Here is a 144,179-nt window from a genome sequence, read left to right as displayed (position 1 = left end):
TCTTCTAGCTTATGTTTCCCCACTCCACAAGGAGGCTGCTCCATGGGAGGGCGCTCCTCAAAAAGGTCCCTTCTAGAAAGGCGCTCCTGAGGAGGGCGCTCCTCGGACACGAGCATCTCGGGAAGGAGCTCGGGAAGGAGCTCCTCGGGAAAGAACTCCTCCTCCGAGGACTGCTCCTCGGAAGATGGTTCCTCTGGAGACTGCTTTTCGGGAGAGTGCTCCACTGGAGGCTGCTCCTCATCCGTCTTGGGTGCGCTCTGTGGCTGTTCTTCATTTTCTTTGCAGGATTTTTCCATGTTCAGGATGGTCTTTAAATACAGTTATTCATAGGAGACAAGCAAAGCAGAGTCGAGTCAACACACTTGGTAGCTGAATCAAAACCCCAGCCCCGCGTTCCCAAACCTGCCTTCTCCTGTGTCGGGGCGCAGGTTCCTCAACCTACACTTGTCGAGGGGCTCTCCGGCGCCAGGGACCCCCGCCGTGTCCCACCCCTCGCAGCGTCCCTCGCCCCTCCTTCCCGAAAGCCCACCATTTTCCCAGCAGGCCTTGCCACAGGCCTCTCCCGCAGTGGCAGGGGCGGGGCGGGTCGGTGGTGCTACCGACTCTGTTCCCATCAGCGTCCTCCCACGCACCCCATCCCGCGCCACTGCCCATCTTGGCGCCGACCTGGACCTCTCCTGGTGGTTTGCTCTAGGCGTCCTCTCCTCGAGGCGCTCCGCTGTGACCTGCAGAATTGCAGACCTGCAGACAGACGCAGGACAGGGTAGGGGGCGGGGAGTGGGGAGGAGGGAAGGACTGACACACACGTCCCTTTCCTGGGCACTAGCCGCCGCCCCCACGCCAGCCCCCTCTGCTTCCCCTCCCCCACGCCCCACCTCAAGCTTCGTCCTCTGTGCCCCACCACCCTGCACCCTGCAGTGCTCGTCATTTCTTTTCGGGCGGCAAGTGGAAGAGAAGGATTACTTAGAAACTCTAAGTGTCTGTGTTCCCTAGGGGCCCCCACTCATTTCCCCACCTCACCCCAAGACCACCATTTTCTGCACCAAAATGTGGGCGCAGGGGGGGCGGGGCTGGGTCTAGGGAAAGGCCTGATACTCTCTGCCATCCCGATCCCAGAGGTTACTGGGCAGCACCGACACTCATACCGATTTAAGAAGACCAGGGGGACTTACTTCCTTCTGCTCTTCCCCTCGACCGAAGGGCAGGAGGCAGACGGTGTCTGGACAGGCAAAAAGGACCAGGAGAGCGGGACTTGGGCAGACATAGGCTCCTGGTCACGTGAGGGCCGCGCGTCACCGCCGAGCTCAGATCCCCAGTTACCACTCTGACCGCGGGCGGCCGTGCTGCAGCCGGACAGTGTTTCCTAACGCGCAACACATCAGCCATCGTCACTCACCCTGTTTGTTTATATTTGCCTTTTCCTGGTTACCAGAGACGGTCAGCATCCAGTCTTTGAGTTACTGACTCTTCTTCTCTGCTGCTTACCCTGATATCACCTCTCTCCCTATTCTCCCGTTTTCAGCCAACAAGGCCCATTATTTCCGCTACAGTCCAGATCCTCCACTGAAATTTGACTGTTTTTCCTTAATGAATCAATACCATATGTCAACTTTCCCAGCTTTAATCCACATCCCTAACTCCATCATGGCCGTTTAGGCTCTATCAACATGATTTATATCTCTTGTTACTTTTATGGAAGATAAGCTTTCAATTTTCCATGACTGGAAGATTTATTTGAGCCCCCAAACCTGTATTACAAATAGAGGCTCCAGTCTAAATTAGTAATCATTCAGTTCTAGAACTCTAGAAAGAGTTGTTTGTAAAGTATGTAAATTAAAAACATGAATACTTTGATTTTCACAAATCAAAATACAGATTTGTCTATGTAAGTGCAAATAGTCTAAAAATGTATTATCTGTAATGGGAGTATTTTTGGTGGAGAGTGTGGCATTATTATATTTGTATATATATGTATACGATTTTTAAAAATTTTTAAGTAAACACACCACACATGGGGCTTGAACTTAATGACCCCAAATCAAGAGTCACATGCTCCACTGACTGAGCCAGCAAGGCAACCCTATATATACTATTATGTGTGTGTGTGCATGTGTGTGTAAAGAGATTTTTCTGGGATTCTAAATCCTTAACCAGCCACCTCTTGGTGTTGCTGGTCAAGAAAGTGTATATTAATTCATTAAATCAGCAAATATCTGGGTCCTGGGACTGCAGTACCCAAAAGATTCAGCACAGAAGATATTCATATCCAACTATCCAATAATTCTGTTGACCACACACTGAGTAGTAGGATTAAAATCATATTAACATACTCAATTGTCATTACAAGTATGTATATTTGTATCTAATGGTGTTTTATGATCTTCAACCTCATGCCTGCATTTTATCTACTCAGATCAGCCTGGATGCTACTTTCTCATGCAGGTGCCCTTTCTTCCAGAGAGCAAACTATACCTCTCCTCTCTGTATTTTATACTTTCAGGATTGGTGTATATCAAATCTGTGAGGATCCTGGGATCATTTTCTTTTGCAAACCCAGGCTGTCTAGTAAGTTTCCAAACAAGTTCATACGGAAATTTTCCTATTTTTGGAGCTTTTTGTCACTTTTCTCCAACATCTAATTTACTTTGTGTTGAGATAGGAAGATAAATATTCATTTTTGTATCTTTTCCATGCCTGTTTTACTTTTAAATTTTTCAGTGATGTGTATCTTTTTTTTAAAAGATTTTATTTATTTATTTTACAGACAGAGATCACAAGGAGGCAGAGAGGCAGGCAGAGAGAGAGGAAGGGAAGCAGGCTCCCTTCTGAGCAGAGAGCCCGATGTGGGGCTCGATCCCAGAACCCTGAGATCATGACCTGAGCCGAAGGCAGAGGCTTTAACCCACTGAGCCACCCAGGCGCCCCAGTGATGTGTATCTTTTAAAATCCAAGTTTCACAATGCCTTCTTTACTCTTTTCATGAAAGGTTGGCTTCATCATTTGTATGGTTTCTTTCCAAGAGGACCCCCATTTTATTCATTTCTTCACTTCTACCCTTTTTTCCCCTTACATCCTGTGATGTGAAATTTCATGCAGTTTTAATCATTCAGAGTAGTTTTTTTCTTTTATTGAGCTGATACCTGCCTCCCAGTAGTTTACATACATTGGTGTTGGTTCGGCCCTCTGGAGTGATAAAAAACAAGAATGAAATAACAAGAGTGCCTTTTACCCTTGAGAGTCTAACACTGCCAGAATTAATGTTCTTTCTCCTTCCCATCTGTGAGGCACACTGGGCAATCTACTTGAACTTTCTGTGACTCAACTTTATCATCTGCAAAATGGAGACATAATAATACCTACCTCATGGGTTTGGGAAAATGAGTAAATAAGTCTGTATATGTAAAGGACTTGGAAAGGTATGTAGCACATAGAGAGCACTCTGTAAGCATTAATTGTACTAATAGAAATAGTAATAAAAAATAATAATAGTATGGCCTCATGCTAATACTGCTATGAATTATTTATTTTTATTTTTAAAAAATTTTAAATTATTGTTTTTTAAATTAACATTAATTGAGCACTTATGCCAGGTATTGTGCTAAGCATTTGTAGTATGCTATCTCATTTAAAAGCAATCATATTCTTTTTTATAAACTTTATTTTATTTTTTCAGTGTTCCAAGATTCATTGTATATGCTTCATATCCAGTGCTCCATGCAATATGTGCCCTCCTTAATATCCACCACCAGGCTCACCCAAACCCCCACCCCCGGCCCCTCCAAAACCCTCAGTTTAAAAACAATTATATTCTCACCAAGACTTATTTTTATTTAGCCTTAACCTCCCCAGTTATTTCAGTTCTTTCTGATATGATACACTTTTTCAAAGTCTCTCACCATCCTACATGCTCCTGAATTTGTAAATGCCTCTGAAAATACTGCATGTTTTGCCTAGTGTAGAATGGAGTGATCTTATCACACCTTCATTCTAGAATAGCCACAATACATCTGTAGATGCATAGTAGATTTTGTGGGCACCATATCACACAGTTAAATCCACTTTAATTGCAATCACCTGACACCCCAAATCTGTTTTCACACATCCCTGTTAATACACTTACATAAATCGTTTTAATTTTTAAAATTTATTTCCAGTATAGTTAACATACAGTGTTAAATTACTTTCAGGTGTACAACAGAGTGATTCAACAATTCTATGTATTACTTGGTGCTCATCAAGATAAATGTACTCTTAATCTCCTTCATCTATTTCACCCATCCCCCCAAACCCTCCCCTCTGGTAACCATTCGTTTGTTCTCTATAGTTAAGAGTGTGTTTTTTGGTATATCTCTTTTTTTTTTTTTTACCTTTGTTCATTTGTTTCTTAAATCCTGCATGTGAATGAAATCATATGGTATTTGTCTTTCTTTGACTGGCTTATTTCACTTAGCATAATACTCTCTAGCTCCATCCATGTCATTGCATATGACAAGATTTCATTCTTTTTCGTGGCTGAGTAATATTCCATTGTGTGTATATATACCACATCTTCTTTATCCATTCTTCTATTGATGGACACTTGGGCTGCTTCCATAATTCGCCATTGTGAATAATGCTGCAAAAAAACATAAGGGTGCAGGATGCCTGGGTGGTTCAGTCAGTTAAGTGTCTGCCTTCAGCTCAGGGCATGATCCCAGAGTCCTGGGATCAAGTCCCACATCAGGCTCCTTGCATCAGGCTCCAAGGAGCCTGATCTCTCTCTGCTTGCCACTCCACCTGCTTGTGCTGTCTCTTTCTCTCTGACAAATAAATAAATAAAACGTTAAAAAAAATAAGGGTGCATATATATAAATCATTGTAATTTTATTTTTTTAAAAGATTTTATTTATTTATTTGACAGAGAGAGACACAGCAAGAGAGGGAACACAAGCAGGGGGAGTGGGAGAGAGAGAAGCAAGCTTCCTGCCAAGCAGAGAGCCCAATGCGGGGCTGGATTCCAGAACCCTCGGATCATGACCTGAGCCAAAGGCAGACGTTTAATGACTGAGCCACCCAGGCGCCCCAATCATTTTAATTTTAACCCAAGTATAGAAACTTCTGTTTTTCTGGGCTAAATGTTGTATTGTTAGGTTCACTCCCTTAGTCTTTGAATCCAAATTCTATCATTCAATACATTAGCTACAGAATATTAATTTAAATCATGCCATTAGTACTAAATAGGATGATAAATTCAGCAAGCTCAGGAAAGATCTAGGGGAGATCTCAGCAAAGAGCTCTAAATACAAGTGAAAAAATTCCTTTCCCCTGTGGGGTTTGGCAGCCAGGGGTGTGCCCTGCCAGGCCAGTTCCCCTCCTTTCATCTCTCAATGTGACCTTGTAGGATGGGATTACTTTCTAGTGCTGCTGAGAGTAGGAGACACAGTTGCCCCTGAAAGCTCCCAAACTAGTATAAATTCACCCTTGTTGAGAACTTGGTAAACATAGGGGTCTGACAAGGGAGGTATAAAGAACCAGAACCAGGAATGAAAGGAAGAATGAAGACATTTGTGTTGGCTCTAAGTCTCTGCCTGACAGTAACTGATTTGGGGTTCCCTTGAGAGAAAGGGCTCTCAACAGGAAATAAGGTGAAGGTGGTTCTGCCATGGTGACAACCATCTGTTACAAAGGAATGTGGTCTGCTACTTGTTTATGGTTGCAGTGGGTGCTATGAAATAACCCTTCTTATGGATTTGATTCAATACTTACTGCTGACATAGGATCCTGTGAGGACGTGTTGCTTGGCTCACAATTGCTAGGGAGGCTTTAAGTCTAAGAAATGCCATTTTAAAGGTGAGATAATGAAGGCTCTGGGAGGTTACAAACTGCTCCGATGGAAACACAGATGATAGTAGCCGAGATGGGATTGAAATCCTGGCAGTATGATGTAAGAGATGGAACCTTTAACCGCCTTGTAAAACTGCTCCTGGGCAGTGGGCTCCGGGCCCGTTTACATGTATCCAGGGTGGACAGTACAGGCCTTTTCAGACAGCAGGAGCTGAAGGGATCCGAAGGCAGGCAGGGCAGTGCTGCAGGCAAGGGGGAGGGCAGTCAGCCCCTGGCAGCTGCTGCCATGGCAACAGTCTCCAGGGCCCTGGTCTTTCTCTGTGGGATCTGAGGAAGCCAAGGGTGAGCTTCTGGTTTAGCGATTCCTGATCTCTGGTGAGGCTGCACCTCGTGGCAGAAACAGAGCCCGCTCCATCTGAGCCTCTCTAGAGCACAGATTCCATGGAGGTCTGGTTTCAGTTTGCAGGGCCTGTCTGCCTGGAGTCCAGGAGGAATGCCCTCTCCAGCTCAGAGGTTCCCCCTGCTGCTGCAGCCTCTGCATTCTTTCCTAATGACACCCATGGCAGCATTTTCGTCTCAAGACTAGCTGCTGTGGATTGCAGCAGGCCCTGTCCAGCCCGTAGCTCTCAGGCTCTCCCCCACTTTCGTCCCAGGGGAAATAACCAAGTGGGAGATGCGGTGACAAGAACCTTCTCTTTTCTGCTTCTGGCCTCATCCTGACCAGGGCTACACACACACACACACACACACACACACTCTCTCTCTCTCACACACACACACACACACACACACTTTCTCTCTCCCTCCCCCTTCCTTATGCCCAGAGAAACAAGGAAGGGGCTCTGAGGAAAGGTGAGGTAGCCACTCAGGCTGCTGGGGAACATTGAGGGACTGGGAAGGCAGGTCCAACCTGGGCCAGAAGAAGGCAGTACCAGGCTCTGGGCTGGGCAGGACCCAGGCTGTCACTTACTTGCTGGAGGGCTCTGGAGGCCCAGGAGGCTTCTATCCCTCTTCAGGCCTCTGTTCCTGTCCTCCTCCTTCTCCCTAAAAGGCGGGGCAGGGGGTTGTGGTAGAACAATGAACAAGGCCCCTTCCAGCTCCAGGCTGCCTGCCATGGTGAGGAGGGCTTCTCTTAGGAACACCGTTTGGTCTGAGGGGGACCTCTCTAGACTGTGGCTGCTGCTGCTGCTTTTCCCAGAATCTAGACAAGGTCAGAGCACAGAACTTGTGCTATGCTGGCCTTCCCTCCTGGTCTCCAACATACACACTCACAGCCTGACTCTTGGCCTCCGACACCCTCAGAAGGGTCCAGGACAACCCCAGTCTGAGGTCTGGATGACAGAGGTTGGGGCAGAGGCAGGGTAGGCTACATAATTTGTGAGGCCCTTTGTAAAATGATAATGCAAGGCCCCTTGTTCAAAGAGCAAGGGAGGAAGTACCTTTAAAGGGACTAAAATATAAAGCTTGTCTGTCTTCTGTGGTCTCCCTTTTGACTTTTCTTTTTTTTTTTTTTTAATAGACTTCATTTTTTAGAACGGTTATAGATTCTCAGAGAAATTGAGAAGATATGGAGAATTCAAATATATTCCACACCCAGGAGAAGCTTACATTAATATGGTACATTTGTTATAAATAATGAACCAATATTGACATATTGTCATTAGTTGAAATTTATACTTTATTAAAATGTCCTTTGTTTTTTTACCTAATGCCCCTTTTGTACTCCTGGGCCCCATCCAGAATGCTGTGGTTTTTTTAGTTGTCGTATCTCCTTAGGCTCCCCTTCGCTATGACAGTTTCTCATTCTTTCTCTGATTTTGATGTTTACAATATCTAATGGGATTTGGCTGGTGTTTTTCTCTTGATTAGACTGGGATTATGGGTTTTGGGAGGAACATCACAGAGATAAAGTACCATTTCATCACATCATACCCAGGCTGCATGCTATCAGTAGGATTTATGACCATGGATGTTGACCTTGACATGGTGCTTTTTATTTATTATATAAAATTTTATATTATTAGCATGAATTCTATAGTTCATTGTTGTATCCTTTGATGCTAGTTTTAAATGTAAACACAAGAGCATGTGACTCATATGCAGAATCACCAGAATTGCACAATTCATCTTTTGTAGCTTGTACATGCACTTGTACTTACTTCTTACCAGAATAATGGAAATGCTGCACAGAAATAAACTTTTTTCTTTTCTTGATATGTGTACATATGCACATTCTACAAAAGGAATGAAAGGTGAAAAACTGTGAGGTGGTCTCTCTTTCCTTCTTTTAAAGTTTCTTTTTAATTTAAGTAATCTCTACGCCCAACGTGGGGCTTGAACTCATGACCCCAAGATCAAGAGTCACAGGCTCTTCTGACTTAGCCAACCAGGCGCCCCTCCCTTTCCTTCTTTGTAGTCAGTATAAGTGGTTGGCAAATACAGGGAAGTTATACATGTCAGAAAGGATGTGATTGGGTTTCTTGGTCATTTGTGTTTCTTAGAATGCATTCTACGTTGGAAGTAAATTCTGAATGGAACCAAAAGGGTAGCCTCTCCTGCCAGTTTACAGTCATAGAAGTAACATGCTCACCATTTCCTTGCTCAAATACATCATGTAGTGTCTTTGTATGGTTTTGATAACAGGATAATAATGGCCTCATAGAATGAGTGGGGAAGTATTCTATTTTTTGGAAAAGTTTGTGAAGCATTAGCCCTCATTCATCTTTATATGTTTGGTAGAATTCACCATTGAAGCCATCTGGAACTAGATTTTTCCATCTCAGTAGCTTTTTGTTTACTAATTCATTCTCTTATTATAGGTGTATTCATATTTGCTATTCCATCTGGAGTCAGCCTTGATAGTTTGTGTCCTTCTTGGAATTTGTCCATGTCATCTAAATTATCTAATGTACTGACATACAGTTATTCATAGTATTCCTTCTTAATCCTTTTATTTCTGTAAAGTCAGTAGTTATGTCCTCTCTTTAATTTCTGACTCTAGTAATTTGAGTTTTCTTTCTTTTTCTTTTCCTGGGTCATCAATCTATCTTTTCAGAAGATTTTATTTATTTATTTATTTGACACAGAGAGAGAGAGCACAAGCAGTGAGAGCAGCAGTAGGAGAGGAAGAAGCAGGCTCCCCAGCCTGATGTGGATCCCAGGACCGTGGGATCATGACCTGAGCCGAAGGCAGAGGCTTTAACCCACTGAGCCACCCAGGCGCCCCCTTAGTATTATTTCTAATCTTTCAAGTTTATTGTGGTTTGTTTTAGTGCCTAACATATGGTCTCTTCTGGAGTATGTTGTTCCACATGCACTTGAGAAGAATATATATCCTCTTGCTGGTGGGTGAAGTATTCTATAGATGTCAGTTAGGTCTAGTTGGTTTATAATGTTCAAGTCTTCTGTTTTCTTTCTTTTTTTTTTTAAGTAATCTCTACAACCAATGTGGCTTAAACGCATGACCCTGAGATCAAGAATCTTATGTTCTACCAACTGAGCCAACTAGGTGCCCCAAATCTATTTTCTTGTTGATCTTCTGCCTTATTGTCCTATCCATTATTAAAAGTTGAAAGTCTCCAACTGTTATCATTGAATTGTCTATTTCTCCCTTCGTTTTTGTCAATTTTTCTTCATGTATTTTGATAGTCTCTGTTAGGTGCATATATATTTATGACTGTTATATCTTCCTAATGGATTGACCCTTTTATTATTAAATGTCTCTCTTTATCTCTATAAAATTTTTTATCTCTATTAAAAAAAAGGTCTAAAGTCTATTTTGTCTGATTATTTCTATAGCCTCTCCATTTTCTTGTGGTTGCTGTGTGTGTATCATTTTTATCCTCTTACTCTCAATCTATTTGTATTTTTGAATACAAATGTGTCCTAAAATGTGTCTCCTATAAAGAGCATATTATTAGGTTTTGTTTCTTTATATCCAGTCTGACAACCCTGCCTTTTTTTGAATAGCTTAATCCAGTCATACTTTATTATCCCTTAAGGAGTTGAATTTAGATCTGCCATTTTACTTTTTTTTTTAAATTTTTTTAAAGATTATTTATTTATTTGACAGACAGAGATTACAAGTAGGCAGAGAGGCAGGCAGAGAGAGAGGAGGAAGCAGGCTCCCTGCCGAGCAGAGAGCCCGATGCGGGGCTTGATCCCAGGACCCTGGGATCATGACCTGAGCCAAAGGTAGAGGCTTTAACCCACTGAGCCACCCAGGCACCCCCATTTTACTTTTTGTTATCTATATTTCACATATCTTTTTTGTCCCTTTATTCCTCTTTTGCATTAAGTGAGTGCTTTCTAATGTTGCATTTTAGTTTTATTAATGGTTTTTTTGCTATATATTTTAGTTATGTCCTTAGTGTTTGCGCTAGTTGCTTACCATATATGTATTAGCTTATCAGTTTCAGCTTCAGATTCATACTAATTTAATTCTAGTGATATCCAGAAATATTACTCCTATGTAACTCTATTCCACTGATTTTATTATTATATATTGTTATATATAATATACCTATACCTCTTGCAAACTCAACAATACACTGTTATAATTATTACTTTGTGTAATTTTACATATTTTAAAGGCTCAGAGGGAAGAAAAGAAAGCAAGTATATGTTTCTAACTTTTGCTATGTTAATCTTTCTTTGGGCAAAGATTTTATTTATTTATTTATTTGAGAGAAAGAATGTGCATGAACAGTGGGGAGGGACAAAGGGAGAGGGAAAAGCAGGCTCCCCACTGAGCAGGGAGCCTGACACCAGGGCTCGATCCCAAGACCCCAAGACCATGACCCGAGCTGAAGGCAGTTGCCCAACTGACTGAGCCTCCGAGGTGCCCCATTTGTTCTTTTTTAAAAAATAATTTCTCTCTCTCTTTTTAAGATTTTATTTGTTTATTTGATAGGGGGAGAGAGAGAGCGCGCGAGCACAAGCAAGGGGAGCAGCAGGCAGAGGGAGAGGGAGATGCAGGGCTCTATCCCAGGACCCTAATAAGATCAGGGCCTGAGCCAAAGGCAGACACCCAACCATATGAGCTACCCTAAAAATAATTTCTCTTTATTGATATTCTGCATTTGATTTCACATTGTCATCATATCTTCCTTTCTTCTTCAGTCATGGTTTCCTTTAATTCTGGAATCACATTTACAGTGGCTACTATGAAGTCTTTTTTAATCTGGTGTCTGGTCACTCTTATAGGCAGTTTGTGTTGCCTGCTTTTTTTCCTGAAATATGGGGCATACTTTTCTGTTTCTTTGCACATCTCATAGTATTTTGTTGGAGACTGGACATTTTAGATAATGTATTTTAGTAACTCTGGGTATTGGTTCCTCCCCACCAAGGGCTTGTTTTTGTTATTTTTCTGTTTGTTTAGTGACTAGCTGGATTATTTTAGATAATTTAATTATTTTAGATACTTCAGCTGGTCTCTAAACAAATAATGTCTGTTCCACACACAGTGTGAAACCCCTAGCTTGTTCCTCAGTGGGCTCAGCTTTAGGTATGCCCACAGTCACCCTGGGATGACACCATTTTGGCAAGGCTCTCTATGTCTATTTCCCTGACCACACGTGCCTGTTAAACACCACTAATTGTGTGCTGATTGCTCTATTGTTTTCAACAATGCCCTGAGGCATAAATTGTTCTACAGACGGAGATTAGTTCTGCTCCTAGGTCTTCTCTTAGCTCTCTCTGGCAGATTTTCTCTGGTGAATGAGCTGACCTACAGTTTAGTCTCTATCTCCAATGAATCTACCAATGTCCTCTCAATTGCTTTTCACCATGTGTGGTGTTATCTGGCACTACTTCTGACACCAAAGGCATTATGTTTTTCCACACCAACCAGTTCTCTGATTCTCCAACACCAGCTGGCTTTCCTGCAATTCAATCCAATTCTGGCACCAACTCACTAGTTAGTGCAGACCTTATAGTTTAAGGGCTCAGTTTTGCAAGACTGACCCCACTTCAGACACTTGCCACAAATGGGGTGCCCGGGCTACCCATGCTTCTGCCCAGCCAACTACAAATTTGTAAGTTCCCATGACCCCCTCTTCAGTTTTAGTACTTTACTAGAACAACTCACAGAACTCAAGAAAATGCTTTTCAATTTTTTTCCAAAAATAAAGTGCTTTAGTTACTGGTGCTGGTTTATTTTAAAGGATGCAACTCTGAAACAGCTAAGTGGAAAAGAAACATAGAGCAAGGTATTGGGGGATAGGGAGTGGTGCAGGATTTCCATGCCTTCTCCAGGCACACCACTTTCCCAGCACATTAATGTGTTTACCAACCTGGAAGCTCCCCAATCCTTGTCATTTAGGGAGGTTTATGGATATTTCATTACATAGGTGCAATTGATTAAATCATCAGTTATTGGTAATTGAATTCAATCTCCAGCTCCTCTCTCTCCTGAGAGGTTGGGAGAAGGGAAATGGGACTGAAAGTTCCCCTTTTAATAATTTGTTTGGTCTTTCTGGTGACCAGCCCCCATTCTGAAGCTATGGTGACCCTGTGAGTCACCTCATCAGTATAAACTCAGATGTGGTCAAATGGGGCTCATTATGAATAACAAAAGACAGTCCTATACTTTAGGAAACCCCAAGAGCTTTAGGAGTTCTATGCCAGGAACTGGAGACCAAGACCAAATATATATTTTTTATTATACCACACAGTACAAGCTCTACTGTTTTCAAGAGCTCCTTGAGGCTCAATCTTCTCCACACGCTGTTGCAAATGAAATCATTTCCTTTGAGAAGAAATGTAAAGTTCTCTGTTTGACAATGTGCTTCTCCCCCCCAGATAAAAAACTGAGCCATGGCTCTGGAGTTTGCTGTTATTTATTTTATTTAATTTATATTATCACAAAATATACCTTCAAATAATATTATATGACTTCATGATTAATGGAAGAAGTTTACAACCATGTATTTCCCCCATCATCCTTTTTCTGTTGTGTTATTTTTATTTCTACAGATGGTATAAACACATAGTACATTAGTGTTATTTTTAAGATTTATTTATTTATTTATTTGACAGAGATTACAAGTAGGCAGAGAGGCAGGCAGAGAGAGAGAGGAGGAAGCAGGCTCCCCGCTGAGCAGAGAGCCCGATGCGGGGCTCGATCCCAGGACTCTGGGATCATGACCCGAGCCGAAGGCAGAGGCTTTAACCCACTGAGCCACCCAGGCGCCCCACATTAGTGTTATTTTTATTGTATAATCATTTCTCATTAACAGTGTTATTGAGATATAGTTTATATGCTATATAATTCACTCATGTAAAGTGTACAAATCAATGGTTTTTAGTATATCCATAGGGTTGGGCATCCATCACCTAATCTAATTTTAGAACATTTTTATTATCCCGGGGCTACTGGGAGGCTCGGTCAGTTAAGCATCTGTCTTCAGCACAGGTCATGATCCCAGGGTCCTGGGATTGAGCCCCGCATCGTTGTCGTCCTCCTCGCCGTCTGTTGTCTTTGTCATCAGGCAGAGAGCCCGTTTCTCTCTCTCCTTCTGTGGCTCACCCTGCTTGTGCTCTCTCACTCTCTCTTTGTCAAATAAATGAATAAAATTCTTTTTAAAAAGAACATTTTTATTATCCCAAAAAGAAACCTGGTATTCGCTACCGATTATTTTCTTTCCCTACCCTACTGCCAGCCCCAAGAAACCACTAATTTACTTTCCATCTCTATAGGTTTGCTGATATGGCAATTTCTTAGAAATTGAATAATACAATATAGGTTCTTCTGTGGCTGACTTCTTTCACTTAGCATATTGTTTTCAAGGTTTATCCATGTCATAGCATGTATCAATACTTCTTTTTTATATATATATTTTATTTATTTATTTGTCAGAGAGAGAACATGCACAGGCAGGGGGAGTGGCAGAGGCAGAGGGAGAAGCAGGTTCCCCACAGAGCAAGGAGCCTGATGCAGGACTCGATCCCAGGACCCTAGGCTCACCACCCAAGCCAAAGGCAGACACTCAGCTGACTGAGCCACCCAGGTATCCCTATACTTCTTCCTTTTATTGTTAAATATGTTTTATTATATAATATACCACATTTTTTCTTTTTTTAAATTAACATATAATGTATTATTAGCCCCAGGGATACCACATATTGTTTAATCTACTCATCAATTGATAGACATTTGGGGTTTTTCCAATTTTTCTATTGGCTATTATAAACAATGCTTCTATGAACATCTGTGTTTAAGTTTTAGGTAGCCATATCTTTTTATTTCTCTTGGGTATATACCAAGGAGTAGAATGGGTGGGTCATATGATAAATCTGTGTTTAACATTTGGAAGTACTGCCAATCTATTTTCCAAATTGGGAGCAGCATTTTACATTCCCATCAACAATGTTTAAGGGATCCAGTTTCTCATTATCTTTTCTAAAGCTTATTTTCCATCCTTTTCATTTTGCTATCATATTGTATGTGAATTGTTATCCCCTTTTGGTTCTGATTCACATTTCTCTAATGATTAATGATATTGAGCTTTTTTTAAATGTGCCTATTGGTTATCTGTTTATCTTTGGAGAAATGTCTATTCAAATAACTTGCCCATTTTTAAATCAGGTCATTTGTCTTTTTATGGCTGAATTTCCAGAGTTCTTTATATATTCTGGAAGTTAGTTCTTTATCAAATTGATTTGCAAGTATTTTTTCTCATTCTTTGGGTTTTCTCTTCACTTTCTTAATGGTGTAATTGGAAGCTCAAAACTTTTTCATTTTGATAATGTCTAATATATCCTATCTTTTGTCACACATACTTTTGTTGTCATGTCTAAGGAAGCATTATTAAACCCAAGGTCATGATGATTTTCTCCTGTGTTTTAAGGGTTTTATAATTTTGGCTTTTATATTAATACTTATGACCCAGATTGAGTTAATTTTGGTATACTTATGATGTAGTGGTCTAAATTCAATCTGTGGCTTGTGGATATCCAATTGTTCCACCACTTTAGTTTCAAAACTATTCTTTCCCCTTCAGTTATCTTGACACATTTGTCAAAAATCAATTGAGCTTAAATATGAGGGTTTACTCTTAGGCTCTCAGTTCTTTTCCATTAATCTATATTATCTGTCCTCATACCCATACCACACTGTCTTGATTATTGTTATTTTGTAGTAAGTTTTGAAATTGGGAAGTATGAGATAGTTCATATTATTCTTTCTAAGATTATTTTTTCTGTTCTAGGTCCCATGAATTTGGAATTATTTTGTCATTTTCTACATAGATACCAGATGGAATTTTGATAGGGATTGCACTGATTCTGTAGATCAATTAGAGAATATTGCCATCTGAACAATACTGTCTTTCAATCCATGAACATGGGATTTCCCTTTATTTAGGTCTTCTTTATTTTTTTTAAATTTTTAAAGGTTTATGTATTTATTTGAGAGAGAGAGAGAGAGCGAGCACACAGGGGAGGGGCAGAGGGAGAAAGAGAGAGAATCCTGAGCAGACTACTTGCTGAGCATGGAACCAACCCTGAGATCATGACCTGAGCCAAAATCAAGAGTTGGACATTAACTTACTGAGTCACCCAGGTGCCCCTTCTTTATATTTTTTTAAATAATATTTTGTGTTTTCAATTTATAAATCTGACATTTCTTTTGTTTGATATATTACTAGCAATGTTTTTGTTTTTGATGCCACTGTAAATGGAATTATTTTCTCAAGTTCACTTTCAGATTGTTAATTTCCAATGTAAAGAAATACAGGGACAACTGGGTGGCTCAGTTCGTTAAGCAGCTGCCTTCAGCCCAGGTCATGATCCCAGGGTCCTGCAACTGAGTCCCACATCGGGCTCCCTGCTCAGCAGGGAGCCTGCTTCTCCCTCTCACTCTGCCTGCTGCTCCCCCTGCTTGTTCTCTCTCTTTCTCTCTCTTTCTCTTTCTCAAATGAATAAATAAAATCTTTTTTAAAAAGAAGAAATACAATTAACTTTTATATATTGATATTGTATCCTGCCACAGTATTATGCTAATATATTTAATATTTAATGGATTCCTTAGGATTTGCTCTATGTAAGATTATATTGCTTTCTAGTAGAGATCCTTTTACTTATTTATTTCCTAACTGGATGCCTTTTTATTTCTTTTTCTTGACTAATTGCCCTGGCTAGAACTTGTAGTACAGTTTGTAAAAATGGCCAAAGAGGACATCTTCATATTGTTTCTGTTCTTAGAAGGAACACTTTTAGTCTTTCTCCCTTAAGTGTGATGTAAGTTGTGTGTTTTGGTAGATGTCCTTTATCAAATTGAAGAAGTTCTTTTGTATTCCTAGTTTGTTGGATATTTTTATCATGACAGGGTGCCGGATTTTGTCAAATGTTTTTTCTGCATCTATTATATTGAGATGATCTTGTGGTTTTGGGCTTTCATTCTGTTAATATGGTGGCTTATATTGACTGACTTTTGTGTATTATACTAAATTTACATTTCTGGGATAAATTCCACTTGGTCGTTGGGTATAATAATTTTTATATATTGCTGGATTCAACTTGGTAGTAATTTGTTGAGGGTTTTGCATCTAATTTATAAAAGGTATTGGTCTGTAGTTTTCTTATTATACTTGGTCTTGTTTTGATATCAGGGTGATACTAGTCTCATAGAATTAATTGGGAAGTGTTTCTCCCTCTTCTGTATTGTAATCATAATCATATTGAAAAATTTACTGTGAGGAAGAATACACTTCTAGAAATTATGAAATATATTTATAAATTTGCCAACCCATACAATGTTAGTGTAATAGGCAGTCCACAATTGCTTACTTCTTAGTTTTCACTAGAAATTACAGTTTCTGGGGGCACTTGGGTGGCTCAATTGGTTAAGTGTCTGCCTTTGGCTTAGGTCATGATCTAGGGGTCCTGGGATCAAGCCTGCATCAGGCTCCCTGCTCAACAAGGAGTCTGCTTTTCCCTCTGCCCCATCCCCCTGCTTGTGCACTCTCTCTCTCTCTCTGTCAGATAAATAAATAAATTCCTTAAAAAACAAGGAAGGGGGTGCCTGGGTGGCTCAGTTGGTTAAGCAACTGCCTTCAGCTCAGGTCATGATCCCGGAGTCCCGGGATTGAGTCCCACATCAGACTCCCAGCTCCATGGGGAGTCTGCTTCTCCCTCTGACCTCCCGTCTCTGTCTCTCGCTCTCTCTCAAATAAATAAATAAAATCTTTTAAAAAAGCCCAAAAAACAAAACAAACAAACAAAAAAGACGAGGAAGATGATGTTGTTTAACTCTGGTAAATATCACTGAATCTAACCCTAAGGCCATAGGTACACAGCAAAAATCCCTAGGCTTTCTTGCTTTGGTGGCTTTAGATAATATAATTGCTTTAGATTGCTTGTTGGCTGAACAAGGAGGAGTTTGTGCCATAGCAAATGCCTCCCACTGTACCTGGATCAGTACCTCTGGTATTGTAGCAAATACAAGGAATTAACAAACAAGCCACTTAGCTAAAACAGATTGATGTCTCTTCAGGTATATTTTTAAAATTTATTTGCTGTCATTTGGTTTGGTTCATCGGGCCCCTGATTAAGGAGCTTACTTCAGTCTTTGGCATTATCCCCTGATAGTCATCACTGTAGTCTCCCTGGTGTGCTGTGTTCTCTCAAGGGTCTGAAGTACATATTCACAGTCATCAGCATACAGCATATGGTCTCACCATACTTGGAGAAACAAACAAGATGAACAAACAAAGTGGAATAGCAAAAACAATTCTTCCACAAAACTGACATCATAACTTAATGAGTTTCATGAGACAAGACTAGTTTAAACCTGATGGTGATGGAGAGTGACACTAATACCAAAATTTTGGTTAATCTCTCACGAATGAGAGAATGACCAAAAGGATGGAATTATTAAAGTAATTGAGCAATGTCATCATTAGACTGAAGTGGCACTAATGACTTGGTAGACTAAAGCAAACCAAAACCTAAACCAGAGTCAATTCCTATAACTATCTCAAGGTTAAGAAGAACAACCGATCACAAACAGCTAACTAGGCTTCCCAGGATAATGCAACCACTTAAGATATCCAATTAAATAATTTCCTCATTTTGCTTCTGTATCTTCTCTATAAAAATCCTGCCCCTATGCCTGCGTGGCTGAGTGGGTTAAGCTTCTGCTTTCTGCTCAGGTCATGCTCCCAAGCTCCCAGGAAGCCTGCTTCTCTCTCTCCCTCTGCCTGCCACTCTCCATGCTTGTGCTCTCTCCACCCCCCCGCCGTCAAGTAAATAAATAAAATCTTAAAAAAAAAAAATTGCCTAGCTCCCGTCTGTGGAGCATTCCTAACCTCTTCCAATTTGGCACTGTTCGATGAGCTGATGTTTGCTCAAACCCTTAAAAATATTAATATGCCTCAGTTTATCTTTTTTTAAAAAAGATTTTATTTATTTATTTGACAGATAGAGATCGCAGGTAGGCAGAGAAGAAGGCAGAGAGAGAGGAAGGGAAGCAGGCTCCCTGCTGAGCAGAGAGCCCGATGCCCCAGGACCTCGGGACCATGACCTGAGCCGAAGGCAGAGGCTTTAACCCACTGAGCCACCCAGGCGCCCTGTGCCTCAGTTTATTTTTTAACAATTCTTCAGATTTGTAAAGTATTGGCATTTACTCTTCTTTAAACACTGGTAGATGTAAAGAAAAAACACACTCATGTGTCTCCTCTACTCTCAATACTTTGCTACAACACTGTTTCACTTTGACAGCCGACTTGTGGGTTTTCCACACATCAAGCAGTTCTGCAACACCTGCTGTGTGTTCGCTACTCAATTCTGACACTGTCTACTAGGAGACAGAATCGTATCCCACAGAGTAGTTCTACAACCCTGTACCCATTGCCACTTCAGATGCCAATTGCAAGTGAGGATACCTGTGCTTCTGACTGACTGGCTGGAGATTGGAGGTTCCCATGACCCCCACCTCAGGTTTAATTAATTTGCTAGAGCAGCTCTTATAACTCAGGAAACCATTTTACTTACTAGATTACCAGTTTATTGTAAAAGGATATAACTCAGGAACAGCCAAATAGAAGAGATTCATAGGGCAAGGTATGTGTGAAAGGATGTAGAGCTTCCACGCCTTCTCTGGGAGAGCTACTCTACCAGAACATCCATGTTTTTGCTAACTGGGAAGCTTCTTGAACCCCATATTCAGGGATTTTTATTGAGGTTTCATTACATAGGCATGAGTGATTAAATTATTGGTCATTGGCAATTAATCTCTAGCTCCCTTTCCTTCCCCTGAGGTGGTATGGGGGAGGGAAGGATGAGCTGAAAGTTCCATCCCTCTAATTATGGTTGGTTCTCTTGGCAACTAGCCTCAGTCCTTAGATTACCTAGGGACTTTTCAAAGGTCATCTCATTAATATAAAGTGGTATGGCTGAAAAGGGCTTGTTATGAATAATAAGACACCTTTATTGCTCTCATGACTTAGGAAGTTCCAAGAGTTTTAGGAGCTCTGTGCCAGGAACAGGACAGAGAACAAATACATATTTCTTTTTAAAAATATTTTATTTATTTCTTTGGCAGAGTGAGAGATCACAAGTAGGCAGAGAGGCAGGCAGAAAGAGAGAGGGAAGCAGGCTCCCTACTGAGCAGAGAGCCCGATGCAGGGCTGAATCCCAGGACCCTGAGATCATGACCTGAGCCAAAGGCAGAGACCTAACCCACTGAGCCGCCAGGGGCCCCCCAAATATATACTTCTTGTTATAAACCACAATATCACAGAAGAATTCATCAGTGCAACTATCTGAACCTGGGGTTTTCTTCACAGAAAGTTTTTGGTGTTTTATTTTTTAAGTAACAAATTTCATCTCTTTACTTGTTACAGGTCTATTCAGACTGTATTTCTTCTTGACTTGGTTTTGGTAGTTTAACTCCTTCTAGGAATGTCCATTTCATCTAGGTTATGTAATTCATTGTCATACAATTATTTATAGTATTATCTTATAACCCTTTATTTGTGTAAGGTTGATAGTGGTGTCCCCTCTTTCATTCCTGATTTTAGTAATATGAATCTTCTCACTTTTTTCTCTCTTTTGTTGTTCAGTGCAGTTAATGATTTGTCGCCTTTGTTGTTCTTTTCAAAGAACCAAATTTTGGTTTCATTGATTTTCTTTACTGTTTTTGTGTTCCCTATCTCATTAATTTCTATTCTAATCTTTATTATTTCCTGCCTTCAACTTGCATTGTGTTCAGGTTGGTATTCTTTTCAGTTTCTTGAGGTGGAAGACTAGGTTATTGAGGTCTTTCTTCCTTTTAAAATATAGATGTTTACAGCTACGATTTTTTCTCTAGGCTCTGCTTTAACTGCATCCCATAAGTTTTGGTATGTAGTGTTTTCAATTTCTTTCATCTCAAATTATTGTTTAATCCCACCCCTCTTTGACCTATTGGCTTTTTAGGAGGTGTTTTTTTTTTTTAATTTCCTGAACATTTGTGAATTCCCCACATGTGCTCATTTCTAATTTCATGACATTTTGGCCATAGAATATATTTGTAAATTGTAGATTTCAATACTTTTAAATATTTTGAGACTTATTCTATGGTTTAACACAATTATTGGGGGAAAAAAAGTAGAACAAACTAAACCAAAGCAAACAGAAGGAAGGAAAGAATAAATAAAGGCTAGTGTGAAAATAAATGTAATAGAGTACAGGAAAATAGAGACAATGAAACCAAAATTGGTTCTTTAAAAAGATCAACAAAATTAACAGACTGATAGCTACACTAAGAAAAAGCAAGAAGATTCTCATTACTAAAATCAGGAACAAAAGTGGGGACATCATTGCTGACCTTACAGAATGAAGAGAATTGTAACGAAAATCTATGAATCTATGAATCTATTGCAAGTTAACAAACTAGACAATCTACAAGAAATGGACGTTTTTCTAAAAAGATATACTATACTGAAGCTGACTCAAAAAGAATTAGAAAATCTGAATAGACCTATATCAAGTAAAGAGATTGAATTAGTAATCCAAAAAAACCTGGTAAAGAAAAGCCCAGGCCCAGACAGCCTCATCGGTTTATTCTACTGTTTATTTATTTATTTATTTGAGATTTTATTTATTTGACAAAGGGAGAGACAGCAAGAAAGGAACACAAGGAGTGGAAGAGGGAAAAGCAGGCTTCCCACTGAGCAGGTAGCCTGATGCAGGGCTCTGTACAAGGACCCTGGGGTCATGACCTGAGCCGAAGGCAGATGCTTAATGCCTAAGCCACTCAGTTACCTCTCTACTAATCTTTTAAAGAAAAATTAATAATAAACCTTTAATATTCTTGTAAAAATAGGAGAGAAAACACTTTTCAACACATTCTATAATGTGAGCATTACCCTGATACCAAACCAGATAAAAATATCAAAAAAGACAACTATAAAACAATATGCCTTATGAATACAGACACTAAATACTAACAGAATAATCCAACATCATATATAACAATACCATGACCAAGTAGAATTCATCCCAAGAATGCAAGCTTATTTTTTAAAAATTTTTAATTATTTTATTTATTTACTTGTCAGAGAGAAGAGAGAGAGCACAAGCAGGGGGAGCAGCAGGCAGAGGGAGCAACGGGCAGAAGGAGAAGCAGGCTCCCCACTGAGCAGGGAGCCCAACAAGGGACTTGATCGACTTGATCGCAGGATCCTGGGATCATGATCTGAGCCGAAGGCAGACGCTTAACTGACTGAGCCACCCAGGCATCCCGAATGCAAGCTTATTTGATGTATGAAAATCAACCAACATAAAATGCCGTATTAATTCAATAAAGAAAAAAAATCTCATAGTCTTCTCATTAGATGCAGAAAAAGCATTTGACAAAATGGGAACTTCCTCAATCTGATAAAGATACAATGTAACTATACCACCTTACATTATTTCATGGTGAAAGATTTAATGCTTTTTCCTAAGATCAGGTACAAGGCAAGAATTTTTTATATTCATACTTTTATTCAGTATTATACTGGAGGTTCTAGCCAGGGCAATTAGGCAAGAAAAAGAAATAAAAGGCATCCGGATTTGAAGCAAGAAGTAAATCTATATTCATAGCGTTATTTTGTAAATAATATTCCAAAGGTATGCACACACAAAAAAGCTTTTAAAACTAATAAGTGCATTCAGAAAGGTTGCAGAATGCCATAACAATATACAAAATGAGTTATATTTCTATACACTGGCAATGAACTATCTGAAGATGAAAATGAAAAAAATGGAGTACCTGAGGAAGGCCTGGGTGGCTCAGTCAGTTGAGTGTCTGCCTTCCACTCATGTTTTGATCCCAGGGACCTGGGATCAAGTCCCATATTGGGCTCCTTGCTCAACGGGGAGCCTGCTTCTCTCCCTCTGCCTGCTCTACATGCTGCTCCCCCACTTGTGCTCTCTCTCTCTCTGACAAATAAATAAAATCTTTTTAAAAAAAAAAGAAAGAAAGAAAGAAAAGAAAATGGAGCACCTGGGTAGCTCAGTCGGTTAAGTGTGCCTTAGGCTCAGGTCATGATCCCAGGGCTCTGGGATCCAGTCCCATGGCAGGCTCCCTGCTCTGTGGAGAGTCTGCTTCTTCCTCTTCCTCTGCCCTTCCTCCCCAATCATGCTCTCTCTCTCTCTCTCAAGTAAATAAATAAAATATTTAAAAAAATAAAACTAAGAAAATAATACTATTTACAGTAAGGTAAAAAAGAATAAAATACTTGAGAACAAATTTAACCAAAGAAATGCAACCACTGTACACTGAAAAATTTTTTAAATGTTGCTTGAAGAAATTAAGAAAGACCTAAATGAATGTAAAGATATTCTGTGTTCATGGATTGGAAGACTTAATATTGTTAACTTAGCACTACTTCCCAAACTGACCTGCAGATTTACTGCAACCTCTATCAAAGCTCCTGCTGACATCTTTTCAGAACTTGACAAGCTAATCCCAAAATTCTTTTGGACATCCAAAATACCCAGAATAGTCAAAACAATATTGAAAAAGGAAAAAATTGGAGCCCTCATAGTTTTGTATTTCCAAGTTTATTACAAAGCTACAATAATCAAGACAGTGTGGTACTTACATAAGGATAGGAATATAGAAAAATAAAATATAATTCAGAGTCTAGAACTAAACCTTCATGTTTGTAGTCAATTTATTTTTGACAAATGTGCCAAGATAATTCAATGGGGGAAAGAATAGTTTTTTTAGGAAATGGTGCTAGGACAGCTGGATAGCTACATGCAAAAGAATTAATTTGAGCCCCTACATCACATCCTATGTGAACTCAAAATGAATCATAGTTCTAAGTGTAAAAGCTGAGACTACAAAACTCTTAGAAGAAAACATATGAGTAAACATTTATGATCATAAGTTAGGCAATATTTTCTTAGACATGATACCAAAAGCATAGGTAACAAAAGATAAAATAGATGAATTGGCGGCTTAGTCAAAATAAAAAACTTTTATACTTCAAAGGACACCATTCAGGAAATGAAAAATCAACCTACAGAATGAGAGAAAATACTTGCAAATCAAATATCTGATAAGGGACTGCTATCCAGAATATATAAATGTCTCTTACAAGTCAACAATTAAAGGACAAGTAATCAAATCTATTTTTTAAATGGGCAAATGTTTTGCATATACCTTTTTCTAAAGAAGATATACAAATGGTGATCATGCCCATGAAAACATATTCAATAATATTACCTGTTATGGAAATATAAATCACACTACAGTGAGATCCCACTTCATATCAACAAGGATAGACAAAATAAAAAGACAGACTATATATAGCAAGTCCTGGTGAGAATGTGAAGAAACTGAAACCTCATACACTGTTGGTGGGAATGTACAATGGTGTAGCCACTTTGAAAAACATTTGGTAGTTCGCACAATGTTAAACATAGAATTACCATACAACCCAGCAATTTTAATCCTAGGTGTATACTCCAAAGAATTAAAACGTGTTCACACATCAGCTTTTACACAAATGTTCATAGCAGCATTATTCATTGTAGCCAAAAATGAGAACAACCCAAATGTTCATCACCTGTTGAATGGATAAATAAATGTGCTATGCCATTGAACGGAATACTATTAGGCAGTAAAAAGGAATGGAGTACTGATACATGCTATAACATAGATGAACTTTCAAAACATCGTGTTGAGGGGCGCCTGGGTGGCTCAGTGGGTTGAAGCCTCTGCCTTCAGCTCAGGTCTTGATCTCAGGGTCCTGGGATCAAGCCCCACATCAGGGCTCTCTGCTTAGCAGGGAGCCTGCTTCCCCCTCTCTCTCTCTGCCTGCCTCTCTGCCCACTTGTGATCTCTGTCTGTCAAATAAATAAATAAAATCTTTAAAAAACAACAACAACAACAAAAACATCGTGTTGAGTGAAAGAAGCTAGTCACAAAGACTGCATGTTGTATGATTCCATTTATATGAAATGTCCACAATGCCAAATCCATAGAGACAGGGAAGGTAGATTAGTGGTTACCAGTTACTGGGTAGGGTGAGGATGGTGGCGGAGGAGAATATGTAATGTTTGCTCATGTATAGGGTTTCTTTTATGGATGATGAGGGTACTCTAAAATTAGATAGTGGTGGTGGTTGCACAACTTTGTGAATATACTAATATAACTGAATTGTATACTTTAAAAAGGGATGAATTTTGTGGCATGTGAATTATATCTTAATAAAACTGGTATCTAAGAAAGTAATTATTTCCATTTAAAGACAAAGCACTTTTTTTCTGCGGTGGAAGAGGCCCACTGTAATCAACCTTCCCCATGTGAATGTCTGGTACCCCCTGGAAATGGTGCCCTTGGCAGGTTCTGTACTCAGCTGTGACAAGTAGTCACATCAGGTTGGTAAAGGGAGTCAATATTGTTGCACTCTTGCATAGCTCTATTCTTGCTCTCATGGCCACTTTACGGGGGCTCATTGAGCAAACACCAGGATTGCTGGGAGGAAAAACTGAATGATATCTACAGAGATGGTCATTTTTTTCTCCTAATTATTGAAAGCTTTCTTTGCAGCGGCTGCCCCCAGTGGGTACACTCGCTATCTGAATATATAGATATGGACTATTTAGAAGGGAATGTGGTCTAGATGTCAAGATCCTCCCAATGGCTAAAAACATGCAGAAACTTGTTCAGGGCATCCACCATGAAGGATCCCTGTGCCCCTATTTCTTCATAATTATCCAGATACCTTTTGTGAGCTGGTGCCTAAACACTGCCTGATCTTTTTCCTTTCTTTCTTTCTTTCTTTCTTTCTTTCTTTCTTTCTTTCTTTCTTTCTTCCTTCCTTCCTTTCTTTTTTTTAGATTTTAAGTATTTATTTATTTATTTATTTATTAGAGAGAGAGAGAGAGAGAGCGTGCACAGAGGGAGAGTGAGAGGAAAAAGGAGATTCACCACTGAGCAGAGAGCCTGACGTGGGGCTTGATCCCAGGACTCTGGGATCATGACCTGAGCTGAAGGCAGAAGCTTAATCAACTGAGCCACCCAGACACCCCATCTTTTTTTTTTAATTGAGATAACTTAGTAGATACCTTCAGACCAGCTGAACCTGGTCTTTTCTCTTTTTTAAAAGATTTATTTATTTATTTATTTGAGAGAGTGAGGGGAGTGAAGGGGCAAAGGGAGAGACTCTCAAGCAGACTCTGTGCTGAGGGGCATGGAGCCTGTTGTGGGGCTTGATCTCAAGACCCCAAGATCACGATCTGAGCTGAAACCAAGAGTTGGATGCTTAACCAACTGAAGCATCCAGGAACCCTGAGCCTGATCTTTTTTATGCTGCCTCTGACAATATTTTCCCAAGAGCCTGTGGAAACTGGCTAGCATAGGGCTCTCTCTCTCCTCGGTCCTGAACCCTAAATTTCTTTGGGGTTAGGTGGGCAAGTCCCTCCTTGAAAAAGTAATTGAGATAACCAGACTTTCGCACAGACAGGGAGGGGCTTAGAGAGCCAAGCTTTGAACAATTTTGACCCTGTGCCATTGAATAACAATGAGGATGCTTTAACCTTGAAGAACAGTCAGTAGACATAAATGGTCCAGAAAATAAAACCACAAACCAAAAAAAAATATTTTTTTTAGAAATGAAGCTCTTAAGATTATGTATTTTGAGAGAGAGAGAAAGAGAGAGAGACGGGGGGAGGGGCAGAGGGAGAAAATCTTTCACACAGATTCCCTGCTGAGTGAGGATTCCAGCTCCTGGCTCCTTCCCACAACCCATGAGATCATGACCTGAGCTAAAATCAAGAGTTGGATGCTTAACCAACTGAGCCACCCAGTCACTCCCCCCATTTTTTTAAAATGAGGGCACAGGCTGGCTTAATCATTTTGTGAGTTGATCACAGAAAAAAAACTTTGAATTTCTGACAAATTTTAGAAAAATTGAATGGAGGGAATACAAGGCATTAGATATTCAGTTGCTTAGTTACAAGCCACAGAAGCCAACTCTGGTTAATTTGAGCAGAAAGAGACTATTATTAAAGGGTATTGAGTGGCCTTGGGATGGGGATGGTGCTAGAAGAGGCAGATGATAAGGGTTAAAGTCCCTACAGTTAGGAACAAATCCAGAATACACTTGAGAATCAATCTGATTTCTGTCCCTTTTAGTTTTTGCTTTTTCCAGAATGTCTTATAAATGGAAGCAAACTAGAGTATATAGTCTTTTAAAAAAGATTTTATTTATTTATTTGACACAGAGAGAGAGAGACAGTGACAGAGGGAACACAAGCAGGGGGAGGGGGAGAGGGAGAAGCAGGCTCCCCACTGAACAGGGAGCCCAACGTGGGACTCCATCCCAGGAGCCTGGGATCATGACCTGAGCCAAGGCAGAGGCAGACCCTTAATGACTGAGCCACCCAGGTGCCCCCAGAGCATAGCCTTTTTTGGTCTGGCTTCTTTCACTTAGCCTAATGAATTTGAGTCATTCATGTTTTTGCATGAGCCACTAGTTTTTTCTTGTTTATGCATTCACCATTTGGGGGATAATTTGGATTGTTTCCAGTTTTGAGCTCTTATGAATAAAGCTACTAAAGTTTTCATTTCTCTTGGGTAAATACTTAGGAGTGGGATTACTGGGTAATGTATGGCTGCCAAACTTTTCTAAAGAGGCCATGCCATTTTTTCCCATTTATTTTAAGTAAACTCTACATCCAGCATGGGGCTCAAACTCATGACCCCAAGATCGAGAGTGGCATGCTCTACTGACTTGAGCCAGCCAGGCACCCCGGGCCATGCCATTTTGTAGTCCCACCAATAATGAGAATTCCAGTTGTTCCATATCCTTGTTAGAACTTTTTAATAACAGCCTTTTGTTTTCGTTTTTTTAGTTTATCCACTCTAGTAGGAGTGTAGTAGTATCTCATTTCCCTGAAAATTAATGGTGTTGAACATATTTTCATCTGATCATTTGCCATATTCATCTTTTCTTTGGTGAAGTGTCTATTCAAATCTTTGCCTATTTTTAAATTGTCTAATTTTCTTGTTATTTGTCTTATTATTACTGAGTTGTAAGAGTTCTTTGTATATTCTGGAGACAGATACTTTATCAATGATCTTCCAGGTGGAAGCTTGTCTTTTCACTTTCCTAACATGTTAATGGCTTTTGAGGAGCTTTTTAATGAGGAGCCTCCATTTAATGAGGAGCCATTAAAATATAAAAATATTTTAATATTGATGTGGTCTAATTTATATATATTTTTAATTAATTAATTAATTAATTTTAATAAACATATAATGTATTTTTATCCCCAGGGGTACAGGTCTGTGAATCGCCAGGTTTACACATTTCACAGCACTCATCATAGCACATACCCTCCCCAATGTCCATATCCCCACCAATTTATATATTTTTTACTAGCACTTAACATCCTTCTGTGAAAGGTTTGCCTAACCCAAGATTAACTCTTTATTCCTATTTTTTCTAACAATATTTAATTTTATATATTTTTAAGGTAATCTCTACACTCAATGTGGGGCTTGCACTCACAACCCCTTTGGGCTCTGGACCCCAAAGTCCAGAGCATGCACCACTGACTGAGCCAGCCAGGCACCCTTCTAACAATACTTTAAATTTTATTGTCTGCATTTAAATGTTTTATCATTAGCATTTGTCTTTTTCTATTTCTTAGTAGGAAAAACTGGAACTTATTAAGTAGATAGTGGAAGAAAAATAATTTCAAAAGTCTTTAAACTACTATAACATTAAGTAAGCAATATTTTACTCTGCAACTACAGATTATTCCATATTTTTCCTATTTTTGAATGAAGTGTTAATAATTTTAGTTTTTGCATTTTGACCTATGAGCCATTTTGAGTCCATATTTTGTATATGGTGTGAGGCAAGAGTACTTTTTAAAGATTTTATTTATTTATTTAAAGATTTTATGTATTTGTTTGAGAGAGAGAGAGCATGAGAAGGGGGAGGGTCAGAGGGAGACTCAGACTCCATGCTAAGCAGGGAGCCCGATGCAGGATTCAATCTCCGGACTCCAGGGTCATGACCTGAGCTGAAGGCAGTCACTTAACGAACTGAGCCACCCAGGCACCCCAAAGATTTTATTTATTTATTTATTTATTTGACAGAGAGAGAGAGAGAGAGAGAGATCACAAGTAGGCAGAGAGGCAGGCAGAGAGAGGGGGCTCGATCCTGAGACCCTGAGATCATGACCTGAGCCGAAGGCAGAGAGAGGCTTAACCACTGAGCCACCCAGGTGCCCCAAAGGTACTCTTTTTTTTGTATATGGATGTCTTCTATAGACTGCATGCGTAACCCTCAAATTCATATTTAAATCATAACATCCAATGTGGTGGAATTCGGAGGTGGGCTCTTTGGGAAGTGAATAGGCCATGTGGTGGAACTGTCATGAATGGGATTAGTTTCATTATAAGAGACCCCAGAAAGTTCCTTTGCCCCTTCTGTCATGTGAATACATCTCTTTATGAACCAGGAATCAGGCCTCACCAGATACCAAATTCATCAGTGCCTTGATCTTAGGCTTCCCAGATTCCAGAACTGTGAGAAATAAATGTTTGTTGTTTAAGCCACACAGTCCATGGTATCTTTGTTATAGCAGCTAGAACTAAGACAACATCTGATTGTTCCAGAATCACTTGTTGAACAGTTTATTTTTCTCCATTGAATTACTTTGAGATCTTTTTTAAAAATGAATTGTCTATATACATATGGACCTATTTCTGGAATGTCTGTTTTACTCCATTGACTATGTCTATAGTCTATAGAATCCTGCATCGGGCTCCCTGCTCAGCATGGAGTCTGATTCTCCCTCTGACCCTCCCCCTTCTCATGTCTATCTTTGTGCCAATATTACACAGTCTTGATTACTATAGCTTTATAGTTAGTCTTGAAGTCAGGCAGAGTCCTCCAAAGTTGTTCTTCTTTTTCAACATATTCTGGCTATCTTATGTCCTTTGCTTTTCCATATAACTTTTAGAATCCCAGTTTGCTGGGATTTCTATTGGGATGACATTGAATTTATAGATCAGTTTTAGAGAGAATTACCATATTAACACTACTGGGTCTTCTAATCCATGAATAGTTCTCTCTCTAAACTCAGGGCCCCATATTCAATCATAATTTTTAAGTATATGTGTCAAGGGCAGTGTAGGGGGTATCAGGATGAATAAGAAAGTGTTTTGATAAAGGAAAATACTGGTGGGTTAAATAAAATACCTAACATTGAAAGTTTTTAATATTTTTAAGAGCACTATTACCCTTTTCAGTTGGAATTGGGTTTGCAATGGAAAGGGATATTTTCAGCTTGAAACTCAGTTGTGTAACCCTCTCTGCTTATGTGTGGACAGGTCCCTTAATTTTGTATTATGAGCCAGCCAGGAGACTTTAGAAAACTCAGACTAAGAAAAGTATGTACATTTAGATATGGTTTTCTTAGGGTACTGTGGTGTAGTGTTCAATTCAAATCACCATCCATTGTCTGGATGGTCCATTAGTCTCAGGACACAGCCCCCAGTAGACCCCAAATATCTGAGTCCTCTGCAGAGAAAAGGAGCTATAAGCAAATATAAAATGAACTGAAAGTGGTATTGACTATGCTAAGAACTGTGGAATACAGGGCAGCCCAAGGACCTGTGGGGCAGTACCACCTGAGTGGGCATGACTCTGAAGCTGGGAGAGATGCTTTATCCACACTCCTACAGCAGTCAAGTAGGGGCTTTGGCCCTTTGGGGATGATAGGGAATCAGAGGGGCTTTGTCACCACAACTCCATATCAACAGCTGTTAGCAGAGGATACAGGGCAGAGCAGAACAGGAGTGCCCAGCACATATGGTAGTATCCAGAGAATGGTGGCACCCTCTTCTCGGCTGCTTGGTCTTATTCCTAGGTACAGGTGAGACCAACCTTTGGCCTTCCCCTTAGTGTTTGACAGTCCAGGGTCCTACTACTACCAAGGTGCCAGCCCAGCATAGCTCACATACTCAGTATCTAATTTGACCCTCTCAGCAGTATGTGAGTTTAAGTTTTATTCCCATTTCACAGATGACAAGACTGACCCTTACAGCACTGGTTCTGTTGCTATAACCACCAGTTGATTTCTCTAGCTGGGAGTCTCAGAGATAATGTGAGTTTTACTTACCATTTTACATTCTGACGACAGGAATTTTAAGTGTCTTTATTGCCCTCATAAACTCACTGAACGTTTCAGTTGTTTATCATGTATTGATTTCTAGGGTTTTTGAAATTATGACAAACGTAATCCATCCTTTAGGAAAAAGTAGTTAGTGAGAAAAGCGAATAAAAAGAATCACACATGGTGGCAGTCATAGGATGGTAGAGGACTCAGAAGAAGGAGCAGCAGTGCCCACTGACACAGTTACAACTAGAGGAAGGCATGGGGATGAGTAATGCCCACAGAATGGCATGGAGGTACCTAACCATAAGGTGATTGGACTCATGTTTGAATAAAAATGAGACCTTTTTTTTGGGCTACCATACAGGAAAAACCATCATCTGTTTTTCAGTATACACATTTTCAGAGCTTTATCTATGCACAAATGCATTATGCAAACATTTATATTTTTACAAAAATGGTCTGATACTGTATATCTGGTTCTGAAAACTCTATTTTCTTTATTGTTATTTTACAGCGTACCATGAACATTTCTTCCATGCACATGGGTGAAAATTCCCTACTGAAAGACAGAGAACATTGTAGTTGGATCAAAAGGCTGCTGGTAACAAGAGTGACACCTAAAGCAAAGTATCAGCTTAAGGTTAAAGCACATAGCTTGGCAAATGCCTACCAGGGAAAGCATGGTCAGGAATATTCTCATTAGAGAAGTTAAAATTGAAGGCCAAAGGCATTAAAGATATGGGATATCATGTAAACCCTTTTGGCCCCTACCTCCGCCCCTCACGCCCCTGACACCCCGCTGCCCCCTTGGGGCAAATGGATCCTGAACATCTCTTTGCATCCAATGAAAACCACCCATTTTCTGTTTTTTTCTTAGCTCTTCCTGAGCCCTTGACATATCTCCACATTCTCTCATCATCTCCTCACTGCCCAATTGCCTTTCTTGTAAGTCCTCCTGATAGTCCTTAGGGGAATCGTCCGTCCCCCTGTCCGTTTTTCTTTTTGCTTTCCTGGGCACATAATCTTCAGCTGGGCGCTTTTCAGCAGCCCGTGGCTCACTCTCAGGCTTTGCCAGGGATTCTGGCTTGCCCTCACTGTGTGGTTTTCCCTCATTTTCAGACTTGCCCTGCTTTTCTTGCTTTCCCTCATCTTCTGGTTGTCCCCCATTATCTGGCTGTCCCTTATTCTGGAGCTTTCCCTCATGCCCTGGCTTCCCCTCCACTTCCAGCTTTTCTTCCTCATCTGATTTTCCTTCATCTTCAGGCTCTACTTCATCTTCAGGCTTTCCCTCAATTTCCAGCTTTCCTTCATTTTCATTGTAGAGTTTTTCCATGTTGAATTTTCCCTTCTTTTCCTTGTCCTGGGTGGGGGGTAGAGTGGGAGAGCGGGGGTAAGAGAAGTCAAAGGAGACAAGGGAGACTGAGGACTTGGGTGGAATGTAGGTGCTGATAGTACTGGCATCTTTCCCCTTGGCTGGGTTCCCCTGACCTGCTTAAGCCCTCCAAGTTTGTCTTCTCCCCACCTTTGACCCCATAATTCATCCTACACCTGAGAGCCAACCATTTCCCTGGCAGGCCCTACCACCTTTTGTACCATCCCTCAGTATGGTGGGGTGGGTGCAACATACATGGTGGTGAGATGGGCAGTGGGGACATGGGCAGTGGGGACCTCAAATTCTGCCTACACCGTGCCCTCTACACCCTCCCCCTACCATTCCTGTCCAGTGCCCCTCCACCCTTTCACTCACCTGAAGGGATTCTAAACAGGTTCTTCCTCCTTTTCTAGAAAGCCTTGCAGAGTGCAGGGGACAGACAGACAGACCTGCAGACAGACAGGAGACAGGGGAAGGGCCTGTGTGCTCAGCCAACTGAAGTTTCTTTCCTGAACCTGGGCTTTCCTCATGCAACATTTTCCTCTCCTACCTCCCCCGCATCCCAGCCGCCATTACTTTCAGGCCTCAGGCTCCAAACCAGGATGCTTTCCAAACTGTTTGGGTTTCTGTGTCCCCCTTCCCTGCAGGCAAGCCGCCCACCCAACCCCCTTTCCGCGGAGGGCAGTATTTCCTCTTTGGTGCAGAGTGTGAGGGGGGTTATTTCTAAAATGTCTACATTTCGCTGTCGCACTGCAGGGGCGCCCCCCCCCCCATTTCAGGTCCAAAAATGGATGGAGGGCGCACAGGAGGGGCGTCGAAGAGGCGGCGGTGGGGTGCTCCAACCCCACCTGCCCACATCCACGCTGCATCCCCCTCCTCACCGACCTCCCGGACCCCCATTCCACTCCGCTCTGCTCCGGGTTCCTACTCCCATCCACCTCCACCCCTGCCCACGGCTGCCAGCAGTGCCCACCTTTACACTGACCTGTGGGGCCCGGGGCAGGCCTGCGCTTCCTCGGGCCCGCCGAAGCCCGCTCGCCCCTCGCCGGCCACCCGGGCAGCTCACGGAGCTGGTTCTGCGCAGGCGATGGGAGCGGACAGCGCAGAGACCGGACCGCAGGGCGGGCGAGCGGGCGGGCGCGGGGGCTGCTGCCCACGTCGGTCACGTGAGCACCGCGTCACCCGAGCTCGGTCCCCCACCCCGCCCCCCTTACCCCCATCCCCAAGGGACCAAGCAACCACACACGGTGCAGGGACGAGTGGCAAATGGGGAATCAAGAAGAGGGCAGGAGCTGGGAGGCTTCCGGACCGCAGGTGCTTTACCTGGCGCATCTCAGGCCCTCGCACTGCATCCCTCTGCGATGTACGTCATTGCCAGGTATGACCGCTGATCACGGGGACGGTACCCGCCTTTGCCAGGAGCGCTCAACAACTGAGTCCCACAGGCTGCTTTCAAGACCGGCTCTGCCTGACTCCAGAGCCCAGACAGTAGTACCTCCAGGAAGCGGCACTGCCACCTTGAGCAGCTGTGTTCCTGGACCTCTTCTCTGTACCCATGTTCTCTCTCCCTGAATGATTTCTGTTCATTGCCCTCTAAGCACAGATGATTCTCAAATCTCCATCTCCAGGCTGTTCCCTCCCCCCGAGCCTTAGATCCACTTTTTGCTTTCCCATCAGCAGCATGGGAGAGTGCTTGATTCTTCACGCGTTTTCCACCATGTGTTGGAATACATTTTCATTTTCACTAACATGATAGGTGAGTAGTAGTACCTCAATGGCATTTTATTTTGCATTTTTTTGGACAATTTAAATACCACTGTAAATTGTCTGTTCACGTCTTTCCACATTTTTGTTGGGTTGTTGGTCCTTCTCCCCTCATTTTCAGTACCCTTTATACATTAACAGTATTAGGCCTTTATGTTTTATGTTGCAAATATTTACTTCCAGTTTATTAGTTGCTTTTCTACTTTGTATATGGTGTATTTCTGCCATGCATTTAAAAAGTAGTCAAACTTATCAAATGTTTTTTGCATCTAGATTTTGATTCATAGTTAAGAATTCTTTTCCTACATGAGGCCAGAGAAATTCACCCATGTCTTCTTTTAGTACTCATATGGTTAACTGTATTTGTCCTGAGGGCATCTGTGGTTAGGAATAGAGGTTAAGTAATACACCAGTGCCAAACTGAGTTGAATCTACTGCTGACTCAAGGCAGCAAATCAAAGCCCCAAGGCTCATTACAAGAAGAGGGGTTTCCTAACAAACCAGCACCCATATAATGCTGGGAACCTCAAATGTTTCAGTTTAGGGGTAATTAAAAACTGGAAATAAACTAGCTCTCACAAAGTCTTTTAGTTTGGCCTTGCAACATCTAATTGGACTAGTAAACTTTAAGCTTTGAACATAGATTATGGTGGTTCCAGACAGGAAGAACCCTTATAAGTCCTGACCAATGCAAACAAAATCTTCTCTGGAGTAAGTGTCGATCATCCTAGGCCCCAAATTATTTCAACAAACAATTGTTCATGTACAATGTCCACACAGAAAGATAACCAGGAATACAAATTTTTAAAAAGGCATCATAAGTAAGAAGCAGTAGAGACAAAAGCTAACACAAACAGATCCATTAGTTTTGAATTATCTGAATCATCAGATACAGACTATTAAACTACAACGCTTACTGTATTCAGATGAATAAAATCCAATCTTGAAAATTTCAACAGGGTGCTAGAAATCAGAAAAAGTGGAAAAAAGAAGAGGAATTCTAAAACAACAACAACAACAACAAAACCCAGCTGAAATTAGAAACTCAATGGATGGCTTTAACAGCAGATTAGATGCAGCTCAAAAGAGAATTAAAGAACTAGAAATTATGTTCAGAAGAAACTATCCATAAGGCTGCACAGGTAGTAAAGAAGATGGAAAATTCAAATGGGAGGGCATAAGATCTAACAAATGTTTACTTGGAATTTCAGAAGGAAAAGAGAAATGGATGTGTTCAGAGGCAACCTCTGAAGAGACAACTGAGGATTTTTCAGAACTGGTGAAAGACATTGATCCATAGATCGAAGAAGTCCAAGATATCCCAAATAGGATAAAAAGAAACTCATACAGAGATGCATAATAGTAACCTTGCAGAGAATCAAAGACAAAGAGAAAAATCATAAAAGTAGCCAGAAAAATAGAATACCCCTTGAAGGAACAAAAGTTAGGGTGATTGATGGTTTCTCAATAGAAACAATGGAGGTATGAAGATAGTAGAATGATATCTTTAGTAACTTAAAGGAAAATAAATGCCAGACAAAAAAATTGAGAACCAGTAAAAATACCCTTCAAAATTAAAGGCGAAATAAAGACTTTTAAAAATAAAAAGAGTAGGGACGCCTGGGTGGCTCAGTTGGTTAAGCAGCTGCCTTCGGCTCAGGTCATGATCCCAGCGTCCTGGGATCGAGTCCCACATCGGGCTCCTTGCTCCTCAGGGAGCCTGCTTCTCCCTCTGCCTCTGTCTGCCAGTGCTCACTCTCTCTCGCTTCTCTCTCTCTCTGACAAATAAATAAATAAAAAAAAAATAAATAAAAAGAGTTTCCCATTGGCAGGCATAAACCAAAGGAAATACTGAATGCTACAAGGCATTTTTCCCATGACAGGAAAATGATCCCAGATGGAATACTGGAGATAAGAAAGGGAAAAACAACAATTAAAAAGACAAATATGTATGTAAACTTAAATCAATACTACATAAAACTAGTAATACCTTGTTAATTCATACCAACAAATGACATAGCAGTCAAGAGGGCTGAAGTAAAAGTACAAAATTAATATTAGCCTTTGATAAGTCAAGATTGTATGTTCTAATTGCCAGAAAACATTAAGGTAAAACATCTAAGCTAACAGAGGGGCAAAAATAAGAAAATAATCCTAAAGAAGAGAAAACTAACATACATTAGATGGGACATAGAGAAGGAACTTGATACAATGGTTAATTTATATCTATTAATATCAATGAGTATATTAAATATGATTTACATGAAGCAATTAAAAGAAAGATTTTCAGACTGGAAAAAACACAATGTTATACTGTTTATGAAAGACATATGAAATACAAAAATACATAGAGACTGAAAGTATAAGTATAGAAGAAAATTATAACATGAAAACAGTAACCAAAAGGAAGACATTATAAATAACAAAATAGACTTCAAAACAAAAAGCATTATATTTTAAAATTTGTATGCACTTACTAGATTGACCTCAAAATACATAAATCAAAATTTGACAGAACTACAAGGAGAAATAAACAAAGCTTTTATTTAAGCATTATAACACTCCTATTTCTCTAACTGTGTAAATATTTAAAGTGTTGAAAGGAAAAAAATCACCAAATTAAAATTTTATATCCAGCAAAATTGTCCTTCAAAAGTGAAGGAGAAATAAAGATTTTTCTCAGACTAACAAAAACTGATGACCAGCAAACCTTTCACTAAAGAAACATTAAAAGATGGGGTGCCTGGGTGGCTCAGTGGGTTAAAGCCTCTGCCTTCAGCTCAGGTCATGATCCCAGGGTCCTGGGATCCCAGCCCCACACCGAGCCCCACATCAGGCTCTCTGCTCAGCAGGGAGTCTGCTTCCCTTCCTCTCTCTGCCTGCCTCTCTGCCTATTTGTGATCTGTCAAATAAATAAATAAAATCTTAAAAAAAAAAGAAAGAAACATTGAAAGATTTTCTCTAGGGAAAAGAAAATTGATCAGCAACACAAATTAGTTCAGCAACTCAAATATTCATAAAGAGCAGTGGAAAGGAATATATGAAAGTATAATGAAATTGTTTCTTTTTCTTATTGATACAAAAGATAAATATCTAAAGTATTAATGTTAACAATATATTTAGTGATTATAGCATATGGATAAGTGAAATGAATGAATACTCTGTTGTAAGGTATCTACACTACATATAAGTGAAGCAGAAGAATGTTCTTTGAAAGTAAACCTAGTGAAAAATAGATATTGTAAACTTGAGGGAAATCACTAAAAAAAATTTTTTTTAAGATTTTATTTATTTATTTGACAGAGATCACAAGTAGGCAGAGAGGCAGGCAGAGAGAGTGAGAGGGAAGCAGGCTCCCTGCTGAGCAGAGAGCCCGATGTGGGACTCGATCCCAGGACCCTGGGATCATGACCTGAGCCGAAGGCAGTGGCTTAACTCACTGAGCCACCCAGGCGCCCCTAAAAATTTTTTTAGAAGAAATATAATTGATACACTAAGAGAAGACAAATGGAATCATGTAAAATACTCAAAACTAGAGAAGGCAGAAAAAGAACTCTTGGAAACGAATGGAAAACAGTTACACATGGTTGATACTAATCCGAATGTATCTCCAGAATCATTTTAAATATAAATGCTCCAAATACACCCACTTAAGACAAATTGTTAGAATGAACACATAAAAGCCAAGTATACGTTTTGGACAAGAGGCCCATTTTAAAAGAAAGACTCTGGGCACCTGGGTGGCTCAGTTAGTTAAGCATCTGCCTTTGGCTCAGGTCATGATCCCAGGATCCTGGGATCAAGTCTTGCAATGGGCTCCTTGCTCAGAGGGGAGCCTGTTTCTCCCTCTGCCTGCTTATCCCCTTGCTGTGCTTTCTGGCAAATAAATAAATAAAATCTTTAAAATAAATAAAGACTCTGAAAGGTTATAAGTAAAACAATGGAGAAAGATATACACAACCATATAAACTAAATCAAAAGAAATATGGACAAAAGAAGGATGATGGAGGGGTGCCTGGCTGGCTCAGTGGGTACAGCATTTGACTCTTAATCTTGGGGGCATGAGTTCAAGCCCCACAGTGGGCACAGAGCCTACAAAAAAATGCTGGAATAGCTATACAATTTCAGATAAAGAAGACTTGAGAACAATTAAAGTATCAGAGATTTAAAAAAAGAGGCACTACATAATGACAAAGGGATCAATTATGGAAAAAAACAAATACATAATAATCTTAAATATATATGTACAAAAATATCAAAATATATGAGGGAAAACTGATAAAACAAATTGATAAAACAGACAATCTATTATCTGAGTTGCAGTCTTCAACCACCCCTAGTCAATAATTGACAGATTAAGCAGGCAAAACATCTGTAAAGATACAGTTGACCTGAACGGCACTATTAATCAACTTGATCTAAATGGCATTTACAGAACATTACATCTAATATCAGAACACATTTTTTCAAGTTCATATAGAACATTCACTGCAAGTCCATATTCTAGGCCATTAAATACACCTTACCAAATTTAAAAGAACAGAAATCATAAAAAGTATGTTCTCAGTGGAATTAAAGTAGAAATCAACAACGGATAGATGGAAAAACACAAGTATTTGGAAATTACAATTCTAAACATATGAGTCAGGGAAAAATATAAGAGAAATGCAAAAATACTTTGAACTAAATGAAAATAAAATTAACCTATCAAAATTTTGGGGATATAGAAAAAGCAGTGCTTAGAAGGAAATTTCTAGCTTAAATGAGTATGTGAGAAAAGATCTAACATCTATAACCTAAGTTTTCTCCTGAGGAAACTAAAGGAAGTAATTTTAAACCTAGTGTAAGCAGAAGAGAAGAAATTAATAATTAGAAATCAATACAGGTAAAAAAGAAAAAAAATAGAAAAAAAATCAACAAAACCAAAATCTGATTCTTTGAAAAGGTAAAAAAAAAAAAATTGATACATCTCTTGCCAGGATAATCAAGAAAAAAGAAAGAAGATCCAAATTAACAAAATCAGAAATGAAAGTGAGGTTATCAGTAGTGATTCCATGGACATTAAGAAGATAATGAAGGAATTCTATTAATAACTCTGTGCCTACAAATTTGATAACTTAGATACAATGAACCAATCCCCTTCAATGATACAAACTACTAAAACTCATACAAGGAGAAAACAATAACCTAAACAGCCCTGTATCAAAGAAATTGAATGAATAATCCATAACCTTCCAGACAGAAATCACCAAGACCAAATTCTACCAAACATTTAAGCGGCACCAGTGAACTTTTAGAAATCACCAGGGAATTCTACCACACATCTGAGTAAGAAATAATACCAATTCTCCACAATATCTTCCATAAAACAGAAGTAGAGAGAATATTAGATTTATTCTCTGAGGCCAATATTACCCTAATTCCAAAACCAGACAGAGGGCATTACAAGCAAAGAAAACTACAGACCAGTATCTCTCATGAACACAGACACAAAATCTTCAACAAAGTATCAGAAAATCAAATCCAACAATGTATAAAAATCATGCACCTAACAAGGGAATGAATTTATTGTACACGTGCAAAGCTGATTGAACATCTGAAAATTAATCAGTATAATCCACCACATAAACAGCCTAAGTAAAGATATATTATATGATCTTATCACTTGATACAGAAAAAGTTCATGACAGAATCCAACACCCATTTATGATAAAGGTTCTTAGAATTAGAGGGGAACACCTCAATTTGATAAAGAATATCTACAAGAAACCTGTAACAACATACTTAAGGGTAAGGAAAAGGAACAAGGCAAAATCAGGAACAAGGCAAGGTATTCATTTCTCATTGGTCTTAGTAAACATCATCCTGGAAGTCCTAGCTAGTGCAGTAACACACAAAAAGAAATAAAACATATACAGATTGGAATGGAGGAAATAATACTCTCTTTACAGATGACATGATTGTCTATGTAGAAATGCCACAGCATTGACAAACTCCCAGCTACAAGATCTGTAAAGCTATAAAGCTAATATACAAAAGTCAGTTGCTTTCCGATATACCAGCAATGAACTGGAATTTGAAATTTAAAAATACCATAAATAATAGTACTCCCCAAATGCAGAATGTGCCTAAAGAACCTAAGTTTATTACAAATATATGAAACAACCACACTGAAGAGGAAGGAGGAATAAGGTGTTGACATAAGGTAACTTTGGGAGTGGAGTCTATAAAACTAAAGGCAAATATTTCTCTGTAAATAAATATATAAAATTAATTAAAGATAAAAACATACATAAACATGCATAGATACACAGGTTATTATATATCAATAGATCTCCTTGCTCTATCAACTGCAAGGGCCTAGAAGCAATGATACCCCAATAGTAATGAGTACTCTTAGCACCCAGATCTTTGTTTTGATATCATTCTCTAACCAAAGGTACCAGGGCCCCTTGGATAAATGGCAAATTCTAGGACTTGGACAGGAAATATACAAGACTACCTCATCTTGTAGTGCCAGAAAGTGTTAAACACACACATACACGTGCACACATATGCACACAGGGATGGGAGGAGGTATGTTAAATAAATACAAGTGCCAAGTGAAAGAGCTCTCAATGGCTGAAGTTGGAACCAGAGCAATGAAAATATGTGAAGTAGTATTAGATTATAATCCAAAGTATATGATAAATACTGACTGCTGGATTTTAAGGTAGTTATATTTTAACTTTTTGAGGAACAATGGAGTATTATTCAGCCATAAAAAGGACCGAAATCTTGCCATTTGCACCGACAGTATAATGCTAAGTGAAATAAGTCAGTCAGAGAAAGACAAATACCATATGCTTTCACTCATATTTAGAACTTGAGAAGCCAAAGGGAAAAAATAAGAGAGACATAGCAAGAAACACACTCTTAATTATGGAGAACAATATGATGGTTACCAGAGAGGAAGGTGGTGTGGCGATGGGTTAAATAGGTGATGGGGATCAAGGAGTGCATTTGTCATGATGAGCATTGGGTGATGTATGGAACTGTTGAATTACTATGCTGTACACCTGAACTAATATAACACTGTATGGTAACTAACTGGAATTAAAATTAAAACTTAAAAAAAGAATCCATACCGATACCCTCAAGTAAGTGGAACCTAACATCCCATTCAGTCTTTCCTAAGACTGTACATAGTGACTTTCTTCCAAAGAGGACAGTATGGACAGGGAGAAATAAGAGTAACTTTACCATAGAGAATCCTGACAAACCCTACCTCAGCCCTGGTCACAAAAGTTTACAACAGTGGTAATATTGATAGTTATGTACCCTTTTCTGAAAAAGTAAACTAGACAGGGTGCCTGGCTGGGTCAGTCCTTAAGCAACTGCCTTTGGCTCAGGTCATGATCCCAGGGTCCGGGGATCCAGCCCATCAGGCACCCTGCGTAGGGGGGAGCCTGCTTTTTCCTCTCCCACTCCCCCTGCTTGTGTTCCCTCTCTCACTTTCTGTCAAAAAAAATAAATAAATAAATAAAATCTGGGGCACCTGGGTGCCTCAGTTGTTAAGCAACTGCCTTCGGCTCAGGTCACAATCCCAGGATGCTGGGATGGAATCAGTATCAGGCTCCCTGCTCAGCGGGAAGCCTGCTTCTCCCTCCCCCACTCACCCCCCTTGTGTTCCCTCTCTGTCAAATAAATAAAATCTTTTAAAAAAAAAAGTAAACTAGATACCCAACATGGGGCTTAAACTCACGACCCCAAGATCAAGAATGGCATGTTCTATGGACTGAACCAGTCAGGCACCCTGATAACATGTACCCCTTATATAAATGTGGTGATATAGCGCTTACCTCTCTGGTCCTCTTCCCGAAAGCACTTAACGCCTGTGTAACCACGAGGGAAAAAATCAAGCAAACTGAAATTGTGGGACATTATACAAAATATCTGACCAGTACTTCTCAAAAGTGTCAAGGGCATCAAAAACAGGGAAAGTGAGAAACTGTCACAGCCAAAAAGAGCCTATGGAGACAAGATGACTAAATATAAGGTGGTAACCTGGATAAGATCCTGGAACAGGAAAAGGGCAAAAAAAAAGGGAAAAACTGAGGGCATTTAATAGGTACTTTGGTAAATAATAATGTATTATTTGGTCAATACTGGTTCACTGTGACAAATGTATCATACTAATGTAAGATGTTAATAGAGAATATTGTGTATGGGGTATACAGAAACTCTGTACTATCTTTGCAATAACTCTGTAAGTCATTAACTTCTAAAATAAAAGTTCATTCAAAAAACACTAAAAGTTGGGGTGCCTGGGTGGCTCAGTGGGTTAAAGCCTCTGCCTTCGGCTCGGGTCATGATCCCAGGGTCCTGGGATCGAGCCCCGCTTCAGGCTCTCTGCTCGGCGGGGAGGCTGCTTCTACCTCTCTCTCTCTGCCTGCCTCTCTGCCTGCTTGTGATCTCTGTCTGTCCAATAAATAAATAAAATCTTAAAAAAATACTAAAAGCAAATTAAAGGATAATGAAGAGTTGGGGCGGGGTGGGGCAGGGGAAAGGGGGAATCACATAGGTAGATGGATCTGTTGAAACGGTAAGGCAGGGCTTAACAGGAACTTCCTGAGAGACAATTCCTCCTAAGAAAAAAGTGTCAGCAGACATGAGATTAACAGGTGAGAATAGCACAGCATCTGGTCACTCAGATTTTTCTGGCTCAACCTCCAGTATCTAAATCCAGTGGAGATGGCACTGTATGTAAAAACACAGACTGACAAAAATTTTGGAAAGGAGTGTTTTTAAAAAACTTTATAAAATATCAACACCCAATGACAATTGGGTACTACCCACCTGAATTAGGGTAACTCTGCTGTAGGTAGAGAATTCTCCACCTTTCTGTTGAGACAGTGTTGCTTTAGTCCATCATGGTCTCCAGACCACCAGTAGCTGTGGGAGCTTCAGGCCATTACAGAGCCCCTGAGAAGGGGCACAGTGCCCAAGAGACATGGCATTACCCAGGGGACAGTGGCACCCACATTTTATCTGACTTCTTCCTGAGACCTCTTATACCTCCCCTAAACATCTGAAAGAACTCTGGTTCTGCTACTGCAAGACAAAGGGTAGGAGCCAGCCCAACAGAGGTCACACTCATTACCTCATCTATCTTCTCCATGACCCTGGAAGGCAAGTTTTACCCCATTCAACAGATGACAAGGCAGTTTGTTACAGCAATGGATCTGTAATATAGGCCAGGTTGTCTTCCAGCTTCCAGTCTCAAACATGAGTTGGTTTTTTTTTTTTTCTTTTTTTGACAGAGAGATCACAAGTAGGCAGAGAGGCAGGCAGAGAGAAAGGGAAGCAGGCTCCCCACTGAGCAGAGAGCCCGATGTGGGGCTCGATCCCAGAACGCTGAGATCAGGACCTGAGCTGAAGGCAAAGGCTTAACCCACTGAGCCACCCAGGCGCCCCTCAAACATGAGTTTTAAGAAACATTTTATATCCTGACCAAGAATTTTTGGTGTCTCCACTACATTCATGAACTAACTAAATAGTTTTCTGGATTGCTTGGCATATATTGTTTTCATGATGAAAGTAATCAGTGTTTTTTTTAGGAGAAAACATACAATGAACAAAAAAGAACAAAAAAAAATCACCTTCAGATAACCAGGACGTAGCTTTCAGAGTTTTCTCTGTACATAGATCATTAGGTAAACACCTTTGTAGTTTTACAAAAATGGACTGATGCCATATATATGGTTCAACAAACGTTTTTCTTTTTAATTTTACAATATGCCATAAACATTTTTCCATGCAATGGACAAAAATCTGCTACTTAAACATTGAAGACTGCAGTTAGGTACAAGAGTGATAGCTAAAGCAAGTATTAGTATAAGGTTAAATCACAAGGCTAGGCAAATGCCTGCCAGGGGCACTACACAAAAGGAATGTCTTCAAAGCCCCTCTGTGGGGCCCTGCATCCACCCCTGAGTTCCCTTGGGCCCCTTGGGTGGAAGGGGTCCTGTAAACTTTTTTGCATCCACATAAACCCCCCCAATTTCTGTCTGGTTTTCTTCACCTCATCCTCTACCCGGGCCATCTCGTCAAATTCTCTTATCATCTCCTCATTGCTCAAATGCATATCGTGTATGGCCTCCTTATATTCCTTGAGACACTGAGCCAGCCCCTTGTTGGTTTTTCTTTTAGCCTTCCTGGGTACATCATCCCCAGCTGGGCGCTTTCCTGCAACCCTTGGTTCGATGGCTGGCTTTTCTTCTTTTGGCTTCTCCTCATTCACTGGCTTTCCCTCATTCACTGGTTTTCCTTCTTTGGGCTTTCCCTCACTTACTGCTTTTCCTTCTTTTGGTCTTCCCTCATTCACTGGTTTTCCTTCTTCTTTTGGCTTTCCCTCACCCACTGGTTTTCCTTCTTCATGTGACTTTCCCTCACTTACTGGTTTTCCTCCTTCTTCTGGCTTTCCCTCATTCACTGGCTTTGCCTCGATTACTGGCTTTCCCTCACTTTCCGGCTTTCCCTCGCTCACAGGCATTGCCTCCATCACCGGCATTGCCCCGCTCTCCGGCATTGCCTCGCTCTCCGGCTTTCCCTCCCTCTCTGGCACTGCCTCGCTCACCGGCATTGCCTCGCTCACCGGCATTGCCTCCATCACTGCCTCCATCACGGGCACTGCCTCCATCACGGGCACTGCCTCCATCACAGGCACTGCCTCGCTCTCCGGCTTTCCCTCGCTCACAGGCATTGTCTCCATCATCCGCATTGCCTCGCTTTCCGGCATTGCCTCGCTTTCCGGCTTTCCCTCCCTCTCCGGCATTGCCTCCATCACGGGCTCTGCCTCCATCACGGGCACTGCCTCCATCACCGGCTCTGCATCGCTCTCCGGCTTTCCCTCGCTCACCCGCATTGCCTCCCTCTCTGGCTTTCCCTCGCTCACCGGCACTGCCTCCATCACTGGCACTGCCTCCCTCTCCGGCGTTCCCTCGCTCACCGGCATTGCCTCCATCACCGGCACTGCCTCGCTCTCCGGCTCTCCCTCGCTCACCGGCATTGCCTCCATCACCGGCACTGCCTCGCTCTCCGGCTCTCCCTCGCTCACCGGCATTGCCTCCATCACCGGCACTGCCTCGCTCTCCGGCTCTCCCTCGCTCACCGGCATTGCCTCCATCACCGGCACTGCCTCGCTCTCCGGCTCTCCCTCGCTCACCGGCATTGCCTCCATCACCGGCACTGCCTCGCTCTCCGGCTCTCCCTCGCTCTCCGGCTCTTCCTCGCTTTCCGGCTCTTCCTCGCTCTCCGGCTCTTCCTCGCTCTCCGGCTCTCCCTCGCTCTCCGGCTTTTCTTCATACTTTAGTATTTCCTCATCTGTCATTGTCGCTTTTTCTAACTTTTCCTTGTTTTCCATAGTACAGGCTACTTCCGGCTTTCCCGCATCCTGTGACTGTTCTTTGTATTCCATCTTTTCTTCGTTCTCAGTCATTCCATAATTTTCACTGCAGAGTTTTTCCATGTTGAGATTTCCCCCTCCTTCTCCTGTCCTGGGGTGGGGAGAAGAGGAGACAAAGGGGAGACAAGGGAAACTGAGGGCTTGGGGTGGAATGCAGGTCCAAATAGTACAGGCATCTCTCCCCTTGTCAGGGTTCCCCTGACCTGGGCCGGCTTTTAAGTGTGCTTTCTGCCCACCCTCTCCCCTCACACATGTGAGCCAACCATTTCTCCAGCAAGCCCTGCCATTTTCTCTACGTTTGCTCAGCACGACAGTGTGTGTATAAATGCGTTTGGAGCAGGGAACTGACGCCCCATATTCTGCTGGTACTGTACCCCCCCACACTCCCCACCCCTTTGGGTCCCTGCCCAGAGACGCCCCTCCTTCACTGACCTGCAGGGATTCTGAACAGATTCCTCCTCCTTTTCTAGCCTTGCAGAGTGCTGAGAACCGACACGCAGACCTGCAGACAGACAGGAGACAGGGGCTGCGCGTTCCCGAATCCCGGCCCTCCTCATCCCACGTTTCCCTCCCCCACCTCCTCCGCCCCCCGCCCCCTAGCCGCCATTTCTTTTCACGCCTCGGGCGCCAGACCAGGATGTTTTCCAAACTAATTTTGGATCTCTGCGTCCTTCTCCCCAGAGGCAAGTCGCCTCCCCACCCTTGAGGTCAACTTTTTTTCTCTACGCATAGAGTGGTAGAGAAGGTTTATTTCCACTGTCTCGCTGGCGGGGCGCCCCCAGCTCACCAGCTCCGGCTCCAAAATGGACGGAGGGCAGCGAGAAGGAGGTGCGGGAGAAAGGGGACACGGGTACTAGGGGTGTCCGCTCTGCCCACCCTCCGCCGATTGGTCGCTAGCTCCCCCTTAGCCATTTTCCCACCCCCATCTCTAGCTACACTCCGGCCAGCTTCCCTAAACCCGGACCCCATCCCCACCCTTTTTCCTCTCCGTCTTCGTGCCTCACCCCCCCCATTCCAGGGTTCCGCAGGAGGCGACGAAGGCCCTCACACTGACCTCAAAGAACCTGGAGCAACAATTAGGAGCTTGCAGACCGCTCCGGATCCGACCGCAGGGGAAGAGGGCGGGCTCCCAGACTGGTGCCCACATCTGCGCCCCGACGATCACGTGAGCGTCGCGTCACCCGAGCTCGCCCCCCTCCCCCTCTCTCCCCGCCGCCCCGCCCACCAGCCGGCGTCTGCCAGTCAGTCACCCCACCGCTCTCTGGAGCTTTTCCCCTCTGACCTCTCTGGGCCCTTTTGTCCTTTTTCCTCTTCTTGAGGTGGTCGAAGGAAGAATTTTAATAAAAACCACAGAGGCTTTTTTTCATGGGTTGGGCGGTCGGGGGAGGAGTCTTGACCAGTTGCTCCTAATTTCCATTGAAAGGACTAGAGCCAGCCAATGAAATCGTATGAATGTGAACTTTCACGTGGTACATAGAATATTGCCCTTTATTTTTTTATTTTAATTTTTTAAAGTTGTATTTATTTATTTTAGGGCGGAGGGGCAGAGAAAGGGAGAGAGAGAATATCCAGCAGACTCTCCGTTGAGCTCTGAGCCCATGCAGGGCTTCATCCCACTACTCTGAAATCAGGACCTGAGCAAAAATCAAGAGTTTGAGGCTTAACGGACTGAGCCACCCAGGCGCCCCAGAATATTGCACTTTAGAAAAAATTAGGAAAAATGTTCCTCTCAAGATAAATTTGTTCCTTTTTTCTGACATGTGCAAACATTAATTTTCTAATTATTTAAATCTTAAAATCATATTTGAAGCAGAATAAAGGAATGATTTTTTTTTTATAAGCGAGCTACTAAATATACAACAGACAACGACCTGACCATACATGACAATAGAACTGGGGACCCACAACCTCTGCAGCAAGCAGCCCAGGAAGCCAAACCCTAGCCTCTGAAGCAATCTTCAGGACTTGATCATTGACTGCCACCCTCCCTATTTTTGCCCCCCCAAGAGAAATCGAAATATACTCCCCAAACCAATCATATAAGGTGTGCCGCTTTTAGTTAGACTGCTTCCAGCTTCCCCATGCCAACAGCCTCCAATCAGAGAATACTTAAAGTCTTCTCTTTTGTTGAAGCTAAAGCTTTTCCACTCCCCGGAGATATTCAGTCTCTGCCAAACACAAGTAATGGTGGCTGAGTCCCTTGTTATAACAAGTTCTGAATTAGTAGTCTATGTTTAAGGTTTTTGTGTGGGAGGCCTTTAAAAATATAACAGACATGAACAACTAAGGAAAAGGTTGATAGATTTGACTACCTGAAAATGTGTACCAATTTCTTTCTTTAAAACAATAGTATCATTTTCACTATTTTAAAAAGGATTTTATTTATTTATTTGACAGGAAGAGAGACAGCGAGAACGGGAACACAGCAGGGGGAGTGGGAGAGGGAGAAGCAGTCTTCCTACTGAGCAGGGAGCCCAATGCAGGGCTCAGTCCTAGGACCCTGGGATCATGACATGAGGAGAAGGTAGACATTTAATGGCTGAGCCACCCAGGCACCCTGTGTACCAATTTCTTAAGGGATTGAGGACACATGCACTCTTCCCTGCTCTAGTTGAGTGGAAAGGTAAAAAATATTCTGAAAAGTAAACTGGTAAATTGTTTTAAAATAAAAATATTGGGTGGGTGGGGGGCTCAGTGGGTTAAGACTCTGCCTTCAGCTCAGGTCATGATCTGGGGGTCCTGGGATTGAGCCCTGCGTAGAGCCGGCATCGAGTAGGCCTGGAGACCTGTATCAGGCTCCCTGTTGGGCGGGGAGCCTGCTTCCCCCCTCTCTCTGCCTGCCTCTCTGCCTACTTGTGATCTCTCTCTCTGTCAAATAAATAAATAAAAACCTAAAAAAATTTGATATTTTGGTTCAGTAATTTCACTTCTAGTAATTACCCATGGAGAGAATTAATAATGTGCTAAACTATAATCTTATTTTTAAAAAATGCTTTATATTTTAAAAATTCCTATAATAATTATTTATTATGCATTTTTTCTTTCTTGGAACTGGGGCTACAGTATTCATTATGTAGGCTTTGTTTATAATGGAAAAAATGGAATATCACAATTGTCCATCATACAGATTTAGTTGCATAATCTTCTTTTTTTAAAAAAAGATTATATTTATTTATTTGACAGAGATCACAAGTAGTCAGAGAGGCAGGCAGAGAGAGGGGAGGAAGCAGGCTCCCGGTGGAGCAGAGAGTTTGATGCGGGGCTCGATTCCAGGATCCTGGGATCATGACCTGAGCCTAAGATAGAGGCTTTAACCCACTGAGCCACCCAGGTGCCCCTGCATAATCTTCTTAATACATCTGTTTACCCTGGTTATCCTTGGATGTTTGGTTAAGAAAAATAATTAAAATGTTGGGTTCTTAATACGCAGTAGAAATTATTAACTACTTATGATCCCCAATTACTATAGGTAGTGGGACACAAGAGATAGTCACAGGATGTGGTATTGCCCTCCAGAGAATGCCACCTATGTGCCAGGAACTGTGTTAGCTACTTTATCTTACCTTGTGTGAAATTCATTTACTTATTTATTTTTCTTTTTTTCCTAAGATTTTATTTATTTAGTTGACACAGAGAGAACACAAGTAGGCAGAGTGGCAAGCAGAGGGAGAGGGAGAAACCGGCTCCCCACTGAGCAGAGAGCCTGATATGGGGCTCGATTCCAGACCCTGGGATCATATCCTGAGCTGAAGGCAGACACTTAACCGACTGAGCCACAGGCATCCCCAGAATTCACTTACACCTGATAAAGGAACTCACACTTCAAGGAAGCAGAATGATTTATAAAGCTATATGCTTAACTCAGCATGGAATTGGACTAAGCATAGCAGGAGGAATAAAACACAGAGATCCCACAACATACCCAAGTATAAAGGTTTTTAGTATGTGATAAGAATCCATCTCTGGTCAGTAGAGAAAAATAGGTTATTATGGAAATTACCTTTGTATAATTAAATAGTTAAAGAAAAAGGAAGATCCTTATTTTCTGACCTACAATCAAGTTCTTACAGGCAGGTACAATGAAATACAAGGCATCCAGATTATAAAGAAAGAAAAAGTTCCTTTATGTGCAGATGGCTTGACCTTGTATATAGAAAATCCCAAGAAATCCACTAAAGAACTATGAGAACTAATAAATGAGTTCAGATCAATATATAAAAATCAATTGTATTTCTATATGGTAGGAGTGAACAATTTAAAATTGAAAGTAAAACATTTCCATTTAAAATAGCATCAAAAAGAATAAAATACTTGGAAATAAATTTATTAAAAAGTCTAAGACTTGTACACTGAAAGCTATAAAATTATGTTCAAAGAAATTAAAGATACTTAAATAAAGGGAAAGATATCTTATATTCATAGATTGGAAGACCTAATATTGTTAAGATGGGTAACATTTCCCAAATTGATCTACAGGTTCAACACAATCTCTGTCAAAATCTCAGGTGCTTTGTTTGCAGAAATTTACAAGCTGATCCCAAAATTCACATGGCAATGCAACAAACCCGGAATAGACAAAACAATCTTGAAAAAGAAGGACAAAGTTGGAGGCCTCACTCTTCCAGATTTCAAAACTTACTATAAAATTATAGGAATCAAGAGAGTGTGGTACTGGCGTAAGGGCTTATAAACCAATGAAATAGAATTTAGAATCCAGACATGAACCTTCAGATTTATAGTCACGGATTGTCAACCAGAGTCCAAAGAAAATTCCATGGTGAAAGAATGCTCTTTTCAATAAATTTTGCTGAGACAACATGCAGAGATGAATTTGGACCTCCACCTCATACCACATAGAAAACTTAACTCAAAAGTAAATCAAAGTTCTGGCGGTACCTGGCTGTCTCAGGTACTCTTGATCTCAGGGTCCTGAGTTCAAGCCCCACTTTGAGCATACAGCTTACTTAAAAAAATTAAATTAAGTCAAAGTCCTACATGTAAAAGCTGAAACTATTAAGCTCTTAGAAGAAAATAGAGATGTAATTCTTCATGAACTTGGATTAGGCAATTGTCTCTTAGATATGACACTAAAATCTCAGACAACAAAAGAAATATAGATAAATGGGATTCTTTCAAAATGTAAAATTTTTGTAATTCAAAGGACAACATCAAGAAAGTGAAAAGACAACCCACAGAATGGAAGACAATTTTTGAAAGTAATATATCTGATAAGGGACTTATATTCAGACTATATAAGGAACTGTTGCAACGTGATAAGGAAACAGACAACCCAATTTTACTTTAGGGATTTTGAGGCTTTTAAAAATTGAAATATATTTGACCTAAAACATCACTTAAATTTAAGGTGTACAACACATTGATTTAATAAAGTATATATTATACTGTGGTTGCCACTGTGTTGATAATTAGCATCTCTATCATGTAACATAATTGTCATTTCTTATTAGTGGTTGGAATAATTGCTATCTGGCCTCTTAGTAAGTTTAATGATTAATAATCTAACATTGTTGTCTATATTCACTGTACTGTGCATTAGATCTCTAGGACTTAATTACTATTCATTGTAAGTTTGTAGCCTTAGACAACATCTGTCCTATCTCCTTACCTCTTAGGCCCTAGTAAGCACCTCTTTACTCTCTATTTTTACAAGTTTGGCTGTTTTAGATTCCACATATAAGTGATACTGTACAGTATTTGTCTTTCTCTGACTTGTTTCACTTGGCATAATGTCCTCAAGATCTATCCATGTTGTCACAAATGGCAGAATGTCCTTTCTCAGGGCTGAATAATATTCCATTGTATAAATATACCACATCTTCCTTTTTTTTTTTTTACCACATCTTCTTTATCCCATTCATTTTTTGCACAGAAAAAGAAACAACCAACAAAAAGAAAAAAACAGCCTACAGAATGTGAAAAAATATTTGCAAACCATCCATCAGATAAGGGGTTAATATCCAAAATATATATAGAACTAATATATCCAAAATATATAAAGAACTCATACTATTCAAAAACAAAGAAACTCAGACAATCCTATTTAAAAATGAACAGAAGAACTAAATAGATATTTTCCCAAAGAAAATGTCCAAATGGCTAATAGATACATGAAAAGACGCTCAGCATCACTAACCATCAGGGAAATGCAAATCAAAACCCCAGTGAGATATCACCTCACACCTGTTAGAATGGCTATCATCAGGAAGAGAAGAGATAAGTGTTGGTGAGGATGTGGAGAAAAGACTTGTACACTATTGATACAGAAATGTAAATCAGTTCAACCACTATGGAAAACAATGTGTTAGTTCCTCAAATGTTTTCTAGAAAATTAAAAATAGACTAGCATATGATCCAGCAATTCCACTTCTGGGTATATACCTGTAGAAAATGAAAATGGGATATTAAAGAGATATCTGCACACTTGTGTATCACAGCATTATTCACAATAGCCAAGATATGGAAACATCCTAAGTGCCCATCAACTCAATTTTGAAATGAGGAAAGGATCTGAATATATATTTATGCAAAGAAAATATACAAATGGCCAATAAGCATAATGTGTTCAACGTCATTAGCCTTCAGGGAAATGCAAATCTAAACCACAATGAGATAACACTTCATACTCATAAAAAGACAAATAACAGCATGTGTTGATAAAATATGTAGAGAAATAGGAACCATCATACTCTGATGGTGGAATTGTCAAATGGTGCGGGCACTGTAGAAAATGGTGAAAGAACCCAGTCACAAAAGACTACATACGGTGATTTCACTTATATGGGGAATTTAAGAAACAAGGCAAATGAACAAAGAAAAGAACAAAGGGGAAAAAAAAGAGAGACAAAAAAAAAACCACCCAGACTCTTTTTAAGATTTTTTATTTATTTATGCAAGAGAGAGAGAGTGGGCGAGAGAGCACATCAGCAGGGACAAAGGGAGAGAGAGAAGCAGACTTCCCTGCTAAGCAGGAAACCTGACGCTGGGCTTGATCCCAGGACCCTGGGATCATGACCTGAGCCTAAGGCAGGTGCTTAACTGACTGAGCCACACAGATGGCCCTGGACTCTTAAATATATGGGACAAACTGGTGGTTACCAGAGAGGAGATAGGTGGGGACAGGTGAAGGAGGTTAAGAGTACCTTATCATGATGAGCACTGAGTAATATATAGAATTGCTTAATCACTATATTATACATCTAAAACTAATAGAACAATTGTACATTAATTATACTGGAGATAGATAGATAGATAGATAGATAGATAGATAATTATAACCTCCCAGGCACTCCACACTAAAAAAAAAAAAATAAGACGACATAGGGTATGATTCCATTAATATGAAACATCTAGACTAGGCATATTCTTAGAGACAGAAAGATTAATAGTTGCTTAGGGCTTGGTTGGAATGATGAATAATACACTTTCTTTTTGGGGTGATGAAAATGTTCTAAGATAGATTGTGGTGATGGTGGCACAACTCTGAATAACTAAAAACCAATGAATTGTGCACTCTAAATGGATAAATTATATGCTATGAGAATCGAAGCTGTTATAGAAATCTGTCATAATTTTGGTGATTTCAAAGTATTTTATTCTATAGATTTTCTATCCAACAGGTTGAATTAAACTCACATAATTTTTTTTCTCTATTAGGGATGTTTTTGTATTTATATATTGGTGCATTTCTCTGGTCATTTTCTTTGGATTTATTCTTCTCTAAAAAATAAAATAAAATAAAATAAACTCTATCCCTGATATGGGGCTTAAACTCATTACCCAGAGATCAATAGTTGCATACTCTACCAACTCAGCCAAACAGGCACCCCATCTTTGGATTTATTCTAAGAAATTGAATTGGAAGATCTAAAGTTATGAAAAATTTAAGGTTTCTTGACACACATAGCTAAAATTTAACTAGTTATTAATTATAAAAATTTCAGGGGGAGGCACCTGGGTGGCTCAGTTAAGCATCTGATTCTTGATTTGGGCTCAGATCATGATCTCAGAGTCCTAAGATTGAGTCCTGCATGGGACTCATCGTTCAGTGAGCAGTCTGCTTCCCCCTTCCCTCTACCCCTTCCCCTGCTTGTGCACTCTCTTTCTCTCTCTAAAATAAATAAATAAATCTTCTAAAAGTTTTCAGAAAATATAAACATATATAATGTAGAAAGTAGATCTGCATGTTATGTATTAAATTTTTTTCTATGCTTATTTCATACACATATTAGTGGAATTATATCATATATATTGTTGGACTACTTGATTCTTCCACTTAAAAGTATATCTTCAGGAAGGAAAAAATGAAAGAAGATGGGATCAGAAGGGAGACAAACCGTAAGAGACTCTCAATCTCACAAAACAAACTGAGGGTTGATGGTGGGTGAGGGGGTAGGGAGAGGGTGGTTGGGTTATAGACATTGGGGAGGGTATGTGCTATGGTGAGTGCTGTGAAACGTGTTAACCCTGATGATTCACAGACCTGTACCCCTGGAGCAAATAATACACTATATGTTTTTTTTTTAAAGATTTTATTTATTTATTTGACAGACAGAGATCACAAGTAGGCAGAGAGGCAGGCAGAGAGAGAGAGAGAGAGAGAGAGGAGGAAGCAGGCTCGCCACCAAGCAGAGAGCCCGATGCGGGGCTCGATTCCAGGATCCTGAGATCATGACCTGAGCTGAAGACAGAGGCTTTAACCCACTGAGCCACCCAGGTGCCCCAATACATTATATGTTAATAAAAATAATTTTTAAAAAGTATATTTTCAGCACATTTGCATGTCAGTATACATGGAAATACCTATGCATTTCAATTGCTGCATGTGATTCTACTCTTTAGATTTATCACATTTTATTTAATCAAACCCCTGTTAATATTAAAAATGTCCCATACTTTCACTATTAACATTGCTCCAATGAAAATACACACACACACACACACACACACACACACACAACACAGCACACATAAAGATAGCCTTTTCAGAGAAAGAACTGTAGACCATAGAAAAAAAGAACTTGAGGTGCCTGGGTAAATCAGTCGATTTAGCATCTGCATTTGGCTTAGGTCATGATCCCAGAGTCCTGGGATCGGGCCCTGCAATGGGCTCTCTGCTCAGCAGGGAGCTTGCTTCTCTCTCTCCTCCCCATGCTCTCATCTTTCTCTCTCTCTCTCTCTCTCTCTCAAGTAACTAAATAAAATCTTAAAACAAAGAAAAATAGAACTGCATTTTATGAGTCAGCTTAATTTCTATCATACTAATTACCACTGCTTTAAAAAGCCCATGTTTGTCAATATGACATACAGATGTTTTTCAAAGTTATCTGTCGTATTGGTCCCATACACATTGTATTATGTAAAAAGTCATTTTAAGAACTTGAATCCATTAGGATATGTGTGTGTGTGGGGGGGTGCATATGTGTGTGTGCGGTGCATGTGTGTGTGTGTGCCCGCTGTGGATGTCTTGCATTTGTAATTTTAGATATCAAATGAGAGCACTAGGAGAGCAACATTAAAATGCACCATAGGGATGCCTGGGTGACTCAGTCGGTTGAGTGGCAGCCTTCAGACCAGGTCATGATCTCAGAGTCCTGGACTGAGCCCCACATCTGGCTCCTTGCTCAGTGGAGAGCCTGCTTCTCCCTCTGTCTGCTGCTCCCCCTGCTTGTGCTCTCACTCTCTCTCACTCTCGCTCTATCTCAAATATGTAAAATCTTAAAAAAAAATAAAATGCACCATAATTGGGCTGTGGATGGGACACTTGGAGTGGAAGTGTGAGAGACACCTATGAAATCTGGGGAAGAGAAAGGAAGATGAAGTTTGATGTTGAAGACCAGAGTGGGAATTGAGTACATCTGATTATTCCTATGAGTGGATGATTGAGGTAAAAATTACCTAGTGAGCAATCATGATGTAATGCTGTGGTTATTTTTTTTTTAAGATTTTTTTTATTTGTCAGAGAGAGAGAGCACACAAGGAGGCAGGAAGCAGGCAGAGGCAGAGAGAAAAGCAGGCTCCCTGCTGAGCCAGGAGCCCATGCGGAAATCCCAGGACCCCGAGATCATGACCTGAGCTGAAGGCAGTGGCTTAACCCACTGAGTCACTCAGGCATCCCAATGCTGTGGTTATTGAGATGAAATGAGGGAATGGCTACTGCTTCACTAACAAATTATAAGCAACAACATAGGGAAAATAGCAGTAATAGGACAGGCATATACAAATCAAATTTTTCAATGCTATTCATATTGGGAAATTCTTTGAAAAGCATAAGCAAGGACCCAAACTCAGTACGCAAATGTCTAAATCTGAAAGTTCAAGAAACAACACCTATTCAGGACCCTTTCCAACGGAAGCTGCTACTCTTAACTCATTCAGTTTTATCTGACTTTGTTCTTTTCAGGTTATAAACTTTCATCCTTGAAAGGTCAGAACTTAATTATTTACAACATTATGGGTATTATGGAGCATCCAATTGAAGCAACCACATACAATTCTGAGTCAGCCTCTGATGGACCTGCAGCCTCTGAGCCACAGCCATTGACCCTCCTTTATATGAGGAAGTATCTCAAGATGAGCCAATACATGTCTTCCTTGGTTATTCCACCTGGGAGATTGAGGGGGAAGCACCTCTGATTGATTCTTTCTTTCTTTCTTTCTTTCTTTCTTTCTTTCTTTCTTTCTTTCTTTCTTTCTTTCTTTCTTTCTTTTAACGACACTCAGTCAGATTGCTATTGAGGTTTGTAAATGCTTCTTTCAATCTTTGTGTTTACGCTGCTGTGGGAGGCTAACAGTTTGTGGATCAGCACCAGCCCAGCGGGCACATTTTAAGTAGCAATGTGATGGAAGATGAAGCGACTTGCCTGAAGGATGCTGGGTGTGAGCATCTGAGGAGGAGCTCAAACCCAGGTCTTCTCACTCCAGGTGCAGAAAGACTTGCTCCTCCTGCAAGCCTGCCATTGCATCCACCTGAAGCCTGTCTTCCCCTATAGCCATGGACAGAAAGTGGTCCCTGAGGTGGGTAGCAGTCCTTCAGACACAGCAACAGAGACATCACTGTCCATTCTCCCCATCGCCCCCACTATAGGCAACCGCTGTTTCTGTTTTGGGTCTCTGCAGATTTGCCTGTTCCGGACATTTCATAAGAATGGAATCACGCAATACGTAGTGTTTTCTGACTGGCCCCTCTCCCTTGAATCATTATGCAAGGTTTGTCCACGTTGCAGCTTGTATCAGTCCTTCATTCGTTTTTATGGCTGAATAATATTCCATTCATACTACATCTGTTTATCCGTTCATCAGGTGCTGGCCATTTGGGTTTTCCCAACTTTTGGGGTATTATAAACAATGCTGATATAACCGTTCTTTTATAAGTTTTTATGTGGATGTAGATTTTCATTTCTCGTAGGTATATATTTCAGAAGGAATTTCTGGGTTACATGTTAACTCTATGTTTAACCTTTTGAGGAACTGTCAGACTGGTTTACACAGTGGCTGCACAATCTTACTTTCCCATCAGCAACAAATGAGAGTCTCATTTTCTCCTCATCCTTGATAACACTTTGTTATTATTGATATTTTTGACTGTAGCCATCCTAGTGGGTGTGGAGTGCTATCTTACTGTGTTTTTGATTTGCATTCCCAGTGACTAATGATGTTGAACATCTTTTCATGTGCTTAGTGGACATTTGTATATCTTATTTGGAAAAATGTGCATTCAGATACTTTGTCCGTTATAATATTTGGTTATTTGTTACTTTATTACTGAGTTGTAAGTATTCTTTATATGTTGTAGATACAAGTCCCTTATCAGGTATATGCACATGTACTTGTAAAAATTTCCTTTATATCCTCACTGACACTTAATATTTCTTGTCTTTTTAATTCTGGCCATTATGAATGAAGTAAGGTGATATCTCATTGTGATTTTGCTTTGCATTTCTCTGATGATGAGTGATCTTGAGCATCTTTTCATGTGTGTATTGGTCATCTGTATGTCTTTTTTGGAAAAATAGTTATTCAGGTCCTCTGCCCATTTTAAATTGGATTATTTGTGGGGTTATTATTTTTTTTCTGTTACATTTTATAAGTTCTTTATATATTTTGGATATTAAGCCCTTCTTGGATATATTGTTTGAAAATGTCTTCTTGCATTCAGCTGGTTGCCTTTTTGTTTTGTCGATGGTTTCCTTCACTCTACAAAAGTTTTTTATTTTGAGATAGTCCTGATAGTTTATTTTTGCTTTTGTTTTCCTTGCCTTAAGAGACATATCTAGAATATTACTATAGCTTATGTCAAAGAAATTACTGCCTATGTCCTCTTCTAGGAGTTTTATGGTTTTAGGTTTTACTTTAGGTCTGTAATCCATTTTGAATTAATTTTTGTGTGTGGTGTAAGAAAGTGGTCCAGTTTCATTCTTTTGAATGCAGCTGTCCAGTTTTCCCGGTAACATTTATTGAAGAAACTGTCTTTTCTCCATTTTATATTTTTGCCTCTTTTGTCATAGATTAACTGACGATATAAGTGTGGGTTTGATAGATGAATGAATAAAGAAAATCTGGCATATATACAGTGGAATATTACTTAGTTATAAAAAAGGGATGAAAGTTTGTCATTTGTAAGAACATGAATGGACCTTGAGGGTATTATGATAAATGAAATAAGTCCAACTGAGAAAGATAAATTCACTCATATGTGTAATCTAAACAGCAAAGCAAATGAATAAACAAACAAACAAACAAAAAGCAGAATCAGACCTATAAATACAGAGAACAAACTGATGATTGTCAGAGGGGAGGAGGTAGGGGGATGACAAAATGGTTGAAGAGGAATGGGAGATAGATATTTACAGTTTTGGAATGAATAAGTCATGGGAATAAAAAGTACGGCATAGAGAATATAGTTGATGGTTTGTTATTTTTTTAGTAAATGGTTTTATAATAGCATTGTATGGTGACAGATGGTAGGTACTCTTGTGGTAAGCATAGCCTAAGGTATAGAGTTGTTGAATCACTGTGTTGTATACCTGAAACTAATGTATCATTGTGTGTCAACTATATACAAATAAAAATAAATAAATAAAATGTCCCTCTCCTCATGACTTTTTTCTGAGGTATGTATTTTTCATATTAATTTACAATTTAGCTTTATATGCTGTAATGGGTGTTTTATTTTATGTTTTAAATTAATTAAAATAAATATACTAAAATTCTCCATTTTTATATTAATACGGTAAATTTTGATAGATGTAACCCACATAAAAAAATTTAAACTCCATAATTTTTAAATCTTAAAGTGCTCTGAGACCAGAACTGCTCCAGGTATTGTTTGCAGTATAATCATATCACTTGGAAATAACTGGCCTCTTTTTCAGTGGTTTTTCTGCAGGAGGAGATGGCTATCCCATCCCTGCCCTGTAAGATAAAGTTCATTTGCATATTTGTAGTCTGGGAGTTATTTCCACTGCTCTAAGTTGTCTAAAGCTTGCAGTTATAAAATAGTTCCCATTGAATCAGAATCAAATAACACAGAATGGTGTACTCATAATTTTCCTTTGAAGAATAATTTTTCCCTATCATCTCTCCTCCAGTTTTGATAAACAATAATCTCAAAAATTATTCTTTTTTTAAAAAAAGATTTTATTTATTTATTCATTTGAGAGAGAGACACAGCGGGAAATGGAACACTAGCAGGGGGAGTGGGAGAGGGAGAAGCAGACTCCCCACTGAGCTGGGAGCCCTACATGGGCCTGGATCCTAGGACCAGGAGATCACAACCTGAGCCAAAGGCAGACCCTTAACCATCTGAGCCACCCAGGTGAACCTGTATGTTTAATTTTTGAGGAAACACCATAATGTTTTCTTTAATAGTGCACCATTTTACTTTCCCATAAGCAAAGCACAAGGTTTCCAATTTCTTCACATCCTCAACAATAATTGTTACTTTCTGTTTTTTTTTTATAATGTCCTCTTAATGGGTATGAAGTGGTAGCTCATTATGGTTCTGATTTGCATTTCACCCATGATTGGTAATGTACATCTTTTGATGTGTTTGTTGGTCATCATATGTTTTCTTTTTTTTCTAAAGTTTTTAAAGATTTTATTTATTTATTTGTAAGGCAGAGAGAGAGAGAGAACTCAAGCAGGGGAATTGGGAGAGGAAGAAGCAGGCTCCCCTCTGAGCAAGAAACTGGATACAGGGCTTGATCCCAGAACCCTAGGATCACAACCTGAGCCAAAGGCAGACGTTTAACTGATTGAGCCACCCAGGTGCCCCCATCTGCATATTTTCTATTTTATATTTTTTTTCATATTTTCAAATGTCTATTCAAGTTCTTTGCCTATTTTTAAATCTGGTTACTTGTTTTTTGTTGTTGTTGAGTTGTAAGAGTTCTTTATATATCCTGGATATTAGCCTCTTGTCAGACATATGGTTTACAGATATTATTTCCCATCAGTAGTTTGCCTTTTCACCCTCTTGATTACTTCCTTTGCTGCACAATTTTTAAGTTTGATGTAGTCTCATTCGTCTATTTTTGCTTTTGGTGTCATCTCTAAGAAATAATTGCCAAATCTGTGTCTTAAAAATATTCTCCTATGTTTTCTTCTAGGAGTTTTATAATATCAGGTCTTAAATTTAGGTCTTAGGTCCATTCTGAATTAATTTTTGTATGTGGTATAGGGTAGAAGTCTAACTTCACTTTTTTCATATAGATACCCAATTTTCCCAGAACAATTTGTTGAAAAGACTATTCTTTTCTTATTGAATGGTTTTGCCATTCATGTCAAAAATCAATTGATCATATGTGTGAAGGTTTATTTCTGAGTTCTCTGTTCTATTCCATTGATTAAAGGTCTGTCTTTATGCCAACATCACGCTGTTTTGATCACTGTAACTTTGTAGTACGTTTTAAAATCAGGAAGTGTGAGACCTCCAACTTTTTTTTCCAGAATATTTTGATTCTTCAGGGTCCCTTGAGATTCCATATGACTCTTAGGATAAATTTTTCTCTTTCTGCAAGAAGTATCATTGGAATTTTGATAGGGATTTCATCACTCTGTAGTTCGCTTTGGGTAGTATTGACATCTTAGCAATATTAAGTCTTCCAAACTTGATTTTTATGTATTGGTTTCAAATCCTACAACTTTGCTGAATTAGTTTATTTGTTCTAACAGGTTTTTTGTGGAGTCCTTAGGTTCTTTTACATATTGGAACATGTCATCTGTGAAGAGATGATCTTACATCTTCCTTTCCAATTTGGGTGCTTTTAATTTATTTTTCTTACCTAACTGTCCTGGATAGAAATTTTAATACTATGTTGAACTGAAGTGGTGAAAGTGGGCAAACTTTTCTTGTTCCTGATCTTAGAGGAAAGGTTTTAGTCTTTCACCATTGAGTATGATGTTAGCTGTGGGTTTTTCACATTGTACTTTTAAAAGCCTCTTATTAATTATTTACCTATCCTAAGGCTAGCAAGAAAAGCCAAGAGACTATCTCCCCCAAACTTTACCTACAAGGTGTATAAATTGGGGGAATTCTTTTCTCAAGGTTACCAAACTATCTCAGAGTTCCTGACCAGCCTATAAGGCCGAGTTCCTTTCTCATCTAAAAGACTGGAGACCCTGTCAACCAAGTATCAAACCAGTTTTCTTCAGTGGGTTCTTTAGAGTCAACCTTAATGCTCTAACTATAGCAGGTCATACCCAATTAAATGAATATCATTCTCAAATATGGTATCTCAGGCAAGGCTGTAGTTACATAACCAAAGTTTCTAATTATATCGTGTTAAAAAGGAGCACACATTTTTTTGGCTGGTCTCCAGAGCATTTATTCTTTCCCAGTAGAGAGGGTATAAGGGTCCAGTGGTCTGAGGGATCCAGGCCCCTACATGTACCACATTAAGCCATAGTTGGCATTGAGGATCTCCTTGTTCATGTATAGCCCATGAGCTCACCCATCATGGGGGTCACCCAGTGCACTGTGTAGAAGACAGACTTGCCCACGTCCCAGTCAGGCACATCCTTCATGATGATGGCTTCCTTCTCCAGACTCTCCTGAAGCATCATCAGGACCCTCCCATCCTTCTCTGCTTGCAACAGTGGCATCAGCATGATTCAGTCCTCTAAGTCCTCAATTTGCAGTATCCTGCCTTCCTGGTTCCACTTTGTTGTGCTATAGTATCCTAAGAGCAATGTCCCAATGCCCACAGCAAACACCCTGTCATCCGACGGGTTCTATTTGTAGTCGATGGGACCATAGGGCACCCCCCCGCTGGCAACAGACAGGGGCATGTCCTATTTCACCTTCATTGTTACCACGCTCCAAGGAGTACATGTTATTACTGAATCTGTGCAAATCATTACATTGTAATTAAAAGTAAGAAGACCCAATTAGGGTTTGTAAATTCTACATAGGGTTGGGGGGTCAGTGAGAAAAAAAGTCATTTACAAATGTTTTATTTCAATTTACAAATGCGGTACATAGTAAATTGTTATGGGTTGTAGATAGTGTCAGAAAGATCTAGGGCCACATTGTATATCCAGAATATAAATGAAAACAGTATCAACAATATTCTAAACAAAAACTACAGTCATCCCTCATCAGGTCATTTAGTGCTATATAGTTAACTCTTGTTCTGCTGGATCTTGGGTTAGTAGTCTCATGGACCCATCTGTTTCTGAACTAAAAAAACATCCTGGAAGTCAGGACTCAGTCCATTGGTATGGTTTAAGTTGCTGAAGCAAAGATTTCAGAAGTCCATATCCAGAAATGTACTCTTTCAAGTGTCAGTAGGCTAAAATACCTAGCATAGTCCTTTTTTGGGAAAGAGCTCCTTTCTAGCACCACAACAACTTTGCATGTATCCACATTGGCCTTGAAGCCTAGACTCCAACATCAGCTCATCTGAGTCACTGAAGAATGCCTTTTGTTGGTTCTCCAGAACTTGAGAGCATGGAAGCCTTCTGAGAAGCTGTTACCATAGCATTGCCCGGTTGCCTCCTTACCTAGCAGATTATCCTAAGAGTTTTTTGTTGCCTCCTGGATTCTGATGAGGTGTGAATCTTTCTGCCTCTCTCTTTTGAGGTACAGCTATAGGCTATAAAACTGTTGAGCTGCAGGAAAGTATTGTCTCCCCAGAAATACGGTGCCCTATAATCCATTTGCAGTTTTCTGGCCCCTTTTGCATTTTTTCCCAATGCTAGGGACAAGGAGAACTGTTACCTGCAGCTACTCAACCTTTTAATATCTATGTAAGTAATGCACTGTCTGAATCTTAAAGGAGCTCGCTCACTGTTTTCTTTACTAAGCATATTTTCATCCTCTTTGTGTTGAAATAGATTTCTGCCGTGCTCTGAAGCAGTCCCTCTTTACTGAAGACATAAACTCTGGCCTATAGCTGATTTCAGAGTCTTTGGGCAAGCATCAGAGTAAAACAAAGCCTATTTATAGATATGACATTTTGATTTATAATAAGAAATATGTATTTGGTTTTTTGTCTCTGTTCCTAGCACAGAGCTCCTAGAACCCTTGGAGTTTCCTAAGTGCAGAGAGCAATAATAATATCTTTTGTTATGTTAATGAGGCAACCTGGCAAGACCTGAGAAGGGTGGGCTGGTTGCTAGGGGAACTGATCCTGTGATTAGAGAGTTGGAACTTTCTGTCCCACCCCAAATCACCCTTTGGGGAAGGGAGAGGGACTGGACATAGAGTTGGTGGCTCGGTCAGTAGGGCAAGAGATTCTTGATCTTGGGGCTGTGAGTTAAAACTCCACATTGTGCGTTGAGATTACTGAAAAAAAACTTAAAAGATAACTAACAGTTAATGATTTAATCAATCGTGCTTACATAATGAAGCCTCCATAAAAATCCAAGATAGGGCCCAGAGTTGTTTGGGTTGGTGAACACACGGAGATTTGAAAAGGGTGGAGCACTTGGAGATGGTACCAAAGCTCTGCACCCTTTTCTCTATACCTTCCCTTATGCATCTCTTCCATCTGGCTGTTCCTGAGTTATATCCTTTTATAATAAACCAGTAATCTAGTAAGTACAATGAGTAAGTAAAATAAGTAAATAAAATGTTTCTCTCAGTTCTGTGAGCCAGTGTAGCAAATTAATTAAACCCAAGGAGGGGCTGGTTGGAACCTCCAAATCTGTAGCTTATCAGTCAGAAGAATAGGTGACAGCCTGGACTTGAGAATGATGTCTGAAGTGGAGTGGTGGTGGCTATCTACTCCAGGTAGTTAGTGTCAGAACTGAATTGAAATGTAGGACATCCAGCAGGTGCTGGAGAATTGTTTCATGGTATGGAAAAAACATGGGAGTTGGAGTCAGAATTGTAGTAGATGACAACTTAAATAGCTGTTGTTAACTCATTTTATTTTTTTAAACTATTTTATTTCTTTATTTTAGAGAAAGAAAGGGCATGAGTAGGGCAAAGAGCAGAGGGAGAGGGAGTGAGAGAATCCAAAGCAGACTCTGGGCTGAGTGTGGAGCCTGATGTGGGGCTCTATCCCGACCCTGAGATCAGGACTTGAGCTGAAACTAAGAGTTGGACGCTCAACTGACTGAGTCACCCGGGCGCCCCTGTGGTTAATTTATTGATGGTAATTTGCTAAAGTGAAAAAGCTGAGGAGCTTATAACAAGAATAATACAATTGACAAGGAAATTTTATTTCTGTGGCATACAAAACAATGACAACAAAGACAATTCACAAAATCTTAGACAAAATGTGTTTAAGGATCATTATCATGCATATTTTCAATGAAGACAATGAATGTTATATCTGATTTGCAAAAAATAGATGAGCATAATATTTATAAAGAAACAAAAATTTCAAGATTTATAATAATCCAGGGCACCTGGGTGGCTCAATAGGTTAAATGTCTGACTCTTGATTTCAGCTCAGGTCTTGATCTCAGGGTTGTGAGATAGAGAGCCCATGTCAGGCTTCACTCTGGATGTAGAGCCTGCTTGGGATTCTCTCTCTCCTTTTCCCTCTGCCCCTCCACCATACCTGCACTCCCGCTTTTGCGCACATTCTCTCTCTCTCCCTCTCTCTTAAAAAAAAAAAGATATATAATAATCCCAGGACAGGGACATGACCTTCGGCTCAGGTCATGATCCCGGGGTCCTAGGATCGAGTCCCGCATCCGGCTCCTTGCTCAGCAAGGAGCCTGATTCTCTCTCTGCCTCTGCCTGCCACTCTGCCTGCTTGTGCTCAATCTCTCTCTCTCTCTCTCTCATTCTGAGAAATAAATAAATAAAATCTTAAAAAAAAAATCCCAGGGCCTAACATACACAATACACCATGAATATACCAAGCATGCAGTAAAAATACACACCAAGAGAATGTCAAATAGGGAGAGAGATTCAGTAAGTCTAGAGTAGATCCTAAGCATCTATATTTTAATAAAACTTCATAGGAAAGTCTTTACATTCCTCACTATATGTGAGGTTCAATGCTTAGTTCCTGAACCTGTTTTGAAAGCATAAGCAGAACTATAGTTGTATTAGTTGCATTATCAACTTAACTCCTCATTTTTTGTTTTGTTCCCTACTTATGCTTTATGTACCTCTTAATCTCATGCACAACCAATCATTAATTTTGTCTTTTTACCCCTGGTCCCTGTTTACCCACAGATTGTAGAAACCTAGTAGGGTCTGGACAGTAACATCGGTCTTGATGAATCTGATCATACAGGTCCCAAATATCACCTCATTGTCTTGGAGAATGCTTACTTCCAGATTGTTTCAAGGTCTCCTCCCCCATAAAGTTTAAAGAAAACCCTTACCCTCCTCTCATGTATATAAGCTGTCCCAAGGATCAAGGCAAGGCAGCTTTGGGAACGACCCTCTGTCTTCTCACTGGGCAGCCTTCTGATGGTAAAGTTTTCTTTACTTCAAAACCAGTGTCTCAAACACTGGCATACGGCTCATTGGGTGTACAGACAGGTTTGAGTTTGGGTGACATATGTCCATGGGTTTGCCTAGGTATCATTGCATAACTTGCAGTTTCCACCACATATTTGGTTCTGAGAGTCACCTACATTCTAGACTGGTATATTGTATTTCACTGTATTATTGTACCATGATTTATTTATCCAGAATAATCTGTTGATGGATGTTTGAGTTATTTTCAGATTTGTGCTTTTAAAAAGAGTGGTGCAAAGGCCTTTCCTGTACAGGTCTCCTTGGGCACACTTGACAGTGGTTCTGGGTATATACTCTGGGGTCCATTTGAGGTGCATCAGATAGGCACAATATGCTAGATATGATCAAATTGCTCTGTAAGTTGATGCAAGGTTCAGTTCAGTTCAACAAATTGTGTATGAGAATCCCCATTGCTCTGCATAGTCCATCTAAAGAGGAGCTAGAGTGCCTGGTTCCAAGCACAGGACTTTGAATCAATCACATGGGGGTTATGATAGCATTTCTTTATCATAGTAGTTGTGTGACCCTGGCACATATTTAACGTCTTTGAGCCTCACTCTTATAATCTGTAAAAGGACATCCTAATGCCAAGCAGAATATCCAGAATGTATAGGAGATGTTTGTTTGTTTGTTTGTTTGTTTCCTTCTCATTCCATCTTTTCCCCTCTCTAAGAGAGATTTCATTTTCCTCAAGAGTGTCACTATGTCTTAGAGAGAATTTTGAGAATGTTAAAAGAAGAAGGAAAACAGACATCCTCAGCTACAGCTACATCATGTAACAGATTTAGGGTCATTTCTGTGATGAAGAATGCTATAGAATGAGTTGTCTGATGGAGTGGGGTGGGAGAAAAAGACTTAGTATTTTCTACTGAACGATTATGCCTTTGCTGTGGCCTTTTTGGGTCCAGGAGATTCAGTTCAGGTGTATTCATGAGTTGGGAGGCTGGGACCTTCTTGGAGTTCCAGAAAGATGAGGCATTTGGTGACTATGGATCTACGGGGAGGGACACTAGAGCAAGAGCCAGAAGCGCTGCCTGAGTCTCAGCGCCTGAGACTTCACCATTGACGGGACCTTGGGTGAATCATCTCCTCTCTTCTCTCCTCAGCTACCAAAGAGAATTGTACCAGGGAGCCAGGTCAAAGAGGGTATGGTACCTAGATTGAGTAACAACTATATTCTAGGCACTATGCCATCTGTTTTACTTGCATTTTCCCCTTTTTGTCAATCACTTTTGCTCAAGTGGTCTTCATGGTGCAAAATTCAGCATCCTGTGAAAGAACAATACTGGGGACCTAATTTAGATGGTAAGGAGGTAAAAAAAATCCTCTCTGAGGGTGTCTGGGTGGCTCAGTGGGTTAAAGCCTCTGCCTTTGGCTCAGGTCATGATCCCAGGGTCCTGGGATCGAGCCCTGCATCAGGCTCTCTGCTCAGCAACAGGGAACTTCCTTTCTCCTCTCTCTCTGCCTGCTTCTCTGCCTACTTGTGATCTCTGTCTGTCAAATAAATAAATAAATAAACTCTTTTAAAAAATCCTCTCTGAGAAATTACATTTAAAGGGTAACCTGAAGTGTGAGCAGGAGAGAGCTAGGGTGGGATAGAATTCCAGGTGGGAGAGGGGTAGCATGTGCAAAGGCCCTGGGATGGGAAGTAGTTTGACCCTTTTGGAATGGAGTGAGGCCAGGGTAGCATAGTGATTGTGAGAGAGTAAGTGACCCTAGATAGGACCAGTAAGGAAGGCAGGGGCCAGAGTATGCAGGGCCCTCTAGGCCATGGTTGGGAGTTTGCCTTTTACCTGCAGAGCTCTGGCAAGGCACTGGAGAGTTTGTAACCAGGTGAGAGTCCACTTGCTTTTGGTAACCAGGAAGGTGTTGGATTCTGAAAGTAGAAATATCATCCTTTCCCAGAGCACAGCAGCCATGAAGAACAGTCTTGTGGATACAGCTTCCGTTGCTGAGGTGACAGGACTTTGTCCTTGTTACTATGGAAACCTGATGTATGGCTAGTGGCTGGTGATGATACGTGACAGGCTGTGGGCTGGCAAGTGAGACTTCTGATTCTCCCACCCCTGTGAATGTATTGCATAAGGTAAAGAGGGCTGGGGGGAAGCTGATCCTTCATCAGTCTATAAGCCTTGCTAAGGGAGGACAGAGGTCATGGAGACACACAGCTCACTTTCCTTGTCTGGGTCTGAAACACCTAGAAATTCTTTTTTCAAAAAAATATTTATTTATTTATTTATTTGAGAGAGAGAGAGAGAGAGAGAGAGAGGAAGTTTGGGGCAGAGGGTGAGGGAGAAAGAGAATTCCCAAGCAGACTCCCTGCTGAGTGTGTAGCCCCACGTGAAGCTCAATCCCATGACCCTGAAATTATGATCTGAACTGAAATCAAGAGCCAGATGTTCAACAGTGTGAGCCATCCAAGTGCCTCTGAAATATCTAAAAATTCTTATGCTCATAACAAGAGACCCATATTCTTTTATGACATTTTTCTATTATAATAACAATACGCAGGCACAGTTCCTGATCATTTGATATTCTTTAAAAGATACTATTATTATTCACTTAGGGCATAGTATTTTCTCTTCATGAATTATAATTCAAAAGGAATATAGACCACATTTATTTAAATTTTAGCTGTATCCACTGAACATTTTACTTTTTGCATTTTTTTTCTCTCATAAACCATGTGAAGCTAGTTACCATTCCTACACTAATTTTAGTGGAACAAAGAGTTAGACAAATATATTTTAAGTGCATAGTGAATATCATTTTTATACTTCTCCTCAGTACCCTTACTTCCTGTCAGAATATCTTCCATATATGCTATTTCATAATGGATTATAAATAGAACTAATTTATGTGCAGTTTAAAATGCCTCATAGCCACAGTGAAAGTCTCCCTTTTTAAAAAAGATTTTATTTATTTACTTATTTGTCAGAGAGAGAAAGAGAACATACAAGCATGCACAGTGGCAGGCAGAGGCAGAGAAAGAAGCAGGCTCCCTGCCGAGCAAGGAGCCCTGTGCAGAACTTGATCCCAGGACCCTGGGATCATGACCTGAGCCAAAGGCAGCGGCTTAACTGACTGAGCCACCCAGGCGTCCCCACAGTGAAAGTCTCTTACCTGACCTTTATTCCTCCTTCATTTTCCCCAAAGGTAACCACTGCTATTATTTGATTTACTTGGCATTCATTTTTCTATGCATCCTGAAAAATACATCTATGAATATACATATATTACCCTTTTCATCAATTGATTTATTTTTCAGATATGAAATTGGAATCACAGAATTAATACTGATCTACTTATGTTCTTCATTTAACAAATGACTGTTTTTGAAATTTTTTTCATTAAGTTATGATTTAGAAAAAAAATTCACTCCTTTTAGTATACAGTTCCATGAGTCTTGAAAAATACATACATTTGTATAACCATCACCACAGTCAAGATAGACAAGAGTTCTATCTTGTCAAAAAAATCCCCTGTTCCTTTTGTAGTCACTCATTCTCCCCATCCCAACCATGACAACAATTTGTTTTCTAATCCTGAAATTTTGATAGTTGTAGGTTTTCATTTTGACTTTTAATTTAAATTGTGTTCTATAGTTTTTTATTTTTCTTGAGACTTCCTGCCTTGGGCTCAGGTCATGATCCCAGGGTCCTGGGATCAAGTCCCATGTCAGGCTCCCTGTTCAGTGGGGAGCCTGCTTCTCCCTCTCTCTGCCTGGTGTTCTCTCTCTCTCTCTCTCTCTCTCTCTCAAACAAATAAATTCTTTTTAAAAAGTAAATAAAATTCACAATAATAGTATAATTTAAAAGTAACAGAGGTCATTATTAATAAGTTAAACAACACTTTGGGCAGCATCAAATGTCAATGCCCAGAGAGATTAGAGCATTCAGAGCCTTGGCAGCTTCAGGACATGTGAGAAAAATTTTAGTGTAATTCCAGGTTCCACTACTGAGCAGGCTTTCAGAGCAGTTTCCCTGACTTACTTAACCTCTCTTAACTTCCTATCATGATCTGGGTTACAGGATTGAATAGGTAACTTGAAGAAGTGTTCAGACTAAAGGAGATACTACAGGGTGCCTGGCTGGCTCAGTCTTGATCGTGGGGTCTTGAGTTCAAGCCCCATGTTGGGTACAGAGACTTACTTTAAAAAAAGATTAAAGGAGATTGAAATTTAGAATATCACTTGTTTACATTAATTCTATAAACATTCATTTCCTACCCTCTGTATCCTCTTTCCCAGAGAAAGTATCTGTTCTGACTGATCCTTTTCTATTTATCATCTTAAAAACTAACAACAAGGGGTGCCTGGGTGGCTCAGTGGGTTGAGGCCTCTGCCTTCGGCTCAGGTCATGATCCCAGGGTCCTGGGATCAAGCCCTGCATCAGGCTCTCGGCTCAGCAGGGAGCCTGCTTCCTCCTTTCTCTCTCTCTGCCTGCCTCTCTGCCTACTTGTGATCTCTGTCTGTCAAATAAGTAAAATCTTTTTTAAAAAACCCAACAACAATTTACATACCCAATTCTCTTGACTTTAGGTGCAGGATTTCATTTCTGTAATCATCATCATCATCATCATCACCATCACCATCACCATCGCTGTCACCACCAAGAGTGATTGTTGAGTATCCATGGGGAAGCTTAAATGACCTGTTCCTAATTCCTGGTGGCCCATGAGATACATACAAGGTCATAGTGTGTACAAAGTGTTGTCAAGTTTCTTTCATTATCTCCCCCCTCAAGGAGCCTTTTCAGACTTTTTTTTTTAACTGAATCACCTGCAACCCCACTCCCCGGTGGAATATGACATTTTTAAGACCACAAATGTAGTTTATCTGTTTGTATACTGTGGTCCTTTGAAGGTTCACGGACCACTGTAATATCTATTGTAATATCTATGAAAACTCTATCCCCAAGACCAATCTTCAGCTCCCTGGGGGCTATGCCACCTCTGTTGAGAATGCATGATGTATTGTAATTAGGGCAAAAGCTAGAATCCCATTCTTTCTTCATCCATCTCTGGATCTAGAAAATCTATCACATCTAGATGCCCAGCCTTGATGGACCATCCACGGAGTCACACCCAGTGTTTATGGAGCACTGCTTGTGTACCTACTCTTGAAAAGACCAGTAGACCTCCAACCTCATCCCTCTCTGAGAGAATATTTCCTTCTCTGTGTTTTCAGAGGCCCTTTCCTCCCTACAAGGTACAAGCAGCCCAATCATTTCCATAAATTTAAGTTTTCACAAAGGATGAAAGAAACACAGGCTTCAGAAAGCTTCTGCTTCCAGTCCCCCTCACTAACCTCCCCTGAAGAGGGGGAAGAGTCACCAAGCCTGGCTCCCTGCAGCAGGGAGGGTAAACACCAGGAGAACAGGAATTAACCACCTCAACAGAACATGTCCTGATACCTTTGTTAAAACTTGCCACCAGCAACGAACAGTACCCAGACTGCCAGGTCCCATCCCTGACTCTAGTAGTGGGCATGGGAAGCAATCTCTTTGTCATCTGTGTCTGTGCTTAGGAGCATGTGCTTTGGAATAATATACATCTATGAAGAGAGAATAGTGATACCCCACTGGCAGGGCTATTGTGAGATTAAATACCACCACTAGCATGAAGAGCCTGGATCTGGGCCCCTCAAAACAATCTGTTCCATAAATAGTAGCTATCTTTCCTCTTTGAATCAGGAAATTGGTCCTGACCTTCTCTGTCACCCAGGTCCCCTTAACTAGATTGTACCTCAGAATCACTTTGGGGATCCATTTCTAAACCCTCACACGCATTTCTCTTGTTGGTAAAAAATAAGACTTCCATATTAAGGCCATTCAAATCATTATGCTATAGTAATATGGTTCTCAGAAAATGAATATGCTCTTTGACAGATTCATATGTTCCTCTCCTAGGGTTGCCAGATTTAGCAAATAATGTACAGGATGCCCAGTTGAACTTGAATTTCAGATAAACAAAGTGACATTGCATGTGAAATATTTACAGTAAAAATTATTTGTTAGCTACTTATAATTCAAATTTAACTTGGTGTCCTGATGTTATCTGGCAACCGTATACAAGTAAGATGCTGTGGAGGAGAATCAATGTGCCCCAGTGAACAGCTCCAGCTGAATCCGCAGCAACAATGAACACCAATGGCCCGTGTGAATGACTAGATGTCACAGCTGAGCGGAGCCTCCAGATGACTGCAGCCCCAGGTGACAAATATCACATGGAGCAGAAAACAACCTAGCTGAGGCCAGGTAGCCCACAGAATCCTGAGGGATAAAAATTGGTTATTGGTGGTGTTTGTTGAACAGAAATGGCTATCCAACACATGTGCTTTTGGTGGTCTGTAATCATTGGAAAAAACAGGGATTTGCTTATTCTTGAAAGTTTGGTAGGACTTATAATTTTGGCTATGGTTAGTGTGTGAGTTTAAGTGTGGGTATAGAGTTTGAACATTTCCTCAATTCCTTCTTGAATGGATTTCCATCAAAATTTTCATGATGTATGATTTTCATCCTATTCTTGGAATTTAGAAATTTATTCCAACCCCCTTCTATAAGAAGAGACTCCCCTGCAATCATGCTTGTCAAGGAAATGACAGGGTAATGCTTCAAGCTGCTTCCTGAGACGCATGGAAAACCATATCCTCAGAAGGTGGCTTGGTGAGTATGTAATTAGAACAAGGACTATTTAGTCATCTCAAGAAGTTTTCTCAAAGAAACTGTCCCGAAATACTTCTTCCTGCTACAGAGACAACCTTGCAAGGAACACACTCTTCTCGAATACACACAGAACTCCTTCATCAGACAGCAGATATAGATGCATTGCAGTCCTTAACCTTTCTGAATGTCCCCGTGCAGAACTGCTGGATAGTAATGTTTGCTCAGTTCTGGGATTCATTAATAGGAAGCCCAATTCCCTTGTGGCAAACCTAAGCTACATTCTCCAATATCATCTTTATAAAAAATAAAGTAGATATACTTTCCTTAATATTCTTTTTTCCTGTATTTTTTTAGGTGGTTTAGAACCAGATATGGAGAAGGGGTGTATTTTGGGGACCCCTTAAAGGCCCAAACATTTTGGAACAAGACCATAGGAACACTCGGGAAGAAAAGAAGACACAGAAAAGGGGAGAAGAGCTGGGAGTCTATTTTTAGACTCATCCTTGAGGGCAGAGGAAAATATGTGCTCCATAAGGGCAGCTTGCCAAAAGAGTTTTGAAGGGAGAGAGCTTGGGTCCTACAACCCATTTGTCCATCAACCTCATTAATCAAGTAAGTGATTCTCTTGAGATGGAAGCAAGTGTGTTTGGTTATAGATGTCCCTACACCTGGAAGAAAATATGGGAAATGGAGGATAAGAGTTCTCCAGGAAAAAACAATGCATGGTACAACTGACTAGGTGTCTGCCTACTAACTGGCTGGTATAGTTTAGGGCTGCTTCCCTGAAAATACTCTGAGATTTCTGAAATGACATTATTTGCATATGTATCTAGATCATTCAGTCACATTGCAGACAATCTTTCAGTTTTCTGCCTCAGATGGTTAACCGCTTAGCATGGTCCTGATTTCTATGTTTACCCTCCAAGTCTAGTTTATCTTCAAGAACCCTAGGATATCTCCCCTGGGCTTCTGTGTACTGATAATACTCCCCTAGTGTTTCTTCGAAAGAAGCAAAATTCTTGAAGACAGTGACGTTTTGTTCCATCAACAAGAGCAGACTTCCACGAATTGTTCGGGTCTGAGTCTGGTGCCTCTAACTACTATGTTTTCTCACGTGATGGCCTGAAGAGTCAGGTGCTAGCTTGCAATGATGCGCGAGGGGGTGGAGCCACGTGCGGAAGCTCTGCGAGTGTGGAGGACCAGCCCACGCTTCGCGGTTGCCATAGAAATCTGACGTCAATATGGCGACCGTGACGACTTTTTAGTAGAGACGGACGTGCTTTCGATAGAAGAGCAGGGGTCCAGCTTCAGGAGTTTGGGGCTCTGTTGAAGGTGTGGGTCCCCACGGTGGGGGCTGAACCGCCCCCGGGGCGTGAGGAGACAAAGGACTCCAGATCCAAGCTGATTCCTTCCGGAGTTGGAAGCCGTTGCCACCGCTGTCTTGTAGGTAAAACCATTGGGATCTCGCCCCGCCCCAGCTGGTGTGGGTCCTGCTCGAGGGGATGCCATGGAGATGCTTTCATTTAAAGACAGGGGCGCGGGAGGTAAGACAAACAACGACCCTGAGACCCAACTTTCTCGTCTGCAAAATGGGGATGAGAATGCTGCATCCACAGGATCGCTGAGAACAATCAGTGATACACACGAGCAAGCCCATGGCCCGGTGGTTACTGTGGGATCATGAATGTATGAACTCAAGCCACTTCTTACTCCTTTTCAGCTTTGTTGTTAGAGGATAAATTAGGAAAGAAGGAGAAAAAGTCTCTTTGAGAAGCCCATTAAAACGTGGTTGTTACGATCACGATGCAGTTTGTATCAGTGTCATTGCCACTAACCCAGTGCCTGGCATGGTGCTGAGCACATACTTAGGCCAGTAAATCATAGTGATTTCTGGATCTGTCTCTCCCTGTGCATCTCTTCATGAACTCATATCAGGTACTTGGAGAAGGCAGATTCCGAGGATCTGTGTCCTGATGGCTGCTGAAGCTTCTACTCCAAATTCAAGGGCAGCAGTCCTCAGGAGACCCCAACACTTCACTCTCCTGGTGGAAATTGATGCCTGGATCAAGTGAATGCATAGATCTGAACAAAAGCATGATGTGGAATAGCTCTTGTGAGGTTCACAAACTAGTCTAAAAATAGAGAGCTATTTTGATCCCATCATGGCAGAAAAGGTTTAGCAGGTGGAATTCTATTCCTTCAGTGTCTACATGCTGTGTAGTAACTCTTAAGGTTCATCTTAAAGAAGCTTTTTTTTTTCCTGAAAAATAATTGTCTAGTTGGTGAAGGAAGTTGGTGCTTTTTTCTTCTTCAAATTTTTATTTAAATTCTAGTTGTTAACATATAGTGTAGTATTGATTTCAGTAGAATTTAGTGATTCATCACTTAGATACAGTACCCAGTGCCCATCACAAGAAGTGCCCTCTTCTTTTTTCTCTTATTCTATTTTATTTTATTTATATATTTTTATTAACATATAATGTATTATTTGTTTCAGGGGTACCAGTCGGTGATTCATCAGTCAGCAGGTGCCCTCCTTAATACTCTTCACCCATATAGCCCATTCCCCACCCACCTCCCTCCCAACAATTCTCAGTTTGTTCTATATCATTAAGTCTCTCATGGTTTGTTTCCCCCTCTTTTTTCCCTTCCCCTATGCTCATCTGTTTTGTTTCTTAATTCCACATATGAGTGAAATCATATTGTATTTGTGTTTCTCTCACTGACTTATTTCATTTAGCATAATACACTGTAGCTCCATCCATGTCATTGTAAGTGGCAAGATTTCATTCTTTTTGATGGCTGAGTAATATTCCATTGTGTGTGTGTGTGTGTGTGTGTGTGTGTGTGTGTGTGTGTATGCCACATCTTCTTTATCCGTTCATCAGTTGATGGACACTTGGGTTCTTTCCATAATTTGGCTATTGTTGATAATGCTGCTGTAAACATTGGGTGCCCCTTTGAATCAGTATTTTTGTAGCCTTTGGATAAATACCTCGTAGTGCAGTTGCTGGATCTCAGGGTAGTTTGATTTTTAACATAACGAGGAACCTCCATACTGTTTTCCTGAGTCTCTGCACCGGTTTGCATTCCCACCAACAGTGGAAGAGGGTTCCCCTTTCTCAGCATCCTCGCCAACATCTGTTGTTTCCTGTGTTGTTAATTTTAGCCATTCTGACTGGTGTGAAGTGATAGCTCATTGTAGTTTTGAGTTGCATTTTCCTGATGATGAGTGGTGTTGAGCATCTTTTCATGTGTGTGTTGGCCATCTGGATGTCTTCTTCGGGAAAATGTTTATTCCTGTCTTCTGCCCATTTCTTAAGTGGATTATTTGTTTTTTAGGTATTGAATTTGATAAGTTCTTTGTAGATTTTGGATACTAATCCTTTATCCAACATGTCATATGCAAATACCTTCTATTCCACAGGCTGCCTTTTAGTTTTGTTGATTGTTTCCTTCACTTTAGATTTTTATCTTGATGAAGTCCTAATAGTTCATTTTTGCTCTTGTCTCCCTTGCCTCTGGAGACGTGTCTAGTAAGAAGTTGCTATAACCAAGGTATTTCCTAATATATATATTTTTCTGTATTTCCCTAAATATTTGGATATATTTCACTGGAAATGATTATTTCTGTTTTGGTTCTATGTACCATGGACCAGTTTGACAAGACATAGTATGGTTGTGTTAATACTGTAAGAACATAATGGTGGGAAACTTTCATCTAATTAATTGCATTGCAGAACTATGAATGTATAAATATTCTACAAATACTTAATTCAGGTATGATTAACATGCAACATACTATACATATTTAAAGTTTTTGCTTTAATAAGTTTTAATATGTATGTACTTGTAAATCCAATATTACAGTCAAGATAATGAGCATATCCATCACCTTAAAAAGCTTCTTTATACCCCTTTGTAGTGCTCCATTAACCTCTCTCCAGTATTTCTGTCCTTGTTACTCTACCCCATTCCAGGCAACCACTGATCTTCTGTCACTATGGATTAGTTATTTTCCCTATAATTTTATGTGAATGGAATCATATTGTGTATTCTTTTTTGCCAGTCTTCTTTCCTTCAACCTAATTATTTCTAGATTTATCCATTTGTTACATATGTTAATATTTCCTTCTTTTTTGTTGCCTAATATTCTGCTTTATGGATATGCCACAATTTTTTCTATCTGTTCACCTGGTAATGGATATTTGGATTATTTTCAATTTTATGTTAATTTTATTTTCAATTTTATAAATAAAGCTGCTATAAATATTTGGTTATAAACCTTTGCTTGGGCATATGTTTTCTTTCTCCAGTACTGAGGTGTATTTACTTAAAGAATTTGTAAAATTAACTTTGTAGGAGTGCTAAACTGTTTTTCCAACGTGGTTGCACAATGTTTCATTGTCACCAGTATTATATGAGAGTTCCATCCTCCACAACTCTGTTAGGACTTGGTGTGGTCACTGTTTTTATTTTAGCCATTTTCAGGGTGTAGTGGGATTTCATTTCCCTAATGACTAATGATGTTCAACATCTTTTTATTTGCTTATTTAACATTTGTATTCCTTCTTTGGTGGAGCATCTTTTCAGATCTTTTGTCCACTTATTTATTGGAGTGTCTGTTTTCTTATTGACTTTGCAAGGTTTTTTTTTTATTCTGGATACAAGTCTTTTATCAGATATAAGATTTGCAAATATTTTCTTGCAGTCAGAAGCTTGTCTTTTAATTCTCTCAGCAGTGTCTTTGAAAGAACAGAAATTTTTAATTTTGAGGATGTCTGGTTTTTAATTTTTCAGTTATGGTTTTGATTTTGCTTTTGATGTTCTAGCTAGGAAATCTTCATTTAACCTAAGACCACAAGAGTTTTTTCTTGTGTTTTCTTCTAGAAGTTTTATAGTTTTAGCTCTTGTACTTTTCTTAGTAATTCACTTTGAGTTGACTTTTGCATATGGTACAATATATATATAAGGATCACAGTTTATGTTTGTTGTATATGGATACATACTTGTCCCAGAACCATTTGTTGAAAAGACTGTCCTAAATGGACATTGGGGAGGGTATGTGCTATGATGAGTGCTGTGAAATGTGTAAACCTGGCGATTCACAGACCTTTACCCCTGGGGATAAAAATACATTATATGTTTATTAAAATAAAAAAAAAGACAATATGGTATTTCTTTGGAATCAAAAATAAAATAAAAAAAGAAAAGACTATCCTTTCTTCACTGAATTGCCTTTGTAGGTTTGTTGAAAACCAGTCATCTATATATGTGTGGGTATTTGTGGACTCCTCATTTTGTTCCTTTGATATACATTTCTACCTTTGTCCCTATATCACACTATATGGATTACTGCAGATTCATAATGAGTCTTGAAATAAGATAGTGCTTATTTTCCAACTTTCTTCTTTTTCAAAGTTATTTTCATAGTCTAGGCCCTTTGTATTTCCACATGACTTTTGAAAAAAGCCTGTCAATTTCTTCTAAAAAAAGTAAGCTAGGACTTTTTTAGAATTGCATCGAATCTATAGATCACCATGGGGAGAATAGACAGCTTAATGATAATGAGACTTCTGAACCCTGAAGATGATAAGTCCTTCCTTTACTTAGGCTTTGTTTAATTTGTCTCAGCAATGTTTTATGTTGTTCAGAGTATAGTCTTTACACATTTGTGTACATAGCTGTGCTACATAAATTACCTCGGTGTAGTTTATCCTTTTTTTTTCCTAAAGATTTTATTTATTTATTTGACAAAGACAGAGAGAGATCACAAGTAGGCAGAGAGGCAGGCAGAGAGAGGGGGGAAGCAGGCTCCCTGCTGAGCAGAGAGCCCAATGCTCCCAATGTCCCAGGTCCCAATGATCCCAGGACCCTGAGATCATGACCTGAGCCGAAGGCAGAGGCTTAACCCACTGAGCCACCCAGGCACCCCTAGTTTATCCTTTCTGATGCTGTTGTCAGTGGCAGTATTTTTTTAAAATCAGTTTCGCCTATCCCCTCATCCCTCTCCCCTCTGGCAACTACCAGGTTTTTTCTCTGTATTTATGGGCCTGTTTCTGCTGCTTTTGTTCAGTCATTTAAAAAAAATATTCTACATATAAGTGAAATCATATGGTATTTGTTTTTCTCTGGCTTATTTTGCTTAGTATAATACTCTGTAGGTCCATCCATGTTTTGACAAATAGCAAGATCTCATTCTTTTTTATGGCCAAATAATATCCCATCGAGTGTGTGTTTGTGTTTCTATATGCCACATTTTCTTTATCCATTCGTCTATCAATGGATACTTAGGTTGCTTTCATATCCTGGCTATTTTATTTATTTATTTATTTATTTTAAATTTTATTTATTTATTTTTTACAGACAGAGATCACAAGGAGGCAGAGAGGCAGGCAGAGATAGAAGAAGGGAAGCAGGCTCCCTGCCAAGCAGAGAGCCTGATGCGGGGCTCGATCCCAAGACCCTGAGATCATGACCTGAGCCAAAAGTAGAGGCTTTAACCCACTGAGCCACCCAGGCGCCCCTATCCTGGCTATTTTATTTTATTTTATTTTATTTTATTTTCTGGCTATTTTAAATAATACTGCAGTAAACATAGGGATGCATATCTTTTTGAACTAGTATTTTCATTTGGGGATATAAATACCCAGTAGTGCATTACTGGATTGTATGGCAGTTCTGTTTTTAAATTTTTGAGGAGCCTCCACACAATTTTCCACAGTGGCCGCACCAATTTACATTCTGACTAACAGTGCACAAAGGTTTCCTTTTCTCCATATCCTTGTCAACACTTGTTATTTCTTGTCTTTCTTTAAAGATTTTATTTATTTGAGAATGAGAGAGAGAGAACATGAGAGGGAGAAGGTCAGAGTGAGAAACACACTCCCTGCTGAGCAGGGAGCCTGGTGCAGGACTCAATCCCGGGACTCAAGGATCATGATCTGAGCTGAAGGCAGTTGCTTAACCAACGGAGCCACCCAGGTGCCCCGTCGATGGTAATTTTTTTTAAAGATTTTTATTTATTCATTTGAGAGAAAGAGTGAGAGCACAAAAAAGCACAAGCCAGGGGAAGGAACAGAGGGAGAGGAAGAAATAGACTCCCCTCTGAGCAGGGAGCCAAATGTGGGGGGCTTGCTGCCAGGACCCCAGAATCATGCCAGGACCCCAGGATCATGACCTGAGCTGAAGGCAGATGCTTAAGTAACTGAACCACCCAGGTGCCCTAATGGTAATATTTTTATTACACTTCTCAAGTATTATATTTTCACTGTACTGTCAGTAGCCAAATGTTGACAGGAATCTTTTCAGTTGAAAGCACAAGTTACTTTGGGCTGAAAAAGATACTTGATCCTTAACACCTGTATTAGTCAGGGTTCTCCAGAGGAACAGAACCAATAGCATATTTATAGACAGAGATTTATTTTAAGAAATTGACTCATGAGATTGTGGAGACCTGGCAGGTCCAAAATCCGATAGGGGAGGCTAGCAGTCTGGGGACTCTGGAATGAGTTACAGTTGGAGTCTGAAGGCTGTCTGCTAGAGAAACATGAGATGGTGAAGTTGTAGATAAATTCCAAAGGCAAGTCTGGCAGAATTCCTTCTGGCTCGGGGAGATCAGTCCTTTATGCTATTCAGGCCTTCAGGTGATCGAGTGAGGACCACCCACCTTATGGCTGACTGCTTTACTGAAAGACTACCCATTTATATGTTTATCTCTTTCAAAAGTAGTCTTACAGAAACAACCAGAATAATGTTTGATCAAATATTTGGTCATTGTGGGGGCGCCTGGGTGGCTCAGTGGGTTAAAGCCTCTGCCTTCGGCTCAGGTCATGATTTCAGGGTCCTGGGATCGAGCCCCACATCTGGCTCTCTGCTCAGCAGGGAGCCTGCTTCCCCTCTCTCTCTGCCTGCCTCTCTGCCTGCTTGTGATCTCTGTCTGTCAAATAAATAAATAAAATCTTTAAAAAAATATTTGGTCATTGTGGCCTAGAGAAGTTGATGCATAAAATTTATCACCACAATATTCATTTGCCTAGTATTCCGTATTAGCTTTTAGATATTATTGATAAAGTACTTAAACTGGGGAGAATGTGTTCCAGAGAAAATTCTATAGGTCATCTCCAGAAAAATAGTCACTAAAATGAAGTAGATTAGTAGCGTTCAACCTTATATGTGTGTTTAAAATTGAATTGTGGAGTTTTCCTTCCCTATTCCCAAATAAATCCACCTCAATGAATTCCTGGGTTCTTGAGTGGTAAGAAAAAGAGGGAGAGAATATGTATAACTCTGTGTGTGTGTGTGTGTGTGTGTGTGTGTGTATTGTTGCAGCTGGAAGGAATATTTCTTGTGAGGAATATATGTGGTGAATTACTATAAGTTATGTCAATCCTCAGTTCCTAGCACATGTTAGGAGACAAATCAGGATGTTTGCTGTATGCTTTTTCCCAGGTTTCCTTGGCCAGCGCGATTACCATGGTGACTCAGTGACTGCTGTGGGATTTGGTACAGCCTGAAAATCCGTTTATGATTCTTGCTTGAATCATTCATTACTATGATAGTTGTTAAGTGTTGCTTTTATAATTCTGTCTTTCCTTCTACATTTATTAATTGTTGTTCAAATGTTGGGTAGAGCTTCCTACTCTCCCTTATGGTTTATTTATTTATTCATCCATTTATTTAACTACTATGACTCATAGAGTCCTATTTTGCTGAAAAGGTCACCACCTAACATTATAATTATTTATTTTTTTGGTCATGTTGTTACAGAATTGGCCAGTGTTTGCCCCTTCAGGTTGGCTTCTGTGTCCGTTTGTCACCTCCCTAGAATTCTTTGAGCATGGACTTTGTTCTGTGAGCTTGAATATCTCCCAGTCTGTAGAAAGGAAGTAATGATGACCCCTCAGAGCATTGCTTTGAGGATTTAAAGAAAAAAAGTCTGAAAATAATGACGTATAGTATGGGACATCTAGTAGACCCTCAGAATGTTAGTTCCTCATTCTAATTTTGCCTCCTTCATTCTGTCAACATAATGCCTCTGACATGAATATTCTATCATGACTACCAGATAGAATACTTGGACATGGAGCACCAAGTAGGGATGAGCCCCCATCTCCATGATGTGAGAGCTTTGGTCCCACTGCTGTGTGTGGGAGGGGGCTGTGGGATGGAGCTGGGGAAGAGGCACAGTGTCACTGCACAGCTTCCAGTGAACTGAGTGGGTACGGGCAAGCACATACTCACCCATTTCCCCTGTGTTTCATGTGTTTCCCCTTCCTCTTACTTTTCTCTCTGTTCCATGTGCTGTCTATCCAGTGTTGTTAGCTTGATCCACCCATTATTAAATTTCCAATCCACCTTTTAACTCAGTTTTTTTTGTATCTTCTTAAAGATAATTGCCTAGATTTACCTTTCTTTAACAGATGTAAGGAGTAATGTTTTAATTATGTAATTTCTTCTGCATTTATTAGTTAGAATTCTATAAAACAAACTTCCTCTCAACAACTACGTGGTTACACTCAGGTATGGTCCACACAGAAGGGAAGGATGAATGCTTACTTCTTTTGTACTATTTCTGCTTTTTATAAATAATGAGTTGTTTCCCTTGGATCCTCCAAAGATGAACTGTGAATTTGCTATTTGTTTTTTATTTTTTGTTTTTCTTTAAGAGTGTTATCATGAGTTCTAGATGCTTATATACTTGAGGTCTACTGCAGCCATTAATGTTTTTGATGTTCAGTTGATCTATCTTAGGCCTGTGGGAGTCCCTTTGGGTTGACTTTTGTCTCTTTGATATGCTTTCTGGTATGAGCTGTTTGGTCCAGGGTCATCTGGTATAATCCCTTCTCAACCCTAGAATCAGCTATTTCTTCAAGGAAGCCTGGTTCTTTTAGGGGTAAATATTTTTTTAGAGCACTCGGTCTGGGAACTAGAGATGCTCATTGCTACTGGGTTGGTCACTGTTGATTGTCCTTTTTACTACCTGGAACCTGTAAATATGTATTATATATTTTATGGGAATGTACATCATCTTCTTCCATCCTGGGCTTATAGGTTCCTCTGTCACCTTATAGGTAATCATTTTTCTCAACTGGGTTTTAACCTCCCAATTTTAAAAGATATAATAATTTACAATATATGTTTATTAGTTTTTGTCCCTGTTCATTTCATTTGTAAAAGGTGGCATATTCTACACCAGTGCTCTGCAATAAAAATTTCTGCAGAAAAGAAAATGTTCTGTATCTGTTCTATCCAACTTGGTAGTCACTAGCTACATGTGGGTGTGTTTGGCAACTAAAATGTGGCTACTAGAACTGAGGAACTGACTTTTTAATTTCATTTAATATAACTAATTTAAATTTAGGGGCACCTGGGTGGCTCAGTTGGTTAAATGTTCAACTCTTGGTTTTGGCTCAGGTCATGATCTCAGGGTCCTGGGACCAAACCCTGGGTCCAGTGGGGACTCTGCTTCCCCCCTCTCTCTCCATCTGCCCCTCCCACTGCTCTTGCTCTTTCTCTCTAAAATACATCTTAAAAAAATTTAAATAGTCCTGTGTGTCTGTGACTATCATATTGGACAGAAATAGATCTATACATTTTTCTGTACCTTGCTATTTTCACTGAGCAATACAGCTATAGCGCTACAGGGAGGGAGTCCTCATTGCTTTTCTTTTTTTTTTTTTCTCATTGTTTTTCAAGCTGCATAGTACGTTAGGATATAGATGTGCCATAGCTTATTTATCCAGTCCCCTATTGGTGGACAGCTGTCTTATTTCTAGTTTTTTGCTGTTACGAATTTTTCTTTAAGGAATGACCTTGTTTGTAACTTATACCTTTTCATTTTTTGTATTATTTCTTTAGGATAGATTCTTTTTTTATTAACTGCATATCTTATTTTATTTTTTTTATTAACATGTTATGTATTATTAGCTCCAGGGGTACAGGTCTGTGCATCGCCAGGTTTACACACTTCACAGCACTCACCATAATAGGATAGATTCTTAAAAGAGAGATGACTGGTTCCAAGAGGAAATACATATGTCATTTTACTAGATAGCATCAAATCCCATATACAGAGTTTGAACCATTTCATATTACATTCAGTGATGCATGGGAATGCTGATTTCCTCACATGCTAATTGGTGAGAAGAGCTAGTTTTTTTTTTTTAATGTCTTATCATGAGTTAGACTGAGCAATTTTTACATGTTTAAGATACTTTTTTTTGGTGAAATAGTTGTTTGTATGTATTGTCCCTTTTTCTTTCCTGGTGTTTTTTGGGGGTGTTTTGCCTTCATTTTTTTCATGACTCTGTATATTATGGATATAACCATTTGTGATGTAGGTTGTAAATATTTTTCCCAATTTGTAATTTTTCATTTTGCTTTTGCTTTTTTTGCTTTTTTTGTTGTTTTGTTGTTTTTTTATTTATATGTAACTTTTATTTTTTATTTAAAGATTTTATTTATTTATTTGACAGAGAGAGAGGGTTAGAGAGAGAACACAAGCAAGGTGAGTGGGAGAGGGAGAAGCAGGCTTCCCGCTGAGCAGGGAGCCTGATGCAGGGCTCGATCCCAGGACACCAGGATCAAGACCTGAGCCACAGGCAGACGCTTAATGACTGAGCCACCCAGGTGCCCCTGCCATGTAATTTTTTAATGAAATTAAATACATCACTTTTCCCCTAATTGCCTCTAGATTTGTAGGCATAGCTGGAAAAGTTTCCTCCACCTCCACGTTATAGAGGAATTTTAGTGGGTGTGCTTCTGTGGGCAGGAGAGAGATGAGAGAGGTGAATCATATTAGGGTGTCAGGCATAGGAGGAACACTTAGGGGAGGTGACCATATTGTAAGAAATCTGTGAAAACCATGTTACTAAGTCAGGAGAACTAGATGGTGAAGTCAGGATCCTGGTCTTGGGCTTGTCTTTGAGAGCTCAGTTTCTCTTCTTTCTCCTGTGGATGTGTGTCCAGACACCACACAACTGGGAGATGAGGTCTTTAGTGAAGTAGAAATTTCATGCCACCTTAGATGGATCCCTCATAGGTCTAAATGAGAGGACCACCCTCCTAGTGATAAGGAGAAACACAAAATCATTTCCAAAATCTTCCACATAACTTGGCTATGGACTAAAGAGAAAGTAAAACCTTTAGTTTGCAACCATGAGAGACCCAACACTGAAACCACACAATTGTTACCTTGTCTTTCACTCTCTTTCTGGGAATGAGGTCTCCTCAGGAGAAGGTCATAGTCTCTTAGTGATATTCAAGATGATGGAGGTGTGTGTTACAAGTTGCCTTTTCCCACGGTCCCAGGGAATAGCATCTCCCTGCTCAACCACCTTATTTCCTGCTTAGATGCTGGGTTTCCATCTTGACTCAGGGTCATGGTTGGGCTAAAGTTGCTTGAAATGGAGTCTTTTTAAGGCCATACCTCACCATTCCTGGGTTGGACACTAATCACCTTGTAGCCTGTGGGTATTTCTAGGTCTCCAGTCTAGATATCAAGAGAGGGAAGATGTGGATGCAGATGTGGAATTGGATGGACAGTACCCGTCACACAGCAGACATCTGATTCACATTTAATAAACATGAGATGTAGGTATAAAGGTGTAAGTAGGGTATAAAATGATGCATATATCCTTTCATTGTTTTTATATAAATGTTTTTATGTAAATGTTTTTCAAGGAGATTGGGATCATACCACAGTTACTGATTTTGTAATCTGCTGTGAAGAAAACATTTTGTTTCTGTTTCTAAAAATTGTGTCTTTTCACTGGGAAAAAATAACCTGTAGAAAATGAAGAAAGATGCTTCTAAATAGATGCATGTGGTCCTGTAGTTGGTCATCTGTAAAATGGGCAAGTTGGTACTAACCTCACAGACTGCTATGAGGAGAAATGAACAAACCAACAGGAAGTATCTGACATGTAATACTGTAAAACTTTGACACATATTCTGTGTTCTCTTCCCAATAGAGGAGACGACTTTACCATGAACAACTCATAGAGACCACTGGGATTTGGAGCAGGAAAGCAAATATGTATGTTACGAGTATATATCTGGTACGTATTCTCTTTCAGAGCTTCTAAAGCAGACACACCCATTTTCTCACTTTATATGCTGTAGGAGCTCTAACAGAATCAGCAGATAGGATACTATTTTTAGGCATTTTTTTTTTTTTTTTTTTTTTACTCAGCTATGTTTGGTCTTGGAGTTCCTAGCCTCTGGCTAGCCCAAAACATTGTCAGGTGTCTCCTGAACCTGAAACATCTTCCCTTTTCCCAGGCCTTATTTTCAGACTTTTATTCACACTGTTACTCATTGAGGCCTGTACATCTGGAACCTGATCTGGGCCATCCTGGTGAGAGATGACAGTGACTGTAGGGAGTTCATTCTCTTGTGTCCAGACTAATATTCACATCCCTACATTCATTGAGGGACCCATTCTATTTTGAACTTGAGCTGATTTGTATTACATATGCTGGGCTGTATATATTTTCCTTTCCTTTTACTATTTTCATTGTACAAGGAAGGTGCTTCAGAAGTGTTTTAATCCACGTATGTTGGTTGCCCTGGGCCCTGGGCTGAAGTAGCTGGTGACCAAACCTCCCCCTGAATCCCACTGGTGAAGCATCTCCCTTCTGGAAGCTGTGGGCTGAGAGCACTGGGCCATCTCATGCTCCCTCTCACATTCCCTCCACTGTAGGTTCCCTGCTTGGCTAACTGGGAGGTTAGACCCATGAGCCTGCTTTCAGTTCAAGGGGCTTTATTTGGAGAGAAGAGAAAGAAGCATGCTGTGAAACTACTTTCCTCTCATGACCTTTACCAAGTCCTGGGGAGTGGAGACATCAGAAGACTTCTCCAGTGTAAGATTTATTTGAGCAGCATGCTTGCCGTTCCTCTATGCATCTGTAGTGTCCCTTACACTGTCATGTAGATTCAAAAATCAGTTTGAGACCACCTAGTATGTAATTCCCTTGGTTTAGTGATGTTCCCCATTCTGAGGCCGAACCACTTTCCTATGGGGAGGTCTAGGGATATTTACTCATTCTTATTATTTTTTCACACTCAAAACCAAGAAACTTTTATGGTAGTTAAAAATGGATACTGCTCAAAAGGAAAAAAAATCGTTAAATACCCTTGGAAGTCTATTTTCCATGGATAAGCACTGTGATCATTTGTTTTTTTTTTTTTTTTCAGAAATTTTACTATGCCTGTATAATCATGCATTTTTAAGCTTAGCAATGACATAACCATCTACTTACAGTTTTGTAAATTACTTTTTTATGATAAACACCATATTATTAAAGTGAATTCAAGCCAATCAGTATAATCCCACGTAATAATAAAAGTGACCCTAAGATCTCTAATGATGCATTCTGGCATGATAATAATGATAAGAAAGTCAGTATTATGACTGACTCCCTTTGTTCCCCATACTGTTGTACATGATAAACCTATACTTACTCAGTCATCACCACAGCCTATTAGGAGGAGCTACTGCTGCCTGACTTGAAGTATCAGGGAACTGAGGCGAAGTGAGGGCAGGGCTAGCAAGTCATAAGACCAAGATTTGAACAGATTCTGTGTGGCTGCTGAAACCCTTCATTTAACCAGTGTGCATAGACCCTCAGTCTTACTGTTGATTACATTTAAAGGGCCATTGAAATCATACTACATGCCATTTACTCTAGGCAGATTTTCTTTTTCTTTCTTTTTTTATTAAGTTAAGTTAGCCAACATGTAGTACATCATTAGTTTTTCATGCAGTGTTCAATGGTTCATTAGTTGCACAACACCCAGTACTCATCAGATCATGTGCCTTCCTTAATTAGGCAGATTTTCTTATTTACTCATTGAGACAGCTCTGTGACAAAGGTCTGGTGAGTCCCATTTCACAGGTGTCCAAGCTCAGACTGACAAAGCCTACCTGTTACCTCTCTAGATTAGTGGAGGATGGGAATGAGGTTCCATCTCTTGCCCTCCCTAGGGGACACAGAGCAGCCTCCCTTTCAGAAGATGGGCTTCCAGAGCTGGAGAACTGATTGGATCAGCTCCCCTACTATTGTGGCTCTGCAGGTACTCACTAGGCAACCCCTCTGGTTGATAAGGATAACAGAGGAGATGAAATCTCACCCTTTGTGCTAAGAGACCTGGGTATTGGGCCGCGTGTGTTGGCTGATCCTCGAAGTGCTGACTTAGGCTGGGGCAGAAGCACAGATCAGACAGGTGATCCAGAGAGAAGGGAAGCAAATAAGAACAGAGCTACTTTAAGCAAATGTATTTTATGTTTAATTTCCTCTAATCTTAACAGCTTTAAATATACATTATTCAAATCAGGGTACTGACTTTAAGGGAGTTTAAATACATTAGGGAAACGACTTATTTTCTTAGGATCAACAGCAAACTGGTATTATTTTAAAGTTTTTCACTTTTTGTCTTGAATTCTCCTGGGCTCTGAATGACTTAAATCCTAGGCATGGTCTCTATGTGTTACTTAATTTTTAGAATTGCGAGCTACATAGTTTTTGTTACAATATTATTGAAATTTAAAACATTCTAAATAGAGAATATACTAAGAATTGTGTGAAAACAAGGGAGAAATCATTTGCAAACTACAGCTCATCTACTGGATTAGTGTCCATAGTTTGTGAAACACACTTAGTAATAAAAATTGGCTTGTAATTTAAACAGCAAATTCATGTAAAATTATAAATGAATAGTAAACATGTCAAGATATGCCCAAATCACAAGCATTAAAAAGATGCAAGTATAAATGCTTAGATTCATATTGAGTGGAAAATATAATATGCAAAAGATGAGAAATGTGATTCCTTTTTTGGGAAAGACCGTGTGTGTGTGTGTGTGTGTCTATTTGTGCACACACACACATGTGCAGGCATCTGTTTTCATGTATCCTTCACCTACAGGGACACATCTGGAGAGGAGCACCATTCTATGACAACAGACCCCTTTGAGTCAGGCGGTAGGACTGTGGCTGGTAAAAAATGCAGGACAATTTCAGTTTATAAATGTACTTTCATATGTTGTTTGAAATATAGTATTTAGGAAAAAAGTATTTTGATGAAAATTTGAAAGCAGAATATACTTATAAACAAATTCAGAAAAGTAATGCACACATGTATTCATTACTTTGGAAAAGCATTCATTTTTAAAAATTACTTAGAAAAATGACGTAGGAAAAAATACAATTGAAAGTGTTTCTCCCCGTATGCGTGTGTGTTTATAGGTCTCTTTAGCTGTAGCACCCCACATACTCACATTCACAAGTACATCTTTCTTAATCTTCAGTTCAGACCAATGCTGGACAGCCAATCTCAGGCCTAGACAGCCCAGAAAATGATGGTGATACAGCTGGATGGCTGCTAGTGGGTTAAAAAGTTCTATTAAACTCTGGCTGAAACTATTAGACCAAGATCCAAACTCCCATCCCTTTCTTCCCCTTGCTGAGCCCCCAGGTTTGAAACTGTCAGAGCTAACATCCTAGATCTGGCTACCTAGTGGCGTCCATCTCCATTTTTCTTTTCTTTTTTTTTTTTTAGAGGAAAGGAGTGCATTTAGCAAGGGGGAAGAAATATCAGATGGTTTGTTTACTAAGACACACTGATTGGCTCAGTTGGTTAAGCATTTGCCTTCGGCTCACGTCATGATCCTGGGGTCCTGGGATTGAGCCCTGCATCGGGCTCCCTGCTCAGTGGGGAGTCTACTTCTCCCTCTCCCCCTGCTTATGCTCTCTCTTTCTCTCTCTCAAATAAATAAATAAAATCTTTTTTAAAAAGTAAAAAATGGGAAAATTCATATGAATAGTGAAGGAATTCCATCCACAGTTGACCCTAAATCTAGTTCATGTTCATTGACGTATTTTTTCCCTTCTCAATATGGGTTGACATGTCCACATTGTAGAGGTTCTCTCCGAGAGAGCAGGGCATTCATCCTCCATTGTTCCATCCTTGTAAGCCTTCCAAACCTTCTTCCACCCCCTGTCATCTGTCCATGACACAGCACACAGCTGTCCAGACCCTGCCCAGAGGCCCCATCCTCTCAGTCACCTCCCTCCTGCCTCAGCTGCCTCTTCACACACGCTGCCAAGGCATGCTGCTGCCACCTAGTGTTTCATCAGCTGCAGGACCTGGAGTATATGTTTTCGAATCTTCTACATCCATCAGTTTTCTCAGACAGAATTAGAATCATTCTGAACGTGGGTTCAAAGGCTGTATTTTAAATGAGGGTATTGTGGTTTTTTGCTCCTAGCTGACCTTTCTTTATAGAGAAATTTAATGGTGGTGGTGAGTTGGTGCCATCTTGTGACAAAAAGCTGAACTGCAGCTTGAACTTGGCCGAGCCGGAAGGTGGGAGGGAGGGGCTATGGCCCCAAACCAACCAGACAGAGCCTTCTGGAAGTCTGGGTGGAAAGGGGACATTTCCAAGGTATGGTTATTAAGGACCTTTGGACAGAAAGTGTAGTTTCCCATGTTGAAGAAAAAGCTCTATGTGAGTGGAGGCAAAAGATCCTTTTATTTTATTTTATTTAAAGATTTTATTTATTTATTTGACAGAGAGAGTGTGAGTACACAAGCAGGGGGAGAGGCAGGCAGAGGGAGAGGGAGAAGCAGGCTCCCCACTGAGCAAGGAGCCTGACTTGGAACTCGATCCCAGGACCTTGGGATTATGACCTGAGCTGAAGGCAGATGCTTAACCTACTGAGCCACCGAGGCACCCCTAAAAGATGCTTTTTATTTTTATTTTATTGGCCCATGAATTGGCAAAAAGGTTAATGTAACAATAGAAAATAGTGACATAAGCTCAATTACATTTAAAAAACTAGAGTATGACTAAAGCAGCATTTCAAATCTGTGGATATAATAGATGATTAAGAAGTGGTATTGAGATAGCTAAGTAACCAAAAGGTTAAAAAATAAATAGGGGCCCATTTCTCTATCTTGAAACAGCAGGGTAGATTCTAAACGATTCTGAATGAAATGTAAAAAGAAAAGAAAATCCATACAAGTATTAGAAGAAAACATAGGTGAATTATTCTATAACCTGTGTGGAAGAAAGTTTCCTCAATATAAATCAATATCCAGGAGCATTAAAGAAAAAGATTGATATATTTGACAATATAAAAATAACAATGACAACTCTGCATGGCAAAAACATGCTAGCCTAGCCATTTAAGGACACTGGAAGAAACATTTGCAGCTAACATCTTTAACAAAGCATTGGTATCCCTCCTATGTAAATGCTTATCAATATAGAGGCATGAAAAAACAGTGCTATCAAAGACATGAAAGAAATGAACAGTTAACAGAAAACAAGTTGTTTTTATTTTTTTATTTTATTTTTTTTTAAGATTTTATTTATTTATTTGACTGACAGAGATCACAAGTAGGCAGAGAGGCTGGCAGAGAGAGAGGAGGAAGCAGGCTCCCTGCTGAGCGGAGAGCCCGATGTGGGGCTCGATCCCAGGACCTAGGATCATGACCTGAGCCAAAGGCAGAGGCTTTAACCCACTGAGCCACCCAGGCGCCCCAACAAGTTGTTTTTAAACATATGAAAAGTTGTCTTTAAATGTATGAAAAGTTTCCAGCTTGCTTTAATTAAGAGAGATGCAATTAAAACTACACTAAGATATTGTTTCTTAACTGTTAGATTGGCAAAGATCCAAATATTTGTCAATATACTCAGTTGGTGAGAATGTGGAAAAATACGTCCTTTCACTCCCTGCTCACGGAGGTGCAAAATGGTATAATTGCTGGAGTAGGCTTAATAGTGGTCCCCAAAGATACTAGGTCCTAATCCCTGGAACCTGTAAATATTGCTTATATGGAAAAGGTTCTTTGCAGATGTGATTAAGTTGATGCTTTTAGATATAATCATATATATATATCTGTATATATATACACACACATACATATACATACACACACACACACACATATATATGGCTGTTCACTGTGGCACTATCTGAATAGCAAGAGAATGGGAACAACCTAATGGTGGAGTTATTCTGGATTATCAAAATGGGCCCTAAATGCAAACCCAAGTGTCTTCATAAGAGAGACAGAGGGAGAGTTGACACAGACAGAAGAAGAAAGGCAGTGTGACCAAGGATATAGAGGCTGGACTCATGAAGCCACAGCCTGAGACTGTTGGTAGATATCGAAAGCTGGAAGAGGCAGGGAAGCTTCCCTAGAGTCTCCAGGAGTGAAGCACTACTAATACCTTGATTTTGGCCCCATAAAACTAATTTTGGACTTTTAGCCTCCAAACTGTGAGATAATATTTCCATTTAATGACACTGAGTATGTGATAATTTTTTGTAGTAACTATAGGGAACTAATTATTACAGTGGGGAAATTGAAAATATCTTGCAATTTTATACATGACCTTACTTTTTGACTCAGAAATCCTATTTCCAGAACTGTCCTAAAGATATACTGGCAATGACACAAAAAGATTTTTGATAGGGGTATAATAATAAATATAGATACAGATACTCACTCTGGTACTATTTGAATAGCAAAAGAATGGGAATAACTTTATTCATCAGTTGTGTAATGGATGAATAAACTATCACACAGTCACACAAGGTGTACATGAAGTACGTTGTAAAAAGACTGATGAAAATCTCCACATAAGACTGTGGAGGGATCTCCAGAATATAATGTTAAATGAAAAAGTCAGTGTATTCAAAGTTATAAATTGCATGGTACTTTTTATCTAGGAAAGGGGGAATGCAAATGTAAAAATGTTTTACTTGTATTAAAAGTAAAAGGATCTGTCTTTTGGGGACTAGAAGGAGTAGATACACTCTCCCTGTTACTCCTAGGTGCAGCTGAAATCTCTGGGTATTACATGGGCAACAAATACAAGACTCTGAAAGGTGGAGAGGAAAAAGACAGACTGTCTTGGGACTTTGGAACCTAAGTAATGATACACAGTGAATTCTCTTGGTTGTATTTTGCCTTGTGTATGCCAGACTGGGTGCTGGAGGAATAGGGAACTAAAAAAATGCCAATAAGAAAAGACAAGAAGAGGCCCCAGAGAATCTTTTCTCTGGACAAAGAACCAGAAAGGGGGGAACCTAACAAGAAAGATGGTTTTTAGACAACTGCCCAAACACCACAGAATGAAGCATAGCTCCACCTCCACCATGCCAGCAAAGGCTGAGTGGGGAGCATGGATTCCATGCCCACACGATTGTAATTAGGCACCCATCCTTACCGTTGGGGGATATGAGAGAAGACTGCATGTAGAACAGTGACTTTCATTCCAACCTGGGGGAAATGAGCACCCCTCCTCATGGTGTCAGTGGAGACCATGCGGGAGCCTACCTTCCACCCACATTCAGTGGTAATGAGGTACCTCCTCCTCTTCTCTTAGAAGTTTTGTGACCATCTAATGAGGAGAAGGCCTCCTCCCCTCCACAGTGTCAGTGGAGATCACACGGAAGGCAGTAAGGAAGTGTCCTCCCCACCTGCCAGGGTGGTGTCAGTGGAGGCCTGAGGGGGAGTGAAATCATACTTCTGCCAGACAGGAACAAGGCATCCCTTCCCTTCCACTCCCATGCACAACCACCTCCCCCATGTCAGTGGAGGCTGAGAGGGGGAACCTGGACTTTTATCTTTTTGCCGTCTTTCTCTGGTTAGGAACACATGCTTGGAGTTGCAAACATCCATGAAGAGAGGATAGCAACACCTCATAGCAAGTTTGTGGTGAAGAACTAAATCTAGTCAACAACATGAAGAACCTTTCCCTAGGGCCTGCTTTAACTAAATGCTTCATAAATATTAGACGTCTCTACCCCCCAAATCAGATAACTCCTGTATCTCCTTCATCTGCCGCCTCAGATAGGGCCTGAACCTGGACACAGGTCAGAATCACCTTGGAATCCTTTTCTAAACCCTCATCTGAAACTCTCTGGTTGGGAGAAATGGACTTCCGTCTCAAAGGCCGTTTAAGTTATTCATCTGTCGTAACATGGGCCTTAGGAAACAGATATGCCCATTTGACATAACGTTATATGTGAGACTCTATTTCCCCTTTATTCCTCCAATACCAGCTTATGCCTTTATTGCTAATATGGTTGCTCATTTCCCTGGACTTCCTCCATTGGAGGGGTGATCACAGGCAGCTAGTGGTGGTGGTCTGAAGAGTGAAGGTGGTTTGCTTTTGGTGAAAGGGGACCTAATGTTGTATTAGGCACTTAGTTACTCCAGTAAAACACAGTGATTGCTGGATCTGTCTTTCCCTGTATAGCTGATCATGGTGGGTGGCCCAACTCATATCAGGTGCCTGAAGGAGGCAGGTTCTGAGGATCTGTGTCCGGATGGCTTCTACTCCAGCAGTCCTCAGGAGAGCCCATCACCTTACATCCCTGGTGGAATATGGTACCTGGCTGAAGAGAGTGCATAGATCTGAAAAAAGCATCTTGTGGAACAGCTCCTTTGAGGTTCACAAACTAGCCTAAAAGTAGAGAAGCTGCTTTGATATCATCATGGGAGAAGAGGTTTAGCAGGTGGAATTTTATTTCATCAGCAGCTATAGCCTGTGTAGTAAGCCCTTGAGGCCCATCTTAAGATTTTTTTTTAAATATTTTATTTTATTTGACAGAGAGAGAGATCACAAGTAGGCAGAGAGGCAGGCAGAGAGAGAGGAGGAAACAGGCTCCCCGCTGAGCAGAGAGCCCGATGCGGGGCTCGATCACAGGACCCTGGGATCATGACCTGAGCTGAAGGCAGAGGCTTTAACCCACTGAGCCACCCAGGCGCCCCGAGGCCCATCTTAGAGAGACTTTTTTTTTTTTCCTGAAAAACAATGAATCATCCAGTTTAGGAAGAAACTTACTTGGTCTTAAACATACGTTTAACATACATTAACATAAATATACCTAAATAACTCTCGCTGTGTAAATAATCAGCAATTCTCATGTCTTTCAGATGGGTATGGAAATGTGCAGTTGTTAGATCTTCCTAGTAATATGACATTGTAACAGATTCTTCTCTGGTGCCCATGATTTTTTCCTATTATATAATGAAATTTTTTAAAGAGCCAGAAAATTTCCAAGTGTTAGTTAAAGAGATCAGTGACAGGAAATTATTATTATTACTGTTATTATATTATTATTGTTATTATTATTCTTTTAAAGATTTTATCCACTTGTTTCAGAGAGAGAGAGAGAGAGCAAGGGGAGTAGCAGAGGGAGAGGGACAAGCAGACTCCTCACTGAGTGCAGAGCCCAACGTGGAACTCGATCCAAGGCCCCCAAGACCAGGACCCCAGCTGAAACCAAGAGGCAGACTCTCAACCAACTGAGCCACCCAGGTACCCCTAGAACTTAACATAAAAAAGATAATTATTACCCTAGCGTTTGCCCTCTTATAATGATACTCAGCTACATTCCCTAAAATAACCAGTTACACTTAAATATCATTATGATTATTTTCCTAGAATAGAATATTTTTATTTCCATACTTTAGAAGGATATGGACATCAACTTTCCCTAAGTATTTGGATATATTTCACTAAAATGATTATTTCTATTTTGGTTATATGTAGCATGGACAAATTTGGTAAGACAGTGTGTGGATCTGCTAATGTTATAAGAACACAGTTGTGGAAATCTTTTCCCTGATTTATTTAATTGCATCAGAGAATTTGAATATATAAATATATGTAAAGTACTTTATGGATGTATGATTGACATACAATACACTGCATATTTAAAGTATATGCTTTGATAAGCTTTGATACATGTATGTACCTGTGAATCTAATACTAATACAGTCAAGATAATGAACATATCCATCACCTTAAAAACATTCTTTGTGCCCCGTGGTAATGCCCCCATCTACCTCTCTCCAGCCTCTTTCTCTCCACATCACCCTACCCCATTCCCAGGCAACTACTGATCTTCTGTCAGTATGGGTTAGATTTCTTTTCTTACAGTTGTATGTGAATAGAATATACAGTGTGTATTTTTTGTGTCTTGTTTCCTACAACCTAATTATTTCTAGATTTATCCATTTGTTGCATGTATGGATAGTTCCTTCTTTTTTATGATTGACTAATATTCCATTGTACGAATGTATCGCAATTTGTTCTGTCCATTTACCTGGTCATGAATATTTGGGTTGTTTCCTATTTGGGGCTCTCTACGTTGGTGGTATAGTGGTGAGCATAGCTGCCTTCCGATTTGGGGCTCTTATAAATAAAGCTGCTATGAATATTTGTATATGAGTCTTCATTTGGACATAACATTTTCTTTCTCTAGGGTAAATACTTAGGAGTATAATGGCTGGGACATACAGTAGTTGTAAGATTGACATTTTAAGAAACTGGCAAACTGTTTTCCAAAGTGTTGGCACCATTTCTCATTGCCATTAGCAGTGTATGAGAGTTCCATACTCCACAACCCTGCCAGGACTTGGTATGGTCAGTTTTTTTAATGTTGGCTATTATTAGAAGGGTATAGTGGTATGTTGTAGTTTTTATTTATATTTCCCTAATGGATTTGAATATTTGAGAAAAGTTGTTTAGCATCTTTTCAAGTGCTTATTTAACATTTATGTATCTTTTTAAAAAATATTTTATTTATTTATTTGACAGACAGAGATCACAAGTAGGCAGAGAGCAGGCAGAGAGAGAGGTGGAAGCAGGCTCCCTGCAGAGCAGAGAGCCCGAAGCGGGACTCAATCCCAGGACCCTGAGATCATGACCTGAGCCAAAGGCAGAGGCTTAACCCACTGAGCCACCCAGGCGCCCAAACATTTATGTATCTTTTTTAATGGAGTGTCTATTCAAATTTTTTTTTGCCCATTTATTTGTTAGAGTAACTGTTTTCTTGTTAATGACCTTTGTGAGAAATTCTGTATTCTGGATACAAGTCCTTTATCATAGTTCTAATTTACAAATGTTTTCTCCCGGTCAGTGGCTTATCTTTTAATTCTCTCAATAGTGTCTTTGGAAGTGCAGAAATTTTTAACTTTGAGGAAGTCCAGTTTATTGATTTGTTCACTTACTAATTATAGTTTTGATCTTGCATCTAGGAAGTCTTCACCTAACCCAAGGTCATAAGGATTTTTTTCCTTTCTTTTTCTTTTTTTTTAAATTAAGATTTTATTCATTTATTTGACAGAGAGACAGTGAGAGAGGGAACATAAGCAGGGGGAGTGGGAGAGGGAGAAGCAGGCTTCCCGCAGAGCAGGGAGCCCGACACAGGGCTCCATCCCCGGACCCTGGGATCATGACCTGAGCCAAAGGCGGATGCTTAACGACTGAGCTACCCAGGTGCCCCTCTCCTTTATTTTCTTTTAGAAGTTTTGGGTTTTATATTTAGGTCTATGATCCATTTTGAGTTGATGTTTGTATATAGTAAGATACATGGATCACTGTTTGTGCATATGGATACGCACCTGTCTCAACTCCATTTGTTGAAAGACTGTCCTTTCTCCACTGAATTGCCTTTGCAATTTTGTCAAAAATCAGTTGTTCATATAGGTGTGAACTCTGGACTCTTTATTCTGTTCCTTTGATCTTCTTCCTGTCTACCTTGATGCCAATACCACACTGTTCTGGTTACTGAAGGTTTTGTCATAACTCTTGAAATCAGGTAGTTTTGATCTTCCAGCTTTGTTCTTTTTTAAAGAAAAATTTGAGTAGTTGACACACAATGTCACACTAGTTTCAGGTGTACGACATAGTGATTCAAGAAGTTTATACATTATTCTGTGTTCATCACAAGTATAGCTACCATCTGTCCCCATACAAACACTATTACAAAGCTGTTGACTATATTTCCTATGCTGTGCCTTTTATTCCCGTGACCTATTCATTCCATAGCTGGAAGCCTGTATCTCCCACTCCCCTTCACCCATTTTGTCTATCCTCCAACCCCCTCCCCTCTGGCAACCATCAGTTGTGTTCTCTGTATTTATAGGTCTGATTCTGCTCTTTGTTTATTCATTTGCTTTTTTAGATTCCACATATGAGCGAAATCGTATGGTGCTTGTTTGTCTTAGTCTGACTTGCTTCACTTAGCATAACACCTTCTGGGTCCATCCATGTTGTAAATAGCACAATCTAATTTGTTCTTTTTCAAAGTTGTTCTTATAATCTAGGTCCTTTACATTTCAACATGAATTTTAGAATCAACTTCTTAGTTTCTTAAAAACAAAATGTGTGCTAGGATTTTTATTAGGATTACAGTGAATCTGTAGATCAGTATGAGCAGAATAGACTTCTTAATAATATTAGTGTTCTGACACATGAAAATGGTGTGTCCCTCCATTTAGTTGGATCTTTAATTTCTGTCAGCAATGTTTTGTACTGTTCAATGTACCTACCTTTACATATAAGTAGAGAGATGATTCCTAAGTATTTTATACTTTTTGGTACTACCATGAATGATAGTATTTTTTATTTTTATTTTTATTATTTTTTATTATTTTTTAAAGATTTTATTTATTTGACACAGAGAGAGAGACAGCCAGAGAGAGAACACAAACAGGGGGAGTGGGAGAGGGAGAAGCAGGCTTCCCTCCGAGCAGGGAGCCTGAAGTGGGGCTCAATTCCAGGACCCTGGGATCATGACCTGAGCTGAAGGCAGACACTTAATGACTGAGCCACCCAGGTGTCCAAATGACACTATCTTTTAATTGCAATTTACACATATATTTTCACTAAACTGTCAGAAGCCAAGATGTTGAAAAATAGCCATTGAGGAATCTTTTTGGTTGAAAGCTCAGGCTACTTCCTCTGCAGTGGAAAAAGTACTTGATGCATAACATGCATTTGTTTGTATTTTTTATCAGCTTTTAGAGGATATTGGCAATGTATTGAAACTAGGGAGAAAAATGTCCCAAAGACAAGTCTACAGTTCATCTGAAAAAAATAGTTTAGTAGTTTTCAAGTTTGTATGTGTATTTAGAATTGAATCCATTGAATTGTAGTGTTTTTCTTTTCTACTCCCCAGATATTCCACTATAATGAATTCTTGGGATCTCGAGTGCGGAGAGAAGAAGAAGAAGCATATGTAAATGTGGGCACATATGTATGCACATATGTATATATTACTAAAGCTGCTGGGAATATATTGTCAGGAATACTTGAGGGGTGAATTACTGTGTGTTATGTCAGTCCAGCCCAATTCCTAGCACATGTTAGGAACCAAATCAGGGTGTTTGCTGTTTGTCTTTTTCCTAGCTTTCCCTGGCTAATATGTTTACCATGGTGACTCAGTGACTGCTGTGGGATTTGATGCAGACTGATGCACTCAGATCTGTTGCCTGGATCATTTGTTACTATGATAGTTATCAAGTGTTGCTTTCCTTTTTTTTTTTTTTTTTTTTTACAAACTAAATGTTATTGATTTCATACCTTATGTAAAACTTTAATCATTTCGTTTTATTTTTTTTTTCATCTGATAAGTGTAGTCTTTAATCTCCATCTCCTATTTCCTCCACCCCCCCACCCACATTGCCTCTGGTAACCATCAGATTGTTCTTTATACCTACAAGTGTATGTCTTGGTTTGTTTCTCTCGCTTTTTTCTTCCTTTGCTCATTTGTTTCCTTTTTTAAAAAGATTTTATTTATTCATTTGAGAGAGAGAAAGAGAGAGCACAAGCAGAGGGAGAGTCAGAGGGAGACGGAGAAGCAGACTCCCCGCTGAGCTGGGATCCTGATGTGGGGCTCAATCCCAGTACCTGGCAAACGTAACCTGAGCCAAAGAGATGCTTAACCATCTGAGCCACCCAGATGCCCCTCTTTTGTCTCTTAAACTCCACATATCAGTGAAATCCTATGGTATTTGTCTTTCTCTGACTTATTTTGCTCAGCGTTATACTCTGTAGTTGTATCCATGTGGCAAGTGGCAAGATTTCATTCCTTCTTATGGCTGAATAATATCCATTGTATATGTATGTATATATTGCATCTTCTTTATCTATTCATACGTTGATGGACACTTGGGCTGCTTCCCTAGTTTGGTTATTGTGAATAGTGCTACAATAAACATAGGGGGTGCGTGCATTCCTTTGAATTAGTGGAGTTTTTTGTTTTGTTTTGTTTTACTTTTTAAGTAAGCTCCACACCCAACATGGGGATTGAACTCACAATCCTGAGATCAAGAGTCAGATGATCTACTGACTGAGCCAGCCATGTACCCCTGTTTTTGTATTTTGGGGGGGAATAGCCAATAGTGTGATTCCTAGATTGTAGGGTAGTTCTATTTTTAATTTTTTGAGGAACCTTCATACTGTTTTCCGTAGTGGCTATACCAGTTTGCACTCCCACCAATAGTGCAGGAAGGTTCCCTTTTCTGCACATCCTCACCAATACTTGTTTCTTCTGTTTTTGATTTTAGGCATTGTGACAGGTGTGAGGTGATAGCTCATTGTAGTTTTGATTTGCATTTCCCTGATGATGCGTGATGTTGAGCATCTTTTCATGTGTCCGTTGGCTATCTGGATGTCTTCTTTGGAGAAATGTCTATTCATGTCTTCTGCCTATTTTTTAATTGGGCTATTTGTTTTTTGGGTCTTAAGTTTTATATGTTCTTTAATATTTTGGACACTAACCCTTTATCAGAGATGTCATTTGCAATTATCTTCTCCCATTCCATTGGTTGCCTTTTAGTTTTGCTGATTGTTTCCTTCGTTGTGCAGAAGCTTTTTATTCTGATGTAGTCCTGATAGTTTATTTTTACTTTTGTTTCCCTTGACTCAGGAGACATATCTAGAAAGAAATTGCTATAGCCGATGTCAAAGAAGTTACTGCTTGTGTTCTAGGATTTTTATGGTGTCAGGTCTCACATTTAGGTGTTTAATTCATTTTAAATTAACTTTTGTGTATGGTGTAAGAAAGTGGTCTAGTTTCATTGTTTTAGATGTTGCTGTCCAGTTTTCCCAACACTATTTATTGAAGAGCCTGTCTTTTTCCCATTGGATATTTGTTCCTGCTTTGTTGAAGATTGACCATATAATTGTGGGTTTATTTCTGGGATTTGTATTCTGTTCCGTTGATCTGTGTATCTATTCTTGTGCCAGTACCATACCGTGTTTTTTTCTTTTTTATTTTTAAGTAGACTCCATGCCCAGCATGGGGCTTGAACTCATGACCCTGAGATCAAGAGTCCCACACTCTATTGATGGAGCCAGCTAGGTGCTCCTCAGTACCATACTGTCTTGATTAGTATAGCTTTGTACTATAGCTTGAGGTCTGGAATTGTGATGCCTCCAGCTTTGCTTTTCTTTTTCAGGATTGCTTTGGCTATTTGGGATCTTTTGTGGTTCGATACAAATTTTAGGATTATTTTTTATAGTTCTGTGAAAAATGCTGTTGGTATTTTGATAGGGATTGCATTAAATGTGTACATTGCTTGGGGTAATATAAACATTTTAACAATATTTATTCTTCCAATCCATGAATGTAGAATGTCTTTCCATTTCTTTGTGTCATCATCAATTTCTTTCATCAATGTTTTATAGTTTTCAGAGTATAGATCCTTTACCTCTTTGGTTAGGTTTATTTCTGGGTATCTTATTGTTTTGGGTGTAATTGTAGATGGAATTGTTTTCTTAATTTCTCTTTCTGCTGCTTTGTTTTTGGTGCATAGAAATGAAACAGATTTCTGTACACTGATTTTGTGTCCGGTGACTTTACTGAATTCATTTTTCAGTTCTAGCAGTTTTTTGGTGGAGTCTTTAGGGTTTTCTATATATAATATCATATCATCTTCAAATGGTGAAAGTTTTACTTCCTTCTTGCCTTTGGGTGCCTTTTATTTCTTTTTGTTGTCTGATTGCTGTGGCTAGGACTTCCAGTACTATGTTAAATAACAGTGGTGAGAGTGGACATCCTGGTCTTGTTCCTGACCTTAGGGGAAAAGCTCTCAGTTTTTCCCATTAACTATGATGTTAGCTTTGGGTTTTTCATAGATGGCCTTTACTATGTTGAGGTATGTTTCCTGTAAACTGACTTTGTTGAAGGTTTTTAACATGAATAATACTATATTTTGCCAAATGCTTCTTCTGCACCTGTTGAAATGATCTTATCCTTTCTCTTATTGATATGATGTATCACGTTGATTGATTTATGAATATTGAACCAGCCTTGCAACCCAGGAATAAATCCCACTTGATTGTGGTAAGTGATTTTTTGAAATGTATTTTTGGGTTTGGTTTGCTAGTATGTGGTTGAGATTTTTACATCTATTTTTGTCAGAGATACTGGCCTGTAGTCTTTTTTTGTTGTCTTTATCTGGTTTCTGATAATGCTTGCCTCATAGAATGAGTTTGGAAGTTTTCCTTCCTTTTTTATGTTTTGGAATAGTTTGAGGAGAATGGATATTAACTCTTCTTTAAATGTTCGACAGAATTCGCCTGTGAAGCTCTCTGGTCCTGAAGTTTGGTTTTTGGGAGTTTTCTGATTAGTGATTCAATTTTTCTGTTGAAATTTTCTATTTCTTCCTGCTTTACTTTTGGTAGTTTATATATTTCAAGGAATTTATCCATTTCTTCAAAGTTGTCCAATTTGTTTGCATATAGGTTTTCATAATATTATGTTACAGTTTATATTTTGTGTTGTTAGTTGTTATTTCTTTTTTTAAAATTTTATTTATTTATTTGAGAGAGAGAGAGAGATCACAAGTAGGCAGAGAGGCAGGCAGAGAGAGAGGGGGAAGCAGGCTCCCTGCCCAGCAGAGAGCCCGATGCAGGGCTCGATCCCAGGACCCTGAGATCATGACCTGGGCCAAAAGCAGAGGCTTACCCCACTGAGCCACCCAGGCACCCCGTTGGTTGTTATTTCTCCTCTTTCATTAATAATTTTGTTTGATTCGTCTCTCTTTTTTAAATGACTCTTGCTATAGGTTTATCAATTTTGTTGATCTTTTCAAAGAACCAGCTCCTGGTTTCATTGATCTATTCTGTTGTTTTCTTTTTAAATTTCTATATTATTTATTTCTGCTCTGATCTGTTGTTTCCATCCTTTTGCTGGTTTGGGGTTTTGTTTGTTCTTTTTCTAGCTCTTTTAGGTATAGGGTTAGGTTGTTTATTGGAGATTTTTCTTGCTTCATGAGGTATGCCTGTGTTGCTATAAATTTCCCTCTTAGAACCACATTTGCTGCATCCCAAGGATTTTAGACTGTTGTGCTTGCATTTTCATGTAATTTTTTATTTCTTCTTTGATTTCTGTGTTGATCCATTCATTGTTTAGTAGCATGTTATTTAACCTCCATGTATTTTATGATCTTTCCAAGTTTTTTCTTGTGGTTGATTTCTAGTCATAGCATTTTGGTCAGAAAAAATGCATGGTATGACTTTGGGTTTTTTTTTTCTTTCTTTCTTTTTTTTCCTGTATTTGTTGAGACTTGTTTTGTGGCCCAATATGTGATCTATTCTGGAGATGTTCCATGTGCACTTGAAAAAAATGTATATTCTGCTGTTTTAAGATAGAATGTTCTGAATATGTCTGTTAAATCCATGTGGTGCATTCAAAATCACTGTTTCCTTGATTTCCTGTTTGGATGATTGGTCCATCAATGAAAGTTATATGTTAAAGTCCCCTATTACTATTGTATGACTATTGATTATTTCTTTTATTATGTTTGTTATTAACTGCTTTATACATTTTGATGCTCCCATGTTGGGTGCATAATTATTTATAATTTGTATATCTTCTTGTTGGATTGTTCCCTTTGTTATTATATAGTATCCTTATTTGTCTTTTGTTAATCTTTGTTTTAAAGTCTATTTTTTCTTATATAAATATTGCTACCCTGGCTTTCTTTTGGTATCCATTTTCATGATAAATGTTTCTCCATCTCCTTAATTTTAATCTGTAGGTGTGTTTTGGTCTGAAACAAGCCTCTTATAGTCAGTACATAGATGGTCTTTTTTTTTTTTTTTTAAGTAGGCACCATACCCAGCGTGGAGCCCCATGTGGGACCTGGACTCAATGACCGTGAGATCAAGACCTGAGCTAAAACTCAACTGAATGAGACACCCAGGAACCCCAAGTCTTGTTTTATTTATCCACTCTGTCACCCTGTGTCTTTTGATTGGAGTGTTTAGTCCATTTACATTCAAAGTAATTATCTACAGATACGTGTTTATTGGCATTTTGTTACTTGTTTTGTGTTTTTTTTTTTCTATAGATTTTCTATGATTCTTCTCTTGCTCTCTTTCGTGGTTTGTTGGCTTTCTTTAGTGATATACTTGGATTCCTTTCCTTCATTTTTTGCATATCAATTACTGGTTTTTGATTTGTGTTTGTCATTAGGTTTGTATGTAATATCTTCTGCATATAGCAGTCTATATTATCTTGACTGTTGCTTAAACTCATTCTTTACTCCTCTTCCTCCTATGTTTTAGGTATGTCATGTCACATTTTATATCCTTTTGTTTTATGAATTCCTTGCCTGATTTTTACAGTAATATTTATTTTTATTGCTTTTGTGTTTTTTACTTTTTATACTCTCACTTATTATTTTCCTTTCCACCCAGAGTCCCCTTTAATATTTGTTGAAGGGCTGCTTAGTGGTCATGAACTCCTTTAGTTTTTGTTTGTCTGAGAAATTCTTTATCTCTACTTCTATTCCGAATGATAGCATTGCTGGATAGAGTATTCTTGGCTGCAGATTTTTCCCATTCAGCACTTCGAATATATCATAACACTACCTTCTAGCTTGGAAAGTTCCTGCTGAAAAATTCACTGATAAGCTTATGGGGATATCCCCTTTTTTTCTTAAAAGATTTTATTTATTTATTCATGAGAAATGGAGAGAGGGAGGCAGAGGTAGTGGGAGAAGCAGGCTCCCCACAGAGCAGGGAGCCCAATGTGGGACTCAATTCCAGGACTCTGAGATCAGGACCTGAGTGGAAGGCAGATGCTTAACTGACTAAGCCACCCAGGCGCCCCATGGGGATTTCCTTTTATGTAACTGTCTTCTCTTGCTGTTCTAAAATTTTTTTCTTTATTGCTCCTTTTTTAAAGAAAAGATTTTATTAATTCATTTGAGAGTGAGAGAGAGGGCATGAGCAGGGAGAAGGAGCAGAAGCAGAGGGAGAAGCAGGCTCCTCACTGAGGAGGGAGCCTGATGTGGGACTTGATCCCAGGACCCTGAGATCATGACGTGAGCCGAAGGCAGACACTCAACTAACTGAGCCACCCAGGCGCCCTATTGCTCCTTTTTGACCTTTTAATTACTGTATGTCTTGGTGTGGACCTTCTTGGGGTGAATTTGGAGGGGAGTGGATCTCTATGCCTCGTGGATCTAGATATGTGCTTCTTCCCCCAGACTAGTGAAATTTTCAGCTATTATTTCTTCACATAAAATTTCTACCCCTTTATCTCTCTTCTTCTTCTGAGATCCTAATAATGAAGATGTTATTACACTTGATGGAGTCACTGAGCTCCCTGAGACCATTCTCAATTTGCATAATTTTCTTTCCTTTCCTTTGTTCAGCTTGGTTATTTTCCATTACTCTGTCTTCCGGGTCATTAATTCATTTGTTCCTCTGCTTTACCTTGCTTGCTATTTATTCAATCAAGTGTATTTTTAATTTTAATTTCATTTATTGTGCACTTGATCTCTTATTGGTTCTTTTTTTTTAATCTCTGTGTAAAGGGTCTTACTGACATCCTCTACTCTTTTCTCCATTCCAGTGAGTATCTTTATGATCATTATTTTAAATTCTCTATCAGGCATACGACTTATACCTGTTTCACTTTGGTCTCTTGTTGTGGTTTGGTCCTGTTCTTTGATTTAGGAGATATTTCCCTATCTCCTCATTTTGTCTCACTCTTTGTGTCTGTTTCTATATGTTAGGAAAGTCTACTAATTCTCTTGTTCTGAATGATAATAGCCTTAAAAAGAAGAGGTCCTGTAGTGCCCTGCAGTGTAGTGTCCCCTGCTCCCCAGGGCGTGGTGCTTCTGCTTGTGTTTCCTGTGTGTATTGTATGTGCTCTGCTATTGAGTCTTGGCCTCTTTTTCCTTCAGTCCAGTCGTCTGCAGAGGCTCTCTTTGCTTATTTTGGGTAGCAAGTTGTGCAGTGGTCTGCTTGCTGAAGCTGAGGTCCCGCTCTCCGAAGCTTCTTCAGGTTGGCTTCTCTGTCCGTTTGTCACTTCCTTAGGGGTCTTTGAGCATGCACTTTTTACTTTCTGAGCTTGAGTATTTCCCTGTCTATAGAAAGAAAGCAACGTTGCCCATGTTAGAGCAATACTTTGAGGATTTAAAGAAAAAAAGTCTGAAAATAACAACTTATATTGGGTGGCATTTAGTAGGCCCTCTAAATGCTAGTTGCCTCTTCCAACTTGGCCTCCTTAATTCTGTCAGTATGATGTCACCTCTGACATAAACATCATAGTATAACTACCAGAGAGAGTACTTGGACATGGAACAGCAAGCAGGGATGAGCCCCCATTTCCATGATGTGAGAGCTTCAGTGTCACTTGTGTGTGTGGGAGGGGGCTATGCATCATTGCACAGCTTTCTGTGAACTGAGTAGGGACAGGCAAGCTTGTGTTCACCCTTTTCCCCTGTCTTTCATGTGCTTTCCCTTCCTCTCACTTTTTTCTCTATTCCAACTGCTGTCTGATCCCTTGACTTTCCCTTCTAGTAGAACATCAGAGAAAGGTGTGGACTGTAGGCCCTCCAAACAGGAGCTGATAGAGAAGAACCAAGTATAATGTCCAGTGTGCTAGTCAATTTCCTGGAGCAAGAATGAAGACATCGGGTTCCCATCATTGGGAAACGTTAGGTAAGTCACTGCCCTTCCACCAGCCTCATCTATACTTTAGTAAAGTGATACCCAATTCCTCCCACCACACAGGAATATTGTTGAGTTTAAGTGTGATTTTATGTGGGAAGGCAATCTGTGGTCATAGGTGGGAGGGAAGGATCAGTGCCCCCTTTGAGTAATTATATTAATGGAGATGCCCTTCATATCACATAATCTGCATGGTATGCATTAATGTTACACAAATATCAGAGGTCAGGATTTTGCCAAGTGTGGTTCATGGACCACTTCATCAAAATTGTCAGGGAGTGTTGGTGGAAACTGCAGATTCCTGGGTTCACCCTAGGTCTGCTGTATCCCAAACAGGGAGGTAGGTGGGAAGGGTTTAAATTTTGAATAATTTGGTTCAAATAGTTGGTTCTGGCTCATTCCAATTTGAAAAGAACTCTGGATTTACAACAAAATGTTCTTAAAATTTTGAATCTTTGGCATCTAATTTCTTTGTCAAATATCTGTGTCTGCTCCTGTGTGTCAAATAGGTAATAATTCCTTCATTTAGGTCATACATTTTTAGTGATTTATATGTGAGGCCTTAAACTAGGTACTGGGAATATAGCACAGAGAACAAGATAGGCAGAGTCCCTGGAGCTTTCATTCAGATTCGGGAAAACTGGCAATAAGCTGTTAGATCACAAGTGGGTCAGTTCCATATGGGCTTTAGGAAGGTAGACACATACACAGAAGAGAAAATGATGGGTCAGGGATTACTTAGATTGGGCTGTCCATAAAGTTCTTTCTCAGGAAGTGGCATTTGAGGTGAGTCCTGAAGGACAAGAGGCAACTAGGCCTAGGCTGGCCTCTTGATTTGTGATGTGTGTGGCATCATTTGTTCCAGGGGCTGATGATGAGCTTGAGTGGCTGGAGCCTGGCAGATAGAGTACAGATGGTAGGAAATGAGGTCGGAAGGGCAGATGGAAGCCAATCCAAGGAGAAGTAAAATATTCACACTCACACACTTTGTAAGTGGCAGAACTGGGGTTTGGCCCTAGTCTGTCTCCAGAGGCTGCATTCCTAACCAGTATACTTAAGAAGAATTAAAAAAACATGTGTTGGGGGTACCTGGGTGGCTCAGGTGGTTAAGCATCTGTCTGCCTTCAGCTCAGGTCATAATCTCGGGGTCCTGGGATTGAGCCCCGTGTCGGGCTCCCTACTCAGTAGGGAGTCTGCTTCTCCCTCTCCTCCTCCACCCCCCAACTGCCAATCATGCTGTCTCTCGCAAATGAATAAATAAAATTTAAACAACAACAAGAACAACAACAAAAACATGTGTTGAACTATGTCAGCTCATAGTGGGTGATGTTAGGCTGGAGCTATATGTTTTTTTTTTAAAGTTTATTTATTTTTTTAAGTAATCTCAGCACCCAAGGTGGGACTCAAAACCATGACCCCAGGATCAAGAGTCACATGCTCTACTGACTGAGGAAGCCAGGTGCCCCCAGGGCCATGTCTTTTTGGGTGAAAGCTATGCTTCAGTGTGCATTTTTTTAAATACATAGAGGGTATTTATTTAAGAAAAATGAGAAGGTAATAATTATAAAAAACAAAAAGAATTATCATAGTTACTATGCATTGGACAACTTGTCTATTAAAATAATACCTTGGGCTTCCACTATGAATTCTTTCTATAAATTCAGAGTGCTCTTCAGATGAGAATGACATTATTTTCTGTCTGAGGCCTCGGTTGTTGGGTGGCAGGTATGATCTGACCCTTTTGACAGATGAGGCAAGCAGAGCTGTCTTAACTTACCCAAGGTCACCTAGAATTAGTGGGTTAGGTCTGGTGCAGGTCAGATATATCTCCTGCTTATACTTGGTTTTCTGTCCATCAGATATGGTACTCTATGCAGTGCACCACTTTTCAAGAGCTCAGAGGATATGTGCTTCTCTGAGGTTATTCTGAAGGTAATATAAGGGGACACTAAATACTTTCTTTTTTTTTAAAGATTTTATTTATTTATTTGACAGAGATCACAAGCAGGCAGAGAGGCAGGCAGAGAGAGGGGAAGGGAAGCAGGCTCCCTGCGGAGCAGGGAGCCCGATGTGGGGCTCGATCCCAGAACCCTGAGATCATGACCTGAGCCGAAAGCAAAGGCTTTAACCCACTGAGCCTCCCAGGTGCCCCACTAAATACTTTCAAATGAAAGGAAATGAGGTGTTGATTTTCCTCTTCTTTCTTAAACTCAGTTGGGAGATTAGAAGAAAAAATTTCTGGAATCATACAGCATGTACTCTTTTATGTTTGGCTCCTTCAAATCAGTATAATAGGGGTGTGTGTGTGTGTTTGAGTATGTGATTTACATTATCATTGTAGTTGCAGATCATTCTCATCGGTGTATAGTATTACATTGTAGATATTTTATTTTATTTTTTTTAAAGATTTTATTTATTTATTTGACCGACAGAGATCACAAGTAGGCCGAGAGTCAGGCAGAGAGAGAGAGAGAGAGAGAGGAGGAAGCAGGCTCCCTGCTGAGCAGAGAGCAGGATGTGGGGCTTGATCCCAGGACCCTGGGATCATGACCTGAGCCGAAGGCAGAGGCTTTAACCCACTGAGCCGCCCAGGTGCCCCTTCATTGTAGATATTTTAATCTATATATCTGTTATGGGGATTTGGATATTTTCTAGTTTTTTTATTTAATGTTGCTATGGATGTCCATACTTGTACCTACCTTTTAGATGGATACTTACTTTTCTTTCTCTTGGGCGCATACCTAAGACAGGCATTTCTGAGTCATAGTGTGTGTGTGTGTGTGTGTGTGTGTGTGTGTGTATGCTGAGCTTAGTAGATACTACCAAACACTTTTTCAAAGTGGTTGTTTCAGGCTATATTCCCAATCTCAGCAACACTTAGTATCTTTCATCTTTTTTCATTTTTGTTGTGTAGGTAAGCTTGTGGTAGTATCTCATTGTGGTTTTAATTTTAATTCTCTGAAGTCTTCAGTGGCTTTTTTTTTAATTTTTTTTTAAAAAGATTTTATTTATTTATTTGACAGAGAGAGAGATCACAAGAGGGCAGAGAGGCAGACAGAAGGGGAAGGGGAAGCAGGCTCCCCCCTGAGCAGGGAGCCTGACGCGGGGCTCGATCCCAGGACCCTGAGATCATAACCTGAGCCGAAGGCAGAGGTTTAACCTTCAGTGGCTTTTATTTTTATTTTTATTTTATTTATTTATTTATTTACATTTTTAATTTTTAAATAACATATAATATGTTATTAGCCCTAGGGGTACAGGTCTATGAATGGCCAGGTTTACACACTTCACAACACTTACCATAGCACATACCTTCCTCAATGTCCATAACCCTACCTCCCTCTCCCTACCCCCCTCCTCCTGGCAACCCTCAGTTTGTTTTGTGAGATTAAGAGTCTGTTATGGTTTGTCTCCCTCCCGATCCATCTTGTTTCATTTAGTCTTTTCCTACTCCCCAAACTCCCCACATTGCCTCTCTACTTCCTCATATCAGGGAGATCCTATGATAGTTGTCTTTCTCTGATTGACTTATTTCGCTCAGCATAATACCCTCTAGTTCCATCCACGTCGTCACAAATGGCAAGATTTCATTTCTTTTGATGGCTGCATAGTATTCCATTGTATATATATACCACCTCTTCTTTATCCATTCATCTGTGGATGGACATCTAGGTTCTTTCCATACTTTGGCTATTGTGGACATTGCTGCTATAAACATTCTGGAGCACGTGCCTCTTAGGATCACTACATTTGTATCTTTGGGGTAAATACCCAGCAGTGCGATTGCTGGGTCATAGGGTAGCTCTATTTTCAACTTTTTGAGGAAACTCCATGCTGTTTTCCAGGGTGGTTGCACCAGCTTGCATTCCCACCAACAGTGTAGGAGGGTTCCCCTTTCTCCACATCCTCACCAGCATCTGTCGTTTCCTGACTTGTTAATTTTAGCCATTCTGATTGGTGTGAGGTGATATCTCATTGCGGTTTTGATTTGTATTTCCCTGATGCCGAGTGACGTGGAACACTTTTTCATGTGTCTGTTGGCCATCTGGATGTCTTCTTTGCAGAAATGTCTGTCCATGTCCTCTGCCCATTTCTTTTTTTTTTTTTTAAAGATTTTTATTTATTTGACAGAGAGTGGGATCACAAGTAGGCAGAGAGGCAGGCAGAGAAAGAGGGAGAGGAGGAAGCAGGCTCTCTGCCGAGCAGAGAGCCCAACGCGGGGCTAGATCCCAGGACCCTGAGATCATGACCTGAGCCGAAGGCAGAGGCTTTAACCCACTGAGCCACCCAGGCGCCCCCTCTGCCCATTTCTTGATTGGATTATTTGTTCTTAGGGTGTTGAGTTTGAGAAGTTCTTTATAGATTTTGGATACTAGCCCTTTATCTGATATGTCATGTGCAAATATCTTCTCCCATTCTGTCAGTTGTCTTTTGGTTTTGTTGACTGTTTCCTTTGCTGTGCAAAACCTTTTGATTTTGATGAAGTCCCAATAGTTCATTTTTGTCCTTGCTTCCCTTGCCTTTGGTGACGTTCCTAGGAAGAAGTTGCTGTGGCTGTGGTCAAAGAGGTTGCTGCCTGTGTTCTCTTCAAGGATTTTGATGGGTTCCTTTCTCATACTGAGGTCCGTCATCCATTTTGAGTCTTTTTCATGTGTGCTGTAAGGAAATGATCCAGTTTCATTTTTCTGTGTGTGGCTGTCCAATTTTCCCAACACCATTTGTTGAAGAGTCTGTCTTTTTTCCATTGGACATTCTTTCCTGCTTTGTCGAAGATTACTTGACCATAGAGTTGAGGGTTTATTTCTGGGCTTTCTATTCTGTTCCATTGATCTGTCTGTTTTTGTGCCACTACCATGCTGTCTTGATGATGGCAGCTTTGTAATAGAGCTTGAAGTCTGGAATTGTGATGCCACCGACTTTGGCTTTCTTTTTCAATATTCCTTTCGCTATTCGAGGTCTTTTCTGGTTCCATATAAATTTTAGGATTATTTGTTCTATTTCTTTGAAAAAAATGGATGGGATTTTGATAGGGATTACATTAAATGTGTAGATTGCTTTAGATAGAATAGACATTTTCACAATATTTGTTCTTCCAATCCATGAGCATGGAACATTTTTCCATTTCTTTGTGTCTTCTTCAATTTCTTTCAAGAGTATTTTATAGTTTTCTGAGTATAGATTCTTTGCCTCTTTGGTTAGATTTATTCCTAGGTATCTTATGGTTTTGGGTGCAATTGTAAATGGGACTGACTCCTCAATTTCTCTTTCTTCTGTCTTGTTGTTAGTGTAAAGAAATGCAACTGATTTCTGTGCATTGATTTTCTATCCTGACACTTTACTGAATTCCTGTACAAGTTCTAGCAGTTTTTTAGTGGAGCCTTTTGGGTTTTCCACATATAGTATCATACCATCTGCAAAGAGTGATAGATTGAGTTCTTCTTTGCCAATTTGGATGCCTTTAATTTCTTTTTGTTGTCTGATTGCTGAGGCTAGGACTTCTAGTACCATGTTGAACAGCAGTGGTGATAACGGACATCCTTGCCATGTTCCTGACCTTAGCGGAAAAGCTTTCAGTTTTTCACCATTGAGAATGATATTTGCAGTGGGTTTTTCATAGATGGCTTTGATAATATTGAGGTATGTGCCCTCTATCCTTACACTTTGAAGAGTTTTAATCAGGAGGGGATGCTGCACTTTGTCAAATGCTTTTTCAGCATCTATTGAGAGTATCATATGGTTCTTATTTTTTCTTTTATTAATGTATTGTATCACATTGATGGATTTGCGGATGTTGAACCAACCTTGCAGCCCTGGAATAAATCCCACTTGGTCATGGTGAATAATCCTTTTAATGGACTGTTGGATCCTATTGGCCAGTATTTTGGTGAGTATTTTCGCATCTGTGTTCATCAAGGATATTGGTCTGTAATTCTCTTTTTTGGTGGGATCCTTGTCTGGTTTTGGAATCAAGGTGAGCTGGCCTCATACAATGAGTTTGGAAGTTTTCCTTCCATTTCTATTTTTTGGAACAGTTTCAGGAGAATAGGAATTAATTCTTCTTTAAATGTTTGGTAGAATTCCCCTGGGAAGCCGTCTGGTCCTGGACTTTAGTTTGTTTGGAGATTTTTGATGGCTGTTTCAATCTCCTTACTGGTTATGGGTCTGTTCAGGTTTTCTATTTCTTCCTGGTTCAGTTGTGGTAGTTTATATGTCTCTAGAAATGTATCCATTTCTTCCAGATTGTTGAATTTGTTGGTGTAGAGTTGCTCGTAGTATGTTCTTATAATTGTTTGTATTTCTTTGGTGTTGGTTGTGATCTCTCCTCTTTCATTCATGATTTTATTTATTTGCATCCTTTCTCTTTTCTTTTTGATAAGTCTGGCCAGGGGTTTGTCAATCTTATTAAATCTTTCAAAGAACCAGCTCCTAGTTTTGTTGATTTGTTCTATTGTTTATTTAGTTTCTATTTCATTGATTTCTGCTCTGATCTTTATGATTTCTCTTCTGCTGGGTTTAGGCTTTCTTTGTTGTTCTTTCTCCAGTCCTTTAGGTGTAGGGTTAGGTTGTGTATTTGAGACCTTTCTTGTTTCTTGAGAAAGGCTTGTACCGCTATATATTTTCCTCTCAGGACTGCCTTTGTTGTGTCCCACAGATTTTGAACCGTTGTGTTTTCATTATCATTTGTTTCCATGAATTTTTTCAATTCTTCTTTAATTTCCTGGTTGACCCATTCATTTTTTAGAAGGATGCTGTTTAGTCTCCATGTATTAGCGTTCTTTCCAAATTTCCTCTTGTGATTGAGTTCGAGCTTCAGAGCATTGTGGTCTGAAAATATGCAGGGAATGATCCCAATCTTTTGATACCAGTTGAGACCTGATTTATGACCCAGGATGTGGTCTGTTCTGGAGAATGTTCCATGTGCACTAGAGAAGAATGTATATTCTGTTGCTTTGGGATGGAATGTTCTGAATATATCTGTGATGTCCATCTGGTCCAGTGTGTCATTTAAGGCCTTTATTTCCTTGTTGCTCTTTTGCTTAGATGATCTGTCCATTTCAGTGAGGGAGTGTTAAAGTCCCCTGCTATTATTGTATTACTGTCGATGTATTTCTTTGATTTTGTTATTAATTGGTTTATATAGTTGGCTGCTCCCATGTTAGGGGCATAGATATTTAAAATTTATAAATCTTGTTGGACAGACCCTTTGAGTATGATATAGTGCCATTCCTCATCTCTTATTATAGTCTTTGGCTTAAAATCTAATTGATCTGATATAAGGATTGCCACTCCAGCTTTCTTTTGATGTCCATTAGCATGGTACATTGTTTTCCACCCCCTCACTTTAAATCTGGAGGTGTCTTCGGGTCTAAAATGAGTTTCTTGTGGGCAGCATGTTGATGGGTTTTGTTTTTTTTTTTTTTATCCATTCTAATACCCTGTGTCTTTTTATTGGGGCATTTAGCCCATTAACATTCAGGGTAACTATTGAGAGATATGAATTTATTGCCATTGTATTGCCTGTAAGGTGACTGTTACTGTATATTGTCTCTGTTTCTTTCTGATCTACTACTTTTAGGATCTCTCTTTGCTTAGAGGACCCCTTTCAATATTTCCTGTAGAGCTGGTTTGGTGTTTGCAAATTCTTTCAGCTTTTGTTTGTCCTGGAAGCTCCTTATCTCTCCTTCTATTTTCAATGATAGCCTACCTGGATATAGTATTCTTGGCTGCATGTTTTTCTCGTTTAGTGCTCTGAATCTATCATGCCAGTTCTTTCTGGCCTGCCAGGTCTCTGTGGATAGGTCCGCTGCCAATCTAATGTTTTTACCCTTGTATGTTATAGACTTCTTTTCCCGGGCTGCTTTCAGGATTTTCTCTTTGTCGCTAAGACTTGTAAATTTTACTATCAGGTGACGAGGTGTGGACCTATTTTTATTGATTTTGAGGGGCGTTCTTAGCATCTCCTGGATTTTGATGTTTGTTCCCTTTGCCATATTAGGGAAATTCTCTCCAATAATTGTCTCCAGTATACCTTCTGCTCCCCCTCTCTCTTTCTTCTTCTTCTGGAATCCCAATTATTCTAATGTTGTGTCGTCTTATGGTGTCGCTTATCTCTCGAATTCTCTCCTCGTGGTCCAGTATTTGTTTGTCTCTCTTTTGCTCAGCTTTTTTATTCTCTGTCATTTGGTCTTCTATGTCACTAATTCTTTCTTCTGCCTCATTCTTCCTAGCAGTAAGAGCTTCCATTTTTGATTGCACCTCATTAATAGCTTTTTTGATTTCAACTTGGTTAGATTTTAGTTCTTTTATTTCTCCAGAAAGGGCTTTTATCTCTCCGGAGAGGGTTTCTCTAATATCTTCTATGCCTTTTTCGAGCCCGTCTAGAACCTTGAGAATCGTCATTCTGAACTCTAGATCTGTCATATTACCAATGTCCGTATTGATTAGGTCCCCAGCTTTCAGTACTGCCTCTTGTTCTTTTTTTTGTGGTGAGTTTTTCCACCTTGTCATTTTGTCCAGATAAGATTTGCTTTCTCCTCCTCTGGGATTCCGCTGTTCTTGGTGAGTGAAGTTGGTCTTGGCTGGGTTTCTTGTTGATCTTCTGGGGGAGGGGCCTGTTGTAGTGATTCTCAAGTGTCTTTGCCGCAGGCAGAATTGCACCACCCTTGCCAGGGGCCGGGCTAAGTAATCCGCTTGGGTTTGCTTTCAGGAGCTTTTGTTCCCTGAGCGCTTTCCGTAGAGTTCTGGAGGACGGGAATGAAGATGGCAGCCTCCCAATGTCCGGCCCGGAGGAGCCGAGAGCTTGGGGTCCCGCTCCTCAGTGCGCCCTCAGAGAAAAGCGCCCAACCGCCCCGCCTCCCTGGCCTCCAGTCGCACCTGGAGGAAAGCAGTCAATTGCTGGCACTTGGAGAAAAGTGCGCAGTCGCTTCCGTTTCCGTGGCCTCCAGCCGTGCTCCGAGCCCACCCAGCCTGCGACAGGCACAAGGTAGCCCTGGGCTGAGAGCTCACTCCTCCGCTTTGTCGCTGTAGTCGGCTTCCCCGTTCTAATACCTGCGAGCTCTGCAGCACTCAGACACTGCCGGTCCTTCTGTGACCCTGCAGGACCTGGGGTTACGCTGACCCCGCGTGGCCTTCCCCCCGGTTTAGCCTCTGGAGTGATGTCCCTCCGTGGAGCAGACTTTTAAAAGTCCTGATTTAGTGCTCTGTTGCTCCACCGCTTGCCGGGAGCCGGCCCCTCCCCCCACGGTCTGTCTTCCCGTCGCTTTGGATTCACTTCTCCGCAGGTCCTACCTTTCAGAGAGTGATCGATTTTCTGTTTCTAGAATTGTTGCTCTTCTTCCCTTCGATTTCCCGTTGGATTTGTAGGTGTTCACAATGGTTAGATAAGCTATATAGCTGATCACCTGCTACCCGATGTCGTCTCAGCCTGCTACTTCTCCACCATCTTGACTCCTCCTCCCAACTTTATGATTCTACCCTTGTAGGTTAAGGACCTCTTGTCCTGAGCTGCCTTCAGGATTTTCTCATTGTCTCTGAAATTTGCAAGCTTCTCTCTTATATGTCAAAGTGTTGATCTATTTTTATTGATTTCGAGGGGGGTTCTTTATGCCTCCTGGACTTGAACGCCTGTTTCCTTCTCCATATTAGGAAAGTTCTCAGCTATAATTTGTTCAAATAAACTTTCTGATCATCTCTTACTCTTTATCTTCTGGGACTCCTATTATCTGGATATTATTTCACTTTATGGTATCGCTGATTTCTTGCAGTCACCTCGCATGATCCAGTAGTTGTTTTTCTCCTTTATTCTCAGCTTCCTTATTTGCCATCATTTGTCTTTTAGATCACTGACGTATTCTTCTGCCTCATATATCCTCACCGTTAGAGCCTCCATTTTTGACTGTATCTTAGTAATAGCATTTTCAATTTCAGCCTGATTAGATATTAGTTCTTTTATTTCTATAGTAAGGGATTTTCTAGTGTCTTCTATGCTTTTTTTTTCCCTAGCTCAGCTAGTATCTTTATAATCATTATTTTGAATTTTTGAATTCTAGTTCTGACATCTTACTTATATCCATATTAATTAAATTCCTGGCAGTGAGTACTTCCTCCTTTTCTTTCTTTTGGGGTGAGTTTCTCTATCTTATTATTATGTTCAGAAAATAATAGAAGAAAGAGAGAGAAAAGACAAAAATAACAACAAGACCAGAAGAAAAGAAACAAAACTAACTAGAAGAAAACAAACAAAACAAGATAAGAAAAAATCAAGCAAGAAGTAAAACAGAACAAAACAATAAACTAGATCTTGGGTGTATTTTGGTCAGTCATTAAAAGAAACTAGATCCGGGTGCCTGGGTGGCTCAGTGGGTTAAGCCTCTGCCTTTGGCTCAGGTCATGATCTCAGGGTCCTGGGATCGAGTCCCGTATTGGGCTCTCTGCTCGGCAGAGAGCCTGCTTCCTCCTCTCTCTCTTTCTCTCTGCCTGCCTCTCGGCTTACTTGTGATCTCTCTCTGTCAAATAAATAAAAAAAATCTTAAAAAAAAAAAAAAACTAGATCCCAAAATAGGAGAGAAAGTAAAACTTATATACAAAAATAAAATAAAAGACAATGAAAGGAAACAAAAAATAAAAGTATATATATATATATATATATATATACACACATATATATATAATGTATACATAAAAATAAACATTAAAAAAGAATAAGAAATAGAATTGAGAAAGTATGTAAATAATTGGAAAAAAATAAAACTGAAAGACTAAAGAATAATAATAAAACCTGTGGGAATTTGTAATACCTGGCTAGGTAAGTTTTAATAAACATATGCCTCCCTGGGTGAGACTAGTTGAAAAGCAAAGAACGAGTGTCCATAAAACTTGGCCTTTTAAAAGGTTTCTGCACTGAAAACAGCTAGATTGTTGTTGCGACTCAATGTACCCATCCAGGGAGTAAATCCTTAGGAGAAAGATTTATCTTTGGTGGTCACGTACTCCCTGCCTGCATGTGCATCAAGAGCACAGCTCATTCTAATCACATGATACTCCCCTATATCGCTGTCCTGATTATTAAACCTTTGCACTCCTTTTTGTTTCTCTTATTCCTCTGATATATTGATAACATTCCTAATAAAAGTGGAGGCAGCGCTTGGCTTGGGACCTTCTGCCACTAGAGCGTCTGGTCCCCCTGCCCTCTCCTTTCTTCTACTTAGGTGTCTGGAGTGATCTTTTCATTTACTGCCTCAGGATTTGCTGGCCAAACCTAACAAAAACCATGTCTGCTATATACCTTTTTCCCCAAGGGCTGAAATTTTGCAGTTCTCTGTGATCGGTAAACTCGGTGCTAGCTGGTTGTTCCTGCTGGTCTTCTGGGAGGTGCCTGTGTGCTGATTCTTGATGCCCTTGCTCTGGTGGAATTGCATCCCCCTTGCCAGAGGGCCAGGTTCAGTGCAAGAGGCTCCAGATTGCAATATATAGCGCTGTTTTGCTCCCTGATGGCTTTTGGCACAGAGGTGAGGGATGAAAATGGTGAGGCCTTGATCTCTAGCCCTGGAGCCGAAAGTTCGTGCTCCCCACTCTTCAGTGAGCCCTCACAGAAAAGCAGTCAGTTATCTTGTCTCTCTGGTTTCTGTCCAAACTATTTGTTCCCCAGCCTGTGACTGAGAATTTTTATCTCAGGCACATGACTGAGTTTCAAGTCTCCAAACTTTACAACTTCCGTGGCATGGACCTGCGCTATTCCTCCCGGGTGAATGTGCTTCTGCATTTTACTGGGCCCCTGCCCTGAGAGCAGTCATGCAACCATGCACTGGTTCTCAGTTTAGGGCAACACCAAGCAGAAAGCTGGTGCCTATACTCACTGTTTACAGCTGGCTTCCCCACTCTGATGCCTGGCATCACTGCCACACTCAGCTCCCCCTCCCCCTGTTCTTATGATCCCAGGGATCCTGAGACCTCGCTTTCCCACCTGGTTTTCTGCCCTGCTTCACCACCTGAGAACTTTTAAGCCAGAGACATCCCCCACTGTAGCAGACCTAAAAGTTCTGATTTTATGTTCCTCTGCTTATAATACTTTACAGTAGCCTCCTTAAGAAGGTTCCCTCCCCTTGCAGTATCCTCTCACATCCCACCCCGGATTCACGTCTCCACACCTCCTACCTTGCAAAAAGTGGTCACTTTTCTATTTGTAGAATTGTAGCATTTCTTTTTTTAGATCTTTGATTGATTTTGTAGGTCTTCAAAATGATTTGATAACTATCTAGCACAATTCCTGGGACCAGAAGAACTTAGGGACCCCTACTCCTCTGCCATCTTAACTCTCTAAATGCACCTTGCTTTTTTCACTTAATGATGTATCTTGGATACCATGCTATATCCCTACAGAGAAGGAGTCTTCATTGCTTTATTTAAATAATTATTAAGTTAAAACACACATAAATTTACCATCTTAACCATTTTTTTATTTTTTTAAAGATTTTATTTATTTATTTGACAGACAGAGATCACAAGTAGGTGAAGAGGCAGGCAGAGAGAGAGAGAGAGTGGAGGGGAAGCAGGCTCCCCGCTGAGCAGAGAGCCCGATGCGGGGCTCCATCCCAGAACCCTGGGATCATGACCTGAACCAAAGGCAGAGGCTTTAACCCACTGAGCCACCCAGGCACCCCCATCTTAACCATTTTTAAGTGTAGAGTAGTGTTAACTATATGCATATTGTTGTGCAACAACAACAGTTGTAGAACTTCCTCATCTTACAAAACTGGAAACTCTTTCCATTGAACAATGCTTTCTCCTTCCTCCAAGACCCTTCCAACCACCATTCTACTTTGTGTTTCTATGAATTTGACTACTTTAGACACTTTGTGTCTGTGGTATCATGTTGTATTTTTACCTTTTTGTGACTGGCTTATTTCACTTAGCATAATGTCTTTAAGGTTCATCAATGTTGTAGTAGCATATGACAGGATTTCCTTCTTTTTTAAGGCTGAATAATATTCTATTTTATGGATATGTCACATTTTGTTTATCTATTCATTGGTAGATGGACAGTTTGCTGCTATACCATTGTTATTGTGAATATTGTTTTGGTGAAAAATAGTACAAATACCTCTTCAAGATCTCGTTTTCGGTTCTTTTGTATCTATACCCCGAAGTAGAATTGCTGGATCATATATTAATTGTATGGATTTTTGAAAAGATTTCATTTATTTATTTGACAGAGTGAGAGAACACAAGCAGGGGGAGCAGCAGAGAGAGAGGGAGAAGCAGGATCCCCGCTGAGCAGGGAGCCTGATGTGGGGCTCAATCCCAGGACCCCGGGATCATGACCTGAGCCAAAGGTAGGTGTTCAACTGACTAAGTCACCAAGGTGCCCCTAACTGTATGTTTTAATTTTTGAGGAACTTCCATACTGCTTATGATAGGGGCTATAAACCATTTTACATTCACACCAACAGTGCACAGGGTTCTAATTTCTTTACATCTGTATCAATACTTGTTATTTGCTGTTTTTTTAATAGTGGTCATCCTAATGAGTGTGAAGTGATACCTTATTGTGGCTTTGATTTGCATTACCCTGATGATCAGTGATGTTGAACATCTTTTTATAGACTTCTTGGCCATTTGTATATCTTCTTTGAAGAAATGTCTACTCAAGTCCTTTGGCCATTTTTAAAATCTAGTTATTTGTTTTGTGTTGTCGACTTGTAGGAACTCTGTATATTCTGGATATTAACTCATTATCAGATACATGATTTGAAAATATTTTCTCACGGCACCTGGGTGGCTCAGTGAGTTAGGCCACTGCTTTCGGCTCGGGTCATGATCTCAGGGTCCTGGGATCGAGCCCCACATTGGGCTCTCTGCTCAGCGGGGAGCCTGCTTCCCCCTGCCTTTCTGCCTACTTGTGATCTCTCTCTCTCTGTCAAATAAATAAATAAAATCTTTAAAAAAAAAGAAAATATTTTCTCTCACTCAGTATGTTACCTTTTCAGTCTGTTATTTCCTTTTGCTGCACAGAAGGTTTTAAAAATTTTTAAGATTTCATTTTTAAGTAATTTCTATACCCATTGTGGGGCTTAAACCTACAACCTCAAGATCAAAAGTACGCTCCACCAATTGAGCCAGCCAGGTGTCTCAGAAGTTTTTAAATTCGATGTAGTCTCATTTGTCTATTTTTGTTTGTTTCCTGTACTTTCAGTGTCATGAAGAAATCATTGCCAAGTCCATTGTCATGAAGGTATTCCCCTATATTTTATTCTAGGAGTTTTATCATTTGAGGTTTTTAATACATTTTGAGTTAATTTTTCTATATGGTATAAGGTAAGGATCCAGCATCATTTTTTTTTTTGCATGTGTATAGCCAGTTTTCCCAGTATCATTCGTTGAATTGACTATATCTTTTCTTCATTGTGTCACCTTGACAACGTTGTCAAGGATCATTTAATCATATATGCAAGGGTTTACTTCCAGACTCTCTAGTCTGTTTGGTCTATATGCCTGTATTTATGCTAGTGCCCTACTGTTTTGATAACTATAACTTTGTAATATGTTTTAAAATCAGGAAGTGTGAAGCCTTCAACTTTGTTTCTCCTTCTCAAGATAGGCTTTCCCAAGTTTTGCCTATTAGCAGGTCCTTTGAAGCTCCAAATGAATGTAAGGATTATTTTTTCCTATTTCTGCAAAAGATGGCATTGGGATTTTGATAGTGACTGCACTGATTCTGTAGATCACTTTGGGAAGTATGGATATTTTAATAATTTTAAGTCTTCCTGTCCATGAACCTGAGATGTCTTTCCATTAGTTTGTATCTTTAGTTTTCATCCATGTCCTGTAGTTTTCATCGTATAAGTCTTTCACTTCCTTGGTTAAGTTTATTCCTGAGTATTTTATTATTTTTTGATACCATCTAAAGTAGAGTTGTTTTCTTAATTTCCTCTTCTGATTGTATATTGTTAGTATATAAAAATTCAAGTGACTTTTGAAAGTTGATTTTATATCCTGTAACTTACTGAATTTGTTTATTCTAACAGGTTTTTTTGGTGAAATCTTTAGGATTTTCTACATGTAAGATTATGTCATCTGTGAGCAGAGATAATTTTATTTTTCCTTTCCAATTGGGATGGCTTTTTTTTTCTTTCTTTCTCTTTCTTTCTTTCTTTCACCTAATTATTCTGGCTAGGACTTCTAATACTGTGTTGAATAGAAGTAGTAATACTTGGCATTCATGCCTTTTCCTGATAATTGAAGGAAAGGCTTTCAGTTTTTCAAGGCTGAGTTCAATGTTAGCTGTATGCTTTCTATATACAGCCTTTATTATGTTGAGGTGATTTCTTTCTATTCCTAGTTTGTTGAAAGTTTATCATGAAAGAGTTTGGATTTTCTCATGTTTCTTGTGCATCAGTTGAGATGATCACATGAGATTTTTTCCCTTTATTCTGTTAATGTGTGATATATTACATTGGCTGATTATCATATGTTGAAACGTCTTTGTGTTTCAGAAATAAATCCCAGTTGGCCATGTTATAAATATATATATTTTTTCCTCTATGGTGTATATTCTTTTTTTTTTAAATTTATTTGTCAGAGAGAGAGAGAGAGCATGAGCGAGCACTGGCAGACGGAGGCAGAGGGAGAAGCAAGCTCCCTGCCGAGCAAGGAGCCCGATGTGGGACTCGATCCCAGGACGCTGGGATCATGACCTGAGCCGAAGGCAGCTGCTTAACCAACTGAGCCACCCAGGCGTCCTGGTGTATATTCTATTATATATTATATATTATATATATTATATATATATATATATATATAATATATATATTCTATTATATGTGCTATTGAATTTCATTTGTTAGTATTTTGTTGAGCATTTTTATATCAATATTCATCAGAGATATTGTTCTGTAGTTTTCTTGTATCTCTGTCTTGTTTTGGTGTCAGGGTTTGCTGGACTCATATAATGAGTTTGGGAATATTCTCTCCTCTTCAAATTTTTGGAAAAGTTTGAGGAGGATTGGTGCTACTTTTTCTTTAAATATTTGGCAGAATTATCCTGCAAAGCCATTTGGGCCTGTTTTTTTGTGTTTTTTTGGTTGGGAATTTTTTTTTTAAGATTTTGTTAATTTATTTGACAGAGAGAGAGAGCGCACGCGCACGTGCACAAGCAGGGGGAGCAGCAGGCAGAGGGAGAAGCAGGCTTCCCGCTGAACAAAGAGCTGGTTGTGGGACTCAGTCTCAGGACCTGAGATCATGACCCGAGCCAAAGGCAGACTCTTTTTTTTTTAAAGATTTTATTTATTTATTTGACACAGAGAGAGAGATCACAAGTAGGCAAAGAGGCAGGCAGAGAGGGGGAAGCAGGCTCCCTGCTGAGCAGGGAGTCCAATGTGGGTCTCCATCCCAGGACCCTGGGATCATGACCTGAGCCAAAGGCAGAGGCTTAACCCACTGAGCCACCCAGGCGCCCCTAAGGCAGACTCTTAACTGATGGAGTCACCCAGGTGCCCCAGTTGGGAGGTTTTTGATTATGGATTCAATCCCCTTACTGTTATAGATCTATTTAGATTTTTTTATTTCTTCTTGATTCAGTCTTGGTAGTTTGTATGTTTGTAGGAATTTACCCATTTCTTCTAGGTTATCCGGTTTGTTGTTGTATGATTATTCATAGAAGTCTTTGTGATCAGGGTGCCTGTGTGTCTCAGTCAGTTAAGCATCCGACTCTTGATTTCAGCTCAAGTCATGAGCATACCTTCCTAATTGAGATTCTGTCTCTCCCTCTGCCCCTCTACCCTTGCTCTTACTCTCTCTCTCCCCTCCAAAAATCTCTTGTGATCCTTTTTATTTCTGTGGCATAATTTGTAATGTCTCTCATATCTGATTTTTGAGTCTTCTCTATTTTTTTCTTAATTTAGCTAAGGGTTTGTCACCTTTGCTGATTTTTTCAAAACATCAACTCTTAGTTTCATTGATTTTTAATACTGTTTTTCTATTTTCTATTCCAATGATCTCTGCTCTAATCTTTATTTCTTTCCTTCTGTTAACTTTGGGTTTAGTTTGTTCCTTTTTTTCTATTTCTTGGAGGTGTAAAGGTAAGTTGTTGATTAGAGATCTTTTTTGAATTAGACCTTATTCCCATAAACCTTCTTAGTATTGCTTTTGTTGCATTCCATTAATTTTGATGTATTTTGTTTTCATTTTCATTTGTCTCAAGATATCTTCTAATTTCCTTTGTGATTTCTTCTTTGGCATATTGGCTTTTCAGGGGTGTATTGTTTAATTTCCACATAATGGGAATTTTCCAGTTTTCCTTTTGCTGTTGATTCCTGGTTTCATTCCATTGTGATCAGAAAAGGTATTTGGTATGATTTCAAACTTCTTACACTTGTTAAAAATTTGTTTTGTGGCCTACTATATAATCAGTCTTGGAGGATGTTTCTTATGTGCTTGAGAAGAATGTGTATTCTGCTGTTGTTGGTTGGAGTATTTCTTATATGTCTCTTAGGTGCAATTAATCTACAGTGTTCAAATCCTCTTTCCTTATTGATCTTCTATGTGGTTTTCCTATCCATTATTGAAAGTGGTCTATTGAAATCTCTTATTATTATTGTGCTTCTGTGTATTTCTTCCTCTAATTTTACCAATGCTTGCTTCATATATTTGAGTGCTGTGATGTTTGGTACAAATATTTATACTTGTTATAACATCCTGCTGGATTGACCTTTTTATCTTTATATAATATCCTTCTTTATCTCCTGTGACAATTTTGATTTAAGGTCTATTTTTTTTATGTAACTGTGGTTGAGGTTATACCTACTCCCTTTTGGTTATAATTAGCACAGAATATCTTTTTATATTCTATATCTTTTTATATCTATATCTATATATCTTTTTATATTTATATCTAATTATAACCTACTCCCTTTTGGTTATAATTAGCACAGAATATCTTTTTCCATCCTTTCACTTTCTGCTTGTGTGTATCATTATACCTAAAGACAGCATACAGTTGGGTCTTATTTTTTTTATCTGTTCAGGTGCTCTATATCTTTTGGGGAATTTAGTCCATTTACATTTAATGTAATCACTGGGGGCACCGGGCTGGCTCTGTTGGTAGAGAGTGTGACTCTTGAGCTCAGGGTTGTAAGTTTCAGCCCCACATTGGGTGTAGAGATTACTTAAAATAAAATCTAAAAAAAAAAAAATCACGGATAGGAAAGGCCTTACTATTCCCATTTTGTTAATTGTTTTCTCTGTGTGTCAACATTTATTTTGTTCCTCTTTTCCTCTCTTCTAGGCTTTCTTTGTGTTTTATTGATTTTTTTATTGTGATAGGCTTTCTATTGTTCTTTTGTGTATGTTCTATAGGTATTTTCTTTGTGTTTACTATGGAGATTATGCAAAACACTTTATAGTTACAACAGTCTATTTTAAACTGATAAAAACTTAACTTCAATAGCGTATAACAACTCTACTCCTTTATGTCTCTTCCACTTTGTTATTGATGTCACAAATCACATCTTTTTATATTTTGTATCCTTTAATGTATTTTTATAGTTATAATTATTTTTATGCCTTTATCTTTTAAATACTATACTAGAATTAAAGGAGATCTATGCAATACCATAATCAATTCAATTCAATTAATGTGTTTTTCAGCCTTGGAATTTCGGTTTGGTTCTTTTGTGTAGTTTGTCTCTGTGTTGATATTCTCATTTTGATCATGTTTCTTTTTCTGATTTTATTTAGTTTTCTATGTTTCTTGTAACTCACTGAACTTCCTTAAGATGAGTATTTTGAATTTTTTGTCAAATAATTCATAGATACTTATGTATTTATGATTGGTTTCTAAGAGTTATTTTGGAAATATGATTGGGTCATATTCCTCTGTTTCTCTGTATGCCTTGTTACTTTTGTTGAGATTTATACATTTGAAAAAGCAACATCCTTTCCCAGTCTTTATGGACAAGTTTTCTACAGAGGAAGATCTTTACCAGTCAGCCTCACTAGAGACTGAGGGGAACTTCCCAAATCTTTTTGGGGAATGCATATTCTCTGGGTTTGTTCATGTAATTTCCCAGTCAGAGTGATATGTTGGCTTTTTTTTTTCCTGAACTTAGAATCTCTTGTTCCTTCTGGTCTGTGGTACTGCAGGTTCTCTGGTTCTCCAGCAGGCTACAGAGCTCTCATTTGCTTTCATTGGCCCCTTTCAGCTTTTTGGGTCAGATGACACAGAAATCAATCCCTTGGGAAGCCCATAAAAAGCCAGAACCTTGGATGTACATATCATTCTTGTCTTTTGCTCTAGAAGGAGAAACTGCAAATTGGGTATTTTCCACCAGCTGCTCTGAGCTTCACTGGCTTGGATAAGGGGCTAAGGTGGGTGAAATGCAGTGGCTTTTCTTACATATATTCATGGAGCTTTTCTTGGTTTTGTGCTTGCTAGGGTATGACAACTTTTTAACTGGTTTCTGGGCTCTCATAAAAGCCTTTTGGATTGTATATTGTTACATTATTGTCTCTGTGGGGAAACAAGGCCTGAGGCTTTATATTCTGTTATCTTTCGCCAGGAGGAATCCCTCATGCTCTTTATTTTTTATTTTAATTTTTTATGTAGTTTTAATTTTAATTCCAGTTAGTTAAAATATAGTTTTATATTAGTTACAGTTGTACAGTATAGTGATTCAACAGTTCCATGTATCACCCAGTACTCATCATGACAAGTGCCCTCCTTAATCCCCATCACCTATTTCACCTACCCAGCTTACCCCTCTCTGGTACCATCAATTTATTTTCTATAGTTGAATATGTTTCTTGGTTCTTCTTTTTCTGTCTCTCTTTTTCCCTTTGCTCATTTGTTTTGTTTCTTCATTTCCATATATGAGTGAAATCATATGCTATTTGTCTTCCTCTGACTGTTTTGCTTAGCATAATACTCTCTAGCATTGTCCACGTTATTGAAAATGGCAAGATTTCATTCTTTTTTTTTAAAGATTTTATTTATGTATTTGACAGACAGAGATCACAAGTAGGCAGAGAGAGAGGAGGAAGCAGGCTCCCCACTGAGCAGAGAGCCTGATGCGGGGCTCGATCCCAGGACCCTGAGATCATGGCCTGAGCCGAAGGCAGAGGCTTTAACCCACTGAGCCACCCAGGCGCCCCTCATTTTTTTAAAAATTTCTTTATTTTAGTGAGAGAGCACAAACGGAAGGGGCAGAGGGAGAGGGAGAATCTGAACCAGACTCTGCACTGAGCATGAGCCCAAGAAGTTCCATCTCATGACCATGAGATCACGATCTGAGCCAAAACCAAGAGTCAGATGCTTAACCGACTGTGCCACCCCAGCACCCCAAGATTTCATTTTTAATGGCTGAATAATATTCCATTGTATTTACATATATATACACATTTTTCCCTCTTTTTGTTTTAGATTTTATTCATTTATCAGAGAGAGACTAAGAGTGTGCAGCAGAGGGAGAAGGAGAAGCTCCCCCCTGAGCAAGGAGCCGGATGCAGGACTTTATCCCAGGACCCTGGGATCATGACCTGAGCTGAGGACGGACGCTTAACCAGCTGAGCCACCCAGGCCCCCTTTCCCTCATGTTTTTTTATACTTGCTTAGTACTCTAGGATGTAGATGTACTGGTCATTCAACCAGTCCCCTATGGGTAGACATTTGTCTTATTTCTTATCTTCTACTATTGTGATTGTTTTGCTAGTAATGGCCTTGTACGTATGCTTTTTTGTCTTTTTGCATTATATCTTTGGGATAGAGTCTTAGAAAAGAAAGTGCTGGTTCCAAGAGTAAATATTCTAGTAATTTTACTAGGTAGTATCAAATCCCCTTAATATGAATTGTAATATTTTACATGGTTGTTGGCCTTAATTTCTTCAAATACTTTTTATCCATGCACCCTTTCTCCTTTCTTTCTAAGATAACCAACCATGTCACTAATTTCAGATTTTTTATATAATCTCACAAGTCCCCGAGTTGTCATTGTCTTTTTTCTTTAGTCTATTTTCTCTCCATTGCTCAACTTGGGTACTTCTCATTGTTGTGTTTTCAAGTTCATTGATTCTTTTCATTTTCCTCTTCATTCAGTTGCTGAGTCCATATACCGAGTTTTAAAATTTTCAGTTATTGTGTGCTTCAGGTCTAAAATATTTATATTGTTCTTCTATATATCTTCTGTTTCTTTCCTGAGAATTTCTGTTCCTTAATTTATTTCAAATATAATTATAATTACTCTTTGAAACATTCTGAGAATGACTACTTTAAAATCCTTATCAGATAATTCCAGCATCTGTGGCATCTTGTTGTTTTTTATGTTGACTGTCATTTCTCATTCAAGTTGAAATTTTTATGGTTTTTGAAGTAATGGGGTATTTTAAAATTTTCTTTATGTTATATGTAGGATTTGGTAGCATTTCTTTTCTTTATTTTTTTTAAAGATTTTATTTATTTATTTGACAGAGAGAGATCACAAGTAGGCAGAGAGGCAGGCAGAGAGAGAGAGAGAGAGGAGGAAGCAGGCTCCCTGCAGAGCAGAGAGCCTGATGTGGGACTCGATCCCAGGACCCTGAGATCATGACCTGAGCCGAAGGCAGAGGCTTAACCCACTGAGCCACCCAGGCGCCCTTGGTAGCATTTATTATTCCTATAAGAAGTTACATGGGGATGATGGGAAAGAGGATGCAGATCATCTTCTCTTTACTTTTTACTTCATCTTCTCATCAAATTTTTATTTGATCTTTAACTTTTGAATCTTTTTTTTAATTGTCTGTTTTGACATTGGAATAGCTGGCCCCACTAATTTCCAGAAAGGAAACAGTACAGAATAACAGAGTATGAAGATGGGTCAGCTCTGCAGCTGACTGGGAACAGGAGACCTACATCCAAAATATCAGAAAAATTCTTGCCTACAGGACTATGGGTAGTCACCTCCTCTTTGCTGACCTCAGCCCTGACACAGAAAAAGATTATATATCTCAGTGGATAAGGACATGGGCTCTATGGAGTGTGATTTAAGTTTGGGCATGTTTAATTGCTGGTTTCATGGTCTTCATAAAGCAAATTATAAGTCTTCAGATCTATGAAACCCACATGTGTTGTATATACATTATATATGCATGCATAGTGAATATAATGGGAGGAAATGAACAAATGTAACAGAGAGAGAGGGTGGGGGAAGGGTCAGAGCAGGCTTCATGTCCAGCATGGAGCCCGATGTGGGGCTTGGTCTCAACCCCGAGATCTGACCTGAGCCAAAATCAAGAGTCGGACGCTTAACCCACTGAGTCACCTAGGCGCCTCTGACAGTATTTTTTTATATTAATAGGTGGTTGGTTTCCTGACTAATTATGTATCACTGGAATTAACCATGCTTTCCGAAATTTTCAAATTAATGTGTATTGTTGCTTACAGCATATATAAACTCATTTAATGGTGATTGTTACAGTATTTCACACATACAAAAAGTTATAGAAATTATATAATGGAGTTTGGTACTCATATTAATAAATAAAACATTACATATCTCATTTGAATTCTTTTCTGATGGCATTAGTCTCCTTCTAACCCAGGCATAACTACTAACAAAACATTGGATTTTTCATTCTTAATACATTTCTCTGTAGTTTTATTACATATGTATATATTCTTTACAAAAAATATGGCATTATTTTGTTACATATGTTTACCCATAGATGCTTGGCTATCTCACAGAAATTAAAAAGGAAGAAATATGAGAAAAACAAATCCACATTCACATTTCAACAGTGTGACCTGCCCTATCAGCCTCCTTGCTATATGTATTTTCTTTCTAAACTTCTAAAATGGACACAGCCATTTTCTCAATTTATATGTTATAAGGAGCATGAACAGATTTTGAACATACTATTTTCAGTAAATTTTTTGTGTGTGATGTTCAAAGTCTTAGAGGTTTTTAGGTGCCGGCTACTGTGAAACAGTACCTGAATGTGTCCTAAATGCAGAACATCTTCTTGTTTATCCAGGCTTAATTTTCTGGCTTTAATCCACTCTGTTACTCTTCTAGGCCTGTAGATCTGGAATCTAATCTGGGCCACTCTGGTGAAAGAAGACAGTGATTGTAAGGAGTTTGTTTTCCTGTGTACAGACTAATGACCAAATCCCTGGGTTGGTTTAGGGATGCATCCCATTCTGAACTTGAGCTGATTTCAATTAAAGTGCTGGGCACCTGTATATTTTCCTTTCCTTTTACTATTTTAATGCTTGGCTAACCAGGAGGTTAAACCCATGAGCCTGCTTTCCATTCAGGGGGGCTTTATTTGGGAGATAAGAGAAGCATGTTGTGAAAATACTTTTGTCTCCTGACTTTTGCTAAATCCTGGGAGGTAGAAACATTGTCTGTAGAATGCAAGGTTTATATGAGCAACATGCTTGCTCTTCCCTTAGGCATCTGTAATTTTCCCAAAGACACCCAATTGGAACAGTCATGTGGTAGATTACTAAATTAGTTCTAAGACCATCCTATTACCTAATTCCCTTGGCTTAGTGATATTACAAATTCTGATCCTGAACCAGTTTCTTATGGGAAGGGCTAAGGATATATATTTCTTTTACTTCCAAAATCAAGACATTTTTATTTTTTATTATTATTATTTTTTAAAAGATTTTATTTATTCACTTGACAGAGATCACAAGTAGGCAGAGAGAGAGAGAGCAGAAGAGAAGCAGGCCTCCCACTGAGCAGAGATCCTAATGCAGGGCTCCATCCCAAGACCCTGGGATCATGACCTGAGCCAAATGCAGAGGCTTTAACCCACTGAGCCACCCAGGCGCCCCCCCAAATCAAGACATTTTTAAAAGAAGATTTATTTATTTATTTTAGAGAGAGAGAGAGAGGGAGAGCCTGAGTGGGGGGCAGGGCAGAGGGAGAGGGAGTGAGCGAGAAAGAGAGAGAGAAGCAGACTCCTTGCTGAGTGTGGAGCCTGACCCAGTGCTTGATTTCACAAACCTGAGCTGAAATCAACAGTTGGATGCTTAACCAACTAAGCTACCCAGGTGCCCCTCAAGTCATTTTTGTTGTAGATAAAAATGCAAAATGCAGGAGATGAAAAGATTGTTAAGAACCCTTAGAAGTCTACTATTCATGAGTAACCACTGTTATCATTTGAATATATGTTTTTTCAGAAATTTTATATGTCACTGTATATTTAGGAACAAAAATGAAATTATATCCTACTTAACAGTTTTGTAAACTGCTTTTTTACAACAAATATGTTATGAAGATCAATCCATGCCTATCAGTGTACATCCATATAGTAATAAAAATGACAGTAGAATCTCTAATGCATTCTGGTGTGATAATAATAATAAGAAAGGTTAATATTTCTGACTCCCTCAGTGCCCCACGCTGGTGTCAGTGCTAAACTTTCGCTTATTTCAACCTCACCAGAGCCTATGAAGAGGAGCTATTGTTGCCAGACTTTAAAATCAGGGAACTGAGGCACAGCGAGGACAGGGCTAGTAAGTCATTAGGCTTTATACTAGAACACAGGCTTGTGGCTCCTGAGTCACTTCATCTAACCAGTGTATGATACTGTCTCTCATATGGTAAGACTGTCAACCTTACTTTTAATCAGGGTGAAGAAAAATGAAACAAATTAGGGTACCATGTTTTTCCCCAGTTAACTAAGCAGAGATCTGAAGTATTGATAATAATTATCGTAGTTTGGAATTTGGGGAGCTGTGTCCTGTTTTAGTGTAGAAGGGGCTCCCCCAGTATCTTCTTTCCTGTCCTGTGCCTTTGGGATGTCCCTGTTCTAAAGCTGACGGCTTTCCTGTAGATGGGCTGAGACTGCTTAAATTTTACTGTTGTTGCATTGTTTTGTGTAATTGTAAGAGTATTTATTACAAGGCATTTAGTATAGTAAAAATTAGATAGCAGAAAAAATACTAACAATTAACATAAAAAGAGAATAATTTTACCCTCAAACATAAGCACCAGAAGAAAAGTCCTGCTAAGGTTTTCATCTGCATTATATCCTTCCAGAAATTTTCTTATGCTGGTACTTATACATTTATGCACATATGCATTTATTTAGTTTTGTAATCTGCTCATCTTTTTAAAAGATTTTATTTATTTATTTGACAGAGAGAGCATGCGCACTAGCAGGGGGAACGGCAGGCAGAGGGAGAGGGAGAAGCAGGCTCTGCACTAAGCAGAGCCCTATGTGGAGCTCGATCCCAGCACCGTGGGTTCACGACCTGAGCTGAAGGCAGATACTTAACCAACTGAGCCACCCAGGTGCTCCGACCTGCTCATGTCTAACAATGTACCTCTAAGGTCATTGATTGTGAAGAAAGATTAGTACATATCATATGGATAGTAGAGATACTAATGGCCAGTAAAGACAGTGACCGAAAAATTAAAATGACTAAGAGGTATTATGTAGCAAGTACCTTATATGTATTGAGTCATTTATGCTTACAGAACTATTATGAGTTAGATATGGTGTTAATCCCCATTTTTACAGATGAAGAGCTGAGGTACAGAGAGTATAAGGATTTGGCACAGGACTACATAGTTAGGGAGTAGTACAGCTTGGATTCGTACAGTACCTCATGATTTAGAGCCTGAAACTGTCAGATTTGTTAAGTGACAGAAACAGTTTGCACAAGCATGAGTGTTTTAGGTGGTCATTAAAAGCGATATTTATATATTTACATTTTTATACAAAATTAGTGTACCTAGTGACAAAACATGGCTTGTGACCTTAGTGAGACCATGTTCATTGCAGTCATGGGGACAGAGCTGTAGTGCAGTGGAAGGAGGTGTTAGTGGGAAGTAAAGAATGTTACCAAGGAAGGTAAGAAACTCTTTTTGGAATTTTGATGAGGAGACCAAGGAGGGATTTTTAGAAATCTTCAGTTCTTTGAAATTTGAGCGAGTTTAAAAGTTAATGAGGAGGAGCTAGCCCATCTCAGATTTAACCCTTGAGTTTGCCCATATACTCATAAGCTCAATATATATTTATTAGTTACTAGTGAATGGAGGAATGGATAATGGTGTGTCAAAGAAATGATAATAATTCTTGGATTTTTGTCTCCTAGGAAAGCAATAAATGGCTGGTAGCTTGGTATGGTGTGGCTGAATAATGTACTGGTGACTTCAAGATGGGTCCAGAATTTTTCCATAAATGTATTAAGATATGGAGCAGTCCAGGAGCAGTAGCTGGGCAAACAGCATAGCATGCTGCCCTGGTGCCATATCCCACTGAGCTCATGAGGTGAATCAAAGACAAGCCTGTCTTCCCATCATGGGGGGCTGCATTAGGTTCTGCTCACAAGCATGATGGTGAGCAGCTGTAATAAGCTTCAGAAACATCCAGGAAAGTAGATCACCTTCCGTCCCCAAACCTTTGAACTCAAGCCGTGTCAGAGATATATTTGTTCATCTCCTCTACATGTCCATAACCTCATTAGGGGAAATGATGAGAAACAACTTTTCATGAAACCTGCCTCAGCCCTGAGGCTCAGCCAACACTTACTGCCAAATCACAACATTTAAAGGGCCAAGAAATCCCCCTACGTGTTGTATTCTCTGGGCAGGTTTTCTCACCCCTTGGGACTGCTCTGTGACAAAGGAATCAGGTATCATGAGTCTTATTTCACAGATGACCAAGCTCAGGCTGATAGAACCTAAGTCGTCACTCCAGGTCTGTGGCAGGGTGGGAATGAAGTTCCATCCCTTGCCCTCCCTAAAGGGCACACAGCAGCCTCCTTCTTAGAAGATGAGCTTTCAGGGCTAGAGAAATGGTTGATCACAATTTCCTGCTACTCTGACCCCTGGGTAACCCAGTCAGCCACGCATTTGGGTGATGAAGAAGACAGAGGAGTTGAAATCCCATCCCTTGTACCCACAGATCTGACTATGTATATGTCAGGCTACATGTACTGGCTAATCCCTGAAGTGCTGAATCAGGCTGTCCCAGCATAGATGGGACAGATGATCTAGAGGGAGGAAAAGTGATATGTGTGGAACTGCATTAAGCAAATACACATTCTGTCTCTTTCTTTAATCCTAACAGCTATTCAAGTTACCTATCATTATGACCATTATTCAGATCAGAGTACTGACATGGGGTTGTCTCATTAGTCAGGGAGATAACTTCATTATCTCCTGATCAGCAGCTCACTCTGGAATTAAAATATTTTTCCATTTTGCTTTGAGGTCCATAGGAAAGTATAAATGGTTTGTTAACTTTGCTTATAGTTTTTCTATACTCGTGGACATTTAGATTGCTTATATTTTTCTTTTCTTTTTCTCTGTTTCATGCAATGCTGTATCAGATGATCTCTTACCTCCTTACTTTTGCACATATTAAAAAATTTCTGTGCATTGCATTGCTTGATGATCTTCCCTAGGGCTTCATTTCAGTAGTTTAAACTCCCTCAAAAAGTGAGTGTTCTCATTTCTTTTTTTTTTTTGGAATTTTTATTTAAGAGAGAGCACATGCAGGGGGTAGGGGCAAAGGGAGAGAGAAAGAGAATCTCAAACAGACTGGTGCAGAGCCCGAGATGGGGCTTGATCTCATGACGCGGAGATCACAACCTGAGCTGAAATCAAGAGTCAGAGGCTTAACCAACTATGGCACCCAGGTGCCCCAAGTGTTCTCATTTCTTACCCACCTCTATACTTGTTCTTAATATTTAAATTGGTCTCTGTGTTTCCATTTCCTTGACTCCTACTGAAATTGAATCTCCTTCTCTCTTCCTCTACCACACCCATACACCCCCCTCCCCACACACAGCCGTTTTCACATTTTTATTTGTGAATTTTAAATTTTTATTCATTTTTATCCATATATTTTTACTTTTATTTTTTATTTATTATTCAAGTATAATTGTCACATCATGTTATATTAGTTTCAGGTCTACAACATATTAATTCCACAATTCTATACATTACTCAGTGCTCACCACATTAAATGTGGTCACCATACAATGTCATTATAATATTATTGATTATATTTGCTATACTGTACTTTTCATCTATGTGACTTTTATTTCATTTTTTTGTTTTTTTCTCTAAATTTTTATTTATGTTCCAATTATTTAACATGCACTGTAATATTAGTTTCAGGTATAGAATTTAGTGATTTATCACTTACATACAACACCCAGTGCTCATCACAAGTGCAGTCTTTAATCCCCATCACCTGTTTAACTCATCCCCCCATCCAGTAACCATGTGTGTTCTCTATAGTTAAAAGTCTCTTTCTTGGTTTGCCTCTATTCCCTCCACGTTCATATATTTTGTTTCTTAAATTCCAAATAGGAATGAAATCATACAGTATTTGTCTTTCTCTGACTGACTTATTTCACTTAGCAAAATAGCCTTTAGCTCCAACCACATTATTATGAATGGCAAGATTTTATTCTTTTTGATGGCCGAGTAATATTCCATTAAACACACACACACACCCCCCACACCACATCTTTATCCACTCATCAGTCAATGGACATTTGGGCTCTCTCCATAGTTTGGCTAGTGTTGTTGATGTTGCTATAAACATCAGGGTGCATGTGTCCCTTCCAATCTGTATTTTTGTATTCTTTGGGTAAATATTACTAGTACAGTTGCTGGATTGTAGGGTAGTTCTATTTTTAACTTTTTGAGGAACTTCTGTACTGTTTTCCAGAGTGGCTGCACTCTGTTTATGTTCCCACCAATAATGCAGTAGTGTTCCTCTTTCTCTGCATCCTCGCCAACTCCTGTTGTTTCCTAACTTGTTAATTTTAGCCATTCTGACTGGTATGAGGTGATATGTCATTGTAGTTTTGAGTGATGTTGAGCATCTTTATGTATGTCTTTTGGCCATTTGTATGTTTTCTTTAAATGTTCATGTCTTCTGCTGAAACATTTTCTTAAATTGGATTATTTGTTTTTTGGGGTGCTGAATATTTTAAGTTCTTTATATATTTTGGATACTAACCCTTTATCAGCTATGTCATTTGCAAATATCTTCTCCCATTCTGTAGGCTGCCTTTTAGTTTTGTTAGTTGTTTCCTTCACTATGCAGAAGCTTTTTATCTTGATGAAGTCCCAATAGTTTTTTTTACTTTCGCTTCCCTTGCTTTTAGAAACATGTCTTGCAAGAAGTTGCTATGGCTAATGTCAAAGGGGTTACTGCCTGTGTTCTCCTCTAGGATTTTAATGATTTCCTGCCTCACATTTAGGTTATTTTGTAACTGGAAGTTTCATAACTGTGAATGGGGAGATGGACAAAATAGATGAAGGGGATTAAGAGGTACAATTTTTTTTCTGTATTTAATATCTATCAGATGGTAGGTAATAAAAGGATATTTAGATGATTTCATTTGCATTCTTTAAATCATTAGTGATTTAGAACATATTTTCTTGTGATTATTGACTATTTGCTTTTCTTCATCTGTGAACTGTTTATACATTTTGTCCATTTTGGTGTTTTGTTATAGGAGCTCTACATGCATTAATGGTAATACTCTACTGATTCATGGATTTGTGATTTCAATCAGTTTTTATTGGGTGGGTACTATTTGCCAGAAATTCCAGTAAAAATCCATGTCCCAGATCCCTCATCTGAGACCTAAATGCTTTTATTTGCTGAAAAGGTCCACTTGGAGAAAGTATACTAGTGTCCATCCATACATGCACAGCTTGTCAAGAAGAGCATGTACAGACAATTCAGAAACACTTATCTCTAAGCTTTGCATGGCTATAAAGTAAAAAGGATGCATTGTGTTATATGAGGAGAATACCACCTCAGGATTAGGATTTCTGTGATCTTTACACTTAGGGCAAGATTTTTAAAAACTATGTAATATTTCTGAGTTTGCCTTTTCTCATTTATAAAATGGAAACCCTTTATAGTTGATAACTGTTGAGGAATAGAGATAACTGTTGAGGAAAAAAAGTAAAATCAAAACTATCACCCCATTTCACTTTATTTCATATACTTTCCCATCCCACCTTTTTTTTTTAGAGAGGGAAAGTGGGGGAGTGACAGAGGGAGAGGGAGAGAATCTTAAGCAGACTCCACAACCAGTGTGGAGCGCAATGCAGGGCTTGATCTCATAGCCCCGAAATCATGACCTGAACAGAAATCAAGAGTTGGATGCTTAACCGGCTGAATTACCCATGTGCCCCTTCCATCCCACTTTTTATCTTCTGTGTTAGTTTCTCAAGAATAGTATGTACAGGGGCGCCTGGGTGGCTCAGTGGGTTGGAGCCTCTGCCTTCGGCTCGGGTCATGATCCCAGGGTCCTGGGATCGAGCCCCACATCGGGCTCTCTGCTCCGTGGAGAACCTGCTTCCTCCTCTCTCTCCCAGCCTGCTTCTCTTGCCTACTTGTAATCTGTCTGTCGAATAAATAAATAAAATCTTTAAAAAAAAAAAGAATAGTATGTACAACATAACTCTGAGAGAAGAGGCTCTGCAAAAGGACCCTGTAATAGAACACTGGGAACTCTCTGGGTAAGTCATTTTTCCTGTGCTCACATTTTTTGGATAAAAGCTTTCAGATAAGACTAGAGGTAAATGGAATTCCATTTAGGAAAGCACTTTTGGGGCACCTAGGTGGCTCAGTCGGTTAAGCAGCTGCCCTCAGCTCAGGTCATGATCCCAGGGTCCTGGGATTGAGTCCCACATCTGGCTCACTACTCAGAGGGGAGCCAGCTTCTCCCTCTGTCTGCTGCTCCCCCTGCTTGTATGTATGTTCTCTCTCTCTCTCTCTCTGCCAAATAAATAAATAAAATCTTAAAAAAGAAAGAAAGCACTTTTGAAACCTTAGTTGGGAGGGAAGGAGCAGTGATTTCCAGGTAATTATTTCCAGTCTTCACTGCAGCTGTTATTATACTCTGTATTAGGTGAACTCAGTAAGTTCTTATAGTGTTTTATAATTGAATGACCATTTGTGCATGGTCATAGAGTGGTTGGAACTTTAAACTCTCACAAAAAGCAGGACTCCTGACCTCAGGAAACCCGGGAGGACTCGATTTTCCTGAATTCAAGCTACCATTTTGTCTCATGTGTTTCCCACAAAATTCTAGGGAGGCAGAGGATGTGATTGCCCCACCATTTTGGATCTAGTAAAATGACACTGTACAGAGAGGTTGAGGAACCTGGTTGGAGGTCACACTGCTACTGAGACTAAAAGCAGAGACTGCAACCTTATATGTTCAGATGTAGACTACATGATGCTCAGCTGCACATCACACAACAAAGAAAATCTTGGTTTCCTGTTCATCTGTTTCACTTCTGAAACCTGTATTTTTGTTTCTGATTCCAAGGTGCTGGTGCTATCTGTATTTATGCAAGTCAGTGAAGCTGTTTCAACCACAATTTTCTATTCTGTAGAAACAAGGAGTGTGAAAGGAACACAGGGAAATTTTTGGAAGTGCTGGATATGTTGAGGACCTTGGTTGTGGTGTTTGTGCTATGGGTATATGCATAGGTCCAAGCTCATGAAAATGTACACATTAAATGTGTGTAAATTTGTGTGTATCATTTATACCTTGATAAAGCTAAAAAACCCCAAGAGAATATGTTTAAGATATTTTTGAAGGTAGGGGGCTCAGGCAACATATAATTCAAGGAATATGGATTCTCTAAGAGAGGGATGAGGGTCATGCTGAGGATGAACACTTGAAGGAGCAAGCCCCAAATACATACAGACTGGGAGAACAGAAACTTTTGGTGAACATTTACAACTCAACCTAGACAGAGGTTGTAGTTATTGACATCCCCACCAGCAATAACAGGACTGCAGGCTTCCCCACATGCACACCCACATTGGGAATCCTCAACAGTTTGTTATACTTTGCTGACATAATAAGTAGACAATCTATCATCATCATATTTAACTGAATATTAAGGTTATTTAAAAAGCTTTCCTACTGTACAAAAGACTCTGTTAACCATTATTGTCATTATTTTTCCATGCAAAGGGGTCCAGTTACATATGCAGCCTAACAATGAGCAATAGCCACAAAGACCTGCAGGTTCTCCTAGTACTACTGTTGGCTCATAGGCTCCAGGATCTGTGTGTGAGTGTTTGTGTAGCCTCTGGGGGTTCCTAATTACAGTATGTATGCCTAGAAGGAGATTGAGAAAATCTCTCTGTGATAGATATTGAATTCAAGTTTGGGGAGGAGCTGGAGCTGCTCTTCCTTGAGACTTTGTGAATGACACAAGAACTGAACCACAGCATGTTTCTGAGCAGACTGTGATTCCACACCCTTGACGGATGGCAAGCCTGTCTTCCTGCTTGGGGCAGGATCCCTCCAGGACCTTTGTGGCAGTCTGCCTAAATCTGCCTCTGAACCCTGAAGTTGAGGGCTCCCATCTTACAGCCCTCGCTTGCAGAGTCATGAGAAGCTGTGTTTTCTCAGCTACCCAACACTACCAGTTCATCAGTTGAATGAAGAGTTCTATCCTGATGCAAAAATCTCTAACTTCCCAGCACATGTTTGACATCTCCTGCATCTGTCCATGCATCCAATCAACAGGCATTAACACCAAACTACATCGTTGCTTTGGTTAAGTTTCAGGCTGCTCCAGAATAGAAACAAGGAAGTAAAATGTGGAAAGGGTCAAGTGGTAAATTCAGATAGTAGATTTTTAAAAAAGATTTTATTTATATGACAGAGTGAGAGAAAGCACAAGCAGTGGGAGCAGCAGAGGGAGAGGGAGACACAGGCTTCCCATTGAACAGGGTGCCCAGTGCAGGGCTCAGTCCCAGGACCCTGGGATCTTGACCTGAGCGAAAGGCAGACACTTAACCAACTGAGCCACCTGGGTGCCCTTTTAGGTGGTAAATAAGAAAAGATGGCTCCTTCCCAGTAAGCTTTCAGTCTGCTCAGGTTTCCTATAGTTGACAATTTCAAATGCAGTTTAATGCCATGAACCCTTCTCTATTCCTCTAGTTTCTGTCCTCTTTACATATATTTTCCCTTTTGCCCCAAAGTCCTATAGAGAATTTTTTTTTTTAAGAATTTATTTAGAGAGGGGCGCCTGGGTGGCTCAGTGGGTTAAGCCTCTGCCTTTGGCTCGGGTCATGATCTCAGGGTCCTGGGATCAAGCCCCGCATTGGACTCTCTGCTCAGCAGGGAGCCTGCTTCCACCTCTCTCTGTCTGCCTCTCTGCCTACTTGTGATCTCTCCCTCTCTGTCAAATAAATAAATAAAATCTTTAAAAAAAGTATTTAGAGAGAGAGTGCGTGTACAAGCATGGCAGGGCGGGACAAAGGGAGAGGGAGAGAATCTCAAGCAGACTCCATGCTGAGCATGGAACCTGACTCGGGGCTTGATCCCATATCCCATGAGATTGTGACCTGACCTGAAATCAAGAGTTGGACACTTAATGGACTGAGCCACCCAGGTGCCCACCCTACAAAGAATTCTTGATACTCAACTTACATGCCCCACACTTCTCCAGTTCAGTCTTTATCCTTCATCTAACAGAGCTCTGTTCCACCATGCTTCCATGGACATTAACCTTGGCAAGGTCAACAACCACCTCTTTGTCACATTTATAGAACAAGGTTGTTGAAATGAAGGTTCAAAGGAGACAAGTAGCTACTTCTCCAGGAGGTATTTCTGTCCTAAGGACAGAATTCATTTACTTGTGTATAGACAAGGATTATATTGCAGTGCTACTAGTTAGCAAAAAAAAGTTGTAAAATACCTTCTATAGAGTCAGATAATATTAAGGCTGTGCTTTGGACAGCAGGCTTTCAAATAAAAGCTTTTCAAACTTCTTACATCCTGTATTTTTGTTTCATTAAAATAGATTTTGTAAATAAATTTAGTACATGTCACAATTTTTTATGGTCACTTTATTAAACTGTCTTATCTGTTATTTCTTTCTCAACTGATTTCCAAGTATGCAATAAAATAATCTAAAATTATGTCTCAGACTCTGCCATGCTTAAATGTATTGTCTAAAAACATTGGTATACCACAATTAGACAGTATAATGGTTCTGAAATATAATAGTGGTGATAACTCTTTTGTAGGTTCCTGACTCTAAAATACTTACATTTCACCACAGAAATCACATTTTTGGGATATATCCTTCCAGTAAAATAACACCTTTATAATAAAAATATACATGAATCCATATTAATATAAGTGAATTAATAAATGGGAGAGGAGATTTTAAAAATTTCTTTTTTATTGAGGTATAGTTGACATATTAGTTTCAGGTGTACAACAGTGATTTGACCATTCTATACATTATGAAATGCTCACTACAATAAGTGTAGTTACCATCTGTCACCATAAAAAGTTATAACAATATTATTGAACATTTTCCTGTGCTGTACTTTTCATCCCTGTGACTTATTTATTTTATAACTGGAAGTTTGTGGGCGCCTGGTGGCTTGGTCAGTTAAGCATCTGCCTTCAGCTCAGGTCATGATCTCGGTTTCCTGGGATGGAGTCTCAAATTGGGCTCTCTCCCTGCTTAGTTATTTTAAAAAAATAACTGGAAGTTTGTGCCTCTTTATCCCCTTCACCTGTTTTGCCCATACCACTCCCCCCATACAACACTCTGGCAATCAACAGTTTGTTTTCTGTGTTTGTGTTTATTTCTGTTTTGTTTTTTTTTTTTGCTTATTTGTTCATTTGTTTGATTCCACATATACATGAAATTGTACAATATTTGTCTTTGTCTGAATTATTTCACTTAACATAATACCCTCTAGGTCCATCTGTGTTGTAGCAAATGGTAAGATTTAGTCCTTTTTTATGGTTGTGTAATATTCCATTATATATACACACGCCACATCTTTATTCATTCAACTATCGACACCTAGGTTGCTTTCAAATCTTGGGTATCATAAATAATTCTGCAATAAACAGGAGTGCATGAATTTTTTCAAGTTAGTGTTTTCATTTTCTTCAGGTACTTACCAAGAAGTGGAATAACTGGGTTGTGTGGTATTTCTATTTTTAATTTTTTGAGGAGCCTCCATACTGTTTTGGACAGTGGCTGCATCAATTTACATTCCCACCAAAAGTGCCAGGAATTTCTTTTTACCCATATCCTTGTTAACACTTGCTATTTCTTGTCTTTTATGACTATTCTGGTTTGAGATAATATCTCATTGTGGTTTTGATTTGCATTTCCCTGATGATTAATGATGTTGAGCATCTTTTTATGTGTCTGTTGGCATGGATGTCTGGATGTCATCTTTGGAAAAATGGCTTTTAGGTCCTCTGTCCATTTTTAATCAGATTATTTGTTACTCCCTTTTGCTACTGGAGATACATTTTCTTTAGCAGACAATTCAAAATAATATGTATAAATACCTTCCCTCCATGAGTTGAAACATTCTGCCTCCTGCACCTGAGGGCAAGGAAGACTTAGTGATTCACTTCTAAGGAACAGAGCAGGTGAATGAAAAATACATCCTGTATACCGGGGAAACTAGACAAATACCATCTTAGCCCAGCGATGAAGGTGAATATCTCCAATTTTTTTAAAAAAATATTTATTTATTCGTCAGAGAGAGAGAGAGCACAAGCAGGGGGAGCAGCAGGCAGAGGGAGAGGGAGAAGAAGGTTCCCCACTGAGCGGGGAGCCCAATGTGGGGCTTGATCTCTGAACCCTGGGATCTTGACCTGAGCTGAAGGCAGATGCTTAATCGACTGAGCCACCCACGTACCCCTCTGATTTTTTTATATATATATCTTTAAAGATTTTTATTTATTTATTTGACAGAGAGACGGAGATCACAAGTAGACAGAGAGGCAGGCAGAGAGAGAGGGGAAAGCAGGCTCCCTGCTGAGCAGAGAGCCCGATGTGGGGCTCGATCCCAGGACCCTGAGATCATGACCTGAGCCAAAGGCAAAGGCTTAACCCACTGAGCCACCCAGGCACCCCATACCCCTCTTATTTTTTTTAAAGAGAACGTGAAATTTATTAGATGTAAACTACAAAAATAAAACCACCAAAATAGGGACCCAGTGAGCCCCCACCCCAACCCCCATAAAAACATTTCACATACACACACAATAGCTAGCAAAGACTAAAAGGATGCAAAGCTTCCCATGTGACAGATACTCAGCTGGAGAAGGTTGATGACTGGGTCAGATGAGCTCATTCCTGGAGGAGCCCACTGTTGGCTCAGTCACAGCACCAGGCCCAAAAACCCAGGCTTCTGGCCCAGTGGTTGACGGCAGGGCGTCCCTGAGCATGTGATAAGCTGCAGGCTCTGGGTGGGAGGCAGACCACAGTGATGTTACATGAATATTACATTCTCCTAAATATGTGATGAGAAGGGCACTTCAACTCTGGTTTTCTTTCTCAAAACCAAAAACTACAGTCTAATCAAGAGAAAAATAAGACTATGCCTGTATTCCCCAACACTGTCACAGGCATGAAAAGTCTGACAGTTACTCAAATGGTTCAACAGAGAGTTATCAAATGACCCAGCAATGCCATTCCTAGGAGAAAAGACAACATATGCCTACATAAAAACTTGTACATGAATGTGTGGAGTATTAGCCAAAAGTGGAAATGTGTGTGCAGTTCAGGTTTCTGTCACTAGATGGCACCAACGCACCGCTGTCATCAAATTTCTAAGCTGTGTCTGCAAGGAGTTAAAAAAAAAAATAAAATCTTTAACAGAAGGAAGGAAGGAAAGAAGGAAGATAAGGAAGGAAGGAAGGAAACTGCCTTAAGACACAGCCTATGACCTTATGTATAGAATGATTCTGTCTGAAAAAAACTGATGGATGTAAAAGAAGACTAAAAACATACTCCAGGACCTGAGAAGATGAAATAGTGCTCTTTGACAATGGGCAGCAATCATGTGAAGAGCGGGGCAGGGCAGGCAGGAGGTGACAAAAAAAAGATGGGGCATTGAAGTGTGATCTGGGGTTCTGTGTCTAGTGTCCTGGACAGGGAATGGTAGGGGGCTGGGAGAAGAAATGGGCAGTTTGTAGAGGGGTGGGGTAATGGAAGATGAATACCCTGTCCTCTTGGAGGTAACTGCCTCTACAGTATGGATCAGTCATCCTACACTGATGAGGGAAGAGCAAAATCAGTAAGTGTGATGTGGATTTGGAGTCAACAGCAGATGGAATTGCTATGATAAACATGTGATTTTTCTACACAGAATTGGTATTATACTAAAGAAACCATTCCAAGTGTTAAAAAGAAAACCACAGGCCCCAGATGGTGTCGCTAGGTTAAGGCCCCAAGTTAGTAAACCAAGACCTAATACCCAACCTAACTGCATTTTCAACCTCCCAGAAAGGTAAGCTTTAACCAGTGAACATAGGAATTTCTCAGTCAGCACTAGGAATTTATTGATGGACCCCTTCTGTTCCCTTAGGAGGACGACCTTGCCTAAAACAATACATTTTTCTTTTCTAAAAAAAAAGATTTTACTTATTTGTCAGGGAGAGGGAGAGAGAGAGAGCAAGCAGGGAGAGCCGCAGGCAGAGGAAGAAGCAGGCTTCCCACTGAGCAAGGAGCCCAATGCGGGACTCCATCCCAGGACTCTGGAATCATGACCTGAGCTGAAGGCAGACTCTAAACTTAATGAGCCACCCAGGCATCCCAACAGCACATTTTTTCTCTAATAATTTCCTTTTTTCTGCTCTCTCGCTCTCTCCCTTTAACAAACCTTTCTCTCTCTCTCTCTCTCTCTCTCTCTTTTTTTGTGGTCCTTTGGAGTTTCCCTCTATTTGCTAGATGGGATGCTGCCTGATTCACGAATGGGTTAATAAAGCCAATTAGATCTTTAAAATTTACTTGGTTGAGGGGCGCCTTGGTGGCCCAGTCTGTCAAGTATCTGCCTTCTACTCAGGCCATGAGTCCAGTGTTCTGGGATTGAGCCCCACATGTAACCCCACATCTAGCTCCCTGATGGTCGTTAGGGGGTGGCAGGGAAGGCTGCTTCTCCCTTTGCCCCTCACCCCGCTCGTGCTTTCTCTCGCTCACTCTCTCTCAAATAAATAAATAAAATCTTAAAAAGAATTTGCTTGGTTGTTTTTTGTTATTTGTTAAATAACACAAGACATGTTATTCTTTGTAGAATGTGCTCCTTTTCATTAAAAAAATGGAGCGGGCTCCCACCTAGTGGCCATATCCAGGATTGCAGCTCAGAGAGTCCCACCTGGGGGCTAAGCAAAGAGGGGCGGTGGAGTTTGGGATTTTGGTTTAATGGTATCAGCCAGTTTTCTGGAATTATTCTTCAAAGGGAATAACTCCTCTGCAGCTATCATTTTCTGGGATCTCTAAACTTTCATTTGTTTGTCCAACCCTTGTCAAACTGAAGATAAAGCTGTACTTGTGAGTTTGTATTTGAGGGGTGATCCAGCTGGAAGAGACAAACACAAGACCACACATACTCCCCCACACCCACAGATACACTGTCAATTCAATTTTTATTGACTTAATTACCCCATAAATGAATACAGTGAAGGTTTTTCAAAGTAAGAAATTATGTGCATATTACTTCTGTCTATTTGTTCACAAATATATTGTGTTCAAATTTTTATCCAAATACTTTTTTCCTCAATACTACATTTCAAACAATACATGAAAGTATATTATAAATTAATCTGCATCTCTCGTCAACCCAACTGCCACCCTTTGACCCGAAAGGGTCTATTGTCAATAAGATGTGTCCTTGTAGGTAAGGGTTACATGAACATAGACACCTGCACACACACACAGTGTCTCTCAAATAAGAATCACATTTCTAATCTTTTTCATATTGTATTTTCCA

At 39.8% G+C, this 144,179-nt stretch overlaps 4 protein-coding genes across 6 annotated transcripts in view; 1 reads left to right on the top strand and 3 right to left on the bottom strand.

The window, feature by feature from the left end:
* TCEAL1 (transcription elongation factor A like 1) overlaps positions 1–1,377 on the bottom strand; it is a 2,076-nt gene extending 699 nt beyond the window's left edge. Inside the window, exons 1-3 of one of the 2 annotated variants that reach the window (XM_080795291.1) lie at positions 1,173–1,377; positions 667–741; positions 1–308 (exon numbers count right to left, since the gene is read on the bottom strand). The exon at positions 1–308 is cut by the window's left edge and continues 699 nt beyond it. In XM_080795291.1, coding sequence (XP_080651417.1) covers positions 1–296 — 296 coding nt within the window. In that variant the 5' untranslated portion in view covers positions 297–308; positions 667–741; positions 1,173–1,377. The remainder of the gene's footprint in view (positions 309–666; positions 742–1,172) is intronic. The other variant, XM_080795292.1, reaches the window with a different exon arrangement.
* Positions 1,378–30,920: 29,543 nt separating this feature from the next.
* LOC308337107 (transcription elongation factor A protein-like 3) lies at positions 30,921–31,774 on the bottom strand (the record flags this gene model as incomplete). The annotated part of the gene is made up of 1 exon (XM_080795139.1): positions 30,921–31,774. The coding sequence occupies one exon, from the start codon at positions 31,772–31,774 to the stop codon at positions 31,172–31,174; it is 603 nt and encodes a 200-aa protein (XP_080651265.1). The 3' UTR covers positions 30,921–31,171.
* Positions 31,775–43,322: 11,548 nt separating this feature from the next.
* LOC308337176 (uncharacterized protein) lies at positions 43,323–46,194 on the bottom strand. 2 transcript variants are annotated; one of them, XM_080795270.1, is made up of 3 exons: positions 46,078–46,194; positions 45,456–45,525; positions 43,323–45,114 (listed from the first exon to the last, which is right to left on the bottom strand). In XM_080795270.1, exon 3 carries the CDS (start codon positions 45,084–45,086, stop codon positions 43,497–43,499), a length of 1,590 nt encoding a protein of 529 aa, XP_080651396.1. In that variant the 5' UTR covers positions 45,087–45,114; positions 45,456–45,525; positions 46,078–46,194; the 3' UTR covers positions 43,323–43,496. The 2 variants fall into 2 exon arrangements, with proteins under 2 accessions (XP_080651396.1, XP_080651397.1); XM_080795271.1 differs by having other exon boundaries at positions 43,323–45,109; positions 46,078–46,179.
* Positions 45,827–93,971, top strand: LOC308337433 (uncharacterized protein; the record flags this gene model as incomplete). The annotated part of the gene is made up of 7 exons (XM_080795542.1): positions 45,827–45,873; positions 46,042–46,188; positions 72,902–73,079; positions 84,611–84,697; positions 85,342–85,501; positions 86,626–86,714; positions 93,825–93,971. The coding sequence occupies 7 exons, from the start codon at positions 45,827–45,829 to the stop codon at positions 93,969–93,971; spliced, it is 855 nt and encodes a 284-aa protein (XP_080651668.1).
* Between the last annotated feature and the right edge of the window lie 50,208 nt (positions 93,972–144,179).

Source organism: Martes martes, assembly GCF_963455335.1.
Source record: "Martes martes genome assembly, chromosome: X".
NCBI classification, from domain to species: Eukaryota; Metazoa; Chordata; class Mammalia; order Carnivora; family Mustelidae; genus Martes; species Martes martes.
The sequence above is the reverse complement of the archived record's forward strand: the minus strand, read 5'-3'. Positions and strand labels throughout refer to the sequence as shown.

Excerpts from the sequence above, each read along its gene's own strand:
- LOC308337176 (XM_080795270.1), bottom strand. The coding sequence starts at position 45,086 with ATGGAAAAACTCTGCAGTGAAAATTATGGAATGACTGAGAACGAAGAA.